General features: G+C 41.9%; 2 protein-coding genes across 6 annotated transcripts; both read left to right on the plus strand.

The window, feature by feature from the left end:
* The first annotated feature begins 8,963 nt into the window (after positions 1 to 8,963).
* On the plus strand, positions 8,964 to 35,034 carry syt9a (synaptotagmin IXa). 2 transcript variants are annotated; one of them, XM_069662545.1, is made up of 7 exons: positions 8,964 to 9,635; positions 18,903 to 19,398; positions 20,893 to 21,448; positions 31,167 to 31,287; positions 31,384 to 31,555; positions 31,799 to 31,928; positions 34,430 to 35,034. In XM_069662545.1, the coding sequence occupies exons 1-7, from the start codon at positions 9,488 to 9,490 to the stop codon at positions 34,496 to 34,498; spliced, it is 1,692 nt and encodes a 563-aa protein (XP_069518646.1). In that variant the 5' UTR covers positions 8,964 to 9,487; the 3' UTR covers positions 34,499 to 35,034. The 2 variants fall into 2 exon arrangements, with proteins under 2 accessions (XP_069518646.1, XP_069518648.1); XM_069662547.1 differs by lacking the exon at positions 34,430 to 35,034 and having other exon boundaries at positions 31,799 to 31,937.
* Positions 35,035 to 51,405: 16,371 nt separating this feature from the next.
* Positions 51,406 to 71,590, plus strand: ppfibp2a (PPFIA binding protein 2a). Of its 4 annotated transcripts, XM_069657823.1 has the most exons (21): positions 51,406 to 51,970; positions 53,934 to 54,020; positions 55,793 to 55,906; positions 57,542 to 57,664; positions 61,339 to 61,431; positions 62,430 to 62,541; positions 63,355 to 63,416; positions 64,110 to 64,188; positions 64,342 to 64,466; positions 66,003 to 66,070; positions 66,156 to 66,216; positions 66,306 to 66,444; positions 67,737 to 67,878; positions 67,992 to 68,120; positions 68,200 to 68,350; positions 68,546 to 68,657; positions 68,873 to 68,961; positions 69,650 to 69,772; positions 70,238 to 70,363; positions 70,495 to 70,683; positions 70,764 to 71,590. In XM_069657823.1, the coding sequence occupies exons 1-21, from the start codon at positions 51,923 to 51,925 to the stop codon at positions 71,001 to 71,003; spliced, it is 2,412 nt and encodes an 803-aa protein (XP_069513924.1). In that variant the 5' UTR covers positions 51,406 to 51,922; the 3' UTR covers positions 71,004 to 71,590. The 4 variants fall into 4 exon arrangements, with proteins under 4 accessions (XP_069513924.1, XP_069513925.1, XP_069513926.1 ...); XM_069657824.1 differs by lacking the exons at positions 51,406 to 51,970; positions 53,934 to 54,020; positions 55,793 to 55,906 and adding an exon at positions 55,927 to 56,677; XM_069657825.1 differs by lacking the exons at positions 51,406 to 51,970; positions 53,934 to 54,020; positions 55,793 to 55,906 and adding an exon at positions 57,082 to 57,467.
* The last annotated feature ends 57,652 nt before the right edge of the window (positions 71,591 to 129,242 follow it).

Raw genomic sequence — 129,242 nt, forward strand, 5'->3', positions numbered from 1 at the left:
TCAATCAACTACCTGTCTCACTACAGTATACTGGTAGCAGTATAATACATGTCACAGGTATGAAAAATGTACTTTATACTGTAAACGTCTTTCCTGCTGGTTTTGTCCATGAAATTCACTTTAAGAATCTCCCAATCCAATAACCTCAAGTGCTCAAGCCCGGGAGAAGCCACTACCCTCTGATGCTCCCACCGTCATAATGTGAGGCAGCACGGTGTGCTCCGCCTGCAGCAGCGCTCCACACTTAGTTCTCAGATAAAAAGTACTGTGTGTCTTTGTATTTGGCCCGTATGAGAAAGTTAGATAATTAGCAAATAACAGTGGGCTGCCAGCTGGAAGAAGCTGAGCTCAGCGTTATATTTGTCTTTCTCTCTCTGCAGGCCGAGACAGAAGGACCAGCAAGGCACACAGTTTTTGTCTTAGCTCAGCAACCAGGCCATGGGATAGTTAGAGGATACCTAATGTATTAGTATATCTCGTTACAGTGAGGCTGTTTTGTTAAAGAAATGACCAAACTAAATCAGATTGTTACCTACTGATCAGCTCGATGAAAGCGAGATAATAAAGAGCCAGAACTGTTTAAGGTCTGCCCCACATCGCCCCCTCCTCAGACTCACAGGGGGATAGAGTCCTGCTAAGTATGTTTTATGCTCAATCAAAAACTTCTCCTCTCTCGCTCTAATGCTTCAGGTAATACATGCACATGGTCAGGGAAGGGAAACCAGTGAGTTCATCAGTGAAATGAAGTTGATCGTTCACTAGCAAAGACAAATGGCTCGAGGCGTACACGCCAGCTCGTGCAGCAGTGTGACTAAATTGATGTTTGAGCTTTGGCAGAACACGCTTTCTGAACTGAATGGAAATGAAGCAGTAATATGAGGGGGAAATGTTGATCATACTGTGAGGGGAAGGAATGAATGGACTTATTTGCCCAGTTCATGTATAAAATTTACATAAACAGTTTGACTTTGTATTGCATATCGATTTAACATATTTATTTCCTCCTATCTTTGCTTTAGCTCTGATGCACCTTCTTAGAATAAGAGCAAAGAAATACAAACATTTTTTAATGGGACTGTGTTTAAATACGACTGTATTAATCAAGTGGATGTAGCCCTGCAGTTACCAATAGGTTTGGGTACTCATCTCTGCAAGTTCAACATTTTGACCGTTACCTTGGTAGCAACTTGTCAATCACAGGTAGCCACGCCCTAAGTCATACCCTGCTTTATAGTTATTATATCTATATTGGACCCTGATTTACAAAATTAAAGCTCATGTGAGGAACTTTTGGCTTATGTTGATTTTGGCGCCCCCTGTGGACGAAGCCGTACCTCTTCTCTCTCTGCTGATTTTGTCCTGTACATGCTTAAGTGGTGTTTTTTAACTTCAAATCTCATCCTGCTTTCTTTAACAGTCATATGTAGCACTCACTTTAAATTTTTGGCATGGAAAATGTAAACAAAGATAGCGTGCAGTTAATCGCTTCGTCTGGCACCTACCCCCCCGCCAGAAGTTTTAGCCATTAAAAATAACTACATAGAAATAATCAATCTTGTCGCTGATGGTCTGGTTTGCTTTTGTGGCTCATATAGAGTCATCACAATAAATTTCAGGCTGTTTCATAACCAGCGAAAAACTCCTCACACAAGCTTTAACATGATTCTATATTGAAGAACACTTAAAACCAGCAAGTGACACCATAAAGTCATCTGGTTTACTGAGGCCACAAATAAAGTGATAAGTAGGGTCATTTTCTCATCTGGTCCCATACAATCAGACCAAGCGGCAACCTCCGGTGTTGAAAAATGAAGCCAATGCGGAAGTGCAAAAAAACTGCAGTTCTTCGAGTGGCCACTGGAGGCTGGCTCCAGAAACGTTCACAGCCTAATTTTACTGTTCAAGATAAATGTACGGGGGGTGATTTTTTTTTTTTTTATGTCTCACCTGTTTTAATTATATTAGGCCTTAAATTATAGGGCCAGGGTCACTTGAGTGACAGGTGGATGATGCTGGCTGTCTGCTAGACGTCAACACAGACACACAGACACTTGTTGGAGCCTTTGGGGGATTTTTTCACCCAAAATTTGGACAAATAATGTGGCTTTTGATTTATGGAACTTTGTAGCTGTGCAAGAAGCCCGTGCTCCAGCTTTTCTGCGAGTTAAATGCGAGTATTATTGCATTCATATATTTTTAGCACTAGGTAGCAGGTATACTGTGCTCACCATATCAGGCTTGTTAGCCTGTTCAGTGTTTATCAAACATTTATTCAATCGTGGCCCGTAAATATGAGTCAGGAGTTGTTGGCTTTCCCCGGAGAGATTACAGTGGGCCGTAGTGATGAGAAGACCAGTTGTTTTAAGTCACGCCGCTATCTCACCGGCGACCACTTTAGGCTGATACACAAACGCCTGCAGCCACTCACTGTCACAAAAAGAATCTCCTCTGTGGGAATCACAAAGTTAAATTAGCTCATTCACAAGCTAATGGATCAGCCACAGGCACAGACTGTTGTGCTTTAATAACTTGGCGTTTGCCAACCCCGCGCTCCCCAGCAACACCACCCTCTCCTCTTAATATGGTCACTTGGCTCCAGAAAACCAACATGGTGGCAGCCATATATCGACTTCATTTACGCACTCAGGAAACCAATGGGTGACATCACAGTGGCTACATTCATTATTTAAACTGTCTATGAATCAGATTTGCTTTTCCAACCAGTGGCGTCGCCCCCTGCTGGCCATTTTGAAAGAATGCAGCTTTAAGCTACTTCTGCATTGGCGTCACTTTTCAAACCAGATGCTACGTCCACTTCATATACAGCAAATGGTACATACATACAGGAGTCTAATTCCTTATATGTGTTCAAGTGCTGGGCCAGTAAAGCTGATGTTGATGCTGATGATGCCATGATGACACATGCATACATTTCCTTTGTTTATATCTGTGTCACATGTTATTTTGTGTTCGCTTGCCTGTACCTCACCTGCCCACAAGGCCCCATTGGTGCGTGTCCCGCTCCTGCACACCTGCTTCCTTTTTTACTGATTCCCCCTGTGACCCCTCTTCCTTCCTGAACAGCTGCTCCCCACAGGCTCATTATGTTACCTGTAACAGTGCGGCGTACAGGAGTCTCTTTCCACGGGGGACTTGTCACATCGTCTAAGCAGAACTTAGTTTTCATGCCATTCTAATTACCTTGCATGTTATCTGCCAAAGTGATCACATGCTGTCTGTGTTCTACTTTCCTGCTGACTCACTGAGCCATGTTTGTCTGCTACGCCCCCCCCCCCCCCCCCCCCCCATCAACTGTAGGAGATGAGTTAAGTAGTGTTAACTTTATTCAGCTGGATACAATTTCTCCCTGTGCACACCAACATACTGCATGTGTGTGGATCCATGGACACCTTTACAACATTTTTTGGGATCTACAAAAAAATATGTCATGATACTGTTCTTGAGTAATTGTGAAAAGTCATAGGAAGAATCAGAATAAGAACTTAATGGACTGAAATGTGAAATAAACTCTGTCTGTTTCAGATGTATAAAACACAACTGTGCAAGTGATGGCGTCGGATTCAACCACTGAATGAGGAGAGGATGTATAATGTACTGTAACCACAGTGCTGAGGTTTTTAAGAGGGCCATGATGACCCTCTTTTCATTGATTTAAGTGTATTTCAATCAATTACAACTATCAAGCAATCCCATTCAGCTCAGCTATTGTCATGTTTGGAACATGCTCCATCAACATACATCAAATTAATACTTTATTTACTGTATGTCATTTAGAGGGTTCAGTCAGACTTGCAAACTGTAAATATTACAAAATGCATGCAGGGTATATGCCTAACGTATTCAGTTGTTAAACTCCTGCTTGAAGCAGTGCCATCAGCTACGGATGATAAATGTACGGCACACGAATCCCAGTCTGAGGAACCTCTGTTGTCTTCATGGTGAATATACTGTATAGCCAGAGTGTTTTTCTCCTCTTCCTCTTCTTATCCCCTCCCCCCAACACCATACATTATTCTGTTCTTCATACACACAGCATGATCTCTCTCTCACACACACACACACACATACCAAAATATCTTGAATTGGCTTTGCCTTTGTGCCTTTTGTTTTTATGAGACCCGTTGCTCAAGCCCTCAAGGCCTCTCTTTCAGCCATAGAGGAAAAATAGAGGCAGAGAAAGAGCAACTGAGATGAGAGAGAATTCCAGCCTATCTTCTTCCTCCTCCTCCTCCTCAACCTCCTCTCTGCACTGCTCCTCTACGAACCACACTTTGTTTGATTCAGAGAATGCTGAGAGGCTTGGGCAGCAGATGTGAGATTTGGTGGAAAATAACGAGTAATGAATCTCTTCAACACCCATCTATTCACTTCAATGCTCCTCTCTCCCCGTCTGTGGCTGATGGATACATTTGTAACAGCAGTGCCTTCTTTTCTTTCTCTTATGTTTGCACTTACGAGGAACAGAAACTCCATGTGTGCCTCTTGCTATTGTAATCCAGACCCCTTCACATATTCTCTCATCATTACAATGGGAGATTTCCTTTTTTGGATTTAGCATGATCATGACCCTCCGCGTTGAACGCATCAAAATCAATGGCAACATCTTTTTAAAATCTCAGTCTCAAAGATTCACTCACTGTGAAACACATGTTCAGTGGAACATTCCCACCAAGCCCCCAAAGCTCTGAAACGAATGAAGCAGAGGTAAGCCATAATTTTACTGAGGTAATCTCCAATAATCGTTGCAAAGCCAGAGGCAAGGCGTCCCACCATTTCTATATACACAGACAGCATGGGAAAAGAGCAATCCATATAAAAACACTCTCATTACAGAAGGTCCTCATTTTAACAAAATAACAACAAAACAAGATTAAAATGTATGTAGGAATAAACGAAGGGAACCAGGATTTGCCATCAAACGAACACTAATACAAAATGAAACGGAGGTCACCAAACCCCTCTTAAAGAGAAATACCATTTGCATATTTTTTTTCCTGTAAATGTCTAAAAAAAAAAAAAGTGGTTGCTGAATGGTGGTAGTGGTATGTTTTTGCAGATTAGGTAAGAATCCATATTCATGTCATTAATTTAGTTCTTGGAATAAATATTTGGGGAATTACATTAAAGGTGCATTGTGTTACTATCAAAAATCCTCGTTGTTAGTGACACCGTTGGCCGTTGAGTGAACTGCAGTCAACCTTCTTGCACGTGGTGATGTTATCCACCCAACGGTGTTTTGCTATGTTGGCTAAGTGGCAAATTGTTTGCTTGTTTGCTAACAGTAGCTTGTTGCCAGCTTACAGCTAGCTGGCTAACCTTAGCCTAGGCAGATAATGCAACGATACTGGCTAATAGAAAACAATCGGGAGCTATACACGTTTGCTTTGTTCTGCTCTTTACTGTTGGCCAAAATCAACACAGTTTGTCATGTTACCTGGTGAAGTTATTTGTCAAGCTAGACAAGTGACATACACACCCAGATAGTATTTTGGTAGTCATAACGTTAGCGAGTATGCTAAGGTTAGCCAACTAGCTCTAGCATAAATACACTGCATGATTACGGCATTGTGCCTCGTAACCAAACGGCAAATTACGCTGGCGAACCAGCAAATCATCACAAGCATTAGATAACATTAGCCAGAGCTAAAACCACAATATCACTGATGATATATCACATGCTTTGGTCAGACGGGCTTTACTAGATAAAACTATTTTTAGTTTTTATTCTTGTGTGTACTTTGTGTTGGTGTTGTTGTGGGTGCCAGTCGTTTGTTAACATTATCCGTCTCAATTTCACAACTTTTTATTTCTTGTGTTGAACACTGTTGAATGTACAGATATGTCACATCCTCTTCTTTTCGCGGGGAAATCAGCCCGAATGTTTTACTTAGGAATCAGCCCACAGGCTGTTAGAGGCAATGGAGGAAGTTAGGGAAGGTCTCAATTTTTCAGTTCCTCTACTATCCCTTCACACATTGGAAATATAAAATAATTAATACATGTAAAATCTGAAACAATGCACCTTTAAACTGCATGCTATTTTGTATGCGTCATACACTGTATGTTTGGACACAATAGAGTCCTGACGCTTGAAAATCCAAACATAGCCCCAAGGGTCCAAACCAATCATGGTTCAAGACAGCACATTCACAAAAAACAGCCAGTCTCAGAGGTAATCCACTCTCCAGGAACAAGCTGTGCAATTTTCAGTCTTGATGCTGACTGATTTCACTGCTGCCTCTATACATTCAGATTTGTTTTATCTGTTCTACCAAAAATAGGCATTAGCATGGAAATGGTTTCAATCCTTCATCATGAGTTGCCTAAGACAAACGACGTAGGAAGAAACATCCAGTGCAGCCTCACACACTGGCGTCCCACAGGGTTCCATGCTTGGTCCCATCCTTTTCTCCTTGTACACAGGATAAATTGGCGATGTAATCATGTTACTACTACTTACTGCCTCCCTCTGAAACTCAGGTGGCATTACCATATGTTGACTACTTGATAATGGTGCAACACTGTGTCCTTACCTAAGCTGTGTCTCATTTCATAAAAAGAGCTTCTCTTCTATTCATCTCTACATTTTTAAAAGAGGAAATCATGGCTACGAAAACATGCTCAAGGGTTGGGTGGATTCCTTGATTTAACTGTTGACTACACTGATTGATTGGTTAGGCATATAGGGTATTTGATTGGGAGGGCTGTGGCTCAGTGGTAGAGTCGGTTGTCTTTCAATCGAAAGGTCGGAGGTTCGATCCGCAGCTCCCTCAGTCTACATGTCGAAGTGTCAAGACACTACACCTCAAATTGCTACATGAATGTGATAACTGATTGACAGTTGGGCACTTTACGTAGCAGCCTCTGCCATCAGTGTATGAATGTGTGAATGTGATATGTAGTGTAAAAGCAGTTTTGAGTGGTCGCAAAGACTAGAAAAGCGCTATATAAGTATAGTCTATTTACCAGTTAGCAATACAGTCTTTAAATCCTGTGCACAACATGAATAAATGATTTTGTGTCTGATGAAAATCCCTGCTTTTCCTTGATCTCAATTGGATCACCATTATCATCCCACTTTAGCAGAGCGAGGATGAGCGGCACACTAAGCTAGAAAGCGCTTATAGGGAAGCAGTCTATGCATTGTAAAGCGTGTTTGTAGGCCTTCTTCGTATTGATCTTTTATGACTCTGAGCGTGATGCATTAATGTTGTTGATTTGTTGTACTACCAGCTGGTAAACTGAAAAATACATGAGTCCATGAGCTGAAGAAATGAGTTAGAGATACACAAAGAGAGAGAGAGAGAGTGTGTGATGGTAGGGAATAGAAAGCAGTTTGTAGTGAAAGAAGACAGCAAGGAGAGAAGAGGAAAATGATTTCAAATAAAGATGGAGGTGGGGGATGGAGTAAAAAATGCTGGAGCATTATAATGGACGATGTGGAGGAGAGCGGCTGACAGAATGAGAGTTGAAAAAAGTAAATGGGAGAAGAGTGCCTTTGGTATTTTACAGTTGCCATGGACACCAAGGAAGCTGACTTACTGCTGTGTGAAGATTTTTTTGAATGGAAAACACACACACACATGATTACCACACATTAGTGCCCTCATAACCACTGTCTCCTTCTTGTCTTTCCACTGACAAAACGCCCACCTGCTTTACTGTTAAAAGTAGACAATTTTAGTTTTACTTTAAAAGCATGCTTACAACATTCATAGTGTGAAGATTATATCTTTTAGGATGCCTGCTAGGCTCTCATTATAACAAGGAAAGCGCAATACATCATCTACAAGACAGGAGAGCAACAAGATAAACTCACTAAAGGCACAGCTCATTAGAAGTTGTGTTTATCTTTGATGGGAGATGACTGCTGGGCTCTTTGTTCTTGTGGAGCAAGCATGGAAATCACCAACATACCCATTTATCTGTCAGGTTTTCATCCATGCCTCTACTCACAGTAATTACTTTTCGGTTTGTCCCTTTTGAAAGTATCAGCAAACATGGGCGATCCTGAAGCTCTGACACATTAATAAAAAGTATTTACACAAGGAAATTGTGTTATATAGTGTTAAATAGTGTTCTTTATTGGCTGGCCTCTCGGAACTTTCTTCTTTCCAGCAACCTCATTAATAATTTCTATACATCCCCATTACATCAAATGACCTCTTTATATCATACCAGAGATTATATCTCAGTTATAGATTACCCTATGTATTTGTATGATGTATGTCACAGACTGCCTTGTTCCACTTATGTTGTGTTACACCCATTCAGGCTTCTATTACCACACAAGTGTAATGATATAAACCCTGCAACCACGCAGAGCCTCTGCATTACTATTGAGCTTGTCAATAACTGAAATGAAAGTGTAACTGAGTGTGTGCCTTTAGAAAGACTACTTACTGATCGGTTGAGTTATTGCACAACAGGAATGACAGCATAACAAAGCCAACACTCTGAGATATTGACATTGATTGTCCCATGAGAAATATCTGAAGCTGTTCATTATAATTATGCCCCGAGTTCTTCAGAAGCGATTAGGAACAATAAAAAATAAAGACAGGGGGATAAATAAACGCCCTCAATCTCTTTTTTGCTCTGGGCATGCGCGGTGTTAATTTCTCATTAGTTCAGTGTATGCCAAGACAAATCATGGATGTCACTGCAGATGAATACATAGCAGCGGTTGTCCCTGCAGGAACACGACGTGAAATGCTCACTGAAAAAATAATACTCTTTTTAATGGTTTCCTTTAAGTTGTTTCACTCTGAACTCACATATGCAGCATTTTGTGGGAGGATTCTGAGTAGTGTGAAGCTTGTGTTATCTCAGAAAAATTAATGATTTTACAGATTGAAAAAAAAAAATCATGTCATCCTCTGATTGGCCGCGTTCAGGCACGTGAGACCACACCAGGTTCGTGGGAGCGGAGAAGTGTTCGGCGTTTGCTACAGGTAGTACTGCTCCCAAATCCAGCTATTTCTCTCTGTACTCTCTCAAATTCTGTTCAACTTTTCCTGAGCTTGATACGGTTTGCAGGCGTAAAGAAATTGGAAATCGGACGGAACGGACAGCTCGGTGCAAAGAGTAGCGAGAGTCCGGCTCTGAAGCGCGCACATTTCAGCACCCTGGACAGCGCAACGCGCCGCAGTGGCGATGCCTGGATTCAACCGGTGGCTTCCAACCACAGCAGCAGCGTGAGGGGACGGTTTGACTCAATTTGACATTAAAACTCTTTAATTTCCACATGTTGGGAACGCTACTTGCTTTCCGGATCACTTGGACTAGTGTTTTTTTGTTCTTCCTAACACAGAGCGCCTCCTTAGATTCCATCGTGTGGGTAGGCGTGCCGCTGGATGCGTGGTCTAGAGCCGTGCTGAGCAGCGTGGAATAGGTGACTGTCAGGCGGGCGGAGTGGTGTGCTGGTGCCTAAGAGACCCTTCCTTTATAAGGATGCTGGAGGGAAATGCCTGGAGACAGAGATGACGAGATTTGTCAAAAGGCACTTGAACTCCTGTCAGATCTTTGTTCGAAGGGGGAAGTGCAGAATGAACACTGCCTTGATTTTATCTACTATTTCCGAGACCTCGCCAGGCCACGCTATACGGATTCAGGTGAGGCATCATGTGCACGCTTCATTAACCGGTTTCGTTTCATTAAACTGAAGTAAACGCGCCTGACTTATTGGACATTGTGCGTCCAAAACTCAGCAGGGGGTCCAGGCGATTGGTTAAAGTGCTTTCACAATATCCTTTGCTTTAACATTCAGTCCGCAGCATTTTAATTAGCAGAGTAATTACCCACCTAAATTATGTAATGTATCCTGAAACGAGATTGCGCCTGCACAGCTACAGCCTCTTCTTTTTACGGAGAGCTAACATTTTTAATTGGTCGGCAGGTTTGGATTCTGCAAGCTTGTAGTAACAGCCCAGATCTCCCTTCACACATGTGCACAGATGCCGATAGTGATGTCGCGTATTCAAGACGGAAAAATCGTGTAAAAGTGGGCGCACAGGCTTCTCTCCTCTTCCTGAATGAGGAGCGTTTGTACTTGCGCTCGCCGGCAGCACTTACTATCGTGGCTCACTCACAATACTGTACCTCACTTCTTCGAAAGTTTACCTCAGATTTATTTCTTCGTCTTAAACCCTGAAGGGAAACATGAAGCGTGTACTAAATGGCTGTACTGAACTTTAAGTGGAACTGTAATGCAGAAGAGAGAGGGCTTTTTGACAAGCGAAGGCGACAATCAGTCACACGTGAAGAATTAATGTGACTACAGAGTCACGTTTCATCATTACCAACACCTAGGCAGACCATCTCCATCGGAATGCGTGCACGTGTATGAGTGTGTGTTAATGTGTATGTTTGTGTGTCGGTGTGTGTGCAGAGGAAAAAACGAGGGAGATAATGTGAAGAAGGCACAGTAACTGCACTCCTCCACATACCCACTCATTCTCTTTCATTATGTTTCCATTAGTTTGCTTTCTTATCAATAATTCTGCACCACATGAAACCCATTTATGGATCCCCATTCCTTTTTTTTTGCTGCACCTCTCTGCCTTCTCTTCAACCCTTCTGTCCTATTTCCTCCTTATTTCCTCGATTCCCTAATCTCCCAGCTCTCTCCTCTCTCCCTCATCCATCATAGACCCATCCTGTCTCGTCTGACACTTTGAAAAGGGGAATAGCTATAGTAGGTGCTGTAGTGGAGTTAGCTATCAGGATGTCTTGCCTATGAGGTTTAATTTCAGTTGCAGCTGACATGTGTCACCCAGCGAGATGGCAGCACCCATAATAAAATGACAAAGGATGTGGTTAAAGGAAGATTAAAGATGGACATTCTTGACATGACACGCAATATTAAACTGTCAAGTTTATAAACCCAGTTTGGTAAAAACCCATTTATAATGGAAATTTATGGAAATGTCTGGTAGCAGAAAGATAACCAGAGAAATAAATTAACAAGTAAGAACATGGTAAACATTAATCAATATATTCCTCTCTCTTCACATCGTGATCAAACTGCATGCGGCTATTAAACACTCATTATGGGATATTGTGAATGACATGAGTTTAATGAGAAATCTACCCTGATATCTGCCCGCTCTATATAACGCCGGAGACAGGTGCTGTTTAGCCTAGCTTAGCACAAACACTGGATACAGGGGTAGATGGCTATCCTGGCTCTGCCCAACATGCAAACAATGACAAATTGGGGGAATCATGGCTTAAGGAGCTGAACTACTTCTTGGAAAGACTTTCTGGAATCTGTTCGTAAAACATCACAGTGAAGATCACACGCACGGAAATCACTTCTGTTGGTCAAACATTTATGCTGCGTTCATGTCATATCAAAGTTCATATAGGTGCCAGTTATTAAGTTAGAAACTGCAATCACGTCAACATCTAAGTTGCAATTATGAAAAGGAAAGTTGATTTAGTTTAGTTAGACTGGGGCGGCTGTGGCTCAGTGGTAGAGTCAGTTGTCTTTCAATCGGAAGGTTGGCGGTTCGATCTCCAGCTCCCTCAGTCTACTGGTGCTCCTGGTGTTTGAGTGTGATGACTGGTTGAGAGTTGGGCACTTTAGGTATCATCAGTGTGTGAATGTGGCATGTAGTGTAAAAGCAGCTTGGAGTGGTCGCAAGTCTAATCTAGTCCATTGTTCAAGGTTCAAATTGGTGAAGCCGAAATTTTGCAAATATGTTAAGATGTCAATCTGCATTATTTTGATCCTCTTTCCCATCCATCCAATATGATGCAAAGACATTAATCCAGCACATAACCCCCTTAAAACCAAAATGTGTCATTTTTACATTTGTTATAAACATAGATTTAACGTGTTACTTAGTGGGCTCACGTCCTCTGATAACAGAAACCAGCAGTAGTCGGGGCCCTGACTACAACCAATTAGAACAACTCACGCTGTTTGTGAGCACCCTGTTTATTGACTGTGCTACAACGAGAAAACGAAGCCTTTCCCATTAATTGTGTGAATCAGATTTTACTCACAGAGCGGTATGATTAAGGCAAATAACAGCTTCTCAGAGGTAGAAGTCCAGATATTGCTTTTTCAGCACTTGCTCGCCTCCTACACTATTCCACCTCTAAAGGTCTTGTGCTCTAAAATTGGTTCACTCTCTTTGTTGTGATGCAGTCTCTGAATCCTTCCAGATGTCTATAGATTCTCTCTGACAGGCACTCGGGCGCCCTGCCAAGCCAACTGTGGGCTCGGTGTCCTCAGATGGCAAGTCCCTCACTTTCTCCACATTATTCTCCCAAATCACACATACTCTGGTATTCACAGAATCTCAGAGCGCAGAGAGGACAGTTTGTCTGAGTTCCTGTGCGAGGTCTTATGACAGCGCCCACACACGCAGCCAGTCCTGCATTAGGCAGTGCTGTTGGATTTGGGAGATAGGTAATGCGGAAACCTGAACCATTATTGTCAAAACTCTTATTGCGGTTTACGCTTTTAATACATGCTCCCACCTGTCGTGTTATTAGAGCCAATACGCCTCACCTTTAAAAAATCTGCAATAGTCAACCATCAGAAACAAACCCCATCTGCCAACTGCCACCTTTATGCATTATAACAGCACAACTGTCGTGACTGAGGGGCTGAGTGCTCCAAAGTGCTGATCCTGCTGCTGACAGAAGCTAGGAGGCTGATATAGGGAAATCTAGGCTAAATGAACCGACTTAAATTGTTCCAGTGTTTTTTAACGCTACTCGCCAACAGGTGCTAATCACCAAATCACTGACAAATGAATTACAGGTCCAGCGAGACAAACTGCCATACAACGTCAGTTCTAACTGGCTGCACCATTGTTAGCTGGAAGTGTAAATTACAACATGCCCCTACAGTGTTTGCAAACTCGGTCCTCTTTCCAGGATGATTTACATTACGATGACTAACATAATTAGTTTGGTTTAACTACATTTGAAGCAGATCCACGGCTTAATGCTTCAGGGAGAAAGGTTGGCCTGTTGTGCTCACTCTTTTAATTAAAACTTATCTCATCCCTGCAACTTGAACAAAAATTGAAACAAATTGTACCTTGTGCCCACAAGTTAATCAAACGGTTGGAACAAATTACGTCTTGTGTGCATGCAGACGCTGACATTATTTTGCTTTGTATGTCCACTCAGGGGCTCCATAAGAAAGAATTTACTGTCCCATTAAAAAAAAATTGGCCACTGTTTTCTTTTGAAATCACGGACTGCTTCGCTTATCCAAACTCTTCACAAAGTCAGGTAGTCAATGAAAAGATAAACAGCAAGCATGTCAGCTCGTACAATAAATACACCATTGTTTCTGTCCATGCTGATTCTTTATTCAAGCCACCATTAGAGGAATGTCTTCTTGCTTTGTGGTTAAAAGGAATTTCATAGGGCTGCACGGTGGTGCAGTGGTCAGCGCTGTCGCCTCACTTCTAGAAGGCTCCTTGTTGGAATCCCGGTTCAGACAAAGAGGGCCTCTGTGTGGGGTTTGCATGTTCTTCCCGTGCATGTCTGGGTTCCCTCCAGGCACTCCGGCTTCCTCCCACGGTCCAAAGACATGCTCGTTAGGTTCATTGATAACTTTAAATTGCTTTAAACAGGTGTGAATGTGAGTGTTAAAGGTTGTCTGTCTCTATAGCCGCTTTCCCACTGGTCAAAAAAACCCCTAACACCCGCTAACACCCTGCTTTTTTGCTTTGTGGGAAAGGTTCCAATCGGCATTCAGACCCGGTTCAAATGACTCTGCAGTAGACCAGGGTCATTATCGCCTCGGCTCCGTCCCCTTTCCGGCGCGATGCTATGCTCCGTCGGTAACTCCTGCGAATCCTTGTCATCTCAGCTACAAATTCCGCCCGTCTCCGTCTTAGCAGTGCTCGAACATCGTTCCAAATTTGTCGGTGCCGAGGTTTGATAAACGAACTGAATGAGTAATAGATACCATAAAGACCTAACCACTGTAACATCTTCACTGTTTACTAACTCTGTCTCCGGCGTGTTTTGTGACGTCAGACGGTGAAGCAGCAGAAAAGACAGGAGGATAATCCACTGGCAATGGGAACAGAGACAATCGCCATTTATTAGTGGGTCTTTCTGGGTCTGAAAAAACCTGCGTCGGCGCACTAAATTTAGGTGGGAAAGGGGTATAAGTGTCAACCTTGTGATTGACTGGCAATCAGTCCAGGATGTACCCGCCTCTTGCCCAATGACAGCTGGGTCCACCCCCCCTCATCCCTGAACAGGATAAACTGTATAGATAATAGATGGAGGGATGAATTTTATCATTCTTAAACTACAATAAACTCTATCAGCTTGTATTATTTCTGAAATTCTGCTGTTTTGGCACTGAAACATAATGTGCTGGTAGTTATTCAGGAAGCAGCCATTAGTGTCTCAACTGAAATGGGATAATGTGACTCATCACCATGATTTAAGTAATTACATGGATTATACACTAATTAGTTTCTTTTGAGTATCTATTTTTCCTTACAAAATCCATCAAAATGTTCATTTGCAATGACTACACATACATGGACACAAAATACATTCAATTTATTACTGTTTCACTGCAGGCAGATAATCGCCTGTTGCACAGTCAGCACAGAGCTCAGCTCACCCAGTAATAGACATGGTCAGGATGTAACTGCAGACTGATGCCATTTAAAAAGTCACGGGGAAAACATGCAAACTCTGCACAGAAAGGCCCGCTTTGTCCCAAACCGGTGTTCCAACTAGAAACCTTCCAGCTGTGAGGCAACAGCGCTAACCACTGCACCACCGTGCAGCCAAGATTGAAGATATTCCATGAAAAAATGAAAGTGAACAATACAGCAGCCATGCAGTGAATTTCATCAGTACAGTATTAGACAAAGAAAGGTTAAAAGCAGAGACTGTGGTGCACAAAATAAAGCTTCTTAAAATGTACTGAATCAATCGCTACTCTGTGGCACAATAAATAGGCGGTTAATTAGATCAACGATGCATAAACCATCAACTGGACAGGTTTTTTATTTACAAAGTTAAAAATAGGATGCACCTTCATCTACAATTTCTGTCCTCCCACAACAGTTGTTGCTGCGCAGCAGTTGTTTCCTGCACACGGATATTAACATTATAGTAAAACAATGTCCAATTACATAAGAATATAAATGAATAGAAGAACAATCACCATGCATTACAGCGTCTTCACTGAGGGTCGATGGTGTTCAGATGGTGGAACATTTCACAATTATGTGAAACACAACTTCAAAATGTGAAGCATCAGGGTCATACATGATCAAGTGTTATGTATGACAATATACAGCATGTGGTAGTTGTAATGCTGTGATCATTCCTCTTGTTCATACTAGTGGTGTGTGATTGCAGCTCTGCCATCCTCCTCCATACAAAAATGCATCACATAGTTGAGACAAAGCTGATACGATGCTGACTTAGTGAAATCAAGTGGCTACTGTCTTTTTTTAGAAGCGAATGCCTTCTTTGTGTTAGTTTCCCCTCGGCTACAGCTCAGTGAGGAAACACTGTCAAACGCTGTCCATAATTTTGGAGGAGACCCATTTAATTTGTCTGACTCAGACTGCAGAAGCCTCATGTTAGCTTTGGCTGAACTTAAAAATGCTTTTTTCTGCACAGTCAGTTTGGAGAGGAGGAATAATTACAGTCTGTCTTTTCTATGTACGGTCTTTAAGGTGGACTGGAATAAAAAGAGAGGACACTTGTGAAATGTCATGCAGGAAAAATTACAGTGCAGACAACCAATGTACGCTTTGCTTTTGATGGCCTATTGGGCTGGGCTGGTATTAAAGCCCCTTTAGGTTCAAACACTTTTTGTCCTGCTCTTTATTTCATCCCACTATCATTATCTTTTAATTGCAGTGTGACTGTCTGTTCTATTTTAGCCCGAGCGCATGTGCCTGAAAGGTGCTGCTTGACATTAGATGCGATGAAGATGGAAACTATCGCTCGCATGCAAACTTTGTAGATAGCAGCTATCCAAGTTTTGAACTGCATTAAGGTCTACTGTCGTCCTGTTGTTGTGCAATTATAGTAACCATCCTGTAAAATGTGTGTTAAGTGTTAGAAAATAATCTCATAAATTGTGCTCCATCGTTATTGTAATGTGACCTACGTATATACTGACTTAAACTCTTCTGATGAAGTCTAGTAGCTGATATGAGTAGTTCAGGAAAAGGCTCATCTGGACCGTCTCTGTGTCTTCAGCTTCAAATGAAACCACAAACATTCATCTCTTAAAAGACATTTTCATAGAACTTTTAACAGCAAAAGAAACATGCACGTGACTTGCCAATACTAAATGGCAGTGTTCAGAAAGTCATTACTTTGTATTTCAGATCATCATCTTTGTTTTTTCATTCTTTAGATATGAGCATATGGCTGATTCTTTAGAGGAATGAATGATGGTTCGTTAAAACTCTTACACTGGCACAGAATGTAAAGCTCAAGATGTTTATCCATGCCTTATGTAAAATTACCAAGTGGCATTTAATCCTATTTTCTTGTTTGGATCCCAGACACCCTAGGGCCTAATCAGTCAACAAATATACTTAACAATGCTTCGCCAGATTTACACTTCAGCTAATTGATAACAATTGCACATATGCATTATTTCAATGGCATAACTAATGGCATGTTTAACATGTTTGCAGTGATTGATGTTGATTGATATTTTCACACAGCACGACGCCCCAAGCCCATAATTGGGAGTCAGTGGAGAGCTTGTGGGTAATTAACCTCAAACACAAATAACATCACCTTAAACAATGTGCAAGCCCAGTTAAGGTGCAAAGGAAAAGTCATCGCCTCGATTAAGAAATGGGTTTTAATCAAATAAAGTAAGCTTTTGAAGTGAAAAAAAAAATGTATATATATATATTTACACACATACAAAGGGTAAAATGGTAATAATTAGGTAAACCCTTAACAATGTAATTAATATTAAATGAGTTGATTAGTCGTTATAAAAGAACATTAGTTGCACAGAGTGATAGATAGGACTTTAGAAAAGTAGTGTTGCAACATTTTTCTTGATTATCCTTTAAAAAAGGATTTATTCACCCACATATTGTGCACAGAGATGATTCAGAGAGCCCTTGATGAATCTGTTGGTTCACACCTCACCTCCCTTTCCATGGCGACTCGCACCCTGTGCAGGTGTAAACAAATGCACTGCAGGAATATTCAGTGTCCTCCTTTCAAACCATAGACTCTTACCTGACAGACTAAGGTCTAGAGGATGATCCAATAAAATGTTTATTCTGCCACGGCCACTGCTTCTGCTTTCGCCCACACGCACCTTAACATAACTGTATGTTCAGGGTGATATATACCTTAACATTCTGCTGGAATGTGTTTAGTTTAACTACTACTACAGAACGATGGTGGGGCTGGTTGGGTTTTATAACATGGCTAAATAACTACAAACAGACCAAAGTGTTATCTTTTCACAATTTGCTTGTGTGCGCTTTGTGTAATCACTGCTTTAGCAGAAGAGGTTGAGCAAGGCTGTAGAGCTGGAATCATCTCTTTGGGAAGTAAAAGTGTTTTATTCTGTATTTTTATTACACAAAGCCTCAAATTCTCTTCTAAATCTGACAACTTTAAATGTTGTTTAAAGATTGCATTTCACTGATTTGTGTCAATTGTGTGTTAAAGCAGCTTTAAGGAACTTTTACTCTACCTTGTGTTGTTTATGGCGCCCCCAGTTGACCAAAGTGGTACACCTTCTGACGTTAAGGCCTTGATCTGGCTAGCATGTGTTTTTGTTTTGGAAGTAAATTAATTAAACACAGCTGTTTGCATGATGTGTAGTGATGAGCTGATGTATCTATCGGTGAGTTTGTGAGAATAATAACTGTAATATGGCCACAGTTCCTAAGTAACAATCATACATTTAAGTTGGCCTAGAACTAACAGATTTGGTTGCCTGGTAATAGTAATATTGTCGATAGAGCTACCCAAGTAATGTTAAGTCTTAAAACATTAATTCAAAGGCAAGATACAGCTCAGCAGCAATCCAACATCAATGCCTTGCTAAAGGCCCAGTGTTTAATGTCCTCCATTGACCAAATGCAGCCATGTCACACCATTTATTCCCCCAAATTTAACAAACATATTACATATACCTGTTAAGAAAGACGAAGGAAAATGAAAATGCTGGACTAGTTTTAAATCCTTTCAAATTCAGAAAATTCTCTCCATCTGCTGAATGACAGACCAAAGGTCATACAGAGGCATCAGTAAACAATTGAGACCAGTCTAAAACTTCTCATGGTAGGTTTAGTTGCTGTCCAGCCTTTCCCTCTGATTTGACCAATTCAATTATTTGTTTTTTTACCTATAATGGGGTTGCTGCTGACAAGCTCACAGTGATACACAGTTGTTGAGGGGTAACATATTTAAATCCTCCATTTTAAAAACCTTTTATCTGCTATGAATAAAATCAGCTTAACCCATTGACACTGTAATTTTCAAAAGGATTGTGTAAACGGGCATTTACTGCTCCTTTTGTTTCAACACACTTTTCCTCCTCTGTTATCAGCAGACTCCTGCAAATTGCAGCATAGGGTTCATTCCACTTGGGAGGCAGATATGAGGCTCCAGAAGACAATTAAATAAATGTAGTTAATCCTAATTAATCTTGTGAGGAAGGAAGAAAAACAGAAAGTAAGAGGAGAAAATCCACCAGAAAACTTCCTCCAGTGTTTTAATGAATCCAGTGTTTTGAATGGTAAATACCCGCGAGTGGTAATAACATCATAATGAAATGTTTCGCACTTTCGAAGGAAAAGTTGCAAATTATGATTATGGTAAATATATTTCTTCATTCAGAATTGTTCATTGCTCTTCTGTCACCTTCTCAGATATATCGGTGAGTCTGTTGTCACTGGTTGTGACTGCCTGTGGCTTGGCCCTGTTCGGGGTTTCCCTCTTTGTCTCCTGGAAGCTCTGCTGGATACCATGGAGGGAGCGTGGGCTGTCCCCCACTACCAAGGAGCCTCACGGGCACCTCAACCCTACCATGAGCCCACTGCCGTCGCAGCTCGCACCCAGGCAGCCAGTTTACACAGCCGTGGACCCCCCGGCACACAACCGCCGTGAGTCGTCACAATGCTCCATCACTAGAGAGCCGACTCTGCAGGCATCTGAGGTATCTGTGGAGGCTCCGGTGACTCCTTTATCACCACCACCTGTGGTCATGGCCACACCAGAGGCAGCTATGAAGATCAGTCACACATCTCCAGACATCCCACTTGATGCTCAGACTAAAAGTCGGGAAAATGGGGTTCACACCAACCCTCGTATGCAGAGACAGACCACTGAACCTCCACCCTCCGGTCACTCCATGTCTGAAATTGGGTGAGTACAAGATTTTGTAGATTTCTTTGCCTTAGTCAGAAATACTGGACTTTCAAACTGTTTCAAACACTTTTCAAATTGATGCCTCACAGTTGTTCTCAAAGGCAACTGTGGTACATCTAAGGTTAGGCCCTTTTACACAAATACTGCACTATCCAGACATTACCAGGAAGGTCTGCAAGTAAGAAAGCCAATGTCTAAATCAGGTGACCCAGACATTAACCTGCCAGCCCCCTAGTACGAATCCGTTTAATGCCAAAATGAGCCGATGTTTGAACACAGCAGGTACTAGTCCAGGCTGTTCACAGCGAGCATGTGGGCAGCTTGATGATTCTATTCATGTTGCTGGAAGTCCTTCTATATGTTGTAGTGATATCAGCTCTAAAACCATTATAAAGTATTCCCCCTGCAAGCTCCACCACGCTGCCTCATCCCTCATCAAAACCAAACACACCATTTACAGTAGTTTAGAAGTCGTTGCACACAGACAATCTCTCACTGTATGCTTCATGTGTGAGAGGGCAAGTATGGGCCTGACTGTCCTGAGATTGTCTGGAGTTCATGTGTACAAACAGCTCATGATTGATTGATGACTATATAGTCCTTTTCAAACTGCGGTTCCGCCTCAGCACCACAACGAAGCTCCGTCGTCATGCCACCTTTATCATTTTACATTGTACCACGCAACCCCGGCGTAAAGCCGCCCCAGTGTGTGTTTTTAAATGGCATTCCAGCATTGCGGAGGCAAAACGTGCGCAAGGTGCAAACAACAACACACTCACACAGCGCTGTTCCGCCCTGCCGGCTCTGCAGTTTACACAGACACCGTTTCGCCTCTATTGTGCCTCTGTTACTACCTCCAATGCCGGCTCAGAGGCGGAACGACTTCGCCCCCCCAATATGCCTCCGTGCGTTCTACATAGAAGACGAAACGTAACAGAGGCGTAATAATCCCTCCTTGAACTGGCAGTGTATAAAGCCCTTCAGACTAAGGTGTGAACAGGGTTATGTGACTGAGAACTTCCCAGTAGGAATTTCCGACTTCCAAAGGTGAAGTCGGGGTAGATTAATATGCTCCAAGTTCACAAGTAGGAACTCCAACTTTGAATGGCGGTCCAGAGCAATGTTTGTTGTCGGAGGTCAGATAAATGCTGGGTTCCAGACTTCACAGTTCGGAAGTCGGAAATTTCTACTGGGAAGTTCTAAAGTTCCCAGTTGTCTGGAACACAGCATAAAACACTAATGTGAATTGAAAGTTTGTGAAAGGACATGAACCTGGCCAAGAGAGCACGTCACTACCCACCAATGCACCATCCAACTACCACATCCCTAAGTTCTTCCTTGCTACTTATAGGGCACACTTCCTCTTCCATTGACACACACTGTTGACACTGGGCATGACTTGTCTAATATGGATGTAAATACTTGGATGACTTATCTGATTCAATTTGATGTTGTATAACGATCTTTGTTAATGATTTCCACTGCCCACAGAACAGGAACCATTCGCAGACATATGAACCTGTCGAACCCAGACTTCAATGTGGCCCAGTTCCAAAGGCAGGACTCCCTCACAGGAATGGGGCTTGGCCTCGGTCGCCTAAAACCTGAGCTCTACAAACAGCGCTCCCTGGAAGGAGAGGAAGGAAGTCGCAGAGGCGGGGGCTGTGGGCGCCTCAACTTTATCCTCAAATTTGATTGCGACCTCGAACAGTTAATAGTTAAGATCCACAAAGCAGAGGACCTCCCAGCCAAGGACTTTTCTGGTACCTCTGACCCTTATGTCAAGATCTACCTGCTCCCTGATCGTATGACCAAACACCAGACCAAGGTGCACCGCAAGACGCTGAACCCTGTGTTTGATGAGGTCTTCCTGTTTCCTGTGGCGTACTCTGAGCTTCCCACACGTAAGCTGCACTTCAGTGTCTATGACTTCGACCGGTTTTCACGCCATGACATAATTGGCCAAGTGGTTGTGGACAACTTCCTGGATCTGGCGGATTTCCCCAGGGAGACAAGGCTGTGCCGGGAAATCCAGTACATCTCTACGGTGAGTCAGCACTTGCGTTCAAGATGATGTCATGTACACTTAGATATGGATTTGCCATAATATATAACTTTGAATTATTACCACAGAGGCCTATGTAATATTAAAGGGTTTATGAGGGTTTTATTTAGTTTGAAAGATTGGCTTCAACTCTTTAGAGAAATACATTTTTGGTCTACATGTGGATCCTTCATTTCAAACTGTCTCTTACTGACAGTAGAAATGTTAAAATAAAATTGACTGCCTTTTTAAACACACTGAGCTGTCAGCCCTTAACAAATGAAATAATCAGCTAGTAAGGAATAGGTCTCCTTTGTATCACCAGGATTTCCATGTCCTTACCAATGATACATTTTAGTGACATGTATTGTTTAATAATGTTTATTCGTTTGCTTTGTCGATCTTTGTGTAATGTATTTTTAAGTGTTCAGTACCTAAGAAATATTGTGGCAATTTACTAGTCTAAAGGAATGACACGCAGTAGATGCAGGCTAAGGGTTGGGGTTAATTCCTTTATATGAGATACGTGCTCAACATAATCCCTTCTTTTAGTAACAACTATTATTACTGTGCAAATTACTGTCAACTGAACGAGGTGAAGAACATTTTTCATTAGGCAACACATTTACTGCATTTACCACCACTTATCTAAAATCCGTGCCCTCTGCTGGGACCACCCATTTTTAAACATATGTAAATTAAATCCACGGTGAGAGTAACTAAAGGTCAACAGGATTTAAAGCCCATTGCCATGTTACTTTATCGACTATGTGACTGCTTGTGCCTGTGTGTGTGTGTGTGTGTGTGTGCCTGTGTGTTCTTGTTTGTCTACCTTACTGAGGACCCTTATAAATTTGACATCTTGGGTGCGAGGACCTTTTGCAAAGTGTGGACATATTTGGGGTTGGTAGTAGGGATGCACGATATTGGATTTTTTGCCGATATCCGATATGCCGATATTTTACAACTCATTTAGCCGATTACTGATACCAATACTGATATTTTTTTCCTGCACATCTAATTGCAGAGATCATCAACTCTCTTCTGTATTGGAATTAGCGTACAGTATAATGGTGATATTTTATTACATTTGTCACAACGGTCGGGGTGACGGGTCTTGAGATGGTAAATCAAGTTTGTAGCGTTGAAAGACTTTGCCTTGGCTCCTCCTCGCATCACGGAAGCTCAGCAGCCATTGCAAGTAGCAGTTTTGCTATCTATTTCGGACACTTTGAAAAACTTCCACACATTTTGGCTTCTAACTCTCTCATGCTGCAGGTAGACACACGTGACGTCATCACGCTGCGCAGCGCAGGTCTTCTTCGCGTCGGGGACATTGTGCCGAGGTCGGGCATTTAATCAAGTATGCAGCTGCCCATTATTTTATCGGTTAATTATATCGGCGGATATTGGCGTGTTGGCCGATATCCAATAGTTCATTTTTAAGCCAATATCGGCCGATACCGATAACATGCCGATAATATCGTGCATCCCTAGTTGGTAGTGCCAAAGCTCTTCATAATGTTTTTAGACTGATAGCTGATATCTAACGAATATATTGCTTAATGAAGGTAATGTGAAACATTTATGCGTGTATTCTTCAAGTGATTTCTTCATTGATAGTTATCTCAGTGTGTCAGCTTAAATAGCCGTAATGATCCATTCACCATGAATTGCTAAAGTAGCATTAATAAGACTCCCTGCCATTGATTGCTGCCAACTGGTCCTTTTATCCCAGGGAGGTCAGTGAAGCAGGATCAATGAAGCACAGCCATTTAAAGGAAAACTTTGTTTTTTTTACAACATGGGTTAAATTCCCATGGCTCCAGCCCTCAGTTATCTGTTGTGATAACAGTTTACCTGCCAGGGTAATTGAGCAGATCTTGGTTGAAACATGGCAACATGGCTAAAAATAGGTCCGACAAGATAGCAAACAGTCAGTCAACAAACTGCAATAAATGTTTACAATGGGTACTTGGAATATAATTCCCCTCTGTTTACTCTTTCAAATAACTTGTGGGGTTTGTTTACATCCTGTCTGGGTTTGTTGCCTGGTTTAACTTATTTATGTTATTGTCCAATCGTTCATAAATATTATAAATATCTTTAGTGAGTACAATCTGATCATAACCGACAGAACTGATGGCCCGATCCCCGTAGAGAAGACCACAGATAAAGCTGTAGTTTTTTCTGCAACACTGACATAATTCTGGACTGTTAAAGCAATTACCTGGTTTAATTAAGTAAAACAATAAGCTGTGCGTGTCCGTCTCTTGTGTATCTTAAAAGCAAAGCATCTTCTACCTCAGCTGGTGTCCAGGTTTGTCTCCTGCAGCTCTGTTCCTTACCGCTTATGCAAATGACTCGTCTGCATCGCAGCCATTTCAGTGTAATGAGCTTTGTCCCTTAATAAGATGAATTTGTGTGCATCACTGATCCACCTGTCAGTCTTAGCTAAATAAAGCCACTGTAGTAATGTTGTTGATGCAATTAAGCTGGAGGAAACAAACCTGTAAAAAAAAGCTTGAAACTTGTTCACACATTTTTCTGCTTTCGTCTCTGTAAGAGGAGCAGCACTTTATTTATTTGCTCATTTTTATTGTCATTCAAGCTTTAATTCAGACTAACTGCTTCATCGTGTATCATTTATAGTGGACAGATGGTAGTCTTGGTTTACCAGAGCAGAAATAAATCTGAAAAGCAGCTGTTGAACATATTTTGACAGTGGTGAATTTACATGAAGCTGCACTGTAAATGGTTAGCTCACTAACACAGTCTATTTCCTTACTGCAAAAACGTATCATGTTTTCTTCTCTTATGGCAGAGGAACACATTCATAGGGTTATACATGACTACACACCTTACGATTGGCCATTATGCAAAACATGCAAAATGCTTGTGGCAATACTTATAGAAAATACAGTATTCAGTAGGAGATGCTGTACGAGATAATACAATTTAGATCGCAGTAATAACGGTGGATGCCTGAGTTCGAACTCCTGTGTCTCTGACCAACTGTAAAGGGAACGCTCCTGATGCACCTAAAAAATAATATCTCAGGAAAGCGAAAGAAGGCACCTGCAAGGCAGCTACAGATGATTGCAGACAACTGACAAGATACAAAGCAATTCAGGAGCGCTCAGTCAGGCAGCTGGTTATGATGACCTAGTCTACCGTGATAGCTTTTGGGCTTTTGAGTTGCTTGTCAGTGCCAGAAAGTTATTCGGGATGACAGCATTCTTTACGCATTTCTGCTTTTTAAGTGATAATCTCGAAGACTTTCATTTAAATAAATGTCTGTTAAGTCACAATTTATCGCTGAATGAGTTAACACAACGGTGATTGAGCCACTGATGAAAGACTTTGCATTTTCAGTATATAGTATTGTCATGGACTGTGTGCGACTTTCACAGAAAAAATCACAAGTGGGGCCCAGTTAGTGACGCGTTTTCCATCAGCCAGCAGTGGTTGGTCTGCCAGAGAGGGTGGGCGGAGCTAAGCGGCTGCTTTTCCAGTCTCTACAAGTGTTGCAAGTAAACAGTAATCTACTATGGCTGAACAAACAAAGAAAAGATCGATGACTACAGATACAACTTCAAAAATAAGTGAAAATCCAAAGAAAAAGAAACAAATTCGACGCTCAGATGAAGGCAAACAGTCTAAAAAGGAAAGCGACTGTCAGCGAGGAAAATCAAGAGTAACAACCGGAGCCAACCGTGGACGTCACACATGCGACACTGTCTGGATATCTGGGAAGTGTGCTCCCGCAATTACCATTTATAACCAAAGAGAACGAAACTGAGATCTTCGAGATTACTTTGACTTTAAAGATCATTATTGACTTTGCATGATCCAGGGTGATGCATTTGTCGGGGTTGGCAAAAGTAGGAAAAGGGATTTTCTTACCTTATTTTATTTTAATACACAAGTAAAAAGTAGAAGTGTTATAGTTCTTTACTGAAGTAAAAGTGAAAAAGTACATGCCCTAATATTTACTCACAGAATAAAAGTTACAGCATCCCTCTGAATGACATTTTACTCATGTTGAGTTTTGCAAAGCTTACTGAACCTCACATTATATTTGGGAGACTATTAAATTTCCAGCCATGCAACAATTTCTTCCAGTCAATCACAGACATCACATTCACTGCCTCTTTCAATGGTTGAGTTTGTCTCTTCTCCGTTTATTCTTGATATGTCTTTTATTTTTTGATCTTGTTATGTCTGTTGTGTGTGATGCGCTCTGATGGGTGTTTAAAATTAGATGATGAAATCAGGCGACGTTGGGAAGGTGGTGAAAAAATGATGCAAAACAAAGATAATCAAGAATGCCTTCAGATGGATTAAAGCTAACAAGCCTGTTTTAAAAATATAAGGTGTAGAAAGTATAGAGATTTGTGTTAAAAAGTGGGCGGATAAAGTAAAAACTTACATAAATCAATACAAGTAAAGAACAGATCCATGAAATTTCCATTTAAGTAATCTTGTGTATTTGTCCGTACAGTCTACTGCCCCTGATGAATACTAATCTATTTTTATTTGATTTTATTTACATATGGACATCTTGTGTTCTTTTGTTGTTATTTTTCTACACTGTGTGACTGAGCTCAAAGTTGTGCTTTGGTGCATATCCGTGTGTTGTGTAGGCTGCTGATGCAGCAAATATCTGCTTGCCAATGGTTTAATGCAGAGAGCCTTAAACAATGTGTTGAAGAACATTAACAGCTTCCTACACATGGACTTGTACATGTAGTTTTCGACCTACACAGTTCTTTGGCTTCCCAGAGTACGAGCCATATACATACAGCCATCATTACCCGACTTGGCGTCCAGACAGTCAGCAGCTGTGCCCCACTTTCATGATACCAACCAAACAAATTCTATCTGGGTTTGAGTACATTAGAAGTCGTATATATATACTCATATTCTATATGAGTTGTAATTCTCATATGAGTATATGAATAGGAAATGTGCACATTGGAAATGGAAGAGTTTAGAGACAGCTGCATGGAGATCATGATTTAAAATGTGTCCTTAAGATAATTTTAATCAGGCATAGCTGTTGAAGTACATTTGTAGCACTTACTCAACTCCGATAAATCTTTTGTTGATAGATCTAGGGTCACAATGTGTGTAGCATTCGTTCTCGCAGGCTTGATCTTTTGTGAGCCCTCGGAGTTCAATTCACAGGGGCACCAACTTGACAGAGTACTCTACAGACAGTGAAACACTGTAATGGGGACTACTTGTCCATTCCAACACCTTCTGTGGTCAAAAACAGAAAGCTATTTTCAAATTATATTTGACCTTTCACAAGGAAGAATCAAGCAACAACAGTCCTCACACATAAAGAGGATGTTGCCTGTGCTCTTTTATGGTAATGTCTGCCTGCTAGTAAGTCATGACCTTGCACTGTGTGCAGCCAGTACCATGGGGAATGGCCGGACAAGCACATGCATATTTCAGTGTGCTTCTTTGCAGCTAGAGTGGCCTCGCCAGTAGAGTTTGTTAGAGGGGAGAGACTGTATGAAGCAGATCAGAGGAATATACACCAACATTTACTCTAATCTCCAAAGCTAAGGCCTTAATATTTTGCTAAACATTTAATCAAACCAACATTATGTCTACCTGGTCACCGATTCTGTTCAGGATTTTCATAGACAGGATCTCAAGGCGCAGCTGGGGGGAGGAGAGTGTCCGGTTTGGGGACCTCAGAATTGCATGCTTGCTTTTTGCAGATGATGTGGTTCTGTTAGCTTTTACTTAATTTTATTGTAGTTCAAAATCACAAAAACAAATTCCTTGTATGTGTAAACCTACTTGGCAATAAACACCGATTCTGATCAGCAGTCACTGGGGCGGTTTGCAGCGGAGTGCAAAGTGGTTGGGATGAGAGTCAGCACCTCCAAGTCTGAGTCCATGGGTCTCTGCCGGAAAACTGTGGTTTGCTGCCTTTGGGTGGGAAGAGAGGTTTGAGCCTCAGGCGAAGGAGTTGAAGTATCTCTGGGTCTTGTTCACGAGTGAGGGTAAAATGGATTGTGAGATTGACAGACAGGTTGGTGCAGCGTCAGCAGTATTGCGGGCATTGTACAGGACCGTTGTGGTGAGGAAGGAGCTGACTCTTAAGGCGAAGCTCTCAATGAACCAGTCGATCTATATTCCAACCTTCACCTATGGTCATGAGCTTTGGGTAGTGACCGAAAGAATGAGATCGTGGATAGAAGCGGCCGAAATGAGCTGACGTGTCTGAGCTCAGCCCTATACCCTTTTCCCACTGAAATTAGCACAGGTTTTTCAGACCTCGAGTATAGATGCCAATGGTCTCTTTTCCCATTGCCAGTGGGGTATCCTGCTTTCTGTCTCTTTTCTGCTGCGTCACCATCTGCCGTCACAAATGCGCCCGATACAGGGTTAGTAAACAGTGAAGATGTCACATGGTTAGGTCTTTATTGTATCTATTACTCATTCAGTCTATTTATCAAACTCGGCGCCGGCAAATTTGGAACGATGTTGGAGCGCTGCTTGGGCCGAGATCGGTTGAATTTGTAGCTGAGATGACAAGGAGTCGCTGAAGTTACAGACGGAACATAGCATCGCGCCGGAAAGGGGGCGGAGATTAGCGTGTCGACACAGATTTTGTGTTCCCATCAATGCCGATCAGACACGATGCGATAATTACCAGGGTCTACTTCAGAGTCATTTGACCCTGGTCTGAATGCAGATTGTAACCTTTCCCATTAAGCAAAAAAGCCAGGTGTTAGAGAGGCATTAGAGATAAGGTGAAGAGCTCAGACATCCAGAGGGAACTTAGAGTAAAGCTGCTACGCCTTCGCATAGAAAGGAACCAGTTGAGGTGGTTCAGGCACCTGATTAGGAGGCCTTCTGGGCGCCTCCCTGTGGAGGTTTTCTGGGCACAACCACCTGGGAGGAGACCCCGGGGTAGACCCAGAGCTCACTGTAGGGATTATATATCCCACCTGGCCTCGGAACGCCTCGGATCCCCCAGGAGGAGCTGGAAAATGTTGCTTGGTAGAGCCTGCTGTTACAGCGACCAGACCCCGGATTAGTGGAAGAAAATAGACGGATGGATGGATGGATGGAACATTATGTCTAATAAGGACACTAGAAAAGAGTTGAATCATCAAGACGGTCTTCTTTAATTCATCATAAGTTGATCTTAGTTCTACATTTATAGAAAATGACCAATATTTCAGAAAAACTGATGATTGAGGAGGGCATGTCAAGAGAATGACGTGAATATATCGGTCCTGTCAGTGTGTGAGATAGAGACTTGAGGGGAATAAGATATTGACCAAAGTATTGATATTTTCTTGGTGTAAACTCTCAAACTCAGGTTGCTTTTTGGAGAGGAGTGCTGCAAGTCTGTGCTTTGTTATTGATTTTTAATCACTGTTTGAGTAGAATGGTATGTGACAGGTGGTGATGGGAGCCAGAGATTCACAGTATCTGGAGCTCTCAAATTCTCACACTGTTCAGTTTTTCGCACTGCTCGGCTCACATGCACACACATGCACACACAGCACACACAGCCTCTAACACTGGCTGGTTCTGTAATGCATTTGCACACATGCTCCACACGTGCCCTGAGAAACAAGCTAATCATCTTTGGACACGGATACAGAGGTAGGAGCCCGTTTGTCTTAATCACTGGACAGATGAACCGACTTATAGGAATGAAAGGCTCATTATTAAGTGATGATTGCCAGTGGGGTTGAACATATGGTGTGTTTTGATGCCAGATTTGGCTCGTCTAGCTCTGCAATTAAACCAGATTGATAAAATAGAGTGTTTTTATTTGTCATGTGATGTTTTCCGTTTAAATGTCTTATTTTTGGTTTGGTTGGTTTTGGCTTTTAATTTGAAAGGACATAGACAAGAACACTCTATATGATAACATTTGTGATATAGCCTGATTATCAGAGACTTGCAGTGTGACATTTGGCCTGCAAATAAGTGCAATGTTTTGCCTATCAGGGATCTGAAGCATATGAAACACTCTGATAATTTATCTCCTCCCACCTGTGTGCACAAAGACCATGATGCATGTGAGGCCCACAGGATCCTCCTGGGTTGTGGAACACATTTAAAGAGGTTGTCAGTTAATTAATCATGGAAATTAAAATGCCTTATACCACCGTCTGGATGAATACTTGATCCTGATTTATACAAAAAACCCGCGACAAGATACAATTTAGGTCTGAGGAAGAGAAATCTCCAGCTCTTTCTCTCCCTAGCTCCCTAACACACACGCACACACACACTGACACGCAACCACCCATTACAGATAAAGAGAGCTGGAGCTATATCCAAGAAGAGGACATTCGTGCTGAGCAATGCAGACAAATGAGAGGAACCTGTAGGAAAGACTTTCAAAGAAAGGAAGAAAAATAGAGAGTGTGTGTGTGTGTGTGTGTGTCTGTGTGTGAGGAAGAAAGGCTTTGAACATGATTGTTATCCAGACCTATTTTTTTTATAATTAACTTACAATTTAATTTAACTTCGTCAGACTCTGCTAAGCCTAAACACATGCATCTTATTATGCACATTAGAGGTAGTCATACCTTGCAAATCTGGGTTTTTAAGAAATTAGCCCTGACTTCAATTGGGCTAAAATATATTTATATCACTTTTATAAAAGCTTTGATATTCTTTATTTCTCACATTAAGGTTCTATTAAACTGAACGATCACTCTGTAGTGTCTAAGTGTCTTGGCTTGCTGCCAACATATCAGTGTCTGGGTTCGCTGCAAATCACCCCTAGTGACTTATTGTGTGAGACACTTACCTCAGGCCTGCTGCAAAAATTAAATGTCATAGGCCATTGATCTCTCCCACTAGCAGATAGCCAATATATCTGTCTTTCTTACTGTTATAAATATCTTGTCTCGTCTCTACAGGCACAAGTGTTCAACCGCAGTTAGCACTGAGCACACATTGAACCTGGCTTTGCTGTACAGCTCGAGAAGACTAAATTACACTCCTCAGTTGTATCTGAGACAGAGCACAGAAGAGGGGGAAAGCTTGCTTGAAATACCAATCGGACTTTACACCGATATCGAGCTCATTTCACTTATCTACCTGTTTCAGTCACAGTTAATGGAGCAGCTCCACTAAATTAACGTGATGCCATCGATTCTGAGCTCCCAGGTTTTATGATCACAGTCTGATTAAACTCACCAGGCTTTCCTTTGCAATTACTTGCCCTGAAACTTAATAGCAGATGGTACCTGACTCAAAACAGCAACACAACCTTCCTGACGTACCACAGGATCAGCAAGAGACTCTACTGTAGGAGTTGTTGTCTTCACCAGACACGTTTGTGTGCTTTCCCGGTTCTCACATGTTTAGTGGAGTTATTTTAAGAGCAAGTGATAAGAGAGCTTCTGCCTCTCTGCAGCTGAACAGAAGTCGCCATGTTGGCTGAAATGTGGGAGGCTTTTATTTGTGCGGTGTGACAGAAGAGGCTCTTCCTTAGCAGAAACATGGTTGAACTCTGTAACCAAATGTCAGCTGGACATGTTATTATTTTCCACCCTTGGCTGGTGTGATAAGCAGTTATGCCAAAAGTAATGTCATTATTTTTTCACTGTCAATGCGCTTTCTTCAGTATAAAAGCAATAGAGACTTGCATGGAAAAGCAGGGCTATATAATCAAGGATAAAGCTCATGGTAGAGTAAGCATGTTCTGTGTTTCTTGCAGGATAATGTGGACCTCGGGGATCTGATGTTCTCGCTCTGCTACCTGCCCACCGCGGGCAGACTGACCATCACCATGATAAAGGCTCGCAATCTAAAAGCCATGGATATCACCGGTGCATCTGGTAATTAAAAACTGCTCGTGCTCACAGCTTCTGATCCTTACTGGTACCCCGCATGAAAGTGAATTAAATCTCATTCTGTTCCCCTCCCTTTCACAGACCCGTATGTGAAGGTGTCCCTCATGTGTGATGGCCGCAGACTGAAGAAGAGGAAGACATCGACTAAGAGGAACACTTTGAACCCGGTCTATAATGAGGCCATTGTCTTTGATGTCCCTCCAGAAAATATAGAGCAGATCAGCCTATTGATTGCAGTGATGGACTATGACCGGTAAGAAGCTTTAACTTGGCTTAAAATAAGTCAGAGCATTTTTAATTGCTTCAGGACACGTAGGATAGAATATTTCAAAGGGCACATTAATAACTTAATAAACTCTGTTTCTGTCTCCTACATACTTTGACAGTCTCAGTCTGTTTGCTTCTCACACTTGAGATGTCATGTATTATTATTTTTGGAAAGCAGAGTCGGTCGTGATCACATTATTTCTCTCCCTCTCCCTCCGTGCACCCACAGTGTAGGCCATAATGAGGTCATTGGCGTGTGTCGAGTTGGCAACGATGCAGACAACCTCGGTCGAGACCACTGGAGTGAAATGCTCACATATCCTCGAAAACCTGTCGCCCACTGGCATCCTCTCGTTGAGGTGAGATGACTCTACTGTGACATGTGTTTCCATGCATGCATGCATGAGGACTGACCAGATTTGGAGCATGAACACACAATTTTGCAAAACAGATTTTGCGACTAAGGCTGTCAAAACTGTTATGTAGCTCTAACCTCATGCAGGTTGTGGCCCTCAGGCAGGAATGTGCTGCTACTGACCAAACATTAGAGCAAAGTCTAACTAAGAACGAGTGAAGGAAGATGGTAGATGGTCTTAATTTGCTATTAACAGAGCTATGGGTCTGATTCAATGATTGTATATATAAATGGATGACGCGTCTCCATCTGCTCTCATTGTACGAAATTGAAGCCAAAATAGCCCCTATGATGGGCGCTGCCATTTTGCAATGGTGGCGTCATTTGGAGCCAGAACTGCGCAGTACAGATTTGCGCTGTAGCCACTTCTGCTAACCAAAACACACACTTATGTAACCGAAAACAACAGCAAGGATCCCGCACGTCGGCGTATGTAACAGCAGAATAGCTCCTTGTGCCGGTCTGAAGCAGACGTTCACAGGTATGGAAACTTCAATGACTGTAGTGATTGTTTTAGTTACGTCTCCTCTCACTGTTCCTCCTCTACTCTGCTAATCGGGAACAGATCGGCTGCAGGAGCCGTATTCGTCAACAGGGCTGTCAATCATCCTTTTTACAGCATCAAATAACTAATTACATGTTAATACCTGTTTGAGAAACATTTATTTGCCGTGTTTTTTGATTTTATAGTGTGATTCATGTCCCATCTGTTAACATGGAGGAGGCGGGCTTTATGACCTATACTGCAGCCAGTCAGCAGGGGGCGATAGAGAGGGTTTGGCTTCACTTTTAGGGAGCTGTCACGTCATCCATCTTTTTATACAGTTACAGTTATTCAATTAATTATTCAGTCAAGAGAAGATTCAAAATTGTGTTTTACAAAGTAGATTATGTTACAAAAAGGTTAGAGCATGCAAAATGTAGCTTAACAGGAAAAAATACTGAGGAGATTAATTTTGCTTTATGCTGAAATGAGGTAATTGCAGCTCATACTATAGTATGAGTATTCAGTAGAGGAAACAAAACACACATATATACTATAAATAATAGAATGCTGCCAACAATTTCTGCACAAGCCATGTTAAACATTTACAGTAAGGAATAATAAGATTAGATAAATGGATGACTGACATTAGTTACAATCAATAAAAATGAGCTACACAGTAGATGTTATAGCAAACACACGCAATAAAACACTGCTATGCCGAGGCCTGCAGAGAAAGTGTACATGAATAAGTGAAATGCTTATCACTGCCCAGTCATTAAGTCACAGTGGGCTCATTAGTATTCACTGACACAGTAGTGTGTTGTTACAATGAGACTGTGAAATGATTTTTGCCAGTGCTAACAGAGAAATGGCTGTTAGCTGTCGTTTGATGAAGGACATTTTAGCCCGGACAGCCCAGAAACATGATGGATGCTTTCTTATCACGATTCTTTCTTTGCCCTGAATTAATAGACTTCAGAGAAAATAAAAAAGTAACATTTCTGGATCTGATGATGGGAATTAAAGCTGCCAAGCTCTGACGTGATTCAGCCCAAAGCATGTGTGGGTACATGTGGTTCCAGACGGAAGCGACTCGGCTCTCCGTGGGCAGGTCACCTATTTAAACTTTTGGGAAAATTAAAATAAGCGCAAAAAAAATCTACTCTTGTGAAAAACCTAAGATTAACTGTGATTTGCAGAAAAGTGGTGAGGCAGCGAGCTAAGAGAGGCGTTAGAAGTGAAATTTTGACAGCGGAGAAGTGGAAGTCCCACTGAGAAGTTGAAGGCTGGTCGCTCCGACCTGTTCGCTCAGCCTTGAAAAATTGCTTTATTTTGTGTCTTTGTGAGCACATCAAAGGTCTGCGCCTGCAAAATACAAAGAGACAGCGCGAGTCAGAGGAAATTGAGCTTGTTATGTTTCTTCTGGGCTATTAGAGTATACAGTCCTTTGAAATCTTCATTGGAGCTTCAAGAAACCACATTTATTGCTTACTTCCGCCCAATTAATTTCAGTCAGAGTTGTTCCGTCTTCACGAGCCCTTTATCCTCAAGCTGTAGATCTAACATGCTGATAGATCTATTTACATGTTTGTTTGTCAAGTAAGCCACTTTATCTGTTAAAGCTTTCGTCTTTGTTCACATTTGGCACATAAAACAGTCAAAGCAGAGCAGTCCATTCCAATAATTGAAGGAATACATAAATAAACTGACTTCACACACACGTCTCAACTGAAATGGGAGACTCACTGTTTGTTCTGCTGCCCGTTTCAAAGCTCTGTAGGTGGTGAGTACATTTGTTTAGAGGTTCCAAAATGAAGAGCTGGCATTTTGAAAAATCTGGCTCTGGTTTCATTCGAAAAAAGACCGTGCATCTGTTTTTGTGTCTATGTGAGAGGAGATCCTCTTGCACATGCGTTGCACAGACCTAACTGCTGTTTCCGCTTGACTCCCCCGTGCAGTACCAGGGGACCACAGGAAGTAGCCAGGGAGGATCCTGCAATTCTCTGAAGACGCCTCCTTCCCCGTAGCCTTGAGCAACGATTCACACAAGGGCACCAATCAACCCGAAGCCTCGGCTGCACGTTTTGGACAGTAGTGCCGCTGAGCGCTGCACACATCGCTAAACCACTGAGGAACAGAGAGACACACACGGGGATCAGTTGCATGTTGAATGACCGCAAAGATGGATGTTTCCTTTTTATGATGTTCCATAAGAAAAACACAACAGGCGTATGCAGACATTTTAAGTCTGTGCTGTTCCTGCGTTTCTACAGTAGTTACTGTTTTTTACATAGTCTTGTTACTTGTTTTAATGAGGTGAGTCTGTATTTGCACAATGTACTTACAACCAGTTGAACTGCCATACTGTTTTTTAATTTGGTGGTGAATTGGTGCATGAGGTCATGGTTCGGTGGGATTTCTTCTCCTCGTTTGTTTGTTTCTGATTCTATTTTTGGGACTACGACGTGTTGTTCTGTCAGTTGATGTGAAGTGACGGTTAACTTCTAGGCAAAGTATCTGTAAGTAAAATATGTTGAATGTTAACAATAAATATTATTCCATAAGAAACAACCATTGTTGATCTTTGCCAGTTGAATCTTTGACTTTCCTCCATCTGCACTCTCTACAACTAAAACATCTGTGAAACAAAGAAATACAAAAACATTATAATCTAAAAAGTTTGAAAGCAATTATATTGTGAGGAAGTGACTGGTTTTGAAGCGTGGCAGTTGTATTAGAGTGTAAGATTAGTGCATGAGGCAGCCAAGTGGGTTTCAGAGACAAGCGAGAAAGTGCTGCTTGTGTAAGGAGATTACGAATGCCTGTAGGCACGAATCGGTTATGAAACTTTGCCAAATTTGCAACGACTCAAAAGTAGTTTAGGAAAAAAAAAAACTTGGAAATTATCAAAGAAAAATTATCTTGGCAAGTTAGCGGAAGGACCCCTGGAAGTTAGAAGTCAGTTTAATTTCAGGGTTTTCGCTGGATTGGAAGCACTTCGAACGTGTCGCTCGTAATTTGGTAAGTTGTTTGTGAGCAGAGACTGTAGGAATTAAACGGGCCTTTTCACACTCTGATGAATGGGTACAGCACCCCCTCCCTCCTTTTTATTCCAATTAAGAAGACTCAGTGCCCCTCATACATGTTCCTCACTTTATTTGCTTAAACAGCTTACAACCAGCACTTCTCCCAACTACTCCGACGTCATGTTAAATTTAAGCTGTTCTGTATGCCTCGTGCGCTGGTTAGAGGCCAGCCCTGGCAGTAAGTGAAGCTACAATGACATTTTCAAACAGCACTAAAATGTCTTTCATTAAATATTACACACACAGACTTGATGCTTTAGGCCACAAACCGTAAAGTGTATGCGGTTTTAATGGACAATTCAAAGCTCCAGTAAGCATAATCCTCACAGCGACTGTGTGTTCAAAACAACCAGGAGCAAGAGACCTTCAAATACAATAAGCCATTTTCCATTTACACTGCCTCTCATCAGTATATTACAGCCATATAAACAACTATGTCCTATGCTATTAAATGTGTGAGACATTGTGGTGTAATGTGTTGGATGTAGGTTAAACGAATGCCTGTCAGAATCAGGATGAGATTTTTCCCTGTTCCTTATCACATTTGTATCGTTGCATTGACACAGAAAAGTTGAGACCCAGAAAAAAAGAGCTTGTAGAATAATAAGAGACGAGTTAAATATTTAAAAGACGAACAGAAAAGGAGGTAAAGGCGTCACAAAGGGAATTTACAGAGCAAAAGATTTCCAGATCGTTTCCAGGTAAGTAGTAGATAATAATATTCATGATACATCATTAGAGTATAGTTCCTGCATACAGGGACATACAGTATGTTCAATATATCATGTTGTTTTAATTTAAGATGAAAGAAAGAGGATGAACGTAAAGGAACAATGTCTGTTTGGCTGTCTCTAAAATAAAGAACATTCTATAACAGCCCTCATGTCAAACATCCCTGAGGCTGATTATGTGCTAGGAAATTACATGCTTTATCACTGTGCTATCTACATGCTTGAACAGATTATTCCACTTCATGTAACTTTAATATCATTCAAAATTCAGGAGGTTCTTTGAGTCACAGTTTGCAAGCTAAGAGTCAGTCAGGTAAAAACCAGTTTCCTTTAGTCCACAAATATTGACATGAATGAGGACCATAAAAAGAGACATTTTCAGGTAGTCAAATACATTTGAACAAAAATGATCTCTGCCAACTATGAACAAAGCTGCTGGTAAGGTACTTTTTGATGTCACTCACAGTCAAACACTGCCAGCCCGTTGAGTTTCCCCCAGAGACTGTATAAATGGTGGCCATAGCCACACCTTGACGTCACCCACCTGTTTGTTGGCTGCCTTTTGAAGCCTCGAGTTCAGCATTTGGCTGCTACCACATTGGTTTTATGGAGCCAGATGTTACCTTATTTGGAAGAGAGGGTGGAGTTATCAAATCTATGAAGCCTGTGGCTAACTCATTAGTGGACGAATCAGCTAGTTACCAGAATGAGATTCTATTTAGGGTGGTTGCTCACCCGAGTTGTTCATTTATTAAACTAAGGGGCTGAGAGAGCTTGTGGAAAGTAGCTGACATGCGGCTTACTCTCATGTATCTTAGGGGAGAGAGTAGTAGGTAAATGGCACTACCACACTGTCCTCTCATTACTATGGTGGGCCGTCATATCTCCAGAGAAAAGCTAACAACAATCCTGACTCCCATAAACTGCCCACCACAAGTATATGAATGCACCGCACCGCACAAGCTAACAAGCCAGGTACGGTGGGTCGGACACCAATACCTGCTAATTAGTGCTAAGATTTAGCTAACATATTACTAGATTACTTTCACTTGCTGAAAAAGCTGGAGCACAGACTTCTTGGATGATTTGTTTGTACTATGAACTGCACAGCAACCAGCACACCAACACTACAAACATGGCCAAGAGGTAAAGTTCAAATTCACACTTTGTACAGTTGTTACAAAAAGATAATTAAGCTCTTGAGACCAAAACTGTTTTTTGTAGCAGTTAGTAAACCTGTATTTCTGCTGTATTGTTGACTATTTTAATATGGGTTCTAGTGGGTATTGAGTTGCTTTTGAAGGAGCCTCGAGTGGCCACTTGAGGAACTGCACTTTTTGGCATTTTTACCTTGGCTTTACTCAGCCCAGGGCCTGGTTGTTACTTTTATCCCGGTTTTTCAAAGACAACTGGACAGGATCAATCTAATCCAGATACAGACTTTTAAGGATTACCAAATCCAGTTAACCAGTGCTCTAAATGGGACTTCATACTACATACTTTGTCCACAGGGGGCACCAGCATCCACAAGAACTGAAAATTCCCCACAGCTGCTTTAAATAAAATATTGTTGGATATTAACAGCTATATGGTGAACTATTTTATGAGGACAAAATCCTTACCACAAATCCAACCATGATGTTTGCCTTATCTACTTATCTTTTATTAATATTTTGTTCCTGTAATCCAGCCTGAATCCTCCCCTCTGCTGGGATCAGGATCATTTGTTTGGATCTTGTTGGATCAAAATTATCTCAATCCTACTCAAAAGTTTTGAACAACACAAACAAGATTTGATTAGCCAAGATCGGATTACCTGTTAGTGGACACAGGCCCTTATTCTGATCAGATTACCTTTGAACAACCAGGCCCAGGAGGTTACTGCTTGGTTTCATCGCAGTTTACACATCAAACAATGTCTTTATAGACTTGGCTTTGTGCACAACTGACTTTTGGTCAATTAGAGTTTTATATATTGTACCATCAGTATTTTCACTTTCCAACACGTTTACTTCTTTGCGAGTATTTTTCAGTTTACTCTATGGGAACTTCAAAAAACAGAGCATGTACAAGAAATGACATCAAGCCATCCTGCTCTTCCCATCACAACTGGTCGATACAGCTGGCCACATGGTAAACATGATTGACAGCCCTATCAAAAAGCCATGTTCGTGTTGGTTGTATTTAAGATGTATGCCATACAACAGAAGCAGAAACAGAAGCCATTTTCCTTGTGTTTAAGTTAGCCTGGTGTCTGAACAGTTCCATCTCTCACTTTCATGGATGTGAGAGATGAGATGTTATCTCACAGAGGTTTCCTTCATGACTATCTGTGGATGGTTTGATGTTGTGGGCCTCCAGATGAATAATGCAGGTCTCTGTTTTGTGAGTGTCGAGGGTCATAGTGCCTTCATGACAGCTCCCTGAATCTGCTGAAATCTGGTTAATAACCCTGACCTTGTCCACTTGCTCTTTCCCTGATTACTCACCCCGTGTGCATCATGATGGTATATCATCTCAAAGAGAGTAAAAGAGATGGTGGGTGTGGGTTGTCATTGCAGAGACAGAGGTGTGTGGGAGGCTTGTTAAGGTCTTGTTAGTGGGTGCTGTGTATGACACATTTCTGGTAGGCTGTACAACTGTGATCCAGCCAGGCTGCCGGTAACACGGAAGGGTAGAAGTGCTCTTTTCACACATCATCTCACTTGTGATATAATTATCTGTCTGACATTTACTCTACATAGGCAGAGAGGATCATGGTTGAGAAGTCAGTATGGGTTATTAGGAGAGAAAAAAATTATAAGTTTAAATTTTGAATCAATTTTATCAGCAATTGATGTCTGGTTAGAGTGAAAGAGAGACACAGGTATGACATGAGGACTGTAATGATTGAATGACACGAAAGGCATTGACAGTGTTTGGAGGGATAGCATGCTCTGCTCCTGTTTACCATGAAACAAAGGGTGTGTTAATTTCTCTGTGTTAAAGACTCAATTTTACTTGGTGTCTATGAGAATTGAGAACTGATTGTGAACTATCTACTGAGACAACAGAAACACATCCATCTCTCATCCTTGGAACAAAGCAAGCAATAGGAAGAGACTCAACTGTAAGCGGTGACAAGCAGATCAGTGCAATTCAATGGTTTATTGTCAAATTGAAAAGTCCCTAACAAAGAACCCCCCCCCCCCCAAAAAAAATACACAAATTAATACGTCAAAGCAAAGCAACGAGTGCTGACAACTAAACCTAGGAATTGTTGAGGTGTCAATCTCGACAAGTGACGGTGAGCTTTGCAGGCGTTCCACTTAAGCCAGCGTTAAGCGACAAGGACTTCGAGACAAGACTTCCTTTTCCGTGCGCTGCATTGTTTACTGTCAAATTAGCTGCTTGAGAAATGGCCATGTGTTCATATCAAAAGTAAAGCAAGTCTTGCCCCTCCCCCCAGATATGTTCGCAAAATAAACGGCGTTGTTTCTTGGTTCATTAAATCCCCCGGAGGAGCGCCCGTTCATCCGTTCCTGGTGAGTCTCAGTTTCACTGTAAATAGTTAGTTACACAGAAGCTTCATTCTGGTTTGCCTCAGCGGAAAAGAAACATTTTTTCTTGTGATTTACTTTAATTAACGGGTCTTAAGTTTGCCAAAATAACATCATGATGCAGATTAGTAAAAATGCAAGCTTTGTCAGGTCTGTCCTCAAGAGAAAAAGAAACTACTTTTACAATGCTCGTTTGTTGAACAGAGGTTGGATTGATCGTTTCTGTTGCATTCAAGGAAGTCAGGAAATCTAAACACTGAACAGCTTTGGCAACAGCGTCAAGCAGATTTATCTCAAGTTGAATTTTTGATCAAGAGCAGATTGTTAGCTGTTAGCATGCAGATGTCTGTTTATAGAGATTAATAAGAAGCTAAATCCTCATCGCATGACGCTGATGGGAGCCCGGATGTCATTACGGCGGATTACGTTCCGCCTGCTTTAGCTCTCCTCACGGACTGTTTTTCCTGCATACGCCACATGCTGCTGATACGTGGCCAATATTACTTCGTGCTAGAAACAGAAACCAGAACACTTCCCGTACAAAAAATCCACGTCCCTGCCGACAGGTTCTACATTTCTATGAATCTGTAAATAGAGATTAGTGAGGAGTATATGAAATGAGGCTAATTTCTCTGAGCAAAAGAAGTCAGGTCAACTCCTGGGTGGATTATAACGGCGAACAGGTGTGTGGATGGGAAAGCGAGGAAGCGTCTGAGGACATGTGGTGGTGTAGAGGTGGAGAACGGCAGGAGGAACGGGAAACACGTACGTATCCTGGGAGAAGAGAGCAGAGGCTGTGAGAGCAGATTGTAACATGAGTAATAAACTTTTCTGGAGCCAAATAAAGATTTGGGCGCTATCAATGAAGACAGAGACAGCTACTTCTTTACTTGTTTGTGTAATTAGAGGCCTAACAAATCTTTGTCTGGGTGTTGAGACGTGCACATGCATGCATGCTTTCATGGCATTAAAAAGCGCTATTTAAAGGATTGTACCTACACTGTTTTACATGCCTCTGTTAATTCTCCGTCTCCTATACTGCAACAACAGGGGCTGACACATGAATAAAACAGAGTATTATGAAGAGAAGCTACTGCAGACTTGAATTGCCTTGCTGATTAAATTATGCAAAACATCAAGAGGAAAGCTAATGTTCGACTATCAGCCTTTTTTAAAAAGCTCTGAACACAATAAGATGCTTTGCACATGTATGCATAAGAAACGCAAATCGGGAGAGTGAAGGTTCAAAGTCAACTATTAACTGCAAATAACATCTGTAACAGAGGCGAGAGCAGGTCTTTATTCAGGCTGCATGCTTGAATTGCATGCTTAAATTTTGATGAGCTTTTAAGTGTCTTGTTATCCACTCGGACTGCTTTTAGCATTCCAATGCCGCATTGTTTAATCCTGGTCTAATTACTTTTATGAAATGGAAACTGACAATTTTTATCTGGCTGATTTGGGATACATCCTTCAGAAGCAACACAGCACAAATCCACAGCTCTATAAGCATTTTATGAAGGATAATTGTCTAGAAGGGGATACACCGTTAAAATGTATCTTCTCTTGGGTGTGCATGTACGGAGAATGGGTCGTCTCCCTGGGCTACATATTCCAGTGTTCATGCACATGTAATAAACTGAGATGGTATGTACTTTTTCCATTATCTAAATGCCACTTCAGTTCTTTAGAAAAGTACATTGCAGCACTTACAGAACAACATATGGCACTTCATGGCCTTGCAGACTGCATAGTGTCAGGTCTGCTTTCCCTCTGCACACATGGTCTCTGAGGCCGTTTACTGGGTTTATGAGCTAATACTAAGCTTACAAGCTTCCACTACACTGCACACTCAATTTGACCTCTGTTTAAAAGCCTAAATGTAAAATGATCAGACGGGACAAAATCGCAGAAGAATCTTAAATTGTTTGATCCACTTGAGTTAATTAAACTAAAATGTATTATGCAGCGACTGGACTGAAACTCGCATTAAAAATCCATCGACTTTTTCTGTATTCATGTCATGCACACAGGAAAACTGCAATTAGCAAAGCAGCACAGTTTTGACAGAGCTTCTGTCTCTAATCCTTCTACTTAATCACAACTGCAGTGCTCCTCACTAATTAAATTAAATTAGAGCAACATGAAAGAGAAACAAGGGGACAGATAGCAGAGGAAGAAAGAATGTCCATTTCCTAGCGTGTTATAGCGATGTTGGTGCTGTGTGATTGTGACGGATATAAATGCGGCACTCGTGTAACCTCTCATGCTGTGCATTCCCCCCCTCCCCTCGTCCTGGGTGCAATTATTGCTCCAATCAGCTGGGACAGGAGCGGCTCACAGCAATCTCCACACTGACCATAGTTTGGTAGCTCATCTTCAGGACGATCGATTCTCTACTCTGCAGAAACTACATTAGCCTGAGCACAGTGGTGAGGCCGAGGTCAGTGTTTCTCAGTGGGTGAGAGTCAAGTCCACAATGCACAGTGCACAAACAGGACAGTAGGTGTGCTGTAAGTTATAACACCGAGCTATGTGTGATATAATCCTGTTTTTAAACTCTTGTGTTGCAACAGTAAGCATGATCTTAATAGGCAGGGAGGGAGGGGAGTTACTGAGACACACTGGTTTTTATTCATCCACAGAGCTTGAAATCAAGTGATTCTCCACTTCAGATCCGGAACAAACATTCAGAATTCATCCAACAGTGTTTGCATTTCCAAAACTTGGATAAACACACCTGATCACATCGCCTCAGGTGGCTGTCTGTCCCACTGTCTCTCTCTCACCGGCATTTACTGGCAGACTCTTCGCCTGTTGCTTCGCTTTGGCAGGACATAAATACCTTTGAGTTGGCGACGCACACAGAGGAAGTAATAGACTTAAGAAAAGGAAATGTAATCCACAATAAAAGGTTCTTTTAGAAAAGCCTTAATAAGTATAGAAAAGCCTTTTGAACTCAGACACATACTGTAGACTGGGCGAAGGATGTACAATGCTTAAGATGTAGAGGAACTTATTCTGCAAAGTATCTTAGTTTTGACTCTTGTAGTGAATCTAATCAAAATATGTGTGTTTACAAGTCCAGGAGGCCTAAAGTAAGGGTTTACTGTAGGTAGATTATACCATGTTAGGAGATCATTCTGATCCAGGTAACATCTCAGCCCAGTCCATCACTTGACCGACTTGTTCTATTCTGACTTACATGATGTTGATCAGAATCAGAAATACTTTATTTATCCCCTGTGGGATATTCGGGCTACAGTTGCTCTGATACAGAGAGCAGCATGGAGAAATATAGGAAAGAAGTAATAAATATGTCAGATGTGTGCAATATATATTCAATAAAATAAGAAATAAAGATAAAATATAAAATGCTGAGAAATGGGCTCTATGGCGATTTAAATATCCATCCATCCCTCCCTTATGTATACCTCTCATCCTTTTCAGCGTCACGGGGTGAGGACTATGTATAGTCATCACTATGTATAGTCCTCACCTCCTCCATAATGCCATCACTCAAAGCCCTCTTCTTAGCGTTCAGGATGGCCTTGATGTCCTTTGTAACCCACTGCTTGTTATTTGAATATCAAAGGACAGTCCACACAGAAGTTGATGTAAGCCGTGATGCACTCTGTCCATGCTGTGACGATGTCCTGTCCATGGGGTTCACAGAGTGCCTGCCAGTCCTTCACCTCAAAACAGCCCTGCAGGGTGTCATAGGCCTCCTCCGACCATCTCCTCACTATCTTTATGTTCGCAGGCGGCCTTTTCAACAGAGGTACATAGGAACATAGCAGGGTGTGAGGTGAATCAGGTTGTGATCAGACCTTCCCAGTGGGGGATATATAGTACATATATGTTGTCACACATACTCACTAGGTATCCCTGATGTAAAGAACAACATATATTTTAGCAATGACTGATATTAACAGTACATGGCTTGTGTTTACAACTTAAGACATTTACCAAATACAAATGATGTGGCTGTGACAAATGTAGCATGTTGGAAATGAAAGACGTAAGAACTGGCAGCTTTTCGTCTTGTGGCAGGGTCGGATTTACTTCAACCCTGTCGTAGTGATGCTTTTATCCTCCATCAATGGAAAACAAAGCTTTTCATTATTTGGCAAGGTCATGAAGCTTTTCAAGTGATTTATTTTCAAGTCTTTGTATTCAGAGCAGGTTCACGAGGGGTATCTTTTTCATGACGCCAAACACAAACATGTTTCTTGGTCTATGTGATTTTAAATCCTTCTTTTTCTTATTCTCTATCTCTGTTTCTTTCTTTGTATCTGTCCTTTCTCCTTCTTCTTCTCTTGATTTGGAATCACATGCTGGCTTTTGACCTAGAGAGTTTTCCTGTTTTTTTCAGCTTTGCTAACCACAATGCAAGACTGTGACCTCCTAACATCTGGCAATGCAAAGGCAGAAGTAGTACTTCTGTGTGATTACAAGCCAAGCAGCAGATTTTGCATGTAATTTCACTTTGTGCCTCGCCAAACCCATGTTGACCGACTGATATTCTCTGTGAGGAGATGAAACATAAATCACATCTATAAAATGAATACTTCATTTTCGACATACTCCCACAGTATGTTGTTAATAGCGGGCAGATATTGAATATCATGAGAAAGTAGAAAATGATCAGCATTGGCCTTTTTACATTTTCTCCTATTAGCAGTATGAGCGATAACAGCACCAACAGACATGAAACCATCTCATATTAAGATTCATGCTGGAAACAGGCTTTATATTTATTAAACTATGTTTTCACTTTAATTTATTCTGAATAATTTCAGCAGCAGTTTCAGTTTTTTTGGAAGTATGACAGAGCGCCCTGGATGAAGATTGGTTAGTTTTCTTGACCAGTGATGCACCCTGTTGGCAAAACTGTATATGACACAGCACCATTTATGAACTAAAGCAATGTATGAACAGTTCATTTAAGTGACACTGCTCAAAGAAAGGGATGAATAGATGCTCAGTAAAAAGTGACCTCTTCATATTTTAAACAAAAACATAAAGAAATTGTTTGATAAGGAAGAGGAGATTTACTGCAAGTATTTATGGGTCAAAGTATGGCAACATTTTATCACATACTTGGTTAAAGGGGGGTATTATGCTAATGTCAAGCTTCATATTTCACTCTGTGATACCTGTGGAGTAGCTTAGCATAATTTACAGTTAAAAAACTCCATGATTTTTCTCTCACTGGTGCTCTGTGCAGGCCCTCATACAGCCTCTGCCTGAAACCACTCAGTCTGCTCTGTCCCTTTAAGAAACCCCGCCCCTTCAAGCCCACTTTCTTCTGATTGGCCAGCTCTCTGAACCTGCTGAGGCTGCACTTTGTGATGTCACGTGTAGAAAAAACTGTGTGAAACCTGGCATTAACAGCAGCCTGCAGACTGAGCTGAGAAGCCTGGGGATTACTCCAACATACGTTTACCTACAGATTTGAGACTTCACCCACATTTAGTCTGGACATCCAACATTGTAACATTATATATATATGTCTTAAAATGTGAAACAGCACAATTTAAACAGTTGTAAATATAGCGACGCCCGCAAGCTAGTTCAGGCAGGCAACTCGAGTTGCACTGATTTCACATTTGACACACGTCACATTCTCACATGACCTGACAAACACTCACAATTCAGCGTCTATTTAAAGGTGCTATATGTAACTTTCAGAAAATCCTCATTCCTAATAACACGGTCGGCCGTTGAGGAAACTGCAGTCAACCTTCTTGTACGCGCTCATGCAGACACTCACACGCATGAACGAGCATCCAGGGTTTTTGCCGAAGACACACAAAACTGAGCACGCTCAGTCTCGGAACTCTCTGGCTCTGTTTACTTTTCACTGACGAGTCATGTTCATTGACTGGTATCATGTTGACCGGCATCACGTTGTCCAAAATCAACACTGTTTGTCATAATACCTCAGTTAGTATTATGTTAGCTGGCAAAGCTGCTATTTTGGTTGTCATAACGTTAGCGAGCATGCTAAGGTTAGCTAACTAGCTCTATAATAACTACACTGCATGGATCTGGCATTGTGCTTCGTAACCAAACGGCAAATTACTCAATTACCAGCTAGATCAGTCCCGGGAGTCTGCGTGAGTTAGCTGATGTTATCTACTCGACAGTGTTTTGCTAGGTTGCCTAACTGGCCTGCGATAGAAAACAAGCTAATATTTGCTTGTTTGCTAACAGTAGCTTGTTGCCAGCTTACAGCTAGCTGGCTAACCTTAGCCTAGGCAGGTAATGTAATGATACTGGCTAATAGAAAACAATAATACATAATTTACTGTTGGCCAAAATCAACACAGTTTGTCATGTTAGCTGGTGAAATTATTTGTCAAGCTAGATAACAGACATACACACTCAGATGGTATTTTGGTAGTCATAACTTTAGTGAGTATGCTAAGGTTAGCCAACTAGTTCTAACGTAAATACACTGCATGACTCCGGCATTGTGTATCGTAACCAAATGGCAAATTACGCCGGCGAACCAACAAATCATCACAAGCATTACCGAACATTAGAAAGGCAGGGCAGGCGGCTGGAGAGAGCTGGGATGAAGCACTTGTGATGTAAGAGAAAAAACGCTTCGCGTGGGGTTTGTTTCTATGACAACAATACGTTTTGCTTACTACAGAGCTAACAACAAGCTTACACCGCGTAGCAAGAAAGCCAGTTGTGGGTCAGTTTAGATCCCCAAAAGCAATCAAAGGTCTACATAATTCGACAGGCTTCACTAGATAAAATGTTTTGCGTTTTTATTCTTGTGTGTAGTTTGTGTTGGTGTTGTTGTGGGTGCCGGTCATCTGTTGGCATTATCCATAACCATTTCACAGCTTGCGTTGTCTCGTGTTGCACACTGTTGACTGTAGTGGCGTAGAATGAGCTCTCGGCAGAGGTACTTGCGAGCGCGCAGATAGATCACATCCTCTTCTTTTGCAGAAAAACCGTCCCGAGTGCTTCACATAAAAATCAGCCCACAGGCTGTTAGAGGCAATGTAGGAAGTTCAGAAAGGTCTCAATTTATCAGTTCCTCTACTATCCCTTTAAGACATTGGCAATAAAAAACTATATTTGATTGATTAATATATATATAAAATGTAACATATAGCCCCTTTAAGCTGCAAGATTTCCGGTCTCTCCCTCTGCTCTGTCATTGCCACCGCTGCCCTGCACCAGTACTGCGCTCTTACTTTCAGCCCCAATACCACCCCAGCATCCACCTGCAGGCTCAGGCTAGGGGGGATTAAAAAAATGTTCTCATCACTCCTCAAATTTCTGCATGTAGAAAAAACCTGCAAGGAGTGATAAGGTCGGAGCCTAGACGCCAAACACAAGCTATATTCTGCTGCAACAAACTATTACAAACATGAGTTGTCTGACTGAATTGTATTTATCTGCCTTGTAACAGCAACCTTTTTTTTTTAATCTTGTCCATCTTATTTCCCCTTGGTTATTACTTTTAATGCTTTTTTTATTGTTATTTTTATTTCATTTCCTCTCCCTCTTATGTATTTATTGCTTTGGGAAACAGGAAGATGCTGATTATCATTTAACTATACTGCATTCTGAAAACAAATAAATAAATTAGTGAATGTATTTCAACAAAGGATCTTAAATCTAGAAGTAACATCATGTAATTTACAAAGTTAGGAAAGTTATCTTTCGTTATCCCAAGGGAAAATGTTGTTCTTATCAGATCACATGCGAGCATAAGCAATCGATTCTGGTTTGCTAAAGTAATTAAGGATTTGTTACAGCTCAAGTACAATGCCATTGCAAAACAACATGGAGAAATGTTACACAAAATGATCAACAATCCTGCATCACAAGGCTTTCCTGCAGATGTTACAACAGTGTAGCAAAAAAAGGCTAGCATGCTAAATCTCAGTGCATCCCAAGTGTCTTCTGTGTGTCAGGGTTGGATTTATGTTACCTTAAAACACTCACTCTGGTGTGAAGTCATTTAGTGAAATACAACCGAACCCCAGGCTCTCATGGGTGTGACTTCTGCTTCTCCCAGCTTTGTTTTGCTTATCATAACAGAGTGTGCTCTCTGTCATCAGCATCAATCAAAATCTGGTGACTATGCTCCAGTGTACTCATGTGACCTTAGCGGCTCCACTAAAAATACAGTTTTCACTTCTTCCACTCAAGTTTTAACCAGTAAAAACACACTCAAAAATGTAGTGTTGAGTGAAATTATACACAAACAAACACTGTAAACCTAAAGACACAAACAATTCTAAATATGAGCTTCGCCCTCGTATGGATAGCAGCGCTGACAATGGGAAAGGCCCTCGCCACAAAATGAGAGGAGAGTTAAAACCCAGAAGCCACATTCAGGCGCTTATTTACTCTGATGTCAGGACAGCTGCTGTAACTTTGCTGTAAAAGTAGTGTGACACAGAAGGGGAGTAGTCTGGCAGGACTCTCTCTCATGCTACCAGCGAGCACTTTGTCTCCTTCGGACCGGTGGATGAGGAGCTGCTCTGTCGGTCAGGGTGCTGCCATGGCGTCGAATGCCAGCCACATGTTGGAGGCTGCCTTGGAGCAAATGGACGACATTATAGCTGGTAAGAGTTTCTGTTTCATTATCAACGGACTGCCCGGCTTGTAATTACAGGCCTCTCTAACCACATGATTTTCATATACATATATATATATATAGTACATAGTAAAGTAAACATGTGAAGTATTTTTATGCTGTGACGGATACAAAGAAGAGCTAGAAGAGAAGATGACGGATGTTTGACGAAACCAGCAGCTGTTAAACATTTTTGTTATCTCTCCTCTCGCTGTTCAATCAGGCACAAACTTTATTACACACTTTACTGCTTCCCCGTGGGCTTGTATCTCTCACAGGACACTAATTACATGCAGTAACTTTGCATAGTCTTCCCTTCCGTATTTTCTAGCAGAGGTGACACATTTTAGTCATTGCTGTTTGTCATAACCTCAGAAGGGTCAGTTCTTTAAATAGAGGTGACAGTCCAACCATTAGCACACTGTCATGACAAACTACACCACTTAAAACATCCAATAATCACACTGTCACCAAAAAATGCTTGTGTTTGTCCACTTTGTGTCCTGACTGCTTTACTGTGCCTTTGATTCAACTTCACATAGTGCATATGAAAACTTGCTACTACTTTCTGCAGCTTGCACACGATGATTAAAGCGACCTGCAAAGCTGAACCTCTAATTTGTGGATGTGAGAACCCACAGTGTGCACAGCATTCAGCCAGTTGATGCTATTTACATCCAGGCAGCCACACTGGTGCACAATGGTGCCCTCAAGAGGTCATGTATGGATTTATTCTCATACACTGCAGGCTGAAAGTGACCTCTTAGTAAGATGTACACTCAGTACCTGCCTGAGGAATTAGGATGCTGGAGCAATAACATTGTCTCTATTACTTTTCTGTTGATTTCCTGTTGTCCTGATCTCCTCCAGGCAAACTGGGTGAAGGCCTGTTCAGTGCTCTCATGCGGCTTGAAGGACAAGATTACCAGTCCTCAGAGAGTACCTCACAGCCGACCCTCCCCCCTCCTGTGGACCCGGCCCTGAAGGCTCTTCAGCTGACTGAGGCCCTCAGAGCAGTGCTGGAGGACCAGGGGAGTGAGGAAGAACAGGACTCTCTCAGGAAACAAGTGTCCACCGATACGGCTCAGGTTATTCTGAAATGGCTGGAGAAAGACGAGGTGAGGGATGTGTCTCTCTACGTCTAAAGGTCCTGAACGCTCAGGCAGGGATTTGTGACACACCATAAGAGCATTATGTAACACCCAGAATGCAAATTCAAAACTGAAATATCCAAAATCCACAACATGACAATGGGCTCTGTTCATAGACTGAATATAAGAAGTGGACTTAGCCTCTGCCAATGCCGAAGAGCCTTAACAGGTTATTAAAATAAGCATGAAACCAGAAGAGGAAATTACGGAAGCCCTACGGGGCATCCATACATCTATGTACTCTGTTTTCAACAACGAGTACCACAAAATGTGGAATATAAGAAGCAGTCTGTTTTGGGGGTATACCAGAGGGAAGTTATTTCAACACTATTTCTTAACACTCTATTTTCGTGTAAAACACACACAAATCACAGCCTACCATCTGTTTTCACCATGTTGAGTTTGCAATCCTGCTAGCTACCGGTGTGGTAGTTGAGCTCAACCTACGTTGATTGTTGTGAGGATGGCAGCTGTGACGAAGCGTTAGCTAGATTACACACAATAACATACCTCTCTCTGCATTTTATACTGGTATATTGGTCGCACCAGTATATAGGACATAGCCCACTTTTTAGATGGAAAAAAAAATGTATTAAAAGTGCGTCTTATACTCCGGAGTTTATGGTAATTTCCTGTTGTTTTCTCAAGATCTTAACATATTTATCTCGTTATCTCGTCAGATGATCAAAACGTATCTCCAGAGCTGCAAAAGCACAAAACGAACATATAAACAGGCTTATCTTACCTCATTAGTGTGGGCAATGGCAGCAAAAAAAATGATCCTGTTATCACGAGAAAACAAGCTTTGCTATCTCCAGATAACAAAATAAACAAGTTGAGATCCCAAGAAAACAAGCGGAAATGACTCGTTATCTTACAAAAAATGTATGGATACATGTCCGCTTAGGGCTTCCATAGAAAATTACCCTACTTCTCAATTGATTTATTTTCTCTGTAACATTTTCCTAATGAGTTGATGGTCTCATACGCTGGTTTCAAGTCTTCCTCAGTACAGCATGATACTCATGTTGTTAGTAATAGTCCCATTTCGATTACATTGTGCATTAAGCAGGGTATGCTTTATAGGGCCAACCTGTGATAAACAAGTTGCTACCACAGCAGTTTGTAAACCAGGATGAAGTCTGAACAATACATATCCACCCTGTCATCAAATTATGGTCACTTTTGGTGAAAAAAACAAAACAAAAAAAACAAGATTTCTTTGGCTTTCATGCCAAACTGAAGGTTTCAAAGTGGGGGTCACACACAGATGACTGATGTTCAGGTCCACCTCTTTTATACAGTCGGTGGTTTTCTGAGAGAATTGTGCTGGGACGTATACTACTATAGTTTTCTGCGACTACAGCCTCAATGGGTTTTATATTAGTTACGTGATACAGCTTTCTTTGATCCTGGTCATCAACATCTGCAGGGCTTTTTCCTGTCTGCTCAGAAGTAGTGAGCTGGAAGCTGGATCTGTTGCACCGGTAATGAGATCCAGAGCTCCTGTGTTAACTAAAAGCAGTTGCACTTCCTTTTCACTTTCCAGCTCTCCATTGTTTCCCCCTTTCTTTAACCCCTGAATATCCCTGTCCTCCCCCTTTCTGCAACAATTGTTTCTTAGTCCTGGCAATATAGCAGCCATCCTCCACTCTAAAATACTGTATGATAATGTCTGCTTTACACTCACGTTCAGCCTCCCCCCTCCCTTTCTGCAGCCTCTTTACTGACTTCTTGCTCTGCACCACATCTGACAAGCATGTGCTGCAGAAAGTTTCCTCTCCCCCCCGTGCCCCCTTTAGGAAGCCCCGCAAAATTAGCTCGCCCGACTCGAGAGGCACTTCAGACAGAGCGGGAGGACGGGCTGGAGACAGACAAGAGAGGGACGGGGGAAAGAAAGGGAGGACAGAAAAAGATGAGAGATCATGAGGTGCAGCAGAAAGAGAGTTTGAGAGGGCTTGAGATAGAAAACAGAAGAAGGAAAAAGGGGGGAGTTAGAAAGAGGTAGAAAAAAAAGTGGAGAGAAGAAAGAAAGGGAGTACAGCCAACTGGCATAGTTTGAGTTATTCGGCTGAGCTCTAAAACTTTCAGGCTGCCCAGACTCCAGACCACACGGACCAAAGTCCTCTCTGCTTTCCCCAAAACTGCAACATGGAGAGTCAGTGAGAGGAGAGCAGTTCCAGTGAGGGCAGCGCAGTGAAGAGCTTTGAGTTTTGTTTCTTGCTGTGGATTTGGTATCTGTTCATCCTCCCTGATGCTTGTTAGCGCTGGCTAAATTCAGTTAGTATCTAAAGTTAAGAGCCAGACCTTCAGTACAATGGGCCTGCACAATGGAGTATGATATTGATTTCTACAGACATTTCTCCTGGCTGAGGAAGGTAAGACTTTCTTCACTTGCATGTCCGCTCTGCATACTTTTGCACTGCACAAAGTTTTTTTGCTCCTGCACTGTTGCTGCTTTCCCAACATAATTATGGTTGCCATGGTAGATAATTTGCAAGGAAGAAGTGTTTTGCTTGTGGGGTTAAGAAGTGTGTTGCAGAATATGCAACATGTGCACTCCGATATGCACGCTGCTTGAGAACTGGAAGAAAATGAGCTGCTAAAGTTTCATGATTACCAATAGCAGTCATAATTTGATTACAGACATGCTTGGTTCATTATAGGAAGATTTTTTACATTATAATGTTAAGGACAACATTTAAACATAGCAGCATGAGCTGTGCAAATGTGAGACTTTACTCTCCAAACAAATACATTAAAGCTGAAATACAATATTCTACCATAAAAGCTCAAATGTTTTCAACTTGGATTTCTTGTATGCATGACTGAGTAGAAGGATAAATGTTTGTGCGTGTCAGCTGAGATCATTTCCTGCCACTTGAACCTGCAGGGAGTCTTCAGACAGCACATACCATCTTGCTACCATTAAGCAGTTATTAGTCCATTAGCTTGGAATTATTCCTGAAGGTTATAGAGGAAGCATTTACATGCATATATTTGTCAGTCATTTGTATAATTGTGAGCTAAAGGTTAATAATATATGGAGGGCATGGTGGCTATTACTTAATAATGTACAGGGCCCTGTGTCAGAGATATGACCATTCTTTTGCCATTGTTTGTTATGTATACATCAATCAAAGGTGAATCCTTTTAAATAGTTAGAAAGTATAGTTTGATAGTATAGTATGATTTATTTGTGAAATGCACAAGGTGCTGCCAAAGTTGCAGGTTTAGATGTATGAAAAGCAGAGAATGCACTGACATTCGAGTAAAATAATTCAACAAAACAGCCCCGCAGTTTCCTTCTCTTCATCTCAGCTCAACACCAAAAACCACAGCCTTCACAACAACATCCAGTTCATTTAACACGTCTCTAGCAGCGTCAACCACCAACACAAGTGTGAAGTTTCACTGAGGAAATCATTTTCCATTTTTAAAAAAACAAACTGTAATAAAGGTCAGTGAGTGGAGCTGTCCAAGATGGGTTTCAGAGCTGATCATTAGACGTTAACCTCACCGGAGATTATTCACGTTATTAGAGTCCAAGTCATGAAGTGTGTGTGTGTGTGTGTGTGTGTGTGTTTGCATTTGTTCGGAGGAAGATTTTTTAATTGGCAGGAAAGAGGTCTGAAAATAAAGAAGCACAAAGTAAGAACTTAGGGGGCTGCTTGCAAATTAAATTTGGCCAGGGTTTATAATTGGCAAATACTGGACTTAGATAAATATCCAGGAGACTGGAGGTGGGACTGTGTGGGAAACAACTGCTGTTAATGACAGGAAGTTAAGCAAAAGAAATCTGTAATAGCATTCGCACTATGCACACTGTACATCCATACATTATACTGCTAAAACACTCCAGTGCTGTGTTTTTAGGGTATATTAAAGGCTTAATGGTATTTCTAAATTATTGCTAACCACTTGAGCTGGCAGGCTCAGGATGATGGACACTCTGAGGTACATAATGTTTCCATGAATGTGGTCGTCAGCCTGGATTTCTGTGAAAATTGAGCTCATTGGGCTGCACTTTACTTTCCTTCACACTGATGGCTGTGAAATATCCCTCATTACTCTGTCAGCCCTGAGCTCAGCCTTCAACCGACAGTTCCCACTAATCAGCCAAACGTTGTACCAAACTTTTAATGCTGGATTAGGATTCGTAAACTTCTTTGAGACTTCTCCCCACACGATCCGCTGACACAATAGGTGTGTGTGTGTGTGTGTGTGTGTGTGTGTGTGTGTGTGTGTTTTTGAGCCTTCAAACTCATTGACGAAAGCAAATCCGACCCACTGGGCAACTGTTCTGCATTAACTGTGTGCTTGCTGACCTTTATTCTGAAGGTAAACCTCCATTCATCTGGCAACAGTGAGTCCTACCAGGAGCGGTTATCACGGCTGGAGGGAGACAAAGAGTCACTCATTCTGCAGGTGAGATACGTCAGTTATTGCAGCGGCAGCACATTCTACCTAAAGCTAGCCTGGACATTCATTTACTGTATAAAGGTGATTCAATTCTTTTGGACTCGAGCCTGCTCAAATAAAAGCAGACACATGACACCAGCCTGTTAGTGGGAACTGACTCTAAACCATGCCCATATCACATAACAGTGTAAAAGAGAAGAGAGGTGAGAAAGGGCAAAGGTAGATCAGAGTGCTGTGTTGTAAATGTTGCGTAATAGCTGCACTACTTCTCCCGCTGCATGTGTGAAGCAACAGTTACAAAGCTGGGTTTGGTGCTCTTACAACACTAGAATGTCTGGTTTTGAGTGATGTGTCTGCATACAGTAAGTGTGTAGGCGTGTTCAGTTATCAGCCATTGTGAATAAGTGCTTATCTCAGGCAGGTTGAGGCTAGCACCACCCTGCTGTGCTGCAGCGTGTAGGTGTGTGTGTAAGAGCAGGTGCCCTGTTTGTTTCTTTAGGCTTCGTATAAAACATTCCTCAGGAAAATCCGCTCCAGTTGGCAGGTACGCCTGCCTCTAAGCATGTGATTAGCGATTATGTGGCAGTAATTGTTTCTCTGCAGATTTACATTTAACCTGCGTTCTGCTGACATTGCTGGAGCCACTGGAGTGTTGCAAGCACCTACTTAGGGACAAAGGATCATTCATTTGTTCTCAAAGGAAATGTTTGAGTTGAAATTTCAACAAAAATATGAAGCAAACTTGATAGTTAAAGTTGTAATCTCGAAGATCTCACTTTTGTTCTCGCTGGCGGCACCTATGGCGATAAACGGTATTGCTCTCCATTATAACTCTTGATTTTCCTCGCTTTCCTTTTTCGGTAATGCACTGAACCTCTCAAGTTGAAAAACCTTTAACTCAAAGCAGAAAAGTGACAAACATTTTTGGCGTTTTTTCTCATTGTCCAACCAGATGAAGGGAGAGGCGGGAGTGAGGACATCGAGTGATCGCTGTGATCTTTCCTCTTTCTGAGGGGCCCCGGGAACCCGAACTGTTTCCCTGTGTTTAATGTATTAGGGAACAGCCTCTCACCCTCCATCAAAGCAAGAGCAAGTGCCCTCCGCCTGTCCATGCTTTAATGCAGATATAACTAAACTTTTGAACACAAAGTTAAGTATTTTAGCGAGCCAAAATAAATGGGAACAGATCTGTCAGTTAACAAAATAACGGTTAGGTTAATGACAGCTAATCATTTGCCTTAACAACTCTTTTTTTAGCTGTAGGCTTCAACAGAAAAAGCAGTGTGGCGCGCCTCACGTTTTACAGCCTGCAAAACACGCACTGTCTGATCGGTTTGCCTTCATCTGAGCATCGAATTTGTTTCTTTTTCTTTGGATTTTCACTCATTTTTGAAGTTGTATCTGTAGTCATTGATCTTTTCCTTGTTTGTTCAGCCATAGTAGATTACTATGACCAGAAAAGCAGCCGCTTAGCTCCGCCTACCCTCTCTGGCAGACCAACTACTGCTGGGAGCCGATTGTGATTTTTTTCTGTGAAAGTCGCACCAGACACCCAGTCCATAATAATAGTCTATATTACAAATGCAAAGGCCAATCACCATTGTGTGTTACCTCGTTCGGCGATAGATAATGGCATTTATTTAAATGAAAATCTTGGCTGCTATTATGTGATAAAATACAACACTCGATGATGCCATAACCTTTTTTTGTTTTAAGTTTTGGTTTAAAAAAACGACTTCTCATGTCCACTTTCTTTTCACACACACAAACACACACAGGTGAGTGTGCTGACAGACCAGGTTGAGGCTCAGGGGGCAAAGATCAACGATCTGGAGAATTCTCTGGTGGAGCATCAGCACAAGCTCGACTCCACTGAGGAGATGCTGCAGCAGGTACGCAGCTACATCTAATCAACACGTCTTTACACTGAACTTTCCCGAAACAAAATTCTTGATGTATGACTGGACCCAAACCAGGAAACTTTGACTTCCCTCAGCAGACATCCAGCTCTTTTATACCAATATTGTTCTTCCTTTTATTGCAATGTGTCATGGCCCCAGACTGTCCATCCATCTTCTAACTAAAATCCCTCTGTAGATCTTTTCTCATAAGCTGCAGAATGTGACCGAGGATGAGTTCTGCTTCCTGGGAAGAAATTCCAGCGTATCTGGCTGCAGATTACCCTGACAACAAAAAATATTTAGGAAGCTCAGACTCATTCCAGGACAGCGTCTTGGAGCGTACATATTTCTGGTTTATACAGGGCCAGACTGGTCCGTCTGGGCAGGTGATACAGCGCCATTAGCCCCGCCCACAACCTGTAACTACTATGACTAAGTCCATGTGTGCTCACACACACACACCCATAAAAAGAGAGAGAGAAAGGACAAACAGAGGAAAGGAGAGAGGGACAAATGAGTAAGAGCGGGAGAGATGGGAGGGAGAAAGAATAGGGGTGGTGTCACTTTAAGAGTTAGAAGTTCATGTCTGCTACTTTCAGTTGTTTGCTTTTAACTTCAAATCTACAAGAGGGACTCTACGAAGGACACAGAGTGGAATGGATGTATGAAACTTTAATCTACGGGACACTTGAAACTTTTGCTGTCATGATGGAAATACACTTACTCTTCCGTTGCTGCTGGCACACACTGGAGTAAAACCAGGTATTTTAACAGAACACTTCTATACCATTCTCATAATGCTGCTGTTGTGGAGTTTCCATTCAAAGTTGACCGTTTTCAGCCTAATCTGACTAATCAAATGAGCTGCGAACTCAGTGTCTCCTTCTATGCGCAGTGCTGTATGTGTGCAGTGTATCAAAGGGCATGCAGGGCTGCTTTCTTGGAGACATGGTCATTATGAGGCTTTGGACCTGAGCCGTAAATCTCTTCCTGGTGACAAAGCTCTAATATTTTCCATGTGCACTGTAGAAGAAGCCCAGAGACTTTCCAAAGCCGGGGTTTTAAATGGAAGTATCCATATGTACTGTTTTGTCCGCCTCTGATGCTCATTTGTGGACGTTAAGTGATTTAGCACCTGCTTGACATGAGCCAAATTAGTAATACATGTGCCTGCCTGGCCTGGGTTTAACTCGCAGGGCTGACAGACATTCAGGACAGACAGTCCCAGAACTGTACAGAAGACATATAGTGTCCCTTTAGCTCCTGGTTTGATTGACAGCCGTTCACACTGACAGGAAAATGCACCTGTTGGAGTTATTTTAATGTCCTTTCTATGGATGTTTTGCATGCTTTTGGTAAATCTCCCTCCCTCCCACCCTCTCTCTCCTCCCCTCTGCTGTGTACTTTGAGTGAGCTGTGAAATAGGCATTATAAATAGTGGTCATGGGTTGTGTATATTTAGCCACTCAAACCGCGTCTGAAACCAGTGGGTTTGTCTAAGGGGACTGTCAGTGCAGAGCTGGAGGCTCGCTGTGCCTCACGCCTTTGTCCAGTAAGTATTATAGAGGGGGCTAATGTGTTAACCTGTGTGAATGTTTATGTTGCCTCGTGCTCTTGCTGTGTTAGGAGCTCCTGCATAGGACGTCACTGGAGAACCAGAAGCTGAGTCTTATGGGGGAGGTGTCCTACCTGAAAATAAAGCTGGCAGACATGGAGGGAAAACAGAACCACGGGCAGCACAAAGCCGAGGTAGGAGTCGCCACAGAGCTAAATATGCATGTTCAGTGTGTTTAGAAGGGTTTAATGTTTAATATAGTACTGTATGTATGGTTGTCAGAACTTTTTAGAGCTCGGTCAAAACAATGTTTCCTTGGACTTGATTTACGTGCTTTTTATACATAAGCAGGACAGTTACCTAAGATTGAGCTGTTAATGATTTACTTCAGCTTTTAATTTGAAAGTTAAAGTTAATGTGAGTGCCTCGTCTCCACATGACCGTACACGGTTTATTTCACAGGGATGATTTAGTTCAGCGAAAAGCCCTCTGGATTTGTGTTTTACTTCAATCTTTGGAAATTTGCACCTAACTCTGCCAGGAATGACGAGGGAACACACAAAAATCTGCCTTGTGCTCTGATGGATCTAACCTTGAAGTCAGCTGCTGATTTTATGGAAGACCATAAACACTTTTTTGGACTGATGGAGGGAAACGTTCACCCAAACCCTGGCTCTGTTGCTCCTGGGCAAAGTCTGCAGGAAAAACGTCTCAGAGGGGTTTAAATTTTTGTCCGCTTAAACTGAATCATGTATTTGCTTTAGCCCGATGTGTCTGGTTACCAGCTGACATCCTGGGCATTCAGAATTGCAGAAAGGGGAAGTAGGGAAAGCAGGACTTCTAGCAGACAGGATACTGTAATGTATGTAGTTACTGTCAAAACAGTGCTGGTCAAAGAGCCTTTGTGTCCTCAGGTTAAAGGAGTTCAGGCGTAGCAGATGCTGGCATGATGGATGGCGGGCCAAATATGAGTGTGTGTAGGCTTCGGCCCAGAGAATTTGGTTCTTGGTGGTGGCTGAAGGTTGAAAAAAAGGACCCCTTTTCCCAACTGGGGCCATGTTTCTAAAGAAAATTGACTATAAAGTAAATGTTTTTTGTGGGTGTTTATAAGGATTTGGTTTGTGGTTCTTAGCAGAAAGAAACGGCACAAATAAGTGAGTTTTAGTTTACAGCAGTGTTTCAGCACTTCTTAATCCCGCTTTCATCACGTGCTCAGAAGCAACTTTCCCTCCAACAGCTGCTTGGACTTAAGGAGAATCGGAAAAAATCTGCTTTGAACACTTTACAGGGCCTCCCACGTGCTGCCTCTACTACACAAACATGTCCCCACATATTCCTGTCTGCGCACACACACACATACACACACGACGTGTTAAAGCCTCCTTGCTGTGGGGCCAGTAAACTCATAGTTAAATTTAGCCATGGAGGCACTCCATATCATCTGTCATATCCGCTGAACCGGACCCCAAGTGAGACTTCCTCTGTCCACAGTCCGGGCATAGCTCGGCTGCTGTTTACACTCTTTCTGAGGGAACATTGGGCACGAATTGCCTCGGAAGGAGGGCAAACCTGCTCACCCCTCAGGCAATTTATCAGTGCAAACTGCCCATTTGTAAGCGAGATATGCATGAATACAGGAATATGGCAACGCTTAATGTTGCTGAAACAGGAACAGGGAAGTTAAGGCTCATGAACAATGTGTTTACATAGACCAGATGAGAATAACTGGCGCTGTGTGTCCGCGGCCCAGCCAAGGAATCATGTTTTTTTTTTTTTGAACATTTTTATTCAGCTTTACATATTTAAAGATACATAACTCAGTTGCTGAGACATAATTAAAACTTTTCAAGAATTATTTACAGTTCGGCAAACGTACATATAAAAAATAAAATAAAATAAAATAAAATGCATAAATAAGATTCATGGCAACGTCTTCAACCACATAAAGAGGAAATCATTGAAAGTTATTGAAATTGAAAATTGCTTCTTCAGAGCAGGTATCCCAGATATATATATATATATATATATATATACATACACATACACACACATATATATATATACATACATACATACACACACACACTCACACATATACACATATATATTCCTCAACAGACAGGCAATTAATAGACTTTCACATTCAAAATTAACAAAAAGAAATACACATAATATTTCCCTTTAAGTGAATTGACATTATGAAAACCAGTCTCTTATCCTATCGATAGAGTAAGATAAGTGCTGACAGGGGCCCATAGAACCTCGAACAGGTCCACTTTCAGGTGGAGTTTCGCTGTTATCTTTTCCATCAAGTAAACTCTTTTTAGCCTTTCTCTCCATTGCAGAAGGGTGGGAGGTAGAGGTTTAAGCCAGGACATGGTAATCATCTTCCTCGCTACCAGAAGAAGGATGTGTAGCAACCGGGCCTTTCCTTTATCAGTTAAACCATCTGGTAATAAACCTAGGATAGGAATCATGTTTTTAATACTGGTTCAGTATCATATGTATGCAAGCCCAAATGCAAAACTATCTCAGGTTTAAAAAACATCAGATACACATGAGATAAAGAAAAAAAACATGTCTATACACACAAACAAGAACATACCTGGCTCTATTCTTTCTGAACATTTCTCTATCCTTTTCCCCCGCTGCCTCTGTCAGACCGTAGTGAACTTCATTAGCGAGCTGCAGGAGCAGATGTGTAGGTTTCAGAAGGAGATCAATAGCAAGATCCAGGAGAAAAAGGCCTTGGAGATCCCTGCTGACAGCATCTCAACAGTGGACTGCCCCACTGAGTCTGCTGAGAGACAGGGCTCAGACCCAGGGCCGTCCTGTGACAGAACTTCAGGGCCCTTGCACGAACTAGAGGAGTCTGCAGAAGGGCCTGATGGGAGCACACACAGCCTGGAAGAGGCCGGTAGCTCAGATGCAGAGCAGGAGAACCACACTGGAGGAGAAAGTGTAGGCACAGCCTGCCTGCATGACTTCTAGTGTTGTGTGCAGCATGGGTTGTACTCACCTAAGTGTGTGATCCTTAGCTATAGATGCTAATCACGAAGCACTCAGCGTTCAGTGTCAGTGTGCAACTTGGCTAGCATGCAAAGCTTATCATATACTTCAGGTTTTGCATCAGAGTGTGACACAACTAATATCTATTTACAGGGACGTGGATTTTAGGGATGTCAAGTGTTCTGTGTGAACTTGATGCTCTGTAATGATATCCCGGCTCACATCAGCGTCATCTGACAATGATTTACCTCCTTATTGATCTCTAGAAACAGACATCTGCAGCAAGTTCAGCTAACAATCTGTTCTTGATATAAAATTCAACTTGAGATAAATTCCCCTTGACGCTGTTACGAAAGCTGTTCAGCATTTAGATTTCCCGACTTCCTCGAATGCATCATGATCCATCTGATCTCCGTTCAACAAACGAGCATTTTAAAAGTAGTTTTCTTCCCCTCTTGTGGACAGATCTGACAAATCTTGCATTTTTACTTTTTACAAATCTGCATTATGATATTGAAATTTCGGCAAAGGTAAGACCTGTTAATTAAAGTAAATCACAAAAAACGGTTTCTTTTTCTGTAAACAATGCAGCACGCGGAAAAGGAAGTCTTGACTGGAGGGGTCGTTTATCGCTAACCGCTGGCTACATGCCCCGGCACGTTCACTGTTGTCCCCAGAGGGTATATCGTGGTCTGACTATAACTGATGGGAGATTGTGACACCACTAATGGTTGCATTTCATGTATTCTTGTATTGTGTGTCATCAAAAAACAATATGGACAGCTATTAGCATTAGTTACTAGCATCATCTAAACTATCAAACTAGCTAAATGTTCTTGCACGTTCTGTTGTGTTTCAGGGTTTATTGAAGGAGCTCCGGATCCTGAAGGACAAAGTGGAGCACCTGGAGGATCAGAAGCAACAATATGAGAAGAAACTCAAAGCTACAAAGGTAAAAGGAAGTTCTGATTTTCACCGTGTCTAGACTCTGCAATCAGTGCCCAAATTCCACCGCTAACTGTCCTCTCAACTTTCCTTAACGCTGTCCAATCCAATGTTCCAGCCAGTGAAGTGAGTCAGTCTGCTCTGTACACTCTCTCTCTCATTCCCGGACACCTTTGTTTTCTTTAGAAGTCTGAGAACGATTCTACCTTCTATTTTAAAGTGCTGTAGAAATAGATTTAATAAAGGCTTAGTCCTTTTTTAATGTCCTACATGTATACTTTGGCATGATCCAATGGGATTAACTTGTTAGAGATCAGATTATATCCGATATTATTTCCCCATGTCTCTCTGTCTGTCTTTCAGTCTGTCTCTGCCTGTACAATAGCTGTCTGTGTATGTGTGTTAGATATAATTCTCTGTGCTTTTGTTCTTCTACCTGCACATTTTAAGTCATTTCTGTTGTGCAGTGTGTCTGAATACTGTCATTTAAAGTTATTACACTGTGTGCAGATCTTTATTTTTAGATTTAAAAGTTGGAGTTGTTTGAAGTTAAACAGGGTATGATATTATATTTAAGGCAGAAAGTCTACTTTCCTCCTTCCTCTTTTTTTCCACTCAACATACAGACAGACGCACTGGCAAACAGATCAGCCTGAACTACACTTTACAGCCATCTGTTTTGTCCTTATACTTCCTTCAAAACAAACTATAAAGTCAGTCACAGCCTGATATTTGGCTCTTTTGAACTCAGCAGATAATCATTTCTGTGCTTTTCTGTGGGTGTTAGATAATTGTGCGGAAAAAGATACATACCTCAAAAAATGTGGGTCACAAGTGAGGACATGTGCCTGCACTTTTAATTAAAGATACATGCACATGTGTTGATTTTGTGATCGTGAAATAGCTGTGCATGTTTAAACAGGCGTCTTCTGGCACATGCGGCGTATCTGTGCACAACTGCATGTCCTGTCTCTGCTAAGTCTTCTCTCTGTGTGGCACCCACAGGCAGAGATCATCGGCCTGCAGCAGCTTCTGCTCAGTAAGAACGCCGAGATCGAGAGCTTGCACACTCAGCTTCTGGCCAGACCATCTCTATCCGCCGAGTGCTCAGAGAGAGGTAAGCAAAGCACCCAGCTTCATCACGGCCATCCAACACCCCGCCAAAACAAAAGCCTCTCCTGCTGACAGAGTTGCCCAGCCTGATGGGTGACACAGATAATGAGTCATTCTTGCATTCGTTAAGTTGCAAAAACAGCTTTGGGAAGAATCTGTCTTGGCCCTTAATTTACTGTCTCTCTCTCTCTCTCTCTCTCTCTCTCTCTCAGAGGAGATGTACAGGAAGAGGCTAAACACAAAGTGCAAGCTTGAATAGAAAATCATTCTAAACCCACGGGCCATCTTCATCTTTATATAATTCTCCTTCTCAAGACACATCTCTTTACTTCATTATCTTTTGTTTCCTTTTGCTCCGAGGGGCAGTTTTGCCAGTCACAAACTTGTACTTGATGCTCTCTCTCTCTCTCGCTCTCTGTCTCTTCCCTCAGGCCTCTTGATTCCTGAAAGCATCATGTCTTGTTTGTCCTTAATTTTGTCTGTCATAGAAAAAGCCTTCTCTTGAGTACATGCTAAGTATAATCACTGTCACTCACCAGCAATGCTTCAAGTAAGCTTGCAGTTGTTACAAAGGAAGTGTCTATGTTCTGAGGGCCCAAATATATGATAGCTGACGTGGCTGCGGCTATGATTGGTGGATCAAAATAAAAGGCCTGAGTGAGTCTTAAAATATATGGGTTAGATTACAACATGCTAGCATTTATTTTTGCCTTTCCTCTCCTGCTTAATAACCGTATTCCTCAACATGCTCATGCAAAATGCTGCTGTATATGTTGTGTATACAGATTAATAATGAGTGTGGGGTTTGTCTTCATAGATCAGGAGCTGCAGAGGCTCAGAAATGGGATGAAATCGCTTGAGGTGGCCAATGATGAAAAGGTAAGTCAGAAGCGATCGGGAAACCTTTCCTTTCTCTCTCTGGTCAGCACATCTGTTTGTGATTATGCAGCACAGAGCAGCGTGTGTTGTCATCTGTTTACTTCAATGTAAAGTGTCTTACTGGCCTGTATGCAGCTGTGTTATCATCACTGCTGTTTTAAAGGTTACAAGGTAACTGCTTTTAGATGTTGTCATTTCTCAGAGGCCCCGCCCTCCAACGATTTATAGCACAGAGGGGCTTTTGTATTCTCCCTCCCAGAGAAACTTTAAAGACTTGCAGACGCGGGCCTCCATGTGGCACACCAGAGAGGACACACACGTCCACACACACCCCAAGGCGAGCCATTTCAGGCAAAGCCACACTTAAGTAGGCCTCGACCTGCCAAGCCTAATTTTGGAGTGCGCTCCATTAAGAGAACCATGGCAAAACCAGGCACGGGCGCCACTTCAGTACACACACACACTCCACACAGCTGCTTACCACAACTAAGATTTCCAGCCCAGCCTGTGGCAACCTCCTCCCTACCCGCTGCTTTGATGTAAAGGCCATATGGTGAAAGAGAGACGTTCGTTTGGTATAGCGGTCAGTAACAGACCGAAGCAGAGAGTCCATATGTGTGTTTTCTAACCTTAGATAAACATCTTAATTGGGTTTTGTCGGCCTTGAACCTCCATCTTCTGTGTTTTCTTCAGGACCGACGCATTGAAGAGCTCACTTTGCTCCTGAATCAGTGCAGGCAATTCAGAGAGGTCACTCACAGCACCAGGCAAGGTAATCAGCTTATTTTCTCCTTCATTCTCCCCCGGAGGCATGTTAGCAACAATGTTTGAGCCTAATGAGAGCCACCACACTGCCTTCATAACAGAAACATTCTCCTCTATGCTGGAGTTGATGAAAAACCATTTGTTCTTCTTGTTACTGTAGCTCCACCTGCTGTCCGCTCATTGTCGAATGGAAGGACTCCGTCGAGCAGCAGTGAGGAAGAAGAGCACGGCCTGATGAAGAATACTGACTCTGCCAGCGCAAAGTCTGAGGATGTAAAGTCTGAAGTGAGTGCAAACTATTGTTTTTATTGCCGTAAATCAATCAGTCAATCATATTTGTTAAGTTATCTCAGGACATTTTACAAAAAGGGCAAGTCTAGCTGTACTCGTTATATTATTTAGAGAAAGACCCAACATAAATCCACTATGAGCAATACTAATTTGGCAACAGTAGCAGAAAAACCTTAAAATCTGCCTCGACCGGATGGGCTGAAATGTGGGATAGAGGGAGATGCAGGAGAGAGACAGGCAAAGAGAGCAAGAACAATGACATATGTTCTTGTTACATCAACAACATGATTGCTTTTTGGGTTTTATGTCTGTATAATCAGGTTTGTTCTTGTTTTTTCTGCATAAAAATTATCTTTTTTTTTTTTTTGTCAGAACAAATATGATCATAAACATGATTGTCTTAGTTTGTTTTCTTCATAAATATGATCATTTTAGTTTTTTGGTCTTCATAATTTTTTTTATTTAGTGTTTATTTATCTCATTGAGACATGTGGTCTCATTCTCAAGAGAGACCTGCTTAGACAGCAGCAACAACACTTAATACAGAGAAATAAAATGATAATAAAATCATCAAAGTGATAAATGCACATGAGTAAGTTCCCACAGATGCGGTCTCCAGGTTTTTTAAGTGTTTTTAAATTCCCGAGGGGAATTAAGCTTGACAGTTTTAAATTCTGCCGAGTGTGTTCCAGGTTGACGGGGTAGAGTAGGAAAAGGCCTCTTTACCGAATTCAGTACGGACTGATGGGGTGGACAAAGTGATAAAACCCTTGGAGCGTAAGCTGTATTGTTTTGGTTTCTTTGTCTTAAAGCTGCTGTGAGGAACTTTCAGTTTGTGTTGATTTTGGCGCCCCCTGTGGACAAAGCCGTACCTCTTATCTCTTTGCTGATTTTGTCCTGTACGTGCTTAAGTGGTGTTTTTTAACAAAACATCTCACCCTGCTTTCTTTAACAGTCATATGTATCACTCACTTTAAATTTTTGCCCTGGAAAATGTAAACAAAGACAGCGTGCAGTTAATCGCTTCCTCTGACGCCTACCCCCCCCCCCAGCAGTTTTAGCCATTAAAAATAACTATATAAAAATAATCAATCTTGTCGCTGATGGTCTGGTTTGTTTTTGTAGCTCATATAAAGTCATCAGAATTATTTTCAGTCTGTTTCATAACCAGAGAAAAACGTAGACTTCTTGTCTACATGCATATGCTTTTTCCCATTAAAAATATTGTTTAATGGGGCACTGGTTTAGCTCAGTTGGTAGAGCAGGCGCCCCATGTACAGAGGCTGCAGTCCTCGTCGCCCTGAGCAGGCTCGACTCCTGGTCATTGGATGCATGTCATCCCCCATTCTCACCTCCCCATACTTCCTGTCTCTCTTCAGCTGTTCTACCAATAAAGGCAAAAGAGAAAAAAAATGTTTTTCTTTATAAACAAGGCTGTTTTCATTTATTAACTTCACTTGATCGTTTGACTTTATTCTGTCTAAACATAACAGTTATAGTTTCTAACAGGGTATGTTTTGCCCGTCACAGGTTTCCACCAACAGTTCTTCCTCCCAGCAAACATCTGTTTCATCGGCCCAGAAGGACAGTGATTCCAGGTACTGATGTAACTGTTTATCAGTGGACGTCTGTGTTATCTCTTATTTGGATCTGACTGAGATGTTTGTGCTTTTTCCTCCTCAGAACAGAATCACAGACTTTATCAAGTAGCATGAATGACCTGACAAACGGACTTTCACAAAAGGTATGTTCAATCATCTAAACTGAATATGCTACAAATGTGTTGTTTACCTCTTTACATATAAAATCAAACATGCATGTATGTATATCCAGAGTGCTCCGGGTGACACCAGGAGTCAGACTCTGCCTGTGAACTCCTCTCTGTCGGAGCAGAACGGGACGGGAGACAGCAGCAGTGAAGTCCAGAGTCAGAGGTCTCCAGATGGGAGCGAAGATGGCGACTCCAGCCAAAGTAAATCCAGACACATTAACTCAAGCTGCACAGGATGTTATTTAAGATATGATGTATTGCACGCAGTAATAATCCCAGATATAAGATCAAACTTGGTTTTTCTTTGGAGTCCAGTAATTCCCATGAGCCAAAGCTGCATTCATATTTGGAAGAAACCACTGCTCCTTTGATCACGGCTAATTTCAGAGGCCCCTGACAGAACAGATGGATCATGGGACAGGCCTTCTAACCAGACACACCCTCTCCCCTGCTCTGACTGACCACACTCATCCCAGCTCCACCCTCCCTCAGCTTTATGTCCACTTTTAGCTCCAGCCCCACCCTGACTTCTCTCTGCTGCACTCTGCTGTAGAGTGGTGACCGACTGCAGCTCATATCATAAAGATCACACCTTGTAAAATTTAGCTTAAACCCCTTTATTTCACGGGGCATTAACACATGAATTATTTGCTGAAGTCAATGGTCTGTGACCTGTGCTTCCCTCTCCTGGATGGAGGAATGTGAAAAGGCAGACCACCACACGAGCGCTATTTAGATCTGAATGTTCTGTTTGGTATGCAGAGAAAAACTGTTTTCATCATCATCAAGATTTGGCAGTAACAGCACCTAAACTAAATTCAGCCAGTGGCAAAAGAAAACACATTCTGTACTAAAAACGATTCTGGCAAAAGTAGAAGTACCGATTAAATGTCTTTACTGAAGTAAAAATGCTCTCCAATGTGTAAATCAGTTGGATTATCCTTACGACTGCAAGTTCTTCTGTCACGACACAACATTCATCAGAAGTTTCCCTCTCTTATTTTCGTCTATGTACGTCTTTTACATCATGGATTTGCTAAGTAATTGTTTTTATTATGTCTTATTGGAGTGATCCATTTAGGCTGAAACGAGTCTTGATGGTTGGGACGCGACACATAATGATGCAAAATAAAAGTCATGGATAATTCCCATGAAATGAAGTGAGCTAACATGTGTGTTCAGAAAATGTACGGAGAAGCAAAGTACAGATATTTGTGTTAAAATGTGGGGGACAAGAGTAAAAACTATTTGTAATTTGTAACTTTCAACCTTTAAAATTCAGTCAAGATAACATTTTTGAAATGTTTTTTTTGTGTTTGAGGCATGACTCCATGATGTCTCCTCTAATTATCTCAAGTAAACTTCAAATCCGCCTCATCAAATACATCTTTTAAATGATGTGTCTTTGTCGCCCTCTACAGGCCACTCATAGAACTTGAACTTTATTTGTACTTAAGTATAAGACTGACTGTGTTTTTTGTGACCTCTTCAAGGAAAGCTGGAGAAAGCTGAAGACAGCACTTCGAGCGATAACTCCCCCGTTCATTCTGGAGCGAACACGCAGCCGGGCCAGCGGGCTGTGGGCTCGCCAGAGTACATGAAGAACAACCGGAGCTTCAAGAGGCTGTGGGGGAAGTGAGTGAGGGAAAGACAATACACTCACACAGATTATCTAGAAAACGTGATATTAATAGACCTTACTTTGAATTAAAAAACTGTATCTAGAGAGTTTACCCTTATCCATGCAGACTTCGAAGAACCCAGTCTGGAGGGCTGCAGGCGGCAGATCCAGAGGCCGGTCAGTTCAGGAGAGGGGGGCTGCGTGCGACAGCAGGACCCAGACTGACCAGGACCCCTGAATCTTATGACTCTGCACGGTAAAGCTCAGAGAGTCTGCAGTAATATTTGAAATGTTCAGTCAGGTCACTTTTTAACATCTAATTTATGTGGTTTCAGTGACATGAACCTTCCATTCAGCCAGTGGACCAAGGAGCAGGTGTGTGGCTGGCTGGAGGAGTATGGACTGGGCCAGTATGTCAGTCTCAGCAGACAGTGGGTTGAGAATGGACAAACACTGCTGGCTGCTTCACCCCAGGACTTTGAGAAGGTCAGAAAGAAAACAGGACAGTTAACAAGACTTTAAACTAACACTGAGAAAGCATTTCGAATTTACAACTCAATGATAACACACTTATAAATCACTGATGTACAGAATTTAAGTATCAGATAGGAGGAAAAAAAGATCTATGCCAAATTAACAATGTTGATCAGGCTACATAAGAAGTGTCCTTTCTGCCCTCAGGAGATGGGCATGAAGAATCCTCTGCACAGGAAGAAGCTGCAGCTCGCTCTGAGTGCTTTCACCACTAAAGTTGTAGAGAAGTCCTCAGAGCTGGACTACATCTGGGTCACACGTAAGTCTCTTCATGCAGAGAAGATCTGAAGTTGTCATGCTTCGTGTTCTCATTTGAATCATGTTTACAAGCAGAGACTTCTCACACAAAGCAATGTTGTGTGCAAAAATGCAAATATAGCCAACTTTGAACACTGTATCTTCACTGAGCAGTTAGAGTGAGCATGTTTTGGCAGCTGACAGTGAAGTGAATGAACGTCTGTTTTACCCGTTCAGGCTGGTTGGATGATATCGGTTTGCCTCAGTATAAAGACCAATTCCATGAAGCTCGAGTAGACGGTCGGATGATACAATACCTCACAGTGGTAAGACTTAATCCTTCATGCATAATAAAACTGCATGTGTGTACTTTCAAAGAGCAGCTCCAGTCATGCTCTGCTTGAAATAATAAATTGTATCTGATATGTTTTTCTTTTGCAAAATATGTTTAATCACCTTGTAAAAATCCTCCCAAGGCGTCTCCTACTTCTCCCTAATTAAAAGTTCCTGAATCCGCATTTATCCCGCCCACTATGCACATTTCTAACTGCCCCCTCAGTCATGAAAACAAAACTTGTCTCTGCCATCGTTTAGTGGCAACTTAGCTAGCTTGAAATGTAGTAATTTGCAGTAGTAACGTTAACTTTAGTAGTCAGAAGTAAATGACAAATTACGATGACGGTTACAGCTGGCTCACGCATAGCTTAAGTGGTTGCCATAGGTTACACATAATGATATGCATAGCGTCGCCCTGTCCATTAAAGGGATTGGCTCCTTGGGTTTGTGACGTCTCAAACCTGCCAATCTGAACATGTGTTGTTCAGCCTGTCCTTGGTACACTGCAGTTTAAAAGCAGACAGGCCCAGCCATGGAGATGACTGCTGATGTTGTCCCTGATATGTCTTGTAGCACATGAAGAACACCACATGGAGATGTTTACAAGGTTAAACACTTGATTTTCACTGGAGGGGGTCTGTAAGTAAGCTCACTGATATTCTTTTGCTCCTCTCTTAGAATGACCTCTTGACCCTAAAGGTCACCAGCCAGCTTCATCATCTCAGTATTAAATGTGCCATCCATGTGCTTCATGCCAACAAGTTCAACCCCAACTGTCTTCGACGAAGGCCGGGGGAGGAGGTAAGCCAGAATGGAAAGGAGCATATAGAAGTTAAAGGCTGGTCTGTATGTATCAGATGTCTTATATTAAGCTACATTTTGTGTGTAAATTTGAGATGTAACACATTATAAAGGTTTGCTCTTTTATCATGTATCACATACAGCTTTTATTGTCTCATTTGTACGTTTTTGGTACATTTTTAGGAACTTTTTCAAGTGTTTTCATGTCTAGGTTTTTATGTCTTTTTTTGTACTGAAATATGAAATGTGTTACTGAGATGTAATTGCAGCAGTTGTCCACAAGATGGTGACATGCAAACACTTAATGCTTTCAAACGTGAAGCTTTTTTCCTCACTGTTTACAAACTCCTACTGCTGTTTCAGCACTGATCTACTAAGGTCTAGTGTATTTAGAGGAAGGTTCATACAGTCATGATACTGAAGAAAGGGTATATAATAACAGTTATTGTTTTGTATGTTCTTCAGAGACAGCCCTCGCCCTCAGACGTGGTGCAGTGGTCGAACCACCGTGTGATGGAGTGGCTGAGAGCCGTGGATCTCGCTGAGTTTGCTCCTAATCTACGAGGAAGCGGCGTTCACGGCGGGCTGATTGTAAGTCCTGTCCTGTGCTGTCCTATTTTGAGCTTGTCTGCACGTTTTTTCCCCAGCATTACATGCTTACATCAAATGCCTGCAGACTGTAATTTGTTGCTGCCATCTGCTGTCAATATGCTCTCTCACAGATCCTGGAGCCTCGCTTCAGCGCAGAGACTATGGCCCTGCTGTTAAATATTCCTCCACAGAAGACTTTGCTCCGCCGCCACCTTGCCACTGCCTTCTCCACCCTTGTGGGGGCTCAGGCCACGCAGGAGAAGCGAGAGTACGGCAACGCTACAGGCCACGTGCCCCTCACCACCACTGCTAAAGTAAAGGTGAGGGCACGAGCTAAGAATCAGAATGTGTGTGATTGTTGCAGCAGCAAAATCTAAACGAGCTTCTTGTGTATTTTCAGCCAAAGAAACTGGGCTTCACACAATTCAGCCACCTGAGAAAGAGGAAACCTGATGACTCTGCGGACTACATCTGCCCAATAGACAGTGGAGCGCTGACAGTGAACGGGGTTTCCCGCCTGCCCCCTGCAGCTCTCAGGGGCCTCAGCCCCAGCCTGGACCGGCAGGCTGAGAGGAGGGAGCCAGTGGGGATAACAGCTCAGGCTAACAGCCCCAAACAATCATTTAAAGATACAATATGAAGCTCTGCCCTCTCCATCGCAAATCCCCCTCTCTCTCTGACTTTGTGAACAGACGAACTTCTCACTCAGAAATGCGTCCTATATAAATCCAGGTGGTGATCTGCTGGATGGGCTGCAAAGACGCCGTGTTTAGCAGCTGATGATAATTGTTGTTAATGTATTTTTATTCAAATGTTGTTTAAACTATAGTCATCTAACACGGGGATGATATCGTGTGAATCATTTGATGAAAGCTGCTCTCTGCATTCCTTACACAGTTGGATTCCAAAGCATAAACTTTAGCTTTAAAACGAAGCATTTTACTCTTTTGTATCTAAACTTCTGTAGAGTTAGATCAACGGTGACCTTTTCTCGTTATGTTTCCTGATTGCCTGTGCAGTACAATAATGAACACCAGCTCGAGTAAGATTGTTTCTTCATTATTTTCTGTATCACTGACAAAAAAAAGTCAAATTAATCATGTTGAATCTTGATGATACACTTGTTCTTCTGCACCTTCATATCAGGCTTGTTGGTAACCAAAGGAATCTCCTACCCACATGTAGCATTGTTTCATAAGATCATTGTGAATATGCTGTAATATAATAAATATTATTACAACAGTCTGTTGGAGTTATTTGTGAAGCAGATAACACAGAAAGATCTGAATGAAGTATTAGGCTCAGTCTCAGCACAGCTTTCGATGCCATCTGGTATTTAAATGCTTTTTACTTACTGACAGCGTGATGATATTTGTGTGCAAACGGAAGTTATGCAAGTATGAAACAGATTTAAAGTTTTGGCACTTTTAATGACAAAAATATATCACTGCTGTAGTGATGTATTTTTATATTGTAAGAGAGGACCGATCTGAAGATGTTGATCCAAGTCTGCCCCCTACTGGTCAGAACACAGGAAATGCAAGAACACTTAGAATTATATTATTTTACAGGAGGTTTGGTCCAGTCCATAATTTTATAGTTTTAAAATTTCAATTAGTTTTTACTTTTATTTAGTCTTTCTTTTTGCTTTTTTATTTCAGTTTAGTTTTACGGAGTTCATAAATTGTTTTATTTTTATTTTGAGAAATTGACTAGTTTTAGTTTAGTTTTTATTTAGTTTCAGTTTTTCAGGTGTTATGAGGACAGCCTTGATTTAAAGAAGCTGAAAAAGGTAGGATGAAAGAATGCACATGTCTGTGTTACTGTGTCATCTTCACTCTAGGTTATTTTTATTGGGCCCGTGTGTCTCGTCAAACAGAAGAGGACAAAGTGGTTTAGCAACAAAAACTAAGCTGATTTTACCGGCAGTTATATTTAGTTTTAGTTTGTGTTGCACTGTTCATTGTAGTTTTTATTTCAATTATTTGCTTTTTTTTATTTTTATTTCAGTTCACAAAATTATTTTTTCACTGCTAGTTTATGTTTATGTTATTTATAATAACCCTGGTCTGGTCCAGCCCAAGTTCTTTAACCTCCATACCAAAACCAATATCAGGACAGAATGATTATGAACTGGGGACCCAGGAATAAAATGTAAGAAACAATCACTGTTGCACACTGTTTTCCTCTTTTCATTTGTGTCTGACTGCTTCAGAACAACTGACAGAGGGGCCCTACCCCACTGGCTGTCTGTCATACTTTTAATTAGAACCAATGGCAAACATGATCTCAAAAGATTGAAGGATCACTAGGAAAAAATCTATTGACAAAGTTACTTGGAATGATAAATCAAATATGACACAAATTATTCTTCTCAGGTTTTAAATATTAATAGAAGTAATAATATGTTAAGTATGTACAATATATATGGGTTCTGTGCTGATTGAACTATGAATGTCAGAATTAAATACAATTGCCAGATTAAGTACAGAAACACAACATTGTTCATTAAATAAGGAAACAAACAGGAGCAAGTGTTACAAGCTGTGCGCGTGGTCGGTGCATGCGCACTGTATGACATGTAAAAGACTACACGCTGGGACAAAACAAGGGGTTATAGCTGTTCTCCTAAGGTCGTATGATCTCTAACATTGTAGGAGAATGGTAAGGGCTTACTTTGCAGGTCAAATTGTAAAATTAGGAGGGGAAGTGGACGTTTCAAATGCAGTTTGAGTGGTCGAATTTGTTTGTTGATCCAGCCCGCTATGGGTTGATGATTTCAACAAATGAGCCAGGGAAACATCCACTGAACATTTGACCTAAGGAATAAACACAGTTGAGAACATAAAACCCTTTGAAATATTTCCTAAATGCATCATATTTAGAGGATAAAATAGGACCTGTTTAGCATAGAACCCTTGAAACAAAGATACTCTCTCTAAACCAGGCCTTTGGGAGAACGGTGAGACTAACAGAAAGATCAACCTCTCAGCGAGTCATTGTTGGCATAAAAATATAGAGGAGTACATTCTTCAAGGAGTCTGAGACAGACCGAGGGAAACAGAGAGCCAAATGACAAACTCTATCTCAGTCAAGGAAAACTATCTGGAAAATTGAAGCATAAACAGCCAATAAAAAAACAGTTGCAACCGTCCACTTCGATGTCTAAATTGTTTTTCTGGTTGCCAAAACACATAAAAGTGCTGAAACTCAAAAAGAGTTCTCATGTCATGTAAGTACAGAAACACAACATTGTTCATTAAATAAGGAAACAAACAGGAGCAACTGTTACAGGCTGCACGTGCGGTCGGTGCATGCACACTGTATGACATGTAGACTGACGGAGCAGGAGATCGAGCCACCAACCTTCCGACTCTACCACTGAACCACAGCCGCCCCATAAAGAAGAAGTTATAGAGCTTCATTGTTGATGAACCACCATCTTTGCATTTTTCATTCTTCTTTCACAATAAAAAACATTGACAATTTCATCTTCACCTATAACTATATAAGTGAACATATAAGGGCCACGTTGACCTACAATTTATTTTAATTTATGTGTTTTCGGAAGAAATATCAAGCCAAATAAAGAAACTGCTAATTCATTTGGCCGGAAAGCATAAGAGGTCATTGCAGACTGGATACAGTGGTGGGAGTATGGCTTCTCCTAACATGCTCTAGCTGAAAGGCAAAATGGCACATAGACTAGATTGCCTTGATTAGTGCTTAATTTGCTCTTAAACAATGCCCACTAATGCTATCTAATACTCCTGGCAAGTAGGTGTTGAAAAGTTACTATATTTGGCCTGTGAGACAAAACCAGTATAGGTGTGAATATTCCATTTTACACATGAGCACCGTACTGAAACAGAGTCGCGGTAAACTACGCTGTGTTCAGTCTCAATGAATCTTCTCTGATTCTGCAGGCGTGTCTGTCAGAGCGGCACGCAGGGGCAGCACTCGTCTCCCCTCTGAACCCTCATGCAGGCGCAAAGAGCCTCAATTAGACCAAACACAATAATTAGGGAATCTTTTACCTCTGCATATCATTAGTTCTCTGACGGAGAACATCCTGATCAATGATTACAAATGACAGGTTCATAAATAAATTAGTCCTGCTGATAAGTGTGTAACACTACTCAATTGATCCGGGTTAAAAGGAAATTAAAGGCTGCAGGAGGGAAAGTTGGATCTGCAAATGTGGAAATCTGAAACACAAAGCGGGTCATTAAAATATATGGATGGGACGTGTCTGATACATAAAATAAAAGGCACAGAAGGGTTTGGGAAATGTATAGAAAGACTAAAATAAATCCCTCCTTTAAACCAGCAGATGTCAGTGTTGCCTGTGGATGTCATGTGACAGAAAGACTACCAGCGCTGAAGCTTCACAGTTCACTTTGTGAGTTGCACCTCTTTTAATTTAGAAAGCAACATCTTTTGTTCGCTTTTTTTTTACTGTAGGTATTTGTAAGATTGATTTTTCAGTCTAACCTCGGCCATACATTTACCATAAGAGCACGTGTTCAGTCGGACTGCACGTACACGACTTGAATGACACTTGCAGCTGGGCGGATTGGAACTTGGGTACGATGCCCGCACAAAGGACACGAGCGGATGTCACATCATTAATCAAATACTGACTCAGTCTCATGTGTTTCCAAATGAGACTTCTGGAGTTTGCGTATTGCGTGATAGACTTACCAGGATCAGAAACAGAATAGAACGACATTAGTGGCACTTTTAGACCCTTTAAAAGTCAGAACACAGACATGCATTCAAATGTCTACAAAAAAAGTAGAAAAATATTGCTGTTAATGTATCCAGATTTCTCTCTGTACTGCTTTCTCACGTCTGTCGTGTGTGTGTATTTATAACTGTGTGTATATGCATGTGCTAAGCGAGGCTGGCATTGTTTATAATAGTGCATCTTAGCTAATTCCAGTAATGTGATCCAGCCTCCACTCGCTGACAGTTTAATAGCCATTATTTGTGTCACCCTCTCTCATAACGCTTTAGCAGTAAATTGCCGTGTGCAGGAGACTGCTGCGGTGTGACTGACATCTTACCTTGTAATATGATATCTATTGTTTTAATTAAGTGAAAGCGATTGTGACATTTATTGGATTCCAACTTACTCCTTAATGGCGGCATAAGAAAAAGAAGTGGGAGTAAATTATCGCGGTTTACATAGCATAAATAATTTGCAAACCCTTTGCTAATGATTACACATTATTCTCCCACTGCGACTGTCAATTCATTTGAATACATCACAAATAAAAAACAGTGCACTGGTGATGCAATGCCACCCTGCTCCTGGCAATGCCTGAGCTCTCTCTCTCTTTCCTCTTTGTCTCGTCTTCTTCCTATGTGTGTCACAGAGCGATGGTTATTTATTCTGCATCACATTTGTGGTGAAATCTTCCATTCAAATTATAGCAGCAGGCTTTTCTGTTTCCAATGCTCCTGTTTAAAGTAATGCCAGTCGCCAGAGTGTTAGCGCTTTAAGTCATCACCCTGTCTGTTTGATCTATGGACTCACTCAGACGTCTTTAGTGGAGCGTAATCATGTTTTTATATGATGTCACTGGTCGTTCCTGTCATTAACTTGCCACCAGCTTGCCAGTTTGGGGAACATATTCGATGTTAGGGTGGTGCATGTGTTGCGTACTCCCCATCCAGCCACTAAAGCTGTATCTGTCTCCCGCACACCAGTTTGTTCTGACAGGCCTGCCACAATGATGACTGCATCACCCAGATGCGGCGGAGCAGCTTGCGAGCCAACCCTGACACGCCGTCAAAAGGAGCAGCCAGCCGTCTGCACGAGCCTCCTTCTGCTCCATCAAACCTCAGAACCCATCTCATCCTGTACATCCAGCCACCGTCAGCCCGGCTGCTGCTCTCTGTTTGCTCTCCATGCAGACTGCATCCCGTGTAGCAGCCTCTGCTGGCTTAGATGTTGTTTTGTAATGTTTACTCCCAGATTCAGCGGCTGTAAATCTACTCGAATCATCTGCAGATGATCTGAAGTCACCGCAGAGAAATTGTGACAGTGGCAGTCCAAAACAAGCATGATGGGGAAGTGAAGAAGAAGAGCTCGGTTATGATCAGCCCCTTTGGCGCCAAGGGGCCTTTTTATTGGTAGCCAAGGCAGCTCGCGCCCTGTCACGCTTGGTTTCTGGATTGGCCTTTTCATAGCATGAAAATGCGGCTTCTTTATTGAGAGACAGGAGCAAGATCAGTCACAATGAGATAACACAATTACAGAGACATGTAAGGAGTCCTCCAACCCACTAAAGACTGAAGATTGTGTCACCACTGTGGTCCTTTTGAATACACTCGCCCAAAAGTGCTTTGCAATCTTTTAAACGTTAAGCAATTAAACCACTTTAATGTCCATGAAAGATTACACGCTGGGACAAAACAAGGGGTTATAGCTGTTCTCCTAAGGTCGTATGATGTCTAACATTGTTGGACAATGGTAAAATTAGGAGGGGAAATGGACGTTTCAAATGCAGTTTGAGTGATCAAATTTGTTGTATTTATGCCTACAAATTTGACCCAGTCCGCTACGGGTCAATGATTTCAACAAATGAGCCAGGGAAACATCCACTGAACATTTGACCTAAGGAATAAACACAGTTGAGAACATAAAACCCTTTGAAATGTCTCCTAAATGCATCATATTTAGAGGATAAAATAGGACCTGTTTAGCATAGAACCCTTGAAACAAAGATACTCTCTCTAAACCAGGCCTTTGGGAGAACGGTGGGACTAACAGAAAGATCAACCTCTCAGCGAGTCATTGTTGGCATAAAAATATAGAGGAGTACATTCTTCAAGGAGTCTGAGACAGACCGAGGGAAACAGAGAGCCAAATGACAAACTCTATCTCAGTCAAGGAAAACTATCTGGAAAATTGAAGCATAAACAGCCAATAAAAAAACAGTTGCAACCGTCCACTTCGATGTCTAAATTGTTGTTCTGGTTGCCAAAACACATAAAAGTGCTGAAACTCAAAAAGAGTTCTCATGTCAGAGGACTGGACGCAGTTTCCTTTCCTCAGGCCATCATCATGGGTGATCGAGACTGACACGCATCACCAGAGGCTTTCATGTCCGATGAGAACACCTGTCTGACTCTCTGGCTGAAACCGCACACAGGAATGCCATCGCAAATAACATTTCATGTGTGCCACGCTGCCAAAGAAGACATGGTGGCATCGTGCGGCAAAGCGGGGGCAGAGATCCTGAAAATAATCATCATACTGAAGAGAAAAGCTCTCAATGGCCGTAAGATTTTAGAACATATGGATGCTATAACCTTATACACCTGATAATGAGTGGATTTCTCTTGCTCGACATGAAACAGTGTCATATCAAGTGGGATCATGCTGATGGATACTTTGTTTTAGACAGCTCCTACAAGATGCACACAGATGCTGCAGCTCCTAATGCAGGTGTGTTTATTCTTATTCTTCGGGGCCCATTACTGGGACACAAAGAGAAAGTCAATCAGCAGAGGTTAATGTAGACAATCTTTAAAGAGGACAGACGATGAATGCAAAACACTCTTCAAGTGCTGCTGAGTAAAAGTGTCAAGCCAGTGACATGGCGTGTGTGTGTGTTTATATCGGATACCGTAACGTGTGCCGTGCATTTTTAACCATCAGTTGCAGTAGCTGCTTCATGCAGGTTTATCACACGCATCAGAAGTAATTGGCTCCTATTGTTTGCAAATATCGATCGGAAGATGCTTTCAAAGATACATTCCTTCTCTGGTTATTCAAACAACATGTGTACTATTTTCACAAAGTTATTATACCACAATTAAAACAGCATCGCTGCCATGAGCCAGCGATGACAGAACCACTTGAGAGCAGTTGACATCCAGCCTTACTCAAGGTGAGCGCTGATGAAATGAGGTTCGTACCCAGGCCTCTGGAGTCAATGGGTGCTCTTTGCAGTTATTTTTCTGTGTAAAATCTGCATAATAAGGTTGTTTTATAAAACATCTAACATGTAAACAACAAGACTTGAGTCAACAGTTATGCGGTCATTTGCTGTGAGGATATACGTGTGTCTCTAGCCATAGTGTTGTGTTGGGTAAAAAGCCTGGGCAGCCAGCGTGCGCTGGGAGCCTCTTGCTCTTCTTTTTGGCACCCATTATAACAGGTCAGAGCGGCCACACAGCTGCTCTTGTAGTGTCGCCTTTGTAGTGTCTCACGTACGCCTGCAACAACCAGTCATATAGAGATTGGGTGACTCACCAATTTTTTGTGTTCTGTGCAGTTTTAAGCAAAACTAGACTGATGCAGCGCTGCAGCTGAAATGCTGTCAGTGTAAAGACAGAACAAGACAAACGCAGCTTTGACCTGAATAGCCTCTAAGCATCTGACTTCTGATGAAGACAATGTGATGGACGCAGGTGTGTCTACATGTTTGTCTCCATATAGGAGGGTCATCAAAACTTTTCTGTTGAAGGTGCTGGATAGAGTCAAAATAAAGATATTATCTGTGTGAGGTCAGACTCCCCGTCCTCTTCCTGTGCTCCTGTGAACTTTCCGTGATGTTATCGATGGTCTGTATGAAGCAGCCGATACTGAAGCAATGCCGTGTGGTGAACGTGTCACACGTGTACCAGCACACGATGTCAGGTGAGGAAGGCACCATTTTGGGGGTAATATGTTCAAAATGTTTCATGATCAAAGTGGTTCCCTATAAGTCATGTTTAACATTCAAACCGCCCCCACAACAGCTGAACAACTAGGCATCTTTTTCATGAAAACATGCGATATGTTTGATTTCATTGCATTTATTCATGAACGCAGCCTGTGCTGTGTTTTTATGAACCTTTTGTATAAATGCAGTGAGTGTGTCAGAGCTGGGAAGCTATCTCGAACACATCCTGTTTACAGACTTGAAAAACATACAGCAGAGGGGCTGTGAGATGCAAAGAGAGCGTCTCATTTGGGCAATATTGTATAAAGAAATATGCATGAAAAAACAAACCCCAACAGCCACGCTTGATGAAATTACAGACAAAAAATGGTCTCTGATGAATTGGCACTTAATTACAGCTTGATTAGCATAATTATGCATGTTAATAGCATCTCAAATGAATTGCAGTTGTCAGGAGGGAGGAAGCATCTGTAGTGGTGGCAGCCTGATACATATTTCCTTCTATCCAACAGCGTTGTCTAACTCTTCCCCTTAAGTGTTCACCATTAATCACTACACACTCCTTTTCCTTTGGAGTGAAATTTGGCATTTTGGGATAATTGGGCTATTATGGTGTGCTTGTCACATCTGTAATAGAAGGCTAACGAGCCCCCTCGTGTGCTAGCATTCAGGCATGATGGCGGAGCATGAGCACTGAGTGGCATGGCAGGTAGAGATATGACCCAGTCACAGTGAGACATATGATCATGTTATTTTAGCTATTACTGTATAATTTCTACATCCAGAGTATAGGCTCAGTTCTGATACAGAATAAGGTGTGTGTGAATGTGACGTGCCATATTTGACTGTGTACAAATAAAAAACATCAGCAGAATTTTTTCTGATATCATATACAAGACTCTACTGAATAAATAATTGCATCCATCCATCCATTATCTATACCACTTATCCTGTTCAGGGTCACGAGAGGCTGTAGCCAATCCCAGTCATTGGGCGAGAGGCGGGGTTACACCATAGACTGGTCACCTGTCGATCACAGGGCTGACACATAGAGACAGTCAAGCTCATATTCACACCTAGGGACATTTTTTTAGAGTCACCATTGAACCAAACGAGCATGTCTATGGACTGTGGGAGGAAGTACTCAGGGAACCCACACATGCACAGGGAGAACATCCAAACTCCACACAGAAAGGCCCACTTTGTCTGAACCGGGACTCGAATCACTGCACCACCATGCAGCCCTAAATACTTAGAATCTAATACAATTTCACTCAAACTACAAACTTAATTTAAACACCCTCAGTAAATTTCTACTACCAACACAAGCAGGTAAGGCCTGTGCCAGCATTTTTACTGGCAGCAAAGGTAGGAAACAAGTGGCCTTCTTCAATTTTTGAGTTAGCCACGTGTCACACTTGCCATATCGATCTCCCAGTGAAAATCAAGTGTTTAACCTTGTAAACATCTCCTGTGGTGTTCTTCATGTGCTACAAGACATATCAGGGGCAACATCAGCAGTCATCTCCATGGCTGGGCCCGTCTGCTTTTAAACTGCAGTGTACCAAGGACAGGCTGAACAACATGTTTTCAGATTGGCAGGTTTGTCACAAACGTCACAAACCTAAGGAGCCAATCCCGTTAATGGACGGGGTGACGCTATGCATATCATTATGTGTAACCTATGGCAACCTCTTCGGCGATGCGCAAGCCAGCTGTAACCGTCATCGTAATTTTTGCAAACTCACTACTGACTACTAACGTTAACATTACTGCTACTAGTAACTACATTTCAAGCTAGCTAAGTTTCAACAAGTTGCCACTAAACGATGGCAGAGATGTGATTAGTTTTTGGGACGGAGGGGGCGGTTGAAAATGTGCATAGTGGGCGGGGCCTATGCAGCTTAGGGAATTTTTAATGAGGGAGAAGGAGGAGATGTCTTGGGAGGATTTTTACAAGATAATTAAACATATTTTGCAGAACAAACTAATCAGACAATTAATTATTTCGAGCGGAGCGTCTTAAAACAGGACTGGAGCTTTAAATTTACACCTCTGAAGTGTTTGCTTGTGTTAGCTTTTTCAAGCTTTTCAGCTCTGAACTGTGGATGGGAGCACCCAGGTTTCTTTAGACTAGCTTTACAGCATGTGGCTCGTTCTGTAGCTTGTAAAAAGAAAGTCCAGAACATTCTGCTGATGAAAGATAATGGGTATACGTTGTTTGTCGTTCAATATCAGGAACTTTATGTCCTCAGCTACAGTTTATATAAACTTGGGCCTTGTTAACACTTTTATGTCGCAACTACTCTGGACTCTTTAACACTGCACATTGTTGCTAAATACTCAGGCATATACCTAACTGTGTCAGACCGCCAAAATGTAGATATTCTTCACTCAAACAAAACTAGAGGGTTTTGTCTCTTTCCCCCCAATACACCAAAGTTATGTCACACCAGCACAGTGTACCGTTCAGGCCTTACAGGAAGAAGCTAAGCAGGTCAAACTGCTCTTGTGCCACGACTACGGTTCAACTAAAATTGTATTAAAGGTTTGGGATTACTACATTGTATTTTGGCTATATCTACAGGATACTGCACCTTTGTCTAATAACAGCAACTTGTTTGGACTCACAGACTTCTCTTGTCTAAATAACCTTTAGGCTGTGTGTTTGAATCCTGCATCCTGCTCGAATCAATGGTGTGATGGATTGCATTGATAGCCCTCTCTGTGGCTTGCATCACAGATTCTAAAGATGACACAACCAATTTCATGGTAAACATTTCCTCTCACCGTCACTTCATCCGGCTCCTTATTATTGGCAGACATGGAGAGGAGCAGAGGGAGACGGGGGGGACAAGGGGGAGTCTCAAGGTTGCAGGTGGCAGCCAGGAGCACTTATGGATTGAGGCAAAGGGCACAGTCTGAGATGAGCTCTGACTGCTTCATTGGGAATTCTCCTCAGCGGCATGTCACATTTGTAATCATCTCTAATGTCTATTTATTTGAACTATGTCACAGACAAAAGTGGGCTGTGTGTTTAAAAAAAAAAGATATTTAAAATGTTGAAAAGTGGCATTAAAGAGCTGAAGAGCTTCTGTGAATCAATGTTACTTAAAGTTTATTTCTGCTCCTGCAAATCAATATAGCGCTCCAAAATAAAAGCCTATTTTTAACACAAACTGTGAGAGAGAGAGTCGGGCTTTATATGGGTATAATTTGTGTCTATAATCAGCCCAGCCATTGGCCTGTGTGACAGGGAGTGCTGTATTGGATATTAACTCACTGACGCCTGGTGGTCTGTCATTCCCACAGACAGCCTCTTAATGCCCTAATGGCTCATTTACATTATTGATGAGCCAACCCTGTGTCACCTCAAACACAGACTATTTAAAGGAAATAATTTTATGCAAACTACATATTGATGCACTAATGATCAATTGGCCCTTGTTTTGCGTGTTAATAATATGCAACTGTTGCAGTGTGATGTACATCTTCAATTAGAGAGTCGCCCTGTCTGCTGGCTGACTCAAACAAGTGGTGTGACTGCAGCGTTTGCTCTGTAGACTGCGGGTGGAAGAACTTAACTCTTGGATAAGAGGTGTTATTACTGAAGCTCTACAACTTTAGTCAAGTGGGTGACTTATTGAACTTGACATTGTTCTGACATGTAATTAAGCTAAAACACCTCCTTTAGTTTCTCTCTCTTCTAGGAAGTCATGAAGAAAACAGAGGAGCAGTGAGGGCCTTGAGTTGCAAGTGCTCTACTGTCCATCAATCCATTTATCCATCCATCCATAAACCCCTTCTGGTGCAACCTATACCCCTTACATGGATTTTAGCACTGCATTTTAACAGGGGTGGCATTTTAAAAAATATTTCAGTATAACTTATCACAAGTTTCATGATAAACTGTATGAGAATGAAACAAGCTTCAACAGCACTCCCATTCTAATTGTCCACACGCTCTAAATGCACACAACCTTGGGTCCAGTATTATAAGCAGCAAAACCCGCTCAAGGTATGCAATCAGACAAGCAGTTCTCAAGAACGATGTAAGGCTCTGGTTCTGAACAACACAGCAAGCAGCACCTCTGGGCCATTCATCTACCTGCTTATGGTTAGGTTCAGTGGTTATATTAGCATTAAGAATGCAGAAGACGATCAGAGAGGTTGGACCCAGCGCAGACAGGCTTTAGTATAACAACATCATTGATGAATGTGACTCAGTGTCCAGATAACAATTGCCTCCGAACCAAGTGTTGTGTGTTTGAACCATGAGGTGTGTGTTCAAGGCTGCAGCTGCTGTTATTATTTGTTTTTTATTACCACTCTGTGTCTTCTGCCTTTAACATTTTATTGTGCTTTTGATTTTATTATTTTATTATTTATAAAAAGCGGCAATGTCATGTGTCTTAGAGGGGTTTTGATGATCTAACTAGAGTATACTGTATGTGAACTTTCAGTTCAATTTATTCAGTAGATAAGTTACAGTGTACTTTAATTTAAAAAATGTAACCTAATTATGCAAAGTACATTTTTACACGCCTACTTATTACTTGTGTGTAAATAAATATTTTCTCTACTTTTACTTAAATACAATGTCTTTAAACTTGTATGTCATCGTAGTATTCTTTCCATCCCAACATTTCACCCACACCCTCCTCAGAGTCTTGAATAAATCGTTTCCTCATCAGATAAGGAGGTGCCAGGAGGGCGGAGTCAGGCCTCCCTGTTATCTTCAACTCTGTTTAACTATGTAATTTTGGTCACCATCTTAACGTGATCATGGATTAATCATGTTCTTAACTGCAGCACTACATGGTTGTAAAAGTTAACTGTGTTACATAATAGAATATGTTTACTGGGAAGCAATTTCCTTGTTGTTTTATTGAGACTTTTATGATAAGATTAAATATGTGACTTTCATGACAACAAGAATTGTTATTGTTCATAGAGGAAATATTTTGCAGGTTTTCATGAACTTAATCTTTAGTCTGTATTTTTTTTAGTCTCTGTTAAAGTATCTTTCATCATGAGTAAGAACCAGGTAACATTTTAAGATGCTTCTCACCTTAAGAAATTTCAAATATCTTCAAAGGTCACAGGAGATAAATGTAAGGATCTGATTGTTCACCTGCCTGAACTGCTCTCTCCTGGGACATCTCTTTTCTCCAAAATACAATAATCAATATTGTGATCAATCACATTTGTTGTTCGCACAGTGATGCAAATGGGGTCTGCCAGCGCTGTTATTGTGTCCCTGACAAATTGGGGACATTGTTTGCATGCAAGGAGAATGCCTGTCTCCCATAGAATAGCGCACGGCAGAGAGTGACACGGAGGATTTGTCTTTCTGATTGATTGGTGTCATGCTTAAATGCTTATCAATCTGTTGATTCTTAAGAGCCATCGCTGAAAGAATCAACCCCTTATAGCGCCGCAGTTTGGAGCATCAAGGTGGGGCTGTTAACTTCAGCGACAGCTACTTTTCCAGAAAGTCTGTGGCACAAAGATTGATTAATATTCCCTGTATGGACTGCGGGGAGACACTGGGGACATGCTTGTCTGTGTATCATCGTTTATATCTATGACCTACAAGGTATATGGATGTCACCACTTCCTATTCAATCAAAGATAGATGACCAATATGAATCATTCAGGACTCTGAATACACCGACACGACTCTCAGTGCCTCAGCCATGTAATAGATTATTTCCTTTTGTCTAGAAAGTCCTATTATGTATATTGAATGCATCTTTCACTCCTTATTTCCCTGAAGATATCCTCACACGTGCACACACACACACACACAGATGAAAATGTTCAACTTGTGCTTAATTAATGTCCCGCTTGGAGGTCAGCCCCAAATGCCCCTTTGCCCCTTTCCCTCACCGACAAGGCATGTGTGGTACAGCCTGCCTCTCTAAATTAAGAATCCCATAAAACAGCTCCACTTTCACAATCTCAATCACAGGGTGAAGACCCATCACCACCCCTGAGGGCCCCTCGTAGCCCACTGAGCCCCTTTTAAAATGAATTACCACCCTCTCTACTAGTGTCCACATATCCGGCTCAGATTGATGGCCAAGAATAAAACGTCCCTCTTCACTTTTGGCCCTTCTACATATATCAGCCTGGAGGCCCATCGTTTATCAGGCCCAATACCGGTGTTAAGTGAGCGGACTGCTACCATTAGGATAACATGTAATAACGTAAAAGGGTGTAAGGAGTGGTTCTCTGGGGCTCACAGCCCGCTGGCATGGGCATAGATTTAGACCTATAGAGGGAAATATAATGTCTTTGAAACATTATTTGGTGTTGGAATGATACCTTCAGTTATGAAGTACACAAGACAGCATCTTCATTCATTTATTAAAGCATGTTGTACTGAATATCATCACGGCTGTGATTCAGTCGTAGGTACGAGGCCGCAGATAATCACAGCTGTGATAAAATTCAGTACAACATCACGACCTCGAGTGTGATATTGCTTTTATACAACAGTTACACAAGCAGCAAATAGTAGTAAAAAGTAATAAACAACATCAACTCAACTAGTTCCACAACTTAACTGAAACTTAACTGTTGTTGCCAAGCAACCCAAACATTGTCCTGCACTCTGTGTAAAGGTTACCGCAGATCAGCTGTTTTTATCATGTTCATTTATCTGTTTGATTTAATTTATCATCAACCAGTGAAATAAGAGTCTGCTGTGTGATTCAGAGGTACCAGCTTGATTAATGTAGACATACACAGTCTGCTTTAATGTTAATTAACAGGCGGAGTGATACACAGAGTAAAAAGTCCCAGTGATGTTGTTCTCTTTATCAGCACTCATGAAATGCCTTTTATCGAATCAGATTACTTTGTCGTTACTAACTGTTTTATAACTTTAGATTATAAACATTTAAAAGAGATATGTTGTAGTGTCAGCTGCACGGTGCTGCAGTGGTTAGCACTGTCAACTCACAGCTAGAAGGTTCCTGGTTTGAATCCCGGTTTGGACGTAACCTTTCTGTGTGGAGTTTGCATGTTCTCCCCGTGCATGTGTGGGTTCCCTCCGGGTACTCGGGCTTCCTCCCACAGTCCAAAGACATGCTAATTATGGATCATTGGTGACTCTTAAGTTGCCTGTAGGTGTGAATGTGAGGGTGAAAGGTTGTCTGTCTCTCTGCATCAGCCCTGTGATTGACTGGCGATCAGTCCAGGGTGTACCCCGCCTCTCGCACAAGGACAGCCGGGATAGGCTCCAGCCCTTCGCGACCCTCAACAGGACAAGCAGTGTCTATCCATCTCTCTCTCCATGAGTCTGGTTCTGCTCAAGGTTTCTGCCTCTTGAAAATAAGTTTTCCTTGCAAATGTTGCCAAATGTTTGCTTATTAGTGGATTTGTATTGGGTCTAATATCACAAAGAGTACAGACTAGACCTGCTGTATTTGTAAAGTACAAACCAGTTGAGAACTGAATGATTGATTGTCCTGGGGTTGGTTTATAGTGACAGCCTGCTGGTTTACTGGATGGTTGGTTTGTGGACCTATGACTCATCTTAAAACAGTTCTGTTGGTGATTTCAACAAAGAAAGTGTGTTTTACAGTGTGTTGTTCTCTGTTCTCTGTCTGCATGTATCTGCCTGATTAAGTAGAGTAGGGTAGACAAAGGTCAGGGTGGGTGAAGAGTTCAAGAGTTTGAGATAATAAGAAGGATAAAGGATAAGTGTTATAAATGTGTTTGGATTATATACAAAGGGAATTGGTGGCACAGCATTCTCAAGATGTGATGTCAACATGAGTAAAGCTGGAGCAAAGGAAAGTGACAGAGGTTGCCACTGTGTCACAGATGACAAAGTGTCACTCACACACAGTGAGAGAAAGTCCTCCTCTCTTCAGAGCAGCAGCAGCCTCTCCAACGCCTGTCTGCCCATCAAAGAGCTTTTCTTAGGTGAGAGACAGCTGCTGTCACAACTGAGGACCAGTGTTGGTCACACGGGAAGGAACCCGCGGCCAAAAATAATCTATAACCATAAACTTGTGCTTTTTGAGAAGCTATGCTTTAGGCTTTGTTCCCCTGTGTGTCTCTGAGAGAGAGAGAGAGAGAAAGAGAGAGAGGGAGAGAGAGAGAGAGAGAGAGTGAGAGAGAAAGAGAGAGAGAAAGATAGAGAGAGAGAGAGAGAGAGGGAGAGAAAACAGAGTAATGATTAGATTGAGGTGTTGATCACTGCGTTGATATTAATGATTACTTTCCATGTAAAGGCCACATGAAATGACCATGTTACCATGTCCATCAAATGCAGAAAACACATGTTTTAATCTTTTCTTTGTTCTGTTCTTCCTATTATTTGATATCCAGGTGGCTCCTGTTGTTGAGACAGAAACCTTGGGTTTAAGAAAAGCAGACTTCCACCAAAGACAATAGTCCAGTCTTCTCAGACATGCAAATCTACAAGTGCAACCACTAAACATCTCTGGAAAAATGTCCCAAACTCTAAATAGTCAACGTGGTCAACATGACTTGTTGTTTGTGAATTTAATCGCAATTGTTGCTTCCTGGAATGCATCAGAAATTATTCCATTCAACAAAAAAAGTATTTTAAAGATTGTTTTCTTCTCCTCTCAAGGACAAAGCTTCATTTTTACCTTTTAAACGTTACAATGTTTCATTTAGCAGATGCTTTTAGTTAATGCAGCACAAGCAAGGATCAAGACAGGACGAAACAAAGTCAGTAAGAGCCGACAAACTGCTTCAGGTGTGATCGGACACTGGTGCCAGCAGTGCACTGAGGTAATGCACAGGGTGTATAGAAGTTTTTTTCCAAAATCAATAAGGCCAATATCATCATCATCATCATGAATATCCTTATCAACATCAACAACATGGACCTGGACCTAGACCTGGATGAGGGCGTTCAGGTAGGCAGGTAGGCAGGAGCTGTTTTTGTTGCTGTTTTGTAAGCGAGCAACGGGGTTTTGGATTTGATGCGAGCAGCAGCTGGGAGCCTGTTGAGATGGAGCAATATGCGCTTTTACAAATCTGCATCATGATGTTATTACGGCAAACTTAAGACCTGTTATTTGCGAGTAAATCTGTTTCTTTTTAAGGTTAATACCGGTGAAGTAAGCCAGAGTGAAGCCTCTGTGTAACTTATTGTTCACAGTGGAAGTGAGACCAGACACAGATAAACGAGCGTTCCTCCGGGGATGTAAGGAACCAAGAAACGATGGCGTTTATTTTGAATATTCAGTTTGGTCAATATAACCTATTGTTCATTCATTTAATTGCAATTGTTCCTTCTACATGAGTTGGATCTGGTCTTTCATCCTTAATTAAAAAAAAGTGGATCCAGATCCAGTTTCCATATTCACCAAGGTTCATGAAACCGAGCCAGTAATGTTTCGGGAATGCTGCTGACAAACAGACACACATACACATAAAACCTATTATTCTCTGCAGAGGTAATAGCCTAAATTCAACGGTAAATTGGTTCAAACCTACAACAAGCCAAAACCAACTGAAAACAGGTCAGGAACCATGAGCGGCTAAAACACATTAAAGGAATGTGTGTTATGCTGTTTGTTGAAATGGTCGAGGAGCCATGCTTTCTCCTCTGCTTCACTTAAAAAAAACAATTAAGAAAGGAGACAATAGTGTCCGTAATGTTTTAGTATGCAAAGACATGATGGGGATATTCTGGTGTCTTAAAGAGCATCCTGCCCGAGAGAAGAAAAGGGACCACATATAAATGGGAAATTACAACGACCGTCGTCAGAAGTAATTAACTCCCCTCCTTACCACTGTCCATTAGCCCTGACATGATGACACAAGAGGAAGAAACATCCATGTCAACTGTGGCAGCCGCCCGCGCTGATCAGATAAACATTTTTTGTTTTGTTTTGACGCCTGATTACAAAATGATTAGCCAGCGTGCCTGTCTCCTCCTTACCCTTCACCTCCCCTGTGGGGTGATTGACAGACGAGCTGATACGCTGTTGGGTCTGTGTAAGCTGTCTCCCACCCTTTTCTGCCACACGCGCACGCACACACAAACACACGCGCACACACACACTTGCTCTTGGTTGGTTAATGTGACTTCAGAGCTCTAATATATATATACATACATACATATATATAGTTATATATATATATATATATATAGTTATATATATATATATATACATACATACATATATATAGTTATATATATATATATATATATATATATATACTGTCTATAACAACACTATGCTATCTTCAGTATTATTCTCGGTGTTTTAGGGAATGGAAAATACATATGAATATAAATTCTCTCTATACTAAGTTCAGTTCATGACATGATGGATATATTTTCACATCTTCATTTGCAATCGTTGGGGATGGCGCCAATAGAAACAGTCACAGTCTTGTTTTTTCGTTACACCTCTATTATCTATCATACTGAGCCAGGAGTAAAGTAGTATTCTTAAATATTTTCATGTAAATAAATGTCTGTTAAGTCACTATCTATCGCTGAATGAGGTAACACAATGGTGATTGCTCCTATGGCCCACTGATGAAAGCCTTTGCATTTGCAGTATTACAGACTGGGTGTCTGTGGCGACATTCGCAGAAAAAAATCACATGTGGCGCCCAGTTAGTGACGCGTTTTCCATCAGCCAGCAGTGGTTGGTCTGCCAGAGAGGGTAGGCGGAGCTAAGCAGCTGCTTTTCCGGTCTCTGCAAGTGTTGCGAGTAAACAGTAATCTACTATGGCTGAACAAACAAAGAAAAGATCGATGACTACAGATACAACTTCAACAATAAGGGAACATCCAAAGAAAAAGAAACAAATTGGACGCTCAGATGAGGGCAAACCGGAGCCAACCGTGGACGTCACACATGCGTTTGGATATCGCCATAGGTGCTGTCAAAGAGAATGAAACTGAAATCTTCAAGATTAGCACTTTAAGAATAGAGCTAGAAATAATGTTCATGAAATGGTGGTGCCCCCATGTCTGAAAAAATGCAGCGAAAGTGCCCTCATGGATGCCCCTGTCTCAGATTAAAAAGATAAAAAAGTGCCCTCTGGGTGCTTCCCAGTGGATAAATGATACATGTTGGAAAATTAGTTGGCCCCTGCACACTCCTACATGTGAGACGATGTGCCCTCATGGTATGCCTCTATAGTTAAAAAAACCCTCATCAAAACTTTCTGTGCACTGGTGCCCCCCCCCCTTTTTGTCCCTGCCCCTCAAAGAGCCTGAGTACGCCACTGCAGACAGACAATAAATCACGCTTACATTCACACTAACGAGCATGTCTTTGGACTGTTGGTACCCAGAGGGAATCGACACATACACAGGGAGAACATGCAAACTCCACACAGAAAGGCCCGCTTCATCCAAACTGGGATTCGAACCAGGAACCTTCTAGCTGTGAGGCGGCCCTCCTCCATTTGTAAATATCCTATCAATTCAGTCAGACTTGTAATTATTTCTAACTGAAAACGTTGAACTTGAATACAATACTTCTAAATACAGAACATAATGTTTAACTACTTTCAGAAAATATCATTGGGTGTTTAGCGGGTTAACTATACAGTCGTAACCTGTGGTGGATCATCTACCAGCACCTCATGTGTGACACCGGCTTTACACAGCTTTAGATAAGACATAGATAGCTCCTTGTAGAACATTGTCATAAAACACACTCATGTTTATACTATAATAACACGCTCCACAGTCGTGCATACTCTTATCAGTATATTAGGGTTGTGCCTAATCACATTATTCTCTGCTTAACAAAGATTATGATGATGAAAAGCTTTACCATCCACAGGCTGAGGTGAAGCAAATTTAAAGAAACTATACGATGTTGGTCGCTGATGAAATAATGGATGATGAGCATGTGATCACAGATAAGCATGCGTAGAGCACAGGATGCCCTTGTGTTTGTTTCAGTAGCAGTAGGAATGTTCATTGATCAGCCATGAGGCGGCGTGACCCCATATTTTGATAAGGAAGCGATAAGAGCATGATAAGGACAGTATCTTAAATCTGTGGCTGTATTGATTTACTGTCAGCGTGTGTACAAATGGAATACTACCACCACCTCTTTCCTGAACCGTTTCTTGGATAGATTCGAAGGAGGCTCTCTGTCATTATACATAATAATGAAACTATGAGTGACTTTAAGTACAATGTGATCATTTATAAGATCTATGTTTAGTAAATGGAATCTGCATCAACTATGATCAGTAGGCGGTATCCTTTCAAACGCACACATTGTATTTAAGATCTTTTTTTTGGGCTTTTGTCTTCATTTATTAGGACAGCTGAAGAGAGACAGGAAGTGTGGGGAGTACAGAGTACCCTAGTGATCGAAGCTGTGATCAGTGCATCAAGGACTGTAGCCTCTGTACATGGGACGCCTGCTCTACCAACTGAGCTAAACCAGCGCCCCACACACAATTTGATGCATCTGCTTTAAATCCATAATCCCAAAATGTACGGTTAGAAAGATACCACCAAAGAGGTGCTGGTTTAGCTCAGTGGATAGAGCAGATGCCCCGTGTATAGAGCCTAGCTCTCAGTGCAGCGGCTGCAGGCTCAACTCCCATCCTCGGCCCTTGGCTGCATGTCAGCCCCACTCTCTTCCCCCTGTATGTCCTGTCTATCTTCGGCTATCCTATCAATGAAGGCAAACATGACACAAAAAGGGACATCCTTTTGGAGGTTTTCATTTCATTTAAAATTTTAAATACTTGTACAACTGTTTGGCAAGCACTTTGTAACTTTGTTAAGAAAAATGCTATATAAATAAATAATATTCTCATTATTATTATTATAATTTGCGAGCATTTCTGCACATTTAAAACTTTTCTATCCATTTCAATGGTTGAAAATATTAGTCTAATATCACATGTTTGTTTCTTGCCTGTAATGTCTTCAGAGTGATGCGTGCAAGCTTAATATCAAGAATCACTCCCATTTCTATAGTAATTGACTTTTACAGCATGCTTGTTCATTGTAAACCCCATAAGTATCACGAAATATAAAACAACATAGCTGTTAAACTATAAAGTCAGAGTTACTACTGCCTGTTCCTGCATCCCTATAAATGCATATCTTCATCTTCCCCCAATTAAAGTAATAAAAGGGGGAAGCTTCAACTTTGGACCTAATTCATAGAGTCTGTGTCCTCTTGGAGTTCTGCCAGGGTTATTGACAGGAGGGTGTTATGGTGCCATGATAGTAACTGACTGTTGTAAAGTCATTATGAGCTTAACGTAAACTGTCACTTTAAAACTGGACAAATGCAGAATATTTTAGTTTGTTTAAATTTAAAAAATGTATTTAAAGTGAAAATGTGAAACGTTGAGCTGAATACTGTGGGGTGATGATGCGCAGAAGAAGAGAGAGGAAAGAAGCCTGTAAGTGAACTTGCCATCTGAAGCCTGACACGTACCCCTCTTCCACATAAAAACAAGAAATCAATTTGGTTTACTCTCCATAAACCCCACCTAACCATCATCGGTGATAAGCGTTGTGCAATCACACAGATGTTCACGCCCTAGCCTGCGACAGAATCATGCGCTCCGGCACATGCTGCTGTGCCTTGACCTTTGATCTTTGGGTGGTGAACAGCAGTCACATTTTCCTGCATGCTCTTGTGCCTGCTGAAAAATAATTAACAAAGTCAGTACAGGAAAAAAAAGAACGAATGACAGATCTATGATTAACCCAGAATGTACATGAGTACAATATAATTTCTTAATAATATATAATAATGATATTTGCATAGATAATACCACGTCTGTAGGCTTCTTGGGTTTCATTGTTCTGATTTCTGTCATTTAAAATATGAAAACATTGAAACAGAAACTCTCCTGTTTATCAGCAGTTCAAAGCAGTTTGATTGCACATTAATCATCATCGTCGTCTCATTACCAGAGTCAGATTCTTCTTTTTGATAACACTTAGCCGGCCTACCCGATACCATGGTACACATACAGCTTGTTACTATTTTTATCTACTGTAGCCCTGCTGAGTCCTGGTAATGCACAGAACAAGTCTGGACTTGTTTGTGGAAGTATGATATATATATTCTTACTACAGAGTAGTAGTAGAGAGTACTTCTACAGAGACTCTGAGAGATCTTCAATATTCATGTTGAAATGTGATGAAGTCATAGCTCGGTTCAGGACCTTCCATTATGCTACAACAGAGCCTGGATGCTTGGCTGATTATAAATCACCTTGGAAACACACGGTGATGCAAAATCCATAACGTGAACATCATGCTTAGAACCATATTTAAGCATTCAGGAGCTCTGCTACAATTGCCTGTTAGCATGCATTTTGCATTTATTTACCAATTAAAAATGCATTTGGTATGGATTTGAAAGTACTATGCAAAGCTGCAGTGCTCCTGTAAACAGATTATGGTCCTAGGGGACAGTGTGGTATTGAATGACTAAATAGGCCTACTATGATTTATGATAATGCATAAGAGAAGCAGGGCTCCTACCCTCAGTCCCTTAACTCCAACTGGGGACTGGAATATTAGCATATTGCCGGCACTATTACACTTGCCATATTTTATATCTTAATTTTTTGTGAAATTATTTTCATCTTTTTGGATTCTTCATACAGTGTGGAAAAATTGTTTTGAAGCAACCATCCAAGATTTACATTGTAAGGAAGAGGAAGTTGCAGATTCAATGAGAGTGTACTTGCTGCCTCTCTCTCACACACACACATGCACGCGCACACACGATGGTCAAATGAGTGCAAGTTTTTCCTCTCTTTAAAGGAATAGGAGAGTCGAGCTCACCCCGCACCTCAATCGGCTCTGATCTCCCGGCTTTAGCGTACACACCAGCCGAGCGCTCCGTGAGTGGGAGAGCGCTGTTCGTTAAGGCCTCTTTCATTCCAACTGACGGCTCGAATGCTCCTCAGAGCGAGGGGAGATTTGGGGCATCACTGCATGTGACAGAAGAGATTACAGAGGTAATCCTGCCTGCTCACCAGGGAATCATCTACTCTTCAACTTGCTCTTATTAACTGCCTCGCACTCTCAGTCGGTGTAATTAAGCAATCTCTTAATTTACACCTTTTTGATTTAGTTTCTGTATTCAGCCGAGCAATCGGACTAAATATCTCTCATTCCGTGGCTCAGCTATGATTCAGTCTAAGGCCCGAGCTATTATCCTTTTAGCTGCGGGTTTGTGAGACTTTAGAATAAGTAGTCATGTAGTTTTGTATTACACTAGGCCTATCCAGCAGTACACCTAATTACAAGTGTTCCTGGCTGACTCAAAGGTTTTTTTTACCCCAACAGACTAGTCAGGCAGTAATGTATCAAGGCCTGAGCCAAACTTTCTCAGCGAGGCTTCATATGTCAGCTTTGAGGCCATGTTCACACTATGCAGATGACATTTTTGTGTCTATTTTGGCCGTCTATCAGCTTTCCTGAGTATATGAATTACAAATTACCAGCCCCGTGTTCCAGTGCGGGTGGGAAGTGCCTTGACATGGCATCATTTAAAATAAATAGACTGTAAATATCAATATTGGATTACAGCATATGTAATGTAAAAGAACCCAGTCCTTCAGCGGCCTTTTATACAGAAGCTTAAACTGCTACATGCCATCTCCAGGACGACGGTAAGACAGTCTCATATCAGTGTAGCAGGGTTGTTTCTTCCTGCTGGGCATGCTTAGGGAACCTTTGAGATGTAATTAGATTTTATCAGTCAGTAAAAGAAAAACTCTTGTCCGGGTCAACTGTGCATGTCATGTGATTACAACGTTGTACACCGATAAGGGAGGCATTTCAGTATGAATGAACATGTGGCCTTTGGCCTTGTATGGTTCTTTCATTATGAGAAACTCATTAGGTGTTGCTGCGAGCGGGCTAAGAGACGAGCTGTTTCACACAACCTGAAGGGAGAGGATGATTCTAATTCATTATAACCATAACACTACTTATGATTATGTACTAATGCTACTTGTTTCATCCACTTCTTAGGTCCATGCTGTGTAATGTACCTACAATGCATGACATTTCTAGCTTTAAACATTTTGCTTGGTAGATTGTTCAGCCATGGTAACACTTTTTTAAAACTCTATTTTCTGCTAAAGCTTTAAATTGGTGACTGAAATTAATATTTCTTTATATTTTAATAGTTAAGATGACACTGTGTTTCTGCTATCCTATCTTTCTAGTTGCTTGCCTGGGCTATCGAATCCCTTTACCCATGTTAAAGTGGACATATTTAGCTATGCAATCAATTTTCTATTATTCTGATGTGTTTTCATACTGGTAAAGTTTGTTTCGTTTAAAAAATCGTATACATATTGTAATTTAATTATGTTTCAGAGCCTCTCCTTCCTCCTGAAACGAACAAGCCTTTTTTCCATTCAAAGGTCAGACGTTAGCCAAGATTGGCTGACAGTATTAGGAGTGACTGTGTAGCCCCTCCCCCGCGTGTGCGATCCCACGTGGGAGATCTGACTGCACTGTCACTCCGAAGTTGGAGAAAACATGGCTGCTCTAGGATCGGTTATTCAGCCTTATATGTACAAGCCAGAATCACCTGGAGGTATCTGAACGGCAAGTTGAAATCTTGACAACGACTTGACTACAAGTTCGTGCAAGAAGGCAGCCTGACGTGAATGATGGGGAATGACGACTGGTCGATTTCAGCAAAAGCAGGGCTCTACGTAGAAACCTGCAGCTGTTCTGAACGGCCCATTTCAGAGGCGACCTTTTTTAAAATGCAGTTTCCACTTTTTCACTGTGAACAACAAACACCCAAAAATGTAGAACCATGCAAAATATGAGAATACCCATTCAAAAGACATGGCCCCTTTAAACCCACCAACAGGCCTGCAGCCCTCATATTCCTTTCAATGAGACCATTATGCTAGTACAGCTGAGGCGTTGATGTGAGGGTCTCAGAGAATAATTGATGGTATTTTTTATTTTTTTTAATAACTTCATTTTTGGTGACTTATACTCTGTCAGTAGCGTATTGTGTTTCTTCACTGCTAACTTGTGGTCCTTCTCACTTTATTGAATTTGAAATGAACTTAAAGGTAAGACTATTCATAGGCACAGACATGATCACCAAACTCAACGTTATGAAAATAAATACCTTATGAAGAGCTTACACACACACATGCATGTAAAGGACTCCCTGACGTAAATGCTGTACATTGAGGAACGCAAGTGCGACAGTCAAACCTTCAAAACAGGGGAGCTATGGATCTGTGGTCCGGTGTCGACAGGAGTAATATCCATCAGGCAGAGCTGAGGCCGCCCTGCTGTCTCTCTGTGATTGGATTAGAGCTGGTCTGGCATCGCTGCCAGCTCCAAGAGAGCCCCAGGTGCTTCCTGTTGCCTGGCCTCCGGGGCCTTTGACAGTTTGAGCGGGGTTCAAAATTGCCCCGAGACACTCTCAGCTGGATATGAGGCTGAAGGAGATCCTTTACACTAATATGAGCACATTTAATCCTCACAAATGTTTTATAATTTAAACATATTTTTTTATGTGGATAGCTGTATAAGTGCGCATAAAATGAAAGCTCTTTTAAATACATGTCTTCCTGTTTGCCTGCACACACCCACAGTAGGATAATATCCACCCTCGCAGGAATATTGCTGGATTAATAACATTCCAATTATTCCATAAGTGATATTGATTGTCTACACAGAAATTAATGTTTTCCAGCTAAAGTGAATGTAAATTGGAGATGAGATTGGTTCTTTTTTTTTTTTACAGCCTGCTTCCTACGTTTGAATGAATACATGGAGAGTCGGAGGTTTTCATGTTGTAATAACCATATTCACCAAAATCAATAGCACAGGAGAGGAGGCAATAATGCGGCCCGACTGAAGGAGATGAAATCAGACTCAACGAGAGAGGTAAATAAGGTGATTTGTATTGAAGAGTAGGCTTTTCATTAAGAGTAGACCTGGTGAATGCTGAGCTGCAACATTCAATTTTTAACTGTTTTTTAATCACCAGTATAAACGTGATATTCAGTATCAGCACTTTTTCTTGATTGCTGTTGTCTCAAACAAAATGAGTAAGTCATTAAGAATTCTTCTGAGTTTTACGTCTATATTCACAGTAAGATGTAAAATTGTGCACGCACCGACATGTTTTCTCTTCCCATTTTCTCAAGTTTCACCCATTACTTCAATTCCTCTCCCCTGTTCATCAACATTATTGCCCCCTTTTCAGATCTTAATTAAAGCACACTACCCCACCCCACTTTCCGCCCTAGTTCTGAGACCCCTGTGCAGGAGGATTATGGGATTACACCAGTAGGGTCCGTGCCTGTGAAAGCCCTCTGTAGCAACCAGCGTACAGCTCGGAGCCCCGTGGCACAAAGGAATTCTGGGTGGAATTCTTGAGGAGGACTAACGGAGCCGTGGCCTTTGTGAGCAGCACAGTGGGTCTCTGCCGGCATCCGACCGCATGTTTCCATACAGAGAGATCTACAAGCAAGAGAGCACAAAAATGATTATCCGTGTATTCAGAGAATTGAATTCCATTAAGCCAGAATGCCAGAATTGCCCCTGAAGAGGTGTGTGTGGGGGGTTCGGAGCTGCTGTTTGCCCCCTTAAGTGTGGCAGAATTAATAAGACTATTACCTCAACAATTACCGCTCCGTGCAGCATCCAGGATTCATTTCTGTGGAAATTCGATGCCACTAATTAAAACTGTTGCCATCGCTGTGGCGTGAGAGTGATTGTCTCAGAAGATACAATCCCCACCGAATTACAAAGGCAATTTTATGAGTTGGAAAACTGAGAGCAATTATTTTAACAAGCATAAAGCATTTTCTATCGAGCCGCGGTCCCGCCTGATCTAATATTAGTGCTCGTACTATAAGCAGAAAAATAAAGAGTGAAGCCAGCACCGGGAGAAAATGAGGCTCCCTCCTCAGGAGGCTGTAAACCGGGGAGGTGTCGACCTCCCGCTGCTACTCTCTGTGTGGTCACAGACTGTCTGGCCATGGCCAATGTAGCAACCATTTTTACAGGATGCACACACACACACACAAACACACACACACACACACACACACACACACACACACACACAGACGTTTAGAGGTGCACAATATATCATGCACAGGATCCCAGACAGAAAGACACTGCTTCAGTGCGAGTGCACTGAGTGTGTCTGTGTGTATGAAACTGAGGTTTTACTTAGACTGCATGATGCATCTCAGTTGATATCTTCTGACAGTTTCATAATGACTCACATACACAAAACTAGACAAAAATAAAGAGTTGATTCTTCCTCCGTCCACGCTGGTTTTGTTTGCATAAATCTGGTTTAGACAAAGTTTGCCAGTAAATTCAAACTGGAAGACCACCAGCCGTTTTCTGTTACAGATAAACACTGGTGTCCTCAACGTTTGTGAAACAGGCTTCATGCCATCCTAGTCAAAAATATGGACTGGGGAAGCATTTGCATTAACTTCAAAACCCCACAAATGCAAAACATTGACAATTCAATTTCCACCCAAATTTCTTGTTTTCATGATGTCACACATGGTGGTAACTCGCTCGCTTGGTTTCTGCATACACCTATAGACACATCATCAGTGATGTAACCAGGGGTCATAGGGTGTTTCGGGTCTTTCAACATCAGAAATCCTCTATCAGGCGACCCAGTCGGGGTGGATCAGGCCCCAGCTTGTGTTGTCCATGGATCCCCCCAATTGATCCATCTCAACGCCTTTTCTGCAGTATCGTGGGCTTTCTTTATGCGGTCCCGTAATCCCAAGCCGTAGGACCCTGCAGAATGAGTAGTCCAGCAAGCCCTCTGCACCCGACCTCAAATGTTTTACACCTGGCCCTGGCCCTGCTCTGACTCTGAGTTAACTGTGAGTTCAGCTTTTCAGGACACAAACTGGGGAAAAAATGGTGTCTAATCTGTGGTATTGTCATAATCCACTTTGTGGTGGCAGAATATTATACATGATTCATAACTGCAACACTAAACAATGTCTGTTTTGTCTTGAGTCTTGAGTTTATGCTCCTTCAGGAAGTCTAATAGGACAATGCAGGGTTGCACAAAGGTTAAAGACCTGATTTTAATAGGCTTACTGTACAAGCATGAGTGTGCATTACATTTAAATATGTGTGTGTTTTCATTTGTCTCTCTACATCTGTAATTACGCTGGCATTAACAACCACTGCTATAAATCCCCTCCCGCAATTAAACATGTTTTGACACAGGGGATATCCCCAAACTTATCATTACTGATGTGCAAATTACACATATACCTCTGACATGCGCCCCCAATTAGTCACTTTGTACTCTTAATTAAGCAGCATTAATCTTGTGTGCATGAAGAGGCTGTGAGCTGAACGTGGCGGCACCACAGGATGGAGCGAAATAAAAAAGGTGGGGGTGTACTCGAATTTGCATGTTGGGCCTGGTGCAGGTCACGCTTCAAAACACACAGACAAAGATGTGATTAAGAGTACACTCTGCAGACACTGCTAATAATCCCTATTGGATACAGATGACATCCAGAGACAGATACAGGAAGTCCTTCCAATGTGATAACTTTTGTTGTCTACAAATACATATTCCTTGCAGACCCCCAGCTCTGCGTCCTGACCCCGATCACTCTGACTTATTACGTGTGACTTTTCACACACAGCCCGAGCAGTGGGCCGCCCCTCCTTGCCAAAACACATGAGAGATTCCTCCACGTATCCAGTCCCCACACATTCATCAGGCCTCCCACCTCGTCCAGCAGTGTCCCTTCATCCTCCATTATATTTCCAATTAGCGTGGATTTTCAGGATTTAACATCATTTTCCCTGCTACAGCCCACTGTTTACTCTGCCAATGTCTCTATGGGCGCCACTGTGAGCCCAGGAAACTTGGACCATTAGTGGCAGGGAAAGGCACTGTCACATATGGAGCCACTGCACTAATATTTATGACACAAGGTGGTTTGTTAGCGTTTAGAGTTTGTGCTTGGCTGTTTTTGACATGAGGAGGATGCGCTTTAGATCCATGTAGATGTGTAAAGCAGTGTGTTTTTTTATTTGCATTGCATCGCTTAATAATTTCAGGTTCAGTCTGAAGAGAATTAGCTTTGAACAGAGTGTTTAACGGACATCCATGTACAGTATGCACGTTAAAGAAATAGCTGTTTATCTGACTCCGTCCTCAGTCTCCTGCACATCTGGCCCTTAAATTACAGCTGCAGAAAACGAGGAGAAATTTACAGTGATCTTGACAGGGTTTCAGACTGGGCACGGAGCCCAGTCCCCCTGCCTCACACAGCCTTGGAGCCCTGAACACACATGGGGGCCATTATTTGTAAAGTAGCTGCGGTGGCACCAGGGAATGATTTGAAAGGAGCGTGTGTGTCTGCGTGTGTGTGTGAGTGCTGGAACATGCAGCCCGAGTATGTTTACTCTCTGTTATCACATCCACACATCTCCAGTAAGTGCCGGGGAGAGAGTGTGTCGTGTCGAGGAGGAGATATGGGGAGATTATTGTGCTGTTTAAACCCCAAACTCTCCCACCCACTCCCCTCTCCTTGAAAATGGATTATCTTTTCAAGTATTGTAAAGCACTTGAGTGAAATGTTTGCACACGCATTTATCTCACTTGTCATCTGGCAGTGAAACCCTGTCACATGTGTTTATTACAGCCGTAGATAAAGGAGAACTTAGCAAGTCTGCGTGGAAAGTGAGGAGATCTGAGGGCTAATAATTGATACAAGGGTCCATTTAAAAAAAGAACATTTAATAACATACTAACCTGAGAAAAAAAGCAGAAAACACATGTAAAACTCAACAGACATGAAACACAAAAACGCTTAATAGACGTGAGCCAAAAGAAGGGAGGGGGTGATACAGTTATAAGGGAAAGGGGATAATATCTCTGGCGTGCAGCCCCACAGTAAAGCCACTGGTTGGTCATGGCTCTGGGCTGCAGACGGACCGTCTCCTCGCAGTGCTGGGTGAATTAGGCTGTGGTTCCACAGCGAACCTCAGCCAGCCTCAGCAATGTGCTAAACCCAGACGTGACTTATGGCTACCCACCAGAGATTTGGCCTCTGGACCAACGACTTGCACCGCAGAGCGGAAAGGCAAAAAGAAGTTTCATCACAAGCACCACAAAAAGAAAGTGGGACAACACATGACATACGCATCGCCCCGCTAAGTGTGCTAACCTCTCTATTCTCCAGACTTAGCTTGGTCCAGTCTCGCCAAAAGGCACAGATCTGCCCTGTCCCCGCCGAGCTCTGTCCACATTCACGGTCAGTACAAAGCCGCAGGGCCGAGGAGTTCTCCTGAGGTCACATGACCACAGCTCACAGGGATACTCCCAAGTAGGACAGCTATGAGCACCAGTGGTTGGAACTTGTTTGAGAACACGACCTTCTTTCAAAATAAAGTTTCCCACTTCAAATTTCCCCAAATAAAGGATTGAGTTTCACCGAATCCTTGAAAGGGAAATTATGACTGTTTCTAGGAAGAGTGAACAAATGGATTTTGCCAGACCATCTCATCATACATGTTAATGTGCCCCAATGAGAGCATGTCTGCACTTAATAAGAATTACTTAAAGTACAGGGGATCCAACAAAAACACTTTTTTGTGTCTTTTCCAGTCACAAGGCCGCAATTAAGTCATTACATAACAAGTCAAACCACAATGTGAGTGCTGTCCTCAGGCTCCTCTGCACGCACCACAGTGGTTTAATGTTCTCTCCTTGTTTAAACACGTTCGGATAGTTTAATACACAACTATGAATGTAAGCTGATACAGGACTCTTGCTTTTATCTCAGGTAACGCTTGCTTAATCAGACTCTGTTTGTGCTTTCCTGCTTGCCATAGAATCTGGTTTTCAGCTATCAGACGCCGTGCCCTGTTATCAGAAATGATACTCAGCACAAAACTGTACTTTATTTTGTCACATTAAAACAATCACATCATTCAGTGCTGTCCTAAGCTTCGGCCCTTTTTTAATAAATGTGTGTTTATGATTTTCAGAGCATCTCCGGAGGAAACAAACACATTTGTTAAACCTCGTGCTTGACGTAAGAATTATTCACCATCCCTGATGAGATTTACAGTTTAATTTGCAGCATACAGTCATTTATTGATCTGGAAAAAGCTTATTAGCAAATGCTTCCCCATACTCTCTCCACAACATGTATCTGTCATCCCTCACATAAGCAGCAGGTTCCTTTAAGAAATCTATGGCTCTGTCAGTTACACTGCAGGGAGCTAAAGAATGCCCTGCCACAATACACAGCTGTCTGCGCTATACAATACACATATTGATACTTAAAGCTTCAGGGAATGCTCATGCTAATCTGCCTTTTGGAGGAAGCTCATTCTTTACCTCATTCAGTGGAGTCAATTTGAAAAAGTGAGACGCGATCGCCGTAACAACAAGCAGCTGTAGCAGCAACTGTGATCAACTTTTAGGTGAATAAAGTCCCACAAAACTCAGAGTGCTTTAACGTCCTCACAAAAGAGCTACAACCAATCTTTACCTTGTTGTTTTCATTCTGTTTATTTTGGATTAATAAAACTGACACTTCACAAAAGCCATTAAGACTCACGGCTTCTTTTTAGTGATTACCATCTCTATAAAAAGTGTCACTTACAGTACAACAACTTAAACACTATAAACTGAGGCTTATACTCTGTCCTTTCTGCTTAATAGGTGACACATTGTTGCGACACAATACCTTCATAGAACTGTCTAAGTCAGTGAAATAAAAATTATTTCAAGGCTTGTATTGATCTAGTTATGTAAGGAAGCCTTAAGCGGACATGCATCCTTACATTTTATTATTTATTTACTTCGTTTTCCCATAATAAAAAAATATTTATCTAGACTTATTTATCATGTTATCTTGAGACAACAAGGCTGCACCCCCGTTACATAAGATGATCATAACTCGTACAAGCACAAAACAAACATAGAAATAGGCTTAAAGGGCCAGTTCGCCGATTTTCAACCTCCGCCAGACTATGTAAAATGCGTCATCTGGCGGAGGCCAGGCAGCTTGCTAAACTACACTTCCTCAATCTAGGACACCCGCCTCCGATGTCATGTGTCGTTCAAAATCGTCAGGTTAGAAATGTAGACTGCAGACCTGAGGATTTTTTAGACGATCCACCGGTATATTCTTGTCACATTTCTGATTCTGTACTGCTCTCAGGCATTGTCTGCAGCAAAAAATGAGCTGACATCTTAAGGAAATGACCGGAAATGACTCGTTATCACGGGGAAACAGAGTAAATAAAATTTATGGATGCATGTCCACTTTGGGCTGCCATATATTTGTGTTGTACAAGTTCTATAATATATTATGACCGCATTTCTAGGCTGATGAAAAATTTGAAATAACAATGAGACAATCCTGCACATTTATGCGCCAAGGATTTGGACAATAATGTTGGATTTTATAAATTCAGCAGAACATCTGTCGTGCGATGTTAAGTCATAAGCACTTTCAGAAAATGAAGAAATTTACAGCAATAAGTGATAAATAACAAATTGCTATTTTAACTGTATGTTTTATTGTACAATGATTTATTTGTTCGAGGTCCACAGGGTTGTCACCAAACTCTTTAGTTCCATTCAGGATACGACTAGAGTACATTTAAAGCAATAGAATAAGTTATTTAAAAAAATGAAGGATGTGTCATTTCAGCATACGAGGGAGAAACAGGTGAATATTTTCAATGATGATGTACAAGTGAAGGCATGACTGTAATTAAGGTAATGTCTGAAAACATCAAATGTCCAATCCCAATTTGGCCAACACCAGTGGAAGGGACTCTAAAGCTGATGTACTGATGTACTGGAACTATGTTAAATTGCATCGTCCCTATTCAAATAAAATAAATTCAAATTAACACCTGATTTGTATAAATCATTCTTTGAGGATCCCACCAGGCTGATTCAGCATCCGAAGCTTCACCCAATCTACCTTGAAGACACGTAATGACTGTAAACTTGAGCTGTCACAGACTCAACCTCACCTCCTGTTTGGATCTCAAAAACACCAGCAGAGCATTTCTACAGCTTCACTCTCACACTTTTACTGGCCACCATCAGTCTTGTTTAAAGCAAGCGTGCGTTAGAGATGGGGGGAAATTGCCCCGGTTTGATAATGTGGACGGCTGATGGTGGGTGGTGGGCTCGGGGAAAGAGACTCAGTAATTAAACTGTACAGGTGATTCATTCAAAGAGAAGGCGGTGCACGAGAATCTGACAACGTAGCAGTGAAGATGGAGCTTAATTGCAAACGCTGGCTGTAGCTGAAATGGATTGTTCTTACCGGGGCGTCTGTCTTAACGGAAGCCTTGCTGTGAGGAAGAGTCTTTACTTTATGTGTGTGTGTGTGCATGTGTAAATACAAAATATGTCAATATCATTTGCTTCATGTTCTCATAGCACCAGCAGCACAGGGAGGAAATGGAAGCCAGTGTGCATCTTATCTTGACCTCAGGATGGGTTAAACTATTTGGACATAAACATGACTAATCTGATATTCATCTGATTTGTTTATTGGCCAATTTGATTTCATAAGATCATAAAATAAAATTCCTTCATATTTCAAGTCACATTCTCACTATTGTTTATAACCTGTTAAACTGCAACTATGCACGCAGCTGATCATGAAACAGTTGAATCAATCCATACGCTCTTTAGTTTCTTTATATGTCTGGATCTGCTGTGGGATTCTCCTAAGTGTGTCAAAAGGGAAATATGAGCAGCCCATCTGAATGTGTCTTAGTTTTCTAGATTGCCACTTGTTTGTGAATGCTGACTCTGCTAGGTAGGACAAACTTTCACATTGTGCTCAGTGTGTTTCATAAAAGTGGTTTCCATAGGGAGGAATGTTTTCCTGAATGCTGGAATAACGTGCTCTACGCCTGTATGATTTGAGCGGTATTGAACCTTGATCCTAAACGGCTTAATGTCATTAACTTGATGGCTCATCCTGTTTACAACCTGAGAAGCATAACCTTGTGACCAGTGGTTGGAGGATGCCATTGTAAATAGTTAATGGCTCAACAGTTTCCAACTGTCTTTGTGCAGAGATAACTTGTGTCTGTTATTTTGCATGACGACATAGGGAGGCATCTTATTCCTTTTTCTTAAAGACCAGTTCCAGTCATGTTTTAAGACACGTAAAATGCTCTGCTTGAAATAATAAATTTTGTCTGATATGTTTTTTCAGCAAAATATGTTTAATTACCTTGTAAAAATCCTCCCGAGGCATCTCCTCCTTCTCCCTCATTCGAAATTCCCAAATCTGCATAGTCCCCGCCCACTATGCAAATTTCCAACCGCCTCTGCCGCAAAAACAACACGCCTCTGCCATCATTTAGTGGCAACTTGTTGAAACTTAGCTAGCTTGAAATGTAATAATTAGCAGTAACGTTAACGTCAGTAGTCAGTAGTGAGTTTGCAAACATTACGATGGCGGTTACAGCTGGCTCGTGCATCGCCGAAGTGGTTGCCATAGGTTACACCTAATTATAAGCATAGTGTCACCCCGTCCATTAACAGATTGGCTCCTTAGGTTTGTGACGTCTCAAACCTGCCAATCTGAAAACGTGTTGTTCAGCCTGTCCTTGGTACACTGCAGTTTAAAATCAGACAGGCCCAGCCATGGAGATGACTGCTAATGTTGTCCCTGATATGTCTTGTAGCACATGAAGAACACCACATGGAGATGTTTACAAGGTTAAACACTTGATTTTCACTGATGGGGGTCTTTAATATTCTTCCTATGTATTACTACAGTAGATGCATTTAATAATATATATGAATATATATCTTTGTATTGATACTAAAAAAACAGATGTCTGTCAGTCCTGGTATTGGGTACAATGTCTTCCTGCCAGGGGCAGTTTGTCAAAGTGTATTAAGACCATTCCTCTCTCAAAGCTGTCATATAGGAGAAAAGTGTGGATGAGTAACAGCTCTAAAATGCAGAGGGTAACTCAAACACGGAGTCCCATATGAAGTAACGGATTTACTGACTTTAATCCCTTATCAAACAGACTATACAATGAAGCCAGGCCTTAATCTGGGGGAATTCAGAGTCCATTTCCAATGTTTGGTCAGAGAGGATCCACAGGGGTGTCCTGGCCTATCACTGCTGTAACCTTGAGTAGGAATCCAGCTATTCCGTGCACAATAATTGCTCTTATTACCAAGAAATAAATGGGGTCTGTACTTATTTCATGCTCAGGTGAAGACTTCTCCAACATGTTGAATTAGTTTGTTCTTTGGTCGGACAGCGACTGAGCCCTAAATATTCCGTTATTTAAACAGCAGGCTGGAGAGGAGTATTGGATTTCTAACTTCCGAGCCATGTAAGCTTTTTCCAGATTTCACGTCCACACAGCCAGAGGCGAAACCTCCTGAAAGTGATAAATTCTATCACCTTGGTTGACTTCTGTAGGGTTTCACCATGTTCCTTGCATGTTGGACATATTTATTTTACAGAATCAAAGATACGTGAATCCCAAACACAGCATGTAAACATGAGGCAGCTGAAAGTGGTCGAATATATTGGACAAAGAGGTTAGCGCAGCCGACACATTTGAGAGGGAACGCACGTTTGCTTTTTATCTGTGAATAATTAATTCAAAGGGCTGGAAATTTAGCTATTCATGACCTTGATAGTGGGCACATTAAAGAGGGGAGCACTTGCTAAACGTGAAATTATATGCGACTAGAAAGGCGAAGCTACATCACCGGAGTCACCCCAGAGTAAACAAACGAGTTCAGCAAGCAGAGGGGGGATTACCATATCTCCACTTAACTTATTTTATCCTGTGAGAATCATCAATATTAAAGGGTAAGGAGAGGGAGAGAAACTGCTGAGGTGGGCTTTTAGCAGCAGGGTGAACCACTGTGTTTAAGGAGAGAGATAAATGAGAGATCTCCCTGGAATCTACAAAGAGAGTAAACATAGTCTTTTTATCTTTTCTTTTCAACGCACAAGGTCTCCCCTTTTTTTGATGTCACAACCGCCCTCCTTTCCCATCCCGTCTTGTCGTCCACCTGTTTCAGATAGTTAACCTGTGTGTCAGTTTGCTGCTTTTTGTTCTACAGTGCAGAAACCCACACGTAAATATTGACTAGACAGTTTTTACGTATTTGCAGCCATGCTAATGCTTTTATTAATTCACTCATGGATGCATTTTGCAGTTCATTGCAGTTTTGACACTTAATGAGGGTAACTCTAACTGAGGACTGACCTGTGTTTGTGTGCCTTTGGGCTAAATGCCAGCGAATCTGCTGTGTTTGCCTGTCATGCCGGTGTAGTGTGTACCGTACGGAGGTAGATTGTGCCTCAGGCCTGTCAGAATCAGCATGGTGTCTTTGTCAGGTAACTGACCCTGCAGGACAAGGAGCAGACTGCTGATCTATGGACTTTACTTCTGTTTACTTCACCTGTCAGTCAACCTCTAACATTAGGCATTCTGACATAAAAAGAGCTTTAAAGCCTCTGCAAATTAGCTAGAAATAGTTAAAATCCTTATTATATCAAAGTTGAGTCTTTTTAAGCATCCAATCAAATCTTAAAGTAAAAACAAACATTCATAACGATCAGAAAACCTAAATCAAAATACAGGACAAGACCATTTCTCAAGACTGTTTGGGCGTGGTCGATCACGTTTCCACTGACAGCTGCCTGGCTTATCTGCACAGCATTTGTGCATGTGATAATCAGTGCAGTAAAGCTGTAAACAGTATGTCTGAGTCAGAATCACAGCAGGAAGCAGAAGACTTGCTATCTGGAAATTACACATTTAGAGTTAGCATACACATTTGCTAAAAGACCCTCTTTGTTCTCAAGGCTACGAATGCTATGCTAGCTAGTGCTATATTATTTCAGCGCTATAAACTTCCTGCTAACACAAAACACCCGCCACAAATAGGTCATCAACCACCTGCACTAAACTCAGCTAAAAGACAGCCGCAGTTGACAGTCAACAATGGAGGCCTTTAATACTTGACGTTAACGCTGGGTGTAAACGGTATGTTTGAGTTTTCTGAGTCAGAATCAGAAGACATGACATCATAAAATAAATAATTTAAACTGGTCACTGAATAAGGAGTAAAAAAAATGCTTTGCCATCCATATCAGAATTAGCAGTTAGCATACACATGCCAACATAAGCTGAGATGCCCCCCTTTGATCTTAAGGCTAGGAATGCTATGCTTAATGATTGCTCTGTTGGGTTAGCTTGTGCTATATTATTTCAGAGCTATGATCCCCCTGCTAACACAGAACTCCCGCCACAAATAGGTCATTGACTACACGCACTAAATTCAACTGAAAGACAGCCGCGGTCGACACTCAACAACGGAGGCCTTCACTACCTGACCTGCAGACGACATTAACGCTGGGTGTAAACACTATGTGTGAGTTTTCTGAGTCACAATCAAAGGAGGAAGCAGAAGACATGACATCAGAAAATTACTCATTTTAACTGGTCACTGAATGGTGAGTTAAAAAATGCTTTGCTAGCCATATCAGAGTTGGCAGTTAGCATACACATGCTAACATAAGCTGAGATGCCCCTCTTTGTTCTTAAGGCTATGAATGCTATGCTTAATGATTGCTCTGTTGGGTTAGCTTGTGCTGTATTATTACAGAGCTATGATCCCCCTGCTAACACAAAACACCCGCCACAAATAGGTCATTGACTACACTCACTAAATTCAGCTGAAAGACAGCCGCGGGCGACACTCAACAACCAAGGCCTTCACTACCTGACCTGCAGACGACTTTAATGCTGTTTGTAAACATTAGCATAAGACTGTTTTTTTTCCTATGTATAACTGGATTGTGGAATTATTTTGTAATAAATATCCAAGCATAAGCAGGTCAGACTCAAACCCAATATTAGTAAAGGTTACAGAAACAAAATATACAATATTACGAATTTGACATTGGATTACATTAGTGAGAATGCTACTGTTGGGATTAACCTGTTGTTAGGCTATTTGGGATTCCAGAGACTTTAACTCAAGAAACCTTTAACATACAGTATTTTACAGAATGCCACCACTCTTTGTCTCTTCTCTGTTGGAATATGTGGTTCCTGTACACATCTGTGCGCCCTCCAGCTCCTGGACAAACGCCAGCAAGTGCGGACACAGCCCAGAGGGGGGCTTCCTGCTACCTGCCAGGAGCCCAGCCCAGCCTCCAGCTGATATTAGTTATCGATATTTTACTGGCTGCCATTAAAACTTTAAGAGGCTGCGATTAGACACAAAAAAACAAAGGAGATCCTTCATGAAGAGAGGTCACGTGGGGCTGTAAAAGATGGCTTTAAAGGGCTCAATTTAACGATATTAAATTCACCCTGGTGTGTGAAGCTGTGGGGTCGCACAGCTATAAGGAAGGAGCTTCTGTGCTGTGGTGCTCTGCCAAGCCACAAACATTAACGTCGTGGTGAGGACTGTTTGCTGCACGACTGCAACCCAGAGAGCTTCACAGGGAGCTTAATGCTTTAATGTGTAGGTGTGTGTGTGTGTGCAGCACAACAGCTCGGACAGACTGTCTTCAAATCTTTCCAGAAGCTTCAGTGGTTACTGGTTCTCCCTCTTTTTTACCCATTACTTCTACTGTTTGTCTATACATCAGGGAAGTGGAGAGCTTGCATCAACTTCACAGATACTTCACCTCATCTTTCCCAGCATTAGAGCCAGCTACATCTGCAGTCTCAATTGCTTTTTAAATCAATAAGTAAAGCAATACGACAGCATTTATCATGGCTGCCCTGTTGTTAAATATGAACTGAAAGTGAATGAAAAGCTCAAAACTTTAGTCCTCACAGCTCTATTTCTCTTACAAACCAGAAAAGGTGACTCTTGTTTCAACACAGTATGTTCACCCTGTATGTATACGGTCTTTCCTTTAAGTCTACCTCACCTAGAGTATATTCACACATTGTTAATGTTTCCTCTAGTCACCTTCTTCTCAGTAAATGAAAACTACACCTTCATTTTGTGGTCAGACACAGCCTACCAATACATTTCTCTTTAAGCGGCTTTAAAAAAGAGCCCCTTTGATGCATAGACATGTGGTTGCGACTTTGAAAACATAACTTAGCAAGCTTTTTTTCAATTACAGTGAAGAAGCAGTGGCAATAAAAAATAAAAATTCCTAACCATTTATGGCTAAAAATTGTAGTTTCAGTAGCTAACTCCACAAAAAGATCCAAAAAGTAGTTTGACTACCTGAATAACTATGCATATGCTACTACAAATGTAGTAAAACATCTACTTCATTACTGCCCAACACAAGATGCTGTTTGTGCCGCTGTGTGTCGTCTCCATGTAAATGTTTATGGATGCCCTATTGTTGTAAAGATGTTGACACTGCGTGGGCCAAGGTTGGCATGGGCACAGTGGAGTGGGAGGTCTCCTCTGGCATCATTTCCATGTCCTCTGACCACTGTCATGACAGGAAAGCCACAATGATGAGGAATTTTAGCATTGCGGTTAGAGAAACGAGAGCAGGCCACAAACAACGCCCCTCGGCCTCCATGCCTCCCCGTCCAACCCTCCTTATTGTTTTTCCCATTATATGTCCTCTTGCTCACTTAATATTCCCTCCTTCCTCTGTGTCTCGCTCGTCTCCTGGTGTCTCCTTCCTCTCAAACACCCACTGAAGCCCTCGAGGCTTCTGGGTAGTCTGAGCATTATCATCCGAGGCCATGTGAGGTTGAGGTGAAAGATGAGCTTTACACAAAACAACTATAACAAGGCTGTCTGTTATTGTAGCTCGGAAACAATGGCCTCATACAAGCCACTGACACTCCATTCTAAATCACTGTAGAGAGAACAGTTTCTTTATTTCTTCTTTTTAAAGCAGGTCAGCTCCCCCTAGATAACCTCAGTGTACGCACTAATTCTATCAAAGTTAAGGGGAGTGTTTTAAAGTAGGTTAAAATCTAATTTGTGTTGTGTCACACCACAATTTGTGTTATAACTTCTATTCTTTTAGGTCCAGAATGGATGGAAGTTGTATTAAAATTAAAAGCTCTACTTTTTCATTAAGCATATTATTAACAGTTGGTTAGCACTTTTATGGCTTCTCTCTGTCTAATGCCAGTGGATCCTAGAGTGAGAAACCGAGCTGGCCTCCTCACCACACACCGTGCTGGCTTTCAGACACAAACTTGCTCCATCCCTCTCCCTTCTGTTCCATATCCCCTGTAGTTGTTTTTGTCTTTGCATCATTAGTCGTCCTCTGTCCTCTCCCTCTATTTCTATCTTTTCTTCCTCCTTTCAATCTTCTCAAATACCCCTCACCTCCACGCTTCCTTCCATTAATTGCATGTCTCCCTGTGTGCCCGTTACCATTCCCTAGGGGAGGCTCCACCATGAATAGCCAGCCTTGAAGCTTGGCTTTTTGGCCCGGCACCACGTCCCATTTGGCCCAGCTATGGTGGAAAAGCCGAGTGGCGACCACATAATGACCAGTGTCTGAGGGCCTGGCTAATTTTTCATGTTCAAACAGGCAGCTGACTCCTAGGCCCAGACCGGGGCTAATGTAAGGTTTGTCAGTGCCCTCCAGGGGTCATAAAACACGGCAACATGAGCCTCTGATCTCTTTTACACAATCTACACCGAGGACTGTGTGTCAGCCTGGAGTTGTGGCAGCGACAGATTTACCAATCCACATAAAAATGTCAAGACACCTTTTCCAAACTGCTTATAAGTATTATGAGTGTACCAGTATGTATTCTGCACAGTTCAAATTGAATATCCAAGCGAGTTCTTATGTGTTCTCTTAGCGTCGTGCACTGAACATACACTGGAATCTACATTATCTCCACTCTCTTCTTGTGGTCACATGTCCAAGTAATCTGACACCTGAAGGTTGTTACTCCGGATCCCCGTCTACTCCCTTTAGATCACCTACGGGTGTTTATGTACATTTTCTTCTGACCCAAGTTCCCTACTGTGCAGCTGTGCATTGACGGCCTATAGCTCTACTCTCCTTTCAGCCTGCTGACGCTAATGTTGGCTTGATTCTTTGTGGTTTTGCTCCAACAACTCAACACAAATCATGCCTCCAACAGGCAGAAAGATAAACATCCTAAATGTATTAGCAGTCTCAGTGCAATATGGCAAAGGAAGGGAAACATGGTTTTGGAAGGCAGTGCATCCTGATTGTTAAACGCAGAGTTGGCTACGCAAGGCGTGGTTGACTTCAGATTTTAAATAGGTTAGCAGGAAGAGTGCAGCTAACAAAAATGTGTTGTGCTGTCGAGATACACTAATTATTTGTAGGTATAAAAAGAATAAGGCCCACAGATGAGCAGGAGTAAGAAAAATAGACCACCTCCATGGTGACCCACATAATCCATTATGTAGATGAAGGCAATACTCACTATGTGTGTTGTGTGGCTTCTTGGGAAGTTTACAGTACAACTGTAGACATTCATTTCCTGTGTGTGTGTCTGTCCCTTTACATCCCCATGCATGCAGTGTATTATAAAAATAACAGAAGGTGTAACATAAATCCACAGTGACAGATTGCTACTTATACCACCTATACAGTGCACAAAGTAAATCTTCTTGCCTAAGAAAAAGTTATTTACTGCCATCTTCATGATTGTGAGTGATCACCTCTGCACCACTTTGTGATGTTCTCCTGTGTAGCCTGCAGACTTGGTGTGCCACCCAAATAAGTGTTCTTTTATTTGCTGTGGCAACATAAGGTAGCATACAAAAGTTATGTTAAAAATGCACATAATCATCTGAGGGATTTAAGTCCAGTTAAGTGAATTTACGTATAATGTACAAGAGTTGACCCAAAGTGCTTTACAATCAATGCAGACGGTTCAGAATCTGCGTCAGTACAGGTATACAGGGTAGAGTAATTAAATAAGAACCAGGAAGTATACAACTAGTAAACAGTAAAAAGCAAAAGGGTACGAGAAAAAATAAGAATAAAAAAGAATAAGAGTGGAGAGAGCAAAAAACATCTGAGAAGAGTTGTTGTAAGTGCATTGCTTACACTTGTGACAGAGCTAGGAAAAGTTCAGTTTTGTTTACATAAGGAAGTTGAGGGAAGGTCGTGGCTTTCGAGCAATTGATGTCATTTAAACAGTTAAAGAGGTTGAAACTGAAACTGTGTGTCATCAGCATAGCAGTGTTACAAAAGGTTTTATTTCACAAAGATATAGGCAAGGGGGGCATGTACAATGAAATAAAAGAGACCCTAAAATTGACCCTTGGGGGATGCCACATTTAATAGGAGCCGGTGAGGAAAAGTAGTTCCCAGTGTTAACTGAAAAGGTTCTGTCACTCAGGTAGGAGGGGAACTGTTTTAAAATAGAGCCCTGCAAGCTGACTTCATTTCCCTGGTGTTTTAAAATAATACTTCAGGTTTTATTTTTTCGCCTAACCAGTAACTAATCGACTGTAATATGTGAGCAAAACTTAATGAATATTTTACAATCATCAATATCTTTGACTGTAATTTTCCCATATCGGTTTATATAACTAAACATGGATTGTAACACAAATCAAAAAGATGAAGACAATTGCCGTCACAATGAAAATCATTCATTGCAGATTGCAGGCAAATCTGTTTATGCTGATGCAGTTCTTCAGTACAGCCAGTATTTTTTAGTCTATGACGGTAATCTGCTGCTGCATTATTCCTTTAGTACATACGGGTTATGTGATGTATGACCATAAACAGTACACATAGTAGTTTCACAACATTTATCATATCGGGAAGACGATGAAGCTCTGACAAAGCGTTTATCTCTTACCAGAAATGCCTCTTTGTGGCTTTCCTGTGTGAAGAACACAGATCAGCTGTCAGCTTCTCAATGAACCCGGACTTTTTTTCTTGAGGTCTTCCAATGAAAGCCTGTTGTTACTGCACAGGATGTGGATCTTTGGTATCTTCACGTACAACTTACATGTAGCCTCAGCAAAAGTACCTTGTGGCCTTGCAGAATGCCCAACTGAGAGAGGACTATGTTTATGAGAAATATGCTTGGGAGAAGTTTCACTCTTGTATTGTTACATAACAAATTGTAAGAGTGCGATCTCCTCAAGCTGCAGAAACAAAGAGCAGGAAAGGTTTCACAGCCATTTCTTTAGGACAGAAACTAAAGTGGTCGACAAGGGCAAACGTCCTGCAACAGCCCAAAAGATTTGCATCTGGAGAAATGGGCAACAAATTTAAAATCACACACAAAAATCCAAAGCATATACAGAATAATGCTGCAAGTTAAAGGCCTGTAAGGGGGCACGAAGTGGAACAGGATTTTGGTGAAGGTTTCGGACAAGGTTTGAAGGCCCACGTGGACATGACCTCCCCAGGCTGTGATGATCACAGGTCCAAGACCAACAGACCCAACCCAAGGACACTTAAGCGGGACAGGTGCTTTCTGACGCACTGCAGTCCACGTAAAAGTTGGCCTCTGTACACACAAGGCCATCCCAGTACGTAGACGGAGGAAGTAGGACAACCTCAAAGTATTGAGTATACGCACATATTGAGTGTTATAGAGAATTATAATAATGTGTGGTTTTAAATTAGGTGTTTGAAATTAAAAAGGATATAATAAGTGGCTGTACTGAAGAGTGTAAGGATTTTACATTGGCCTTGCCGGTGCAGAATAGCCCGGTGATGGATTTGTGTTACTCCAGTGGCTGGAAATCTAATGCAAAAGTGACGCAAAAGAGGCCAACCTAAAGAGGAGGTTGGAAAAAGAAAGGATAGTTATACCACTTCTGGGTTTGTGGCTTCACGGTAGCTGCCAAAGCTGAGACAAACATAGCAATTCACCAGAACTTGAGTCTGTTAATTCATGGTATCTATAACAGATAGCTGTAACACACATAAGCAAAGTGAAAGACATTGACACATGCGTGTGCACTGGCGTAAATGGTAAGGGATTTAAAAGCACATGAAAATTCCATTATGCAAGCTGCACAGAGCAGAATGGAGATTTCTGCTGGAGTGAAAAGTAAGTGGTTATTAATGGAGTGGACATTTACCAAAGAGTACATGTAACTGTTAATCTGCTTATTGCATACTACACTACTATTCTTTGATGCATCAGTGTGACAAAAACCAGTCCTTACGCATTTTACTGTACTGTTTTACTATGTGTGTTATTCAAATACACCATCTTGGACATTCCTCTTCTTGTGCATTTCATACTTAAATAAGAGAAGATGAAAAAAAAAAAAGTAAAATCATTCTCTGTATTTGTCGGTTCAGTATTTGTTTTATTTTTAGCAGGGGAAAAGGAAGTACTAAGAAAGCACGGTGGACTGACCATCCATTGAGGTTTACAGAAAGCAATGTCCATGAGGTTCTTTTTTTTAACATGTTAAACATTTTCTATTTGTGTATGTTGTTTATATTAGTACATAGCTCAATAGGAACCAAGCTACATTACGTCCATGAAAAGTAGAATCATCAAAACGCGTGTAGACGGGATCATTACACCTATTTAGTTTATTGTTGCTACATAAATAGCAACTATTAATTTGGTATATTTTGATCATAATGAAAAACTTTAAGCTAACTGTTCCTAATAGCTACTGCCGTTGCTTCAATATGAAAGGCTAATGACCTCAGCAAGGCAGTTACATCTCTTGCTTCTGACTGTTTAGGGCAAGACAAAACAGAACAATCCCCCATATATGGACATTTTTAATCTTGTGTTGTAGTGATCGTGACCGTCGCCCAATATTTTGGGGCTTGAAGGGTAACCAATTTATATGCGGATAAAGGAGGTCTGGGCCAAGACGGCTTTTGTTTTCAGGTAATTTTTTTAGTACAACAACAAATTGAGAAGCACGAATGGAGTAATAATCGATAGATGACATCTGCAACTGGATTGTTACCTGCCTTCAAATGCAGATGTATGATTATACAGAATAATTAAAAGTAAAATAGTTATTAAGTAATAGCAAATGAGTTCCAGGATTGGATATCTGCCAATGTGTTCCGTCTCTTTTTCCCCTTCATAAGGCCTTTCCCTTCATGAAACCAAAGCCAGCTCAAACTTGATTGGTCCATACTACTTGAACTACAAACAGACAAGAGAGGTAAACCACAACACCTCCAATAAAGTCTCCTCCCTCACCTACAGATTCTGCATTGATACGCACTTATTTGTTAATAGGGATAATTTCTTATGTTTCTACATCCTTGTGTCACTTTCACATGATAGCATCCCATTATATAATTACTTAATATTTCAAATTATTATTAAGACTTATCCATATTAGAGCAGAAAAATCTAAAGGGAGAAAATGGAGAAACATCTAATCTAAAAGACACACAGTTTGTGTATATCTGCATGTGCATGATTTTAAGTGTGGGAGGAGGAGGAGCTGTCAATAGCTCGTCTCATCTGCAGACGGGCCTCCATCCGTCAGGGCTTAAGTAGTTTTCTAACAGTACATTGACCTTGAGTGCCTGATATCGATTTCCTGTGGTGTCGCACTGAGAGGGGTCATTACCACGCGGCCCCTGCCGTGGGGTGTGATCAGGAACAGATTCCTGAAATCCCGATGCGATGGTGATGGATCGCCAGCCTCTGCGGACCATCAATCCTCACCTACCGTAACCAGGCTGACACCTGCACTGAATTTATCATCATACAAGCCACAGACCTGGCAAACCCCAGGTTTGTTACAGCGTGAAAAATAAACTTTCACGCAGGAACAAACAAATACACACTCATTCATGTGTACCATGTCTGACCTTAGCAGAGAGCCATATCAATGCATTACCTCCCTCAACTCATCCCTGACAGTCCCAGCGCTATCTACAGGGGATGTGCGATTAAAGCGAGATAAAATTGAGATTGCTGAAGTGACAAGATGATGTATGACTAGATAAGAGTGTTTCCAGATATAGTTGTTCTGCTGTATATAAAAAGCATCCACATTATAGAAGCCTACATGCAGATGCCCTCTCTCTGACCCTGTGACATTGTGAGCAGTTTCAGAGTTTGATGGAAAAGACGTGACCTTTCATAATCTGACCTTTGCTTTAACCTCATTATTTAACAGCATTTACAATATTCACTTGGCAGCCATTTAGCTCAGTCAGGAAAGTTAAAATGCTGTTATTATTTGGCAACACTGTGGTCCAGGTAGTCCAGGTTTCCTGACTGACGAGCAACTAATAAGGCAATGGATAGTGACGATCTGTAAGGACATTGGGCCATATTTCAACAAGAAATGACATATTCGATTACTAATTAGCTACTACTGCCAAAACCTATAATTAGCATTTGACCACATCGCTCCAGATTCTGTTTTCTCTTTAGTTGCTAATCAATCAAGAGTCGTTGAAATTACGACAATTTGTTCGGATTCACTTTGACTTTCAACTAGGAAAGAAGCAGTACGACAATCAACATTTGGGCTTCCCACGCTGAGCGTTACGTTAGAGGAGAATGATCACCCTGTAAATATGCTGAATTGGCTTTTACACCGATCAGCCATAAGATTGTGCCCACTGACAGGATGAGTAAATAATATTGATTATCTCATTACAATGGCCCCTGTCAGTTGGTGGGATATGTTCGGCAGCAAGTAAATATTTTGTCCTCTAAGTTGTTGTGTCAGAAGCAGGAAAAATGGGCAAGTGTAAGGATATGAGCGACTTTGACAAGGAACAAATTGTGATGGCTAGACGAGTGGGTCAGAGCATCTCCTTCAGCTCTTGTTGGGTGTTCCCGGTCTGGAGTGTACAGGACCTACCAAAAGTGGTCCAAGGAGGGCGGCCAAGGCTCATCGATGCATGTGGTGAGTGAAGGCTGGCCCGATGTGGTCCGATCCAAGACAAGAGGTACTGTAGCTCAAATTGCTGAAAAAGTTCTGATAGAAAGGTGTCAGAACACACAGTGCATCGCAGTTTGTTATGTATGGGGCTGCGTAGCTGCAGACGGGTCAGGGTGCCCATGCTGACCTCTGTCCACCGCTGAAAGCATTAGAACTGGACTACGGAGCAATGGACGAAGGTGCCCTGGTCTGATGAATCCCATTTTCCATTACATCACGTGGATGGCGGCCTGTGTGTGCTTGCTTACCCGGGGAAGACATGGCACCAGGATGCACTATTTGAAGAAGGCAAGTGTGATGCTTTGGGCGATGTTCTGCTGGGAAACTTTGGGTCCTGCCATTCATGTGGATGTTACTTTGACACGTACCACCTACCTAAACATTGTTGCAGACCAAGTACACCTATCCATGGAAACAGTATTCCCTAATGGCAGTGGCCTCTTCCAGCAGGATAATGTGCCCTGCCACACGGCAAACATGGTTCAGGGATGGTTGGAGGAACGCGACGAGTTTAAGGTGTTGACTCCGCCTCCAAACTCTCCAGATCTCAATCCAATCGAGCATCTGTGGGATGTGCTGGACAAACAAGTCTAGTGGAGTCCAGGCCTTGACGTGTCAGGGCTGTTTTGGACACAATATTAGGCAGGTGGTCATAATGTTATGGCTGATCGGTGTTTATTCAAAACAGGATATTTCATTAACAATGCCATCACTGGTTACATAAGTGTGACAGGAAAACCTTTTTCCTGCCCTTTTTTTCACACCTACACTTTCCCTCCAACTCGATTTTTCCTCTTTTCACTTGCTTCATATTTGTATCACATATTTTCTACGTCCCTCATCATCTCTCTGGGCAACAAGCATGGCTATTATTGGCATTGTCTCGGGACGGAGCGGTCTCTGGTGCCATCCAGACCACAGCTCAGAGCCTCAGCTGCAGGCCCCATGTGGAGGAGAGGGGCTTACAAGCTTTACCCACCAGGAGAACACTCCCTCAGCACAATGCTCCTTTTCACTCAGTTCCTCCAGAGGCGTCACACAAACCCACCATGAGACTGAGCCAGAGGTTTAAGGGCAGGCACACACACAGACAGAAGGCGTGAGCGCGCACACACACACATGCACGTCCAAGATCACACACAAATCTAGCTCCCTATTTCATTAACTCTGACAGCAAAAGAGATTAATGCAACGCATCACTAATAGCAAAAAGCAGCACCTAGAGCCCCAAACTTCTCCATATGCAGATGCTCTGCTCCTTACATCCTCACACTAAGACTTGGATTAGCCTGCATCAAAGGATGAAGACTGTAATCAATCGACTTATTTTTTATCTAGGCTCTTCCAACTAAAGTAAAACTTTAAACTCCTCTTACTTTCTTATTTCAATTAAATTGATGGACTATTAAATTATAAAAAGAAAATATGGCACTACCTGTATTATAAAAACATGAGAATATACTGCAACAGTACCCTACAATGTATCCAACCTTTCAGTTTTTCTCATGATAATCTGACAGCAAGGTCCAGATGAAAAAATTGTATTTTTTCTGATATTATCGCACAAATCTGGTGTTTTTTAAATTCTAATTTGCACATTTTCTTAAGCGTTCTCCTTTGAAATGTTCCCCTTTGATCCATTCAGTTTGACACCGGACTGGCCTCGTCCCAGCAGTTTGATTGAGAGCCAAAGAAGACAGGACTAATCTATCCGCACATCGCGTACGGCCCGGACCATGCTCCAGAGCAGCGCGCTTTGATAACGAATGGCTTTGAATGATTCCTTAAACTATTGATCGGCTTGGAGATGACATTCGACAGCAGAAGAAAAAAGACAGAAGAGAGAGATAAAATCACGGGATATAAGGCTTTGAAGGAGAGCTTTATGGATGTGAACGTATACGGAGGTTTCCTTTCTGAATTTGCTTCTGCAGAAATTATTTTAATTATAAATCTGAAATAATTTTTGTGTGTGCATAGGGTAAAGTTAATCAAGCCCTAAGAGAGTTTGCCACTAACAATGGCCCTGAGCAGCAATAATATAAAGATATGAATAAATCTAAGACAGCACAACACTAATGGTAAAGGATAGCACTTATAAATAGACCTACACTGGCACCAGTTTGCATATTTTCCTCCATACTTGAGGTCTAAGCGTGGTACAGTAAATACATAAATAAAGGCATGGGCTTGGAGGGAGGTTGCAGTGGTTCTTCCTGTTTCCACTTGTGGTGTCCTTGTCCGTGGTTTGCTTCTGGCTGCGCTGGTTGTTGTAAGAACAGCCTCTTTCTACCAGTTATTCACTCAGTGCACCACATAATTCAGCCTGGGAGGTACGGATCAACCCCTACAGCAGAGTACTGTAGTGACAAGGCGTTACTCATTTCCTCCGCTCTCACACTACTCCTCTCTCTTTCCTTTATTTTGGACGGAGAAGGGTTGGGGTCATGAGGTTCTGAGTTGTACCATTTTAAAAACAGAGAACAGAAGTGGCGTGTTTTCTTTTTTAACAAAGCTGAATATTAGCAGCAATGCAGGCATCTCTGTGTCTCTGTGCCCTGTCTATCACCCTGCTCTCTTCCTCTATCTTTCTCTTTCCGCCCTCGACATTGACAACAGTGTAATTTGAACTATTTTCCCAGGGGCCTAATCGTTTCCTTCCTGCTTGCAGAATATGCAGCAATTGATTAGTTATCACACCCTAATTGGGGTGCAATCTCTCTAACCCTCAGATGTTTAAATCTATGATGGAAGTGGCAGAGAGTAAATAGGCTGCTAATACTTGGAAATAGTTTGGGCAACTTGTCCCGCCAACTATACAAGAAGCAGCTACTTTTTATCCCTCTATCTTTTAGGAAGAAAAGAGACGCATACGAAACTGATGACGAATGAATTAACATCCTAATTTTAAAGCAGAAATGCAGAGGGGAATATTAGCCGGGGTACACCATCTGTTTATGAGATCTAAGTTTCTCTCAGTGCATTGTGTGCATCAGGACTGACCTACATGTCTTCACACACCGGGAAGCATGCACAGCTCTCTACCCGTCTCTTCTCCCTCAGCTCCCAGCCCGGCCTGGCCTCCCTGGAATACCGTGGGCGGCTCCGGCCGCAGCTCCCACTGTGCCGGAGCACGGTGCAGAGCGCGGCTGGAATGGGAATAGACAGTTAATGGGCACTTAGAGAATGGTGAAAACATTTTCCTCTGGAGACGCAGCGGTTTGGAGATTTCTCAGCGGGACATGGCCTAGCCAGCGCCCTGACGCTCTCTGCCTCTTTTTCTCCGTTATGTCTACATCTATTTTTCAGTCCACTCACCCACTCTGTCTTTCTTCATTTCACTTCAGCTGTCCAATGCTTGTCATGTCTCACTTTCTGCTCATTCCTACTTTGACTTTTCCTCTATGCATTTATGTTAGAACACTGGTCAACTGTTGGGAAACATGGAGGGTCAGTCGTATAGCTGACATTCACACCTACAACAGCCTGAGTGCACACTCCTGTCGCTGTATATTTAGCAGGAAAGTACTTTAACAACCTTTATAACAATACCACATTTCTACGTTACAGAAAAATATTGTAGTTTATATTGAATTCTGGGAAAATTTGATTAAATTGAAGTATTTTATAGTATACTTTAGACATGTTGTACCTTTGCTGTAGCATTGCCGTAATGTGCTGCAGCAATATTACAGTCTTGCACTTGACGTCACATAGAGCATCCAATTTAAGAAGGAGAGACATTTCTACGTGGTGGATATCTGGAAGTTCGGTGAGTTTGGTTAATTTTATGATTTTCATCTAGAGTTTATCACGAGGCTTTTGGGTTTCACACCAAAGGGCCGCAATATCAAATGTTTTAGTCTGGAACGAGACTGCAAAGTTTGCTGATCGCTTCTAGTACAGAGTTTTCTTCTTGAGACTTTAGTGTGCATAGCAAGCTGACCTCTAACACTATTTCATACAAAATATCAGTTCATTTGTAGTCCAGTTAGCTGACTTTGAGAGCTTGTTAGTCCAACAACTATGGTTCATCTACTGAGGTTATTCAGTGTCCTTATGCCTGCTCATTTTTCCTTCCTCCATTCCTCGCAGCTCGCTTCACTGGACAGGCCGAGCTGGCAGACGCCAAACCTTGCCTCCCTACGACTGTCTCTGAGGCTCCGAGTTGAGCATTTCACTCCATGCCCAGCAGCGGTGTCTGGTGATGGGTACTGGCTCGGCCCCAAGCCTCCCGTCCAGTCCAGACATATGAGAATGTAGTTTGAGTCTGGTGTCACCTCAGGATAAGCTGGAGTCAGCTGCACATTTTCCGAACGTTGCACGCTGCTTTTGACTACCGTGCTACATGTTGTTTCCATTTAACCAACACATCATATACGTTTGGCCTCTGGCTTTTATTTAGTGCAGATTTTACAGTTTATTTTATATGTTGAATAAATGTTTTCCCACTTTTTTCTAGTTGTGAAGTCATTTGGTAAAAAATACCAGCAGGGAGTTAAAAACAGGTTTCTGCCTTTAAGAAAAGTGACACAGTTTGTGTGACACACTGTATCATTTGTCTGTTTATACTTTTCTGTGCATATTAGCCTTAGCAAGTGAAAACCAAACAAGAGCACACACTTTTAGGCTCAGTGATGTTTGTAATGGTACAGTACATTCCAGTTATACCTGTGCAAGTAAATGTTACATGAACAAACCAATGTCAAGGCCAGCTAATGACGCCTGACTTCTCTGACCTTGTGCACTGTACGTTTCCTGCCACAGCACAGAATGTGCCACAGAGGATTGTTGAAGTGTAGGTGCTTATGCTCTGAGAGTGAAGGATATGTGCGCCTGTGGGAGGGAAGAAATCTGCAATGGGAGGCAGAAGTGTCCAAATGTGACCCCCTCAGCAGAACCATCCAACTCTAAAGGCGATCTAATTGACTGGCTGGTGCTCTCCAGCCTCCCTCGATCCTCCCCCAGTCCCTGTGGATGGCCATCAGATGGATTGTGTGAACTTGCCCCTAATCAAGACCCATTCACCACTAATGAGAATACGCTTAATGACCAAATAATGTGTGTGTGTGTTTCCGTCTACATGTGTATGTGTGAGCATTCAGGTCAGTGTGTCAGTAAGGCAGGGGACGCATAACGCTTAAGATGGACAAGAAGCGTGGAAAAAATTAACTCCTCTAGTGTTGGATAAATAATGTGACTGTGTCAGTTAAAAAAAGAGATGTGGTGTAGGAAGGCAAAAGTTAGTACGTTTGCCAGACGTTATGCTTGTTTGGCTGCTACAACCAGTATTCTGCAGGGTATGGCAGTTAGACGCACTTGTGTTCACAAATTATTAGGGCTCCCTCCTAACAGCTTCCCAAGTGCTGGTCAAAGAGCAGCTCCAGTCATGTTTTAAGACATATAAAATGCTCTGCTTGAAATAATAAATTGTGTCTGATTTGATTTTTCTTCAAAACGTGTTTAATTACCTTGTAAAAATCCTCCCAAGGCATCTCCTCCTTCTCCCTCATTAAAAATTCATTAATCTACATCGTCCCCACCCACTATGCAGATTTCCAACCGCCCCCTCCGTCGCGCGTCTGGAACTCACCTCTCTAACTTGTTAAAACATTACCGTTAGAAATTCAACAGCACGGCTACGTTATCTGTCAGCTAGTAATGTGTTGCTAATGTTAGATAAACTTTGGTCCAGATCGCCAGCTCTGACAAGTTATCTAACTTAGCTAGCTTGAAATTTAGTAATTACATAGTTGTAGTAATGTTAGTAACGTTAGTAGTCAGTAGTGAGTTTGAAAAAATGACGATGACGGTTACAGCTGGCTCGCGCATCGCTGAAGTGGTTGCCATAGGTTACACATAATGATATGCACAGCGTCACCCCGTCCATTAACGGGATTGGCTCCTTAGGTTTGTGACGTCTCAAACCTGCCATTCTGAACACGTGTTGTTCAGCCTGTCCTTGGTACACTGCAGTTTAAAAGCAGACAGGCCCAGCTTATGTTGTCCCTGGTATGTCTTGTAGCACATGAAAGATATTTTGTTAAAAACTGGATTTTTACTGGAGGGGGTCTTTGATTGTTACAGGCCAAGCCTTCCCTGAAAGGACGTTGGCCTTGTTGGTAAGTTGCTAAGTAATCTGGAAGGTTTGTTATGAGAAGTGAGTCTCTCCCATTCCTTACATGGGTTGTTATGTTACCTTAGTCAGAACATAGTATCACAATAAGCCCTGGTTCAATTACAGCAGATGCGGAAAGGGCCAGGTGCTGCTCTGAGTGAATAAAGCACCCGTTACATGTCACAGTTCAATGACATCTCACAACCATTCTGAGTTAGCTACTACGAGCTAGGCTGAAGCTAACTAAATTAGCGTAAAGAATCCAGTTGTCTCCCAACTACATTTCTGATAAGAAAAGCTGTAGGGCCGATGTTCTACTGTGTTTAAATAATGTTCAGCTCCCAAGCTGGTTTCTCTGACACATTCAGAATCATTAACGTCACTACTATTGCAGTTAGCAGAGCCAACATTAGCCAGCAGCTAGCTCCATATGTGGGCTGTAAACCTAATATTTTAAAGGCTCAATTTACAGTTTTATATTTATGAATGTTATATTACTTAGAACATTGATTGTGCTTGGAACATCTTTTGTTGGCGCCAATCCTACAAATAATGAAAACCTATTCTGATATATTTTCCATATGAAAGCTTTAAAGAAGTGATATGAAAGGTGTGTTTACAGTAGTGTGTATGAGGGAGTAAGGGACTAGTGGAGTACAGTATATCACACTCTGATCCCCCTCTTTATGTCTCCTATCTCCATCTTATCCCCCGAGGATCTCTTTATACCTGTTTAAAATAGGAAACATGGAAGTCGGTCTTTGACCAGAACTTAAATAGACCACCAGGAATCTCCTTCTCCTTCCTACCCATAAGTGTGCTTGGTGTCCCCATGAGAGCACAGAACTAGACACCCATTAAAAAGGCCCTGGATGACCATTTGCCAGTCTCTGATACCCCTTTAAGAGCACAGGATAGCGCTTTAAATGGCCTCTTTCCTTGCTGATTGCACGTCATCTCTGGAGCAGATTAGACAGCAGGCAGCAGGGTCTTTGGTGGAGCAGCGTGCTACCTTCTGCCACAGGAGAGACGACTGAGAGGAGTCATCCATCACTGCTTTTTGTGAAGCTCTTTCGCGAGGGGACCAGCGGCTAATGACTGCTTTGCTGTAGGCCTCGGGATGGAGGGGCGGGACACAGCTGGGCCTTTAGATGGAGATACGGGGATTGGACGTGGTTTTGATTGGGTGATTGCAACTTGAAAAATAGACCAGATATAAGTAAGAGTTAAATGTTTGTTGATGAGATCTTCAATGCTTTGTAACTGCTACTTTCTCGTTCAGCGGCATGCTGCAGTGCGAGGCAGAGAGCTGCTCTGACTGGATTGTATTCTCTTCCTGCACACTGAGCGGGGCCAGGGAGGGGGAAGGGAAACAGGAGATTTATGTCCTTCTGTGACACACGCTGCTCTAGGTCTCATGTTAATGGAAAATGAGATGTTTAAGAGTCTGGCAGAGAAATACAGCTCTCTTTAAATCCTCCGCTTGTCAGCCAGTGTAACAGCATTATAACTGTAGTCCAGCACGATAATGCCGGTAATGACAGTAATATGTCACGTTTTCAGCAGACTTTCATGCTTCTTTTACTCGACATGCCTGTTTGGAGTAAAGCTTACATGACGCTGCGTGAATGCTTGTGTCAGGCCAAAGGCTGAATTTACACCAGCCAATTTGATATGGCCTGAAGACGCCCAAGAAGTGAAAGAAAAAGTGTTGCTACGACTGTGAGCTGATTACTATTCAGGCAGCAAGCCCATTCACAATGGACGCCCAGTTTGCCACCATGTCTTCCCACTCTCCGCCTTTACATTGAAAGGGCTGTCAGTGAAATGGGCTCACAATGCTTTACCTAAGGTCTGTGGGAAAATGACTCGGGTCATAATCGTGTTATCATTTCCAAATAAGGAGGGTCAATTCCATACTTTCCAGCCATCACAGCGAGCCTTTGTCCGTCCAATCTGACATTCCCATAATGCCCACGTGTTTCAGATGCCTACCTCTTCCTTGTTTCTTCAATTCTGTGTCTGTTTACTCTCGAAAGGGCTCTCTCTGCCCTCTGTTCTCAGCCTGGCTGCCCACTTCTCTGAAGGAGAGGAATGGATACTGGAGTAGCTGCTGGACATTTATTGACACTGAGGCAGATGGAATAAGATGCAGATAAATGAGGGAAGCACAATGTCCAGGTCTCCAGGATGAAGCACTGGAGCTGAAAAGCAGCCTGTTCTCATTCCCAAGGCGTCAAATACTGACGCTTTGTCATGACCTTCTGAATACGTACACCCCAATCAGCCATAACATTATGACCACCTGCCTCATATTGTGTAGGTCCCCCTTTTGCCGCCAAAACAGCCCTGACCCGTCGAGGCATGGACTCCACTGGACCTCTGAAGGTGTGCTGAGGTATCTGGCACCAAGACGTAAGCAGCAGATCCTTTAAGTCCTGTAAGTTGAGAGGTGGGGCCTCCATGGGTCTGACTTGTTTGTCCAGCACATCCCACAGATGCTCCACTGGATTGAGATCCACTAAGGGTTGATAGATTGACCAAATGGCACAGGACCTTCACCCAGGCCAAAACCTAACCAAACAGGCAGTTTGGCAGACGTTAACTGCAGGTCAGACAGGAAGAAAGCAGCACTATCATATGCGTCTGTATGGAACACAGCAGACACTTCCTTGGACAACGCCAAAGAACACATTGTGTATGAGTGAGACGCCAAATAGCAGCGACAAAGCATCATTATTTGCTGACCTGGTGTGAGAACGTGTTGAGCTTTGCCTTTCTCCATTCAACAACATGGAAAACATCATATATATGGAGGTGTATACTCTTTGGCACTAATCAAACAAGAAAACACATCCATATAAACTGCATTGCCTTTTATTTAATGTCATTAGTTTTTTTTAAAACCTTTAAATGACTTTATGCTACATTAGGAAAATCAAGTACTGTTTGTGCAGCTTTACTTTAATATAGGCATTAAAAAGGCGATTCACTGCTTTAAATCTTTACTCCCATTGTTATAGAAATGCAGATAAGAGCCGAGTGTATCTCACATGAATGATGTGTGTGCTACTGAGCCATGAAAGAAGCGTTATCTCATCAGTAACGACCTCAGCGCCATCATCAAACTTGCAATATACTGCCTAGAGATGGTTATCACCGCCGGACGTCCCTGTTGAACACTTCAACCCCAGCTCACCCTCATCAACCCAGCAATCCCTAAAAACAACAATAGGGGAGATAAAAGCAGCGCTGTGTAAACCACAGAAGCCTCTCTTCCTCTTGAGCACAAAACCCATGGCCACTGCTTCCCGTGTCAGAGATTGCAGCAGGATTTCATCCAGGAAAGGATGAGTATTCTCTAAGCTAATCCTACTTCTGTGGTCTTGGTGGGATGAGTTTGACTGTGTGGCAAAAGGAGCACCATGGGACTGTTGTGAAAAGAGCTGAAATGAACAGCAGCTGGAATGAAAACACGGATAGCTATTCATTTAGATTGACAATGTTCATGTTTTGTGTGGAATATGTAATTTTGTGCGCAATTATCAGAGCTTTTTTGGGTTATTTGATACATGAAGAGGAACACAGTGGAATAATGTTCTTCAGATGGCACTTAGTAAGTGATTTGTAACATTATAGCCTGCGGATTATGCTGTTTGTACACCACACAAGGCCGCCCTATTAAATCTCATCAAACATAACAGCCCATATCATGTCTTCTCTGCCTCACGCTCCTTAGAGATACACACTGCCTCGTCTATCTGGTCTGGACCAGGTCCAAAATCCTCCAGCAAAACCTAAATTTGTGTAACAAGATCTGGACCCTGAGACGCACGCCTGCCACAACAAATTGGCCTCATGTAGAGAAAGAGAGAAAAGAGGGGAGGCAGGGGGGTGGCTGCAAAGCTAGTGAAGATGTGAGCTAGCAGAGGGAGGTAATCTTAGAGCCTCCATGGCCTGGAGGGGCCCTGCCCCCTGATGCTCAGCTTTTGGCCCCGGCCCAAATCGTGAGGACAAACATCATGTCTGCTTCAATTAGACACACTTCTCTTATGGTAAGCGCATGGTGCTCACTGCTGTTTAACTGCCTTTTTATAGTGAATTTAGCTGCACATAAGTCATTTTAGTTTTTTTGTGTTCATGGTTGGAAGAGTAGCATTTATAACTGTTCAAGGTTTTGGACTCCACAAGGCAAAGAGAAAAATCTGAGCTCAATTTCAAACTGGCTAACGTGTTCTGCCAAGTCATGAATTTTCAACCTGACTCTTTGAAAATCGAATATCCTCTCGCAATTACCTTCTCTGTGCAACACGTCTGTCCTCCTCTTTTTCTGTTTCCTGTCTCTGCCTGGCAGCAGGTGCAGGTGTGAGATGAATGTGTCCCAGAGGTGTGTAGCACGGCTGGTTGCAAATTTAATGCATATCCTTGTAAATCACAACTTCTCTTGTCTAACGTCCAAATCACATCCACTGCCTCTGTATGGTGTTTTCTTTTCCCCGGCCATGTTTTTCTTGTATGAAGGTGCAAATGAAATCACTTGTCCAGCTGCCAAGAGAAGTACAGCTGCATGAGGAGCCGTGCAGCATTGAATGTTTTGGACTTCTTTGTCTGTGTTTTATTTCAGACTTTTATTTTGTTAATTATTATGGAGTGTTACTTCCTGTCCTCTAAAGCTACAATAACTGGTTTACAGTTGTATGCATCTGCTAAGTAAAATCAGATGACAAAAGAAACTGGGGCTGGGACTCGGGATGGGAAATACATTAGTGTACTGAAAGTACATAAAAGGATAACGTAAAGAATACGTTACCCTGAAGTAGGTCAGCCTTAAACATGTGAGTTAGCACTCTAATCTTTACAGGAGGGTCATAATACAAGAAAACATCTCCCCATTTATTTTCCCAAACTTGTCAAATAGGGAAGCTTGGTCTGTGGCCCTAAGCTTCAAAATCTGGAGATCCGGGTACCACACTTGCCTCAGTTGGTTCGTGCAGGGCTCCAAAGTCCAGTTCATAAGGCTGCAATTCATTTGGAACGTCTGGTTAGACTTTCAAAATAAAACCACCAAGTTTGGGAAAATAAACAAGCAACATCCAGTTACATTTTTGAAATAAAGGTTGCCAACTATGGTCCCATTTAGCGTAAAATAGCAATAAAGCTTGGCATGCTTTAGGGCTTGGCTGCCTGTGATTAACAAGTCACTACTGCTG

Source organism: Semicossyphus pulcher, unplaced genomic scaffold (assembly GCF_022749685.1).
Source record: "Semicossyphus pulcher isolate SPU_LCO1_2020_fin unplaced genomic scaffold, fSemPul1.0.p SCAF_1, whole genome shotgun sequence".
In the NCBI taxonomy this organism is placed as follows: Eukaryota; Metazoa; Chordata; class Actinopteri; order Labriformes; family Labridae; genus Semicossyphus; species Semicossyphus pulcher.

What these genes read in the sequence shown, in the direction of transcription:
- syt9a (XM_069662545.1), top strand. Translation starts at nt 9,488, where the DNA reads ATGCCTGGAGACAGAGATGACGAGATTTGTCAAAAGGCACTTGAACTC. An exon ending in GCAGTGATGGACTATGACCG is followed by an intron (nt 31,556 to 31,798) that starts GTAAGAAGCTTT and finishes GTGCACCCACAG; the next exon opens with TGTAGGCCATAATGAGGTCA. An exon ending in ACTGGCATCCTCTCGTTGAG is followed by an intron (nt 31,929 to 34,429) that starts GTGAGATGACTC and finishes TCCCCCGTGCAG; the next exon opens with TACCAGGGGACCACAGGAAG.
- ppfibp2a (XM_069657823.1), top strand. Translation starts at nt 51,923, where the DNA reads ATGGAGTATGATATTGATTTCTACAGACATTTCTCCTGGCTGAGGAAG. An exon ending in CACTCACAGCACCAGGCAAG is followed by an intron (nt 64,189 to 64,341) that starts GTAATCAGCTTA and finishes TTGTTACTGTAG; the next exon opens with CTCCACCTGCTGTCCGCTCA. An exon ending in CCACCACTGCTAAAGTAAAG is followed by an intron (nt 70,684 to 70,763) that starts GTGAGGGCACGA and finishes GTGTATTTTCAG; the next exon opens with CCAAAGAAACTGGGCTTCAC.